General features: G+C 30.6%; 4 protein-coding genes across 4 annotated transcripts; 1 reads left to right on the plus strand and 3 right to left on the minus strand.

The window, feature by feature from the left end:
• Positions 1 to 21,923: 21,923 nt before the first annotated feature.
• On the minus strand, positions 21,924 to 48,161 carry Rack1 (Receptor of activated protein kinase C 1). Its single transcript, XM_075382324.1, has 7 exons — positions 47,952 to 48,161; positions 36,118 to 36,326; positions 35,414 to 35,524; positions 32,340 to 32,435; positions 26,938 to 27,048; positions 24,035 to 24,175; positions 21,924 to 22,161 (listed from the first exon to the last, which is right to left on the minus strand). The coding sequence occupies exons 1-7, from the start codon at positions 48,058 to 48,060 to the stop codon at positions 21,985 to 21,987; spliced, it is 954 nt and encodes a 317-aa protein (XP_075238439.1). The 5' UTR covers positions 48,061 to 48,161; the 3' UTR covers positions 21,924 to 21,984.
• Positions 48,162 to 48,817: 656 nt separating this feature from the next.
• On the plus strand, positions 48,818 to 68,446 carry mts (protein phosphatase 2 catalytic subunit mts). The gene is made up of 6 exons (XM_075382325.1): positions 48,818 to 49,082; positions 55,312 to 55,521; positions 59,948 to 60,211; positions 62,955 to 63,127; positions 65,005 to 65,112; positions 67,658 to 68,446. Exons 1-6 carry the CDS (start codon positions 48,981 to 48,983, stop codon positions 67,728 to 67,730), a joined length of 930 nt encoding a protein of 309 aa, XP_075238440.1. The 5' UTR covers positions 48,818 to 48,980; the 3' UTR covers positions 67,731 to 68,446.
• A 22,838-nt stretch (positions 68,447 to 91,284) lies between these two features.
• Positions 91,285 to 104,070, minus strand: LOC142317901 (uncharacterized). The gene is made up of 5 exons (XM_075354439.1): positions 103,875 to 104,070; positions 101,200 to 101,368; positions 99,319 to 99,409; positions 95,333 to 95,428; positions 91,285 to 91,452 (listed from the first exon to the last, which is right to left on the minus strand). The coding sequence occupies exons 1-5, from the start codon at positions 104,068 to 104,070 to the stop codon at positions 91,285 to 91,287; spliced, it is 720 nt and encodes a 239-aa protein (XP_075210554.1).
• A 1,557-nt stretch (positions 104,071 to 105,627) lies between these two features.
• LOC142317902 (APOBEC1 complementation factor-like) lies at positions 105,628 to 134,965 on the minus strand. Its single transcript, XM_075354440.1, has 3 exons — positions 134,270 to 134,965; positions 127,342 to 127,519; positions 105,628 to 105,704 (listed from the first exon to the last, which is right to left on the minus strand). The coding sequence occupies exons 1-3, from the start codon at positions 134,963 to 134,965 to the stop codon at positions 105,628 to 105,630; spliced, it is 951 nt and encodes a 316-aa protein (XP_075210555.1).
• Positions 134,966 to 142,113: the final 7,148 nt, after the last annotated feature.

Below are 142,113 nucleotides of genomic sequence, written 5' to 3' on the forward strand. Positions count from 1 at the left end.
TAAAATAGACATAAAACTTTTTTTTTTAGTAAATTAATATAATATATTCACTTTTTTGTACAGGCAGGGCGCAAAGTCCAAACAGTCCCATTGAAGAGACTTGGATAATGGACTGACTAAAGTAATCCTATGCGGTCATAAAAGAAAAAAGATTTTAAAAAAATTCCAGACCTCAAAAAAAAAATGGAAAATTGGCCAAAGCATTTGCATAAAAATAGCCGTTCAAAAAAAAATAATATTGTAATTGGCTTAAACTATGCATTCTTATAGTTAAACAGATGAGTGGATTGATTAGATTGGGGGGGAGGGGGGTTTGATTGAAGATGACGAGAATGTGGGAGAGTTGGCCGACAGGTTGTGACAAGACTTAACAAAATGTAACATGTATATTGGGAGCTATCTGCGCCGCTCTTGCACCGTGAAACTACTATCAGTGTTGTTTCAACCATCAGCGTACGTAAATTGTAATTTTTCCGTCCTTTCACGATCAAACGCGTTTCTGTTGGTGGAAAATATATTTTCAGGCCATAAAGCAAACTTTCCGTTTTCCAAATGGTTTCAAGAGGCCGCAAAAATTCTGCAGATTCTTTTTGTTACATTTATGGTGAGTTAATGGTAGAAAGGTAAAAAAGAAATATAACAAGTTTTGTTCAACAAGTGCACCCCATGTATTTTGGAGGGAAAAATTATAGACCAAAACAAAACGGACACCCCACTATGTTTGCTACACATGTGTTGAAGGACTTGGGCAGTGGTCAAAGGGTGAACAAGAAGCATTCAAATTTGTAGTTCCAAAGGTGTGGGGCGAGTCTTGAAATCACATCAATGTTTGTTACTTTTGTTCAACTGGTGTTCATGGTTTCAATTTGAACAATTGAATAAAGAATTGTCTACCCAAATATGCCATTTGCTTTACATCCAGTTCCTCATGATCCAGTCGTACCAGTGCCAATACCACCAGAAAACTTGGCTGAAATAGATGGTTCCACAAGTGATTTAAATGAATATAACATTAAGAAGAGTACAAACCCAAAGAGAGCTGAGCACCAGAGCTCTATTCACAGTCTCAACTAAATGATTTGGTTTGAGACTTACATCTGACCAAAGAAAATTCAGAAGTGCTTGGTTTGAGGCTTAAAAAAAGAACCTGCTAGAAGCTGGCATCTCATTTTCCTGGTTTAATTCAGAGAAAAGGATTTTCTTACATATTTTTCAGAAGAAGGAAAATTAGTCTTCTGCACTGATGTACATGGACTTTTGACTCAAAAAAATTAACATTCCGTACAAAAGTACCAATAGGAGACTGTTCATAGATTTGTCCAAAAGAAGTCTCAAGGCTATTCTTCTTGACAATGGGAATATGTATCCGTTAATACACATTGAACATTATGTCCATTCAAAAGAGTGTTACGATAATTTGGAATTCGTTCTCGATAAAATTAAATATAACTATCATAAGTGGATTTCATGTGGCAATCTCAAAATAATATCGATGCTCCTAGGACAGCAAGGAAGATACACAATACACAAAGTTTCCATTTTTCATGTGAATGGGATAGCAGAGACAGAGAAAATCATTGGATAAGGAAAGATTGGCCATAAAGAACTTCATTAGAACGTGGAACCAAAAATGTGCTCCACAGAGCTCTTATAGATCTGAATAAAGTTCTCCTTCCACCTCTGCAGACCAAGTTAGGTTTGATGAAGCAATTTGTCAAAGCCTTACTAAAAGAATGTGAATGTTTCAAATACATGTGTGACAAATTTCCCGTCTTATCAACTACCAAACTAAAAGAGGTCTTTAGTGGTCCTGACATTAGAAACCTTCTCAAAGTGGTAATTTTGAGAAAGAAATGGAAGTTGCAGAAAAAGAAGCCTGGGGAGCCTTTAAAGATGTAGTAAAAATGTTTCTGGGCACTACAAAGGATCTGAACTTCAAATCAATTGTTGGGAACATGCACAGAAGTACAATAATTTAGGCTGTTGCACGAGCTTGAAGGTTCATTTCCTAAATTCACATGTGGACTATTTTCCTAAAAATCTGGTTGCCGTTAGCATAGAGATTTCATCATGACATTAAAGAAATGGAAAGTAGGTATGAAGGAAAATGGACTACTACAATGATGGCAGATTGTTGCAGGATGTTACACTTTGATGAAACCTGTAGAGAACAGAAGGAAAAGTGCAAAGTGAGTATAGGCTATCCAAAGAAACTTCGACACATGGAACATAATTGTAACTATTTTACATACTTTGTCATTATGGGTGGGTGAAGAGGGGGGTGGTTTCCAAAGACATGATGTACCTCATAAAAATTAATTAAATAAATTTAAAAATGCACTCTAATAGAAATTAGGCTTATTTTGTGACAGTTTTCATTAGAAATTATGGGGTCAATGACCCCTCCCCTTCAGACCACTCTACTATTTAGCTATAAGAATGCATAGTGTAAGCCAAAAAAGTGAATATATTATATTCACTTATATAATAAATATGTAGTATATTTTATTTATTATAAAAAAACACGTTTTATATCTATTTTATTGTATCGCATTTTCTCAATTTTTTACAGATTTAGAAATTTGTGAAAAATCCTGATGTGATGGAAAAAATGAAGGTTATTTTCTGATACAGCACTAAAAAATACATAAGAATAAATTATGAAAAACTAAAAACACAACCATAGCAGGCTCATGAAATCAAATGATTTAATTTTTAACATAAACAGTTCATGTTAAAAAATATGTCTGTTAATTGTGTAATTGCAACTTGTTTGATGTGGTTTATCATCAAGTTTTAAAGGTACACTGGAAATACTATTTCATCATATTTCAAACTTATATTGTTCTTACAATAGCTAAATCGCAATGACCAAATTGGAATGATTTTATTACTACACATACAAAGTTGGTTTTGTGAAAATTTCTGTGATGTGCTCCTTTAAGTTTAAATATAGTCAATTGTTATGCAGTTACTCATACAATATTTAGATGCTTCTAAAACCTTTAAGAATTTGACTCCTTGATATCAGAATTTTTCAGGAAGTAGTTCATACTAATTCTATACCCCCCCCCCCCCCCAAAAAAAACCTTTGAAGATTAGTCTATGTTTTACAAAAATATTTAATTCCAAAGATAAAATGTTGTGTTTTTATAACCATTCCATTTAATTTGGGCAAAATAATCTATGGACTTAAATTATAGTTTGTTTTTTCAGATTAATGAGTTTTTTGTTTAAACTTGATAAATTTGAAACCACAAAGGGTGTAATGTTTAGGATCAGACTTTGTAACTTTTCTCCAAATAAAAACTTCAGAAAGTCAGTTTGAGCCTCCACCAGGTGTGCCTGTGTATATCTGGAACAAATAGGAAAATTTTGTCTGGTGAACTGAATCTAAACAACTTCACAGATTTATTTATCATCTAATCACATCTAGAATTGTAATTCAGGACCTAGTCCCACCACAGGTGATCCCTTGACTGTCGATCATGAAAGGTCACTTAAGGAACACTCCACTGGCTGAACCAAGCAACACCTAATTCAGAGAAGGCAGCATTCAGATAAGGTGGGCTGCTACTTAGAAGATAACATGCGATCAGAAGCATTGGAATGCCCATTACAAACACAAGCAAGGAAAATACAAAATCCAAAATCAAACCAAAGCAAATCACCTACATTTCCACATACAATGTAAACTTGCTTATGCAGACTGGTAAACTAAAAACAATAACTGACCTAATGGACCAACACAAAATTTTCATCATGGGTCTGCAGGAAGTAAGAAACACCAACCAGGACTGCATAGAATCTCAAGGATATTTGCTCTACAAATGTATACCTGGAAGAGTAAGGAAAAATGCCCCACAGATTGGAACAGGTGTTTTAGTTAGCCTCAAAATAATAAACTCCAAACAAGAATTCAAGTCACAATCTCCAAGAATCTCAATACACCCTAAAAGCATTTAATAAAATTTATTCTTGTAATAAACATCAATGTCCCACTAATAATAAAAATAGCTCCAAAAGACTGTAAAGAAACAGAAAAATTCTGGGATCTACTCAACCTGACTATAAATAACATCTCCAAAAACCATGTTAAAAAATTAATCGGAGATTTCAACGCTCAATTAGGCAGAGAAACAAGATACCACAACATTATTGGAAAATGGTCCGCCCAAAAGAAAACAAACAAAATCAGACAGAGACTTGTCAATCTCTGCAGAAACTACAACCTAATCTTGTAAACCACACATTTCAAGAAGAAACCTCAAAACCTGGAAACATTGACTGTACTAAAGAAGAATGGCAACTAGACCAAGTCTTCATGGACAAACACCACCACAAGGAGATCTACAACATTAAAATTCTTTGAGGAGTAGGCACAGGGTCAAATCACTATGTACTCAAATTTAAATTAATTTACTCTCCAAAGATAGCAACATAACCAAGCCCCTAAAATTAAAAGAAAAATGGACTCTAGCCAACTAATCAAGAATGAAAATGACCAAAAAACAACTGAAAAAATAACAATCATGGATAAACTATTCAATTGAACCATTTTCGTATATTTTCATAAGAAGTGAAATGCTGCTCAGCAAGTGTGTGTCTCATCAATGCAAATAAATAGTAGTCTGAGCATAGTAAACAATACAGTAGTCGGAGCAATAGTAGACAGAGCATTGTCTTCTTTCTATAGCCATTTGTCCTTGAAATCAATGTTGATTGTTCGCTTGGAGTTACCTATGGTCTACTCCCGAGACTAGGATTCTTTGGACATATCATGAGGATGCAAGATTCAGGACTTCTGAAACAGCTAGTACAGTGTAATCTTGACTTGAAAAATGCTGAGATAGGATGTAGATGAATCAGAGAAATAAGAGAGCATCTGAAGGAAATTGGCCTAAGATCCGACGACACCACAGATTGGATAAAATTAGACAAGAAAAAAAATACTTGCTTCACACTGACAAGAAAAACCTCGCAACATGAATATTTTCAGCACTAGAAAGGGCACAAGATCAGAATGTAAAAGTACTGGGAGGACCGCAAAATCAAAACAGTGCCACTGAAAAGACTTGGATAATGGACTGACTAAAGCTCATAAAAGATAATAGTAATACGAAAAACGTTTTTAAAAAACTTCACAACCTCAAAAAAAATGGGAAATTGCCTAAAGCATTTGTATAAAATAACCATTCAAAACAAATTGTTAAAAAGTAATCAATATTCAACTCTAATGTGGGAAGAGGTAGATAAAAATAAATTTTTAGCAGCTTCCCTTTTTGGAAAAAAAAATTAATCAACCATGATTCAAAAGGTACTTATTAACTTAAAACATTTCTATGTGTTATAATTAGCACAGTACTTTGTGCTAATTATTTCAGTTCTCTGTGACAGTTTCATTTATTTAAATAATAATAATAAACAGCTTAATTCAATTTTTGTATAGCTATACCATGATCCTCAATTTCAATTACTTCATTATCATGGTCATTTTCTTGTAAACCAGTTTCAAAGTTATTGTCACTTTTACTTTTAGCAATGCTATATATGCAAAGAAGGTCCATATTTAAAAATCTGGCATGTAAAGATAAGCTTTTTATATCTCCCTCTATTAATTACAGGTAAAAATGAAGAATGGTGTAATTTAAAAATAGGAATTCATTTTTCAGAGACCCTAAATCACTTTCCATTATTATTTTTGTGGGGTTCAATCTACTTACTACAGAATCTTGTGCTTTTTGGAGGAAGCAGCCATTCTTTTAGGGAATAATCTATTTCTTAGAAATACAAGCACTAATCTCTAAAAAGTGGCATGTGGAAAATTTCATAAATCTTCCCAACTGTGTACACATTTTCTGGCAAATATAATATTTGTAATTTATTTATTACACTGACAACTGTATGAATTGCATGGCATATTTAGCTATTCCACACATACTTTCCATTGATTAATTAGTACTCAACACCACTACATAACTGCACTTTTGCAGTTAGAGCTTTGCTTCTGTTAGTAGGCCAAGGCACTCTACAATCTATATTAATAAGTAATGATTCTAATTAACTCTTAAATTTTTTTGTTGTCAAAGATACTTCAAAATTTATAATTTCTTTATTCTCTTGGCCTTGGATTGTCATTGTCTTCATATAAGGCAAATTAAACAAAATCAAAACACTAAACCATAATAACAAAATTTTAAACTACTTTAGATGACTTCTAAACTTGTATATATGTTTACAGGAAATGATTTCAAACCTGTACTTTTTTTTATTTTTTAGTAGTAGAAAATGTCTAACTTAAAAACTTTACACAAGGATTTTCAAATATTCATTTGTATTTTTCTGGAAACAATTTCACACAGTTGAAAAATACCTACCTGTAACTTGTACTTTTGTAAAGTGATCCCCAGCTGTTAGCAATATTAGTTTTTTTTATTGGTTTGTCAATAATAATCTCTTATTAAATTGTTTTATTCTGCCTGATGAATAACACAGTAAACCATTTGTTAATTTTTAATCTCCTCCTTTTTTTCCTGTTTAGCCTCCAGTAACTACCGTTTAGATAATTCTTCAGAGGACGAATGAGGATGATATGTATGAGTGTAAATGAAGTGTGTAGTCTTGTACATTCTCAGTTCGACCATTCCTGAGATGTGTGGTTAATTGAAACCCAACCACCAAAGAACACCGGTATACACGATCTAGTATTCAAATCCATGTAAAAATATCTGGCTTTACTAGGACTTGAACGCTGTAACTCTCGACCTCCAGTTAATTTTTAATCTAAATTTTCATAATCATACTCTTTTTAATGTTGGGCATTTTGTTAATACCGTCCTAAAATCTTTACCATTTGAAGTACTAGGTTTTCCTAATATTATATACTTTTTTTGTTTCTATGGACATTAAAGGATAAATTAACTGTATTTGCAAGTACAATTTGAAAAAAAAAACTTTATGAAACTATCTTATTATTTTTTTAAAGGCCTAAATTAACTAAGTGGTAATTCACTGTAGTACAGTATTTTTTTTCTTTCCCTTGTAAAGTATCATCAATAATAGGGAGTTTCTCACTCCTCCACTTCTTTCACCAATATTTGCTTGGATTGAATAGACCTTAAAGATTTTGAAAAAAAAATTATAATTTTAATTTGTTATTATTACTACTCAAATAGAATTCTTCAAATTACACCTACCTAGTGATGATCCTTCCACATTTAGTCCTATTAACGTTCTCCTGCAACATATCTCTAAAACAAATGAAAACATAATCAACTTCAAACATTTGTTACCAACAAGTTTTATTTATAGATCCCCTTACTTTGGTACATATTTTAAATTAATCATTTAGGCAATTATGCTGTTTACTACTTACAAACCACATTTCATACTTCAACGCTCCTCATGATACCAAATACTAAAATGAACCTCTCTGCCAAAAGCAGGGCAAAAAGAAACAATGAAAAATAAAAAAAAAACTATTTTTACAAATTTAAAACAAGTTCTCATTAAATTAATGTTAACCTCTCCCAATTATTTTTTACTAACATTCATTCAGTAACTGGCAAAGAACGAGTCAGTAGCCACCTTAGTTTTGACCATAGGGAATGGAACTATCTGGGATTTTTGTGAAATATTTTGTATAGTATGAAGCAGTACAAAGAATAAGTCAATCTGAAAGCTGTATTAATGTGCAACCATTATATCTTAAGGACACTCATTTTCAAAAATGCTGTAAACTTTTTAGAATTTGTAAGTTAAATTCAATATGTTCCTATACAAGCCTATTTACAATTTTTTTGTAACTGTATATAAATTAATTTTCATAAATTTAATTAGAACAGTTTACCGTTTTTTTTTCTAAGAAAAAATATTACAAATCATAAAATAATATGTGTAGCTACATAAAGGTAGTGTGTATTCAGAGCTTTGCTCTAGTTAAGTTACGGATTTAATTTAATTCAAGCTAAAGTAACATTAATACTGTTGCGAGATCAGCATGTAAATTTGTTTCAGTAAAATGAATATGACATAATTAATATTGAGTTTATACAAATACCTTTTCATTGAAATGAAAATAGGCAGTGATGTAACTAGCTTCCCATCCTCTTAAGTAGAAAGAATGAATCTTTCAACTTATCCGCTTTTAGCCTGTCTCTAACTCATCTATACGTTCTCATTTCTTTCTTATACTTAAACCTACTATTCTTCATCCTTACAAAATTGTGGTTAGATTCAAATCTGAACCTGGTTATATTTTACAGTTCATAATTTAGTTTGATATCTCTGCTTAACCACTGTATAATCTGATTAACTATCTCCTGATCACCCATATGTACTTTCTTCTTAATGATTTTAAATGTGTTCACAAATGATTAATTTATATTTAAACACAATTCTGAAACTCCAGTTCCTTTTTCTTTTTTTTAACCACAATTACTGCTACTATTAATTACTTCATAACTCCAACTACCTTCACTTCAATTCCACTCTTACAATGGATTTTTCTCATCTCTTCTTACATATGAAGTGTAAATAACAAGACTAATGCTGCCACAGAACTATGCATGCGCCAAATTCATATGACTGACAGCTGTGTAGCATAAAGCTTTTTCTTTCAATTGTTGCCATTCCAGTTTCTGTAGACATATTAGTCCCACTGTGACCTTTATTTGAGTAACATGTTTTTTCGTTTTGCCAAAAATAAGCGTTTTATTAGAGCAAAGAATTGTCATAAAATTTCATACGAAACTTGGAAAAACAGTTACTGAAACTTATCTTTTATTAAAAAAGGTATATGGCAATGAATACCATATACATATAATGTGCAAGTGTTTTTGAGTGGTGTTTCCAAGATGAATCTTGGTTTCTCACTTATGATTCAGAAACTAAGCATCAATCCATGCATTGGAAGGCCCCAATTTCAAAGCGATGATGATTTTTTTTTGATATTCATGGGATTGTATACCTTCACTGGGTTCCCAAAGTTCAAACTATTAATCAGCATTACTACCTTGAGGTCGTTGCTCAACTCTGTGAAAAAATAAGAAAAAAAAACGACCCGAATTGTAGAACAAGTCATGGGTTCTTCATCAGGACAACATAAACTCATACTGCATTGCCTGTCAAGATGTTTCTATCCACATATAACATCCAGTGTTAGACCATCTGCCTAACCTGACACCATGACTTTTATCGGTTCCCCAAGGTCAAATCTCCATTAAAATGGATTTCAGACCATTGAAGCTGTGAAAGAAAAAGCTGTATGTGTCATGAAAGAGCTCACAGAAGACTTCCAGCACCGTTTCAAACAATGGAAAATTCACCTGGAGCATTGTAGGGATAGAGGTGGGAAGGGGTGTATATTGAAGGGGATAACTAAACATGTATAAATTTAAAATAAAATATTTTACAGCAATATTCTTGTTATTTAATAGCGACACCTCATATAATGATGATTAGATGACCCAGTATTCATATATCTCATCATCTACTGCTGACAAGCTGGTTGGCATATAAAACTGCACTACTGTAATACACAGATATAGAATTTAGCATATTTAAAATAATTCTTTAGCAGTGTTGCTTGTAATAACAGCAGCTATGCCCTATTTCTATTTAAACTTTCAACATTTACACTTTGAATATTTTCGCTGATACCTCTTGAATTATCTTAAGCCAGAGATCTGGGAGACTATTTTCCCCAAGAGGAAACCATTGTATTGATTTAAAAAGGAATGAAGAACAAATTTCCTTGGAAAATATATAGTAATCTACTGCATTATAGTTGTGCTTTACTCAAAGCCTAAAACAGATAAGCAGTTGTTGTTTGGGCCATATCAACAATAGCTGATGCCTCTTTCAGTAATCTTTTTGTCTGGCCTCTCTGCACGTACCTATACCTGTTATGGTGATACCAACAGTATGGATATATCTGCTTTTGTCATTTTTTTTTTTTTGGTGTAATGGTTACCTTATTTGTTATTACCATATTCAGATTGCTCCTTACACGTAGCTAGAAATTAAAATGTGTAAAACAAAAAGAAAATTGTTATTCCGAGGGATATCAATTGCTAATCCTGTGGCAAGTGGTTTTTTAATCTCTTATTTTCTAGTCAGGTGGTATGGCAAAGCCTATTGAAACTGTCAAATGTGCCATTCCATTCTCTTAAGACACCCTGAACTATTTTAAGAATGTATACTTATAAATTCATAAAATTAAATACATTTAAAATGTTGCTAAAATGTCTACTTCATGACAGAATGAGTTCATACTATTGAAGAATTAAATCAACTTTTACAATAAACATCCCTAATGGAAATACATTCAATCTTCAGCTCCCAGATGTGACCAAGCAAACCTTAAAAAAATTTATAGTATCTTTATACAGAGTGGTGACAAATAAAAAAAATTGTACTAGAATACAATGCTGTATAGAAGAGAGGTTTCGATAATGGTGACAGTAAAATTACAATCGCAACTGGAGAGCAGATCTTCAGATACCGATAACTGCTGTCATGTAAAAAATTCAGATTATATCTAAATTTTTTTTCTTAAAACCCAAACCATAAAAGTACATTAGAGCAATTCATTTTTAACTTTAAGTTAGAATACATTCTTGTACGTCTGTTTGAAAGCAACATACAAAATCATTACAATTTTTGTTCGTAATGAAAATATGAATGTTCACATTTTAATCTACTATTATCTTGTCTTTGATGCCACAAAAGACGATCAAATCAATATTTGCAATGACTTTTTCAGTCTGTAATCATTTTCTACCCACAAGGGATAAGAAATCAACTCGATATGGACTTGTCAGATGTATACTTGATCATGTTATCTGTCAGATGGTGGCCAGCAAAATTAATTTCCCAGGTACCTCAAGTTGAGGAGCTTCCAGACAAAGGAGACATAATCAACTTTTGCGATCAATCTAATCAAGCCGAGAGAAGAGATCACATTCATGGTGTTGTAGGGGTTGTGGTTGAACATAGTTAAGAATGACTCAAGTCATCATAGGAGGAGAACAATCTGTGAGCCATGCAAGTAGATAACTTATATAGAGTATATAAGATATCTACTTCGAAACATTCAAAGGAGAAGAAAATGCGGCAATGGCATTACTAAAAGCTATGAGGAAAATGCTTGGATCTACCAAAACAGTGACCTTCATGTTGCTGAGTGGCAGACTGGGTAACCAAGTTAGGAAGATACTAGTCTACTTAACAAAAGATAGAAGAGACCAAGTGCAAGTCCTACTTGCAAAATCAAAACCTAGTCAGGAAGACAAGAGTTCAGGGATCAAACGCTCTACCCCACCTGTGGAGGATTGCCACACAATAGTGGTCAAGGCCGAAGGAAGGTCATATGTGGATCTCCTTAAGACAATGAAGCAGATCGTAACTCGAAAAGTAGGAGAGGCACTGTCACTCAGGAAGGGAAACAACAAAGAACTACGCATCTGAGTTAAGGGGAAGAAGGCCGAAGACTTCACCACTATGTTGCATAACAAAGCTGCAGACCTGCAAGTGGACATGCAGACAAAAGGACAATTGTTCACTTCAAAGACATTGATTTTGATACAATCGAGCAGAATATCAAAGATGTTATAGCCCATATTAATGTAGGAACAGATGACTTTAAGCTTTCATCATTCATACCAGCTTTTGGGGAGACAAAAATGCGACAGTAATCATGACCTATACGGCGGCATTGAAATTGGCTGGGTGCAGTGCCATGTCTCTACGACATGCAAAGGAGAAGACAGGACCCAATTATGTTTCAACTGTGGAAGACTGGGCCATAAGTACGCAATGCACCAGCCCGATGACATGTGAAATATGCGGATCAGAGGGCTATTGGACATGAGAGATAAGCACCCCAGAAATGAAGATCTTGCAGTTAAACATGAATTGCAGCAGAGAGGCACACGGCAGCTGGTGGGAGATAGCGATGCAATAGAGTAGATATTATCGCGGCAGAGCCTAACTCATTAATGATTACTCGGCCCAAATGAATCAGGGATGAGAACATGGTTATGGCAACTGGTTTCCCTTCAGTGGGGACATGCGGATCTGGCAAGGGTAATGTATGGATGGATCTGGGCGAACGGTGATCATTGCTGTATATCACTCACAGAATGTAGGAGTTTTGTGACCTTGCTTGATGATCTGGGAAATGAGATCTGGAAATTCAGAGGTAAAAAGACAACATTGGCTAGCGACTTTAATGCAAAGTTGCCAGAGTTTGCGGTAAGGCGTGTCAAACCTCATGAATAAAAAATAAAGCTGACATTATAACTTGTATGACATCATATTTAACATGAGTAACAGGTTATTTACTAGTGTTAAGTAGATTTGTATTATTGTTAAGACGTTGAAGTTCTCGCGCATCTGATCTGTAACGCAAGAAACTTTGTTGGAAGAGGAAGGTAATTATTATTTTTCTCCGGCCGGCTAGTAAGTGTGTGGGAACTCACTTACTTTCTCACTCTGGACTTGGAGGAAGAAGGATCAAGAAATTATGATCGGCGACCGGGTATGCTGTGTACGGCAGAAGATGAATAACGGGGTGAAGAGTCGAATGCGTGTAAAGATGACTTTCTCTTTATGATGTAGCGAGCGTCCAACCGGCATCAAAAGGTGAATCCTAATATAAAAAAAAATATTAATCTTAAGATAAATTATATTAATAAAATTTCTTTGTTCAAACATTCAAATTTCTTAGCGTTGTATTTCATTTCATTTAAAAAAGATCCTTCAAAAACCAAACAATTTCAGCATTTTAGTAATAATTTTATGAGACCATTCAAAATTTTCATTTTTCATTTTTTGTTGTTGTTCTTGGCACATCATCGGTGTAGGGCGAAGCGTGGTCGGCCGAGAACGGCTCAGCGGGGACAGTACGTAACCTAGAAGGGCAATATGTAGCTGATAAAATCAATGCTTTAAGATTGATGTACACAAACGAGGATGAGCTGACTTTTTATCTTGGGAACGCCACAATAAATGCTTCCAAGGAGCATGTCACCACCTGTAACTGGAGAATACTAGAAGAAAGCCTGTCAGATCAGCTCATAATAGCATATGAGGTCACAACAGAACCAAGGCTAATGAAGCCAGAAAGAGTAATCACCTTGAGGTGTGGGTGTGTATACATCCACACCTCACTTTGGAAAACCATACGGTTTTCCAAAGTGATAGGTGTAAAGCTGGCTGATACAGTAGATCCAGAATGTGATAAGGCGAGAGTTCTAGTACAAGTAACAAAAAATGACATGCAAACTAGTGGTGACCTGAATTAGAAATACTATGTAAAAAATCCTGGGGCAGCCAGAAGAGTGTTACAAAGAGCAAATAGAAGCAACTGTCAGTCTCGTAAGGACAGTGCCAAAAAAGAGTATGGAAGCCAGATCCATGTATGCATCAGCTATTAAAAAAGCAAAGACTAAATGTTGGAATGAATTATGCGAGAACACTGACAGAGATCTATGGGAGAGAGGTTAGGTTACCAGGAACATTAGGTCAACGGTTACCAGTGACCATGGAATATGTCGAGAAGCTCTTACCGGTATAAACAGAGCCAATCAGAGATGCAATAGTAGCTGATGATATACTGCTGTTTACCATGTAGGAGCTTAACGCTGCAGGTAAAAATAATGAGGCTATAGAAGAGTCTGGATCTGGTTGGCATTGTCTGGATCCTGGTAGAGGAAGCTCCAGTTACTATACTAGACGTAATGAATAACATGTTAAAGGGTGATTTTATCCCTACTTCTTGGAAGACATTATGACTGGTCTTAATACAGAAACCTGGGGCAACTAAGGGTGCAGTCCCACACAGACTGATCTGTTTGGGTACAATCTCTGCAAGTTATTAGAGCAAATGTTGGGGACGAGGCAGAGGAAGTACATTGAAAAGAGAGATGGCCTTAGTCCAAGGCAATTTGGTTTCCAGTCGAGGAGATCAGCCACTGATGCGGTAAGAGGTGATGAAAATAGTCGGTAATGTGGCAAAAGGTGCTTTGCATATGCGTCAAATCTCAGTGGTAATATTGGTAGATCTTCACAATGCATTCAATTCTCTCAATTGGGAGGTTATAATCAAGGTGCTGAAATAATTCAATGTACCTGCATACCTGAGAAGACTGATTCAAAGATATCTGCAGAAGAGAATCTTTGTGTACTGTACAGGCAAAAATGACCTCAAGTTTAAAGTTTCTAGTGGGGTGCCTCAGGCTGTCATCTGTAACAGGTAGAATTACAGGACCTATACCGATGAAGGGCTGATTCAGGTAGTTAAGACTAAAATACCTTGGGTTGTGGTTGGACCACAGGTCCTTCACGATTCATGTCCAGGAAGTTCGAGTACAAGCCAAGCAAGTCGTCCAAAGTCTGAAGATTGCTGAGAACTATAACTGGGCCGCGAGCCTCTAAAAGGAGATTGTATTCCCATTTTATGGAATGGTGTACTGGTATGGTACAAAGCGCTTTGAGGTACGATCGTAACAGACAACAGCTGAAGGGAGTACAGATGAGAATTGCGTGTGCTACTGCTTGGTGTCCTTGGAGGCTTTGCTCGTGGTCACTCAGGTGTTTCCGCTGCAGCAGTTGGCTAATGCCCGTGTGAAGACAGATGAGTAAAGAGGAGGCATATCGTGAGCTATTAGAAGAGTGGCAGATAAGGTGGACTGTTTCGCATAAAAGTGGACGGACTAGATGATTAATATGTGAAATTGTGCCGTGGATCAGGACTTCAGTGAGCTAAATTACTAGCTCACTCAGTTCCTGACCGGCCACAGCTCCTTCAGAGCGTACTTGTTTATGAGATAGAGCAGATAGTCCGGAGTGTCAGTACTGCAATGAAAGAGAAACAGCAGAACAAGTTATATTTTCCTGTAGTAGATGGGAGAAAAAGACGAGAGTGCACAGCAGTAAATAGGACTAATTAATTCTGAGAATGTAATTAATATAATGGTAATGGGAAGTGATCGATTTGTGGCCTTGGGTAATTTTGTCTGCAGAGTGTTATAACAGAAAGAAAATGATGAGGCAAGGATAGTTAGACACCAAGTCGAGTTGAATACACAACGGAACCCCAGCAACTGGGTCGAGTGTTGCAAGGGGGGTGAAAGACAACCCCTTGTCTGTGTTTACATGGATGGGTGGTAATAAAGCAGGGAGACTCTGGTAGCCTCTGAGCAAGTAGAGAGTGAATACTAACTAGCCAAGATAAGTACAGTCAGTAAGTCATTGTTATCTAGATAATTCATCAAATTATAGTTAATTAGTTGAAGTAGTGAACTAAAACAATACAGAATAATGTAGCTGTCAGAAGTAGTGTCAAGAATACACATTCATACTCTGGGGCCTCACCCCCCGGTGAAGGACAGTCTTCAGTCCCGTGCTTGTGTGGGTGGGTGGTGGCGATGAAGCTGTGGGACCCCTAAGCCCCTGCCTTGTCATCTCTGAGGTTGTGATATACTTAATTGCAAAACCAGCTTCAGGTGGAGAGGAACAGTGAAACTGCCAAAGAAGACTGGCATCCACAGTCTAACATTCAAATCCAAATAAAAACTGACAAATGCAAAACTTTAAATATATGTAACATTATTTATACATAATATATGTAAAAATATATTTCAATTTTTTTTATAGTATTCTGAAAAAATAGTAATTTATCAGTTAAATTTCAGTTGTCACTTAAGTATATCATTTATTTCAAGAGCACTTTGTATTTTGCATAACATGATTTAATTTTTTATGCTGTTGGGTTATGTTTATTTACAGGTTCAGGTGGGTGGATAACTTAAAAGTAGGTATAAATAATGTAGATAGAAATATTTTTTACAATTATGTCATATAATTTAGATTTTGTGGACATAAAACAACATTGGGGAAAGTGTCATCAACAGACATACTTCAGTGACACACTGGGAAAAGTGGTGTTGTCAACAAATATTAGCTCACAATCTTCTACTACAAGAAAATGGTGGAAAAGCTATTGAAACTATTAACATTTGCAGTCTAAAGGGAATTCAATAATTTGACAATACTGTAGAATTGATATTGAGGAAAGGTTTTCAGAAATTACCAAGGTGAAGCTCGCTGTGTCATCAGGTAATTTGTTATCTAAGAAGAGATACCCAGAACCTCTGGGTACGTTTGTATTAAAGTAGAAATCCTTGTCCATTCTTTCAGAACACGCATTAGGACTTTGATTAAGGTATTTAATTAGATGCTTTTAAAAGGATATTTCAGTTGTAAGAAGTATGGAATTTCTTCCATGAAAGGTAGTTTTTTGTCCCAAAAAAGATCACTGATGTTCCTAAATGGCTTAACATGTACTGTTTTCTACAGGTTTATCCATTCCAATTGGAATTGAATTTTAGAAACATGAGTGTTACATTAAGATGTTTGCGAGATAAAAAGTTAAATGTTACACCTTCCTGGGCTCATCATACGGAATAAATTTCAAATGACACTGTTATGAGCCAATCTTCTCTTGTTATCAATTATATGATAGAAAACAACCTCATAAAGGTAGTGTCTGTTAATGGAGTTAAGCCCATTATTATCCTTGCCTTAGAGTTCAAGTATGCAATACTAGACCGAGGATATGAAATGTAACAGGTTACATAGAATAATTTTTCAGATTGGTTACATACATGTTATTTCCCCTCAAAACTGGTATGCAATCGCCTAAGTGAGTTTCACCCAATAAATACAGGACTCATTTTTGAAAGACATGGTGCTTTTATGGATAGGTAAGTTCTAGATTATGTTTGTAGTGGAATTGACAATATTGTGGTTCATACCTTCATGTTTGTTGCTGTTCTAGAACTGAAAGTATCAAAGTGAAGTACTAAAAGTTATGAGGAAGTAGATCTGTTCTCTATCTGTAGCTCAAAGAACCGTAGTAAACATTAGGCTTCCTGAAATTTTTAGCACTCCAGAGAAACATTAAGGGTGTTTGAAATTTAGTGCAGCAGTTGATTAGGAAACTCTGTAGCTGGAGACCCGCTTAATAGCTCATTGGTCAAGTATATGCAGAAGACTACTGAAACCTTGAGAAAAATTAATTTGAATGAAATAGTAAATGGTGGAAGTTTTAGACAATCTATTTCTGAATAAAACGACTGGGAACAAGTTCCCAAATAGTATTTATTGAGTATAACCAATGAGTGTTAAGGCCTAAGTCAAAATTACGGGTTTTCTTATAACTGAATAGACTTATGGGGATAAGGTGTGTTGAATCAATAGTTAATATTTCAAGTAACAATAATAAAAGACTTCTTAGTGCTCTGCACATGCTTGATGCTTTAGTAATGAAGTTAATAATAGTAAAGAGAAACAAATTAGCTTCTAAAAAGCCAAATAAAACTAACCAGACACTCATGTCAACTGAACCATTTGCATTGGTTGATCCTGATGGATAACTGCAATCGATTTGAATACATAACTATTATCGATGGTCTAATAGACAAACTTTAATAAAGCCCAATAAGATGAAGAGGAGGGTGGTGCGCAACCAAAATCATGAGGTGGGTAATCTCCCCAAGGGGACCAGGATGGATTCTAGCTTGCTCAAGTTGCAATTAACAGAACTATATAAATTGTCCACAATCTGAATTATAAAAGATCTGATATTAATTTGTATAATTTTTATCTAATAATGTAACATCATTCCAGTATTGAATTGTAATAAATAATTTAAATCTAATTCCAACATCAGTAAAGGCGTTACATATATTATGCAAGTAAATAATTATAGAGTATTCTAGATGGTATCTATCTACCAATTTGGTGATCTTGAAAATCATTAGTTATAGCACTGCAGATTTACTTTATACGATTTCGTTAATTTTATTTTGGTTAGCCATACACAATTTCATAAAGTTCTGAATTGTAAACTTTCAGTGAGCTCAAGAAACCCATAGTCCTTAATCTTCACTATTACTTACAGAGGTGGTCAAATTAATAGACTAGTGATATTTCTCCTTTAAATCTATTTTATGTCAAAATTATTTAATGCAGAAAGATGTCATTCACATTTTAAAACCTTGTACATTTCTACTCTCTGGCATGCATTTTACTAGATTTAATACACATCCTTCTCACACTGATGTCCTTATACCTCACTTAAATTAATTGCTTTGCCTAAGTAGTAATCTTATTGTCATATTTTTTTTTTCAGTATGGCTCAAAAATAGATCTGTTCAGAAAATAACCAAAATTTATTTTACAGATTGGGCCTTGTCCCCTTCAAAGTACTCCCTTCCCTATTTACACACTTTTACCAGCAGTTTCCACTTCACGAAACAGTCCTGGATTGCTTCATTTGAAATGGCCTTGTAACACTTTTGAGTGCTGTTCCTGTCATTTGACGGAATGACATAACTACTGAGAAATGCAGATCACATCATTTGATGGAGTTCATATTTGTGTGTTATTAAGTGTAATATCCCGTCAAAAGACTGGATTTATTCAACTCCACTACTTTTCGTATACATTTTAGTACCTAAATAAGACACGGAGTGGGCTTTTGGTAATAGATTATTATAAAATCGATTTGGTATCGTGCAGTTACAATGGTTGAAATTATGTGTTTGTTTACATTCTGCGTGTTTACAGTTATAATGGCATCTAACAATTCGTATAATGATGCAGTTGATGTTTTTGTCGATTTACAAAGTGATGAAGATATTCCTTTTGAAGATACAGATAATGATGAAGATTACGTGAATAAAAATGGGAAAGTGACAAGAAAGGATACATCATTTTAATGTTGTGAATGCAAAATCGCTTTATGTAAAGATCCTCGTTTTAAAACTTTTCATTAAAAAAAAAATTACCTGTAAATTAACTTTTTTAAAAAGTAAAACTTTTTTGGTGTAGGCCTACTGTAATTTTAATAAATATTAGTGTTAGTGTTTAAGTGTGAACCGAATGTAAACAAATTTTTTTAATTTAAAAACAGGCTTTCAAAAATCTGCTATATCTTTTTATTCATAAATGGTAGAAGTATATAAAATATATAATTTGAAACTATAAGATTTAAGGGTTTCAGTCATGTAAGAACCAATTTTATATTATTTTTAGTTCTAAATTTACGAAGTTTCAAATATAAGCAAAAATGGCTAGCATTAGACAAACAGTCACATTTTGATACCCCCAGCACTCTTTAAGTGTTAAGGTCTGTGATGAATTTGCTTTATCATCAAGTCTCAAAATAGAAACCTTATTTTTATCACAGATTTTTATTTCAGAAATAAGAAAAAATTGCAGGAGCCAGATAGGGAGTACAATCATCTGATTTTTGACGCAACTATATGTATTGTTGTGGTGAAGGAACCACAAGTTGTCTTGCCATAATTCTGGTCTATTTGCAGTTTTTTTCACGTAACTGTTGTAAAATGCCTTGATAGCATCACATGGTTCACTGTTTCGCCTTATGGTGAGAATTCAAATTCACACTTTCATTAAAATCGAAAAAAAAAACAGCAACATTTTGACATGGGAACAAGAATGATGTGTTTTCTTGGGGTGTGAAGATCCTTAGTCAAACAACTATGATTAAACTGCAGCTGTAAACCCCGCTTTCGTCTACTGTTATGATCCTTTGCATGAATGTTTCATTGTCAATGGCTTGTTCAAGAAGTTGCCAACAAATATCTGCTCGATGTTCTTTCTGCTGTTCAGTCATCAAAGAAGGAACAAACTTTGCTGCAACTCTATGCATGTTCAAGTCTTCACTCAAAATGAATCAAGGAATGATCCAATTGAGATTAACCTCTCTCCTGCAAATTCTCTGACAATCAATCTGCACGCACTTGATCATTGATTTTCTGAAAGTGGGTGTCATCATTCCAGTCAAGGCCATCTAAAATTGACTTATGACCGACCTCTTGTAAAAATGTGAAAACCATTTGTAACATTGTGTTCATCCCAGAGCATAATCTCCATAAGGTTGTTTCAAAAGTTGAAATGTTTCTGTAAAAGTTTTCCTGTCTCGCACAAAATTTTGCATTCATGTTGCTCTCAACAACACGAAAACTGAACGAGATATCAAAATCTAAAAACATGTTACAGATGTGGAACAGAATGCTGCCACTAAATATCTCCATTGGCGCAAAATTAAAAATATTTGGTTGTTTTCTTAACAGACCTTGTCAGTTTTCAATTCAGTTCATGTCTGGGCTATTACCTGGCCAGGAAAGTACTTTGTCATTCTCTCTGAAAAATTGTGACTTTCTTTACTTTGTGGCATGTATCCCAATCATGCATGAAAATGAAGTTTCTGTCTGAATCACAAGTTCATATTTCAAAATGTGTAAGTATCTTACCTTAGAGTACCTTCAACATACGACTTCCCTGGTCCATACACTAACATGACTCCCCATACCATAATAAAAGTAGGATGCTTCACAGTTTGCTGCACCCAGTCTTTCTTGAATTCCATTTTTCATTGTACATTTTAGGAGGTTCTTCACAGTGAAAATATGTACAAACAGAATAGTTTGCATCTCATATTGTAGCTTGCCACCAAACACAGAGCATCTTCCAATTCACCATAATTAATCTGAACCATAGATTTTATCCATCATGAGCTGACATGAGGAATAACAAATTTGTTTAATTAAAATGTGTAATTGTTTTATTTAACTTTTGCCAATCCAATGCAGTCCAGTGGCTGAGACTCTTTGCCCACTCTAATTGCTTTTTTGCCACAGATTGTGTGATCTTGGTTTTTTACCATGGTTGACAAGCTCAGAGACCTTAGTAGAAAAGTGTTCTACAGACACTGTGAGGTGATGTGTAACACCATTTTCATAATTTAACAGGACCAAGGTAATAGATTTCTTCCAATTAAGAAGAAAGAGAACATAACAATGTAGAGAATCCAGAAGGAACTAAAAGGGAACCTACTCTTAAAATAATGGGTTTATTTAACAATCTGTTCTTTATAATACAATGGCACTGGCAAAAGCTACTATTCCGACTGGAATAAGTATTTACTTGAGTCTGAAGCAGTTGCAGTGACGGCAATATCAGTAAGCATTTGGTAATAAGAGTACATCACAAGGATTCCATTGCGTACACATTGAAGATTCTGGGTTTGCCCTCAGGCTCAACATTTTTCATCCCCCAAAAACATAAGATAACTGCAACTGAGCATGAGCCTGTACGACTAACCCAATACTTTGTAACTGGGAAATGTCAAAGTTAATCTCTAAATGGTTAGTTTTAAGTATAAAAAAAAAACTTTTCATGAATGCACAAGTTATTAGTTTATGTTAATTTTTTTCATGTAATATTGTAGTGATTAATAACAAACTACACATAGTGTAACATAGTGGAAACTGACAGGCATGAACATAATAGTGAAATGTTTCAGTCCATCTCAATAAAATAGTTATACGGATGGTAAACATTGGGTACAAGTTGGCTCAATATTCTTATCACTTGGTAATATAATAAAACAAGGAATCATGAAAACTTTTGTAAATAAATTGTTAAAAACTTCCTTACTGACTTTACTTGATATATAAATTTTTCTTTTTTTTAAATTTAATAGGTTTAAAGGTTAACACATTCTTAATTGGACTGAAGATCCCAAATCTAGCTTGTTAAGTGGATTCAATATAAATGATTTCTTTAGAATAAACGATTACCATAAATATAAATTAATTTTACATTCCCTACAAGCAAGATGATTTTTTTTTTAAACAAATATTCATTTTAAGTAAGAACCTGGAATATTTTGTGTTTATAACATATTACAAATCTCTATACACAAGCGTATAATTTCATGTAGTGAATCAGTCATAAAAAAATAAGTTTTTAAATTAAACTCTTGTTAAAGGGATTTTTATTTTTTTTAAAAAAGGAAAATATAACATTAAAATAAATACATAACATATTAAAAAGTACTGTGTATTTTTAAACAAATTTCATTATTTTATAAACAGCATCGAGTGGTTATCGCGCAGAAACAGAAACCTGCCAAACTCTTATTGTGTTGTCTGAGTAACCAGCAAAGAGTGTTTGTCCATCAGTTGACCAGGCTAATGATTGGCACTGCGGAGGTTCTGCCTTCGAAGGTTGAGACACAACTTCTGGTTTTAAGTCTTCTACCATTTCTTTGCTTTCCAAGTCCTATAAAAAACCCAGAAAACAAGATTTATTACATAGCTATAAAACCTTTTTTTACATCACATCTACACTGTGATTTTACATACAACTGTTATGGGTTTACTTCCTGGTAAAAATTACTACTGTAATGAGTGATCTTCAAATTCATTATGACATAGGTCCTATCTGGCCCTCTTCCGAAATTTGAAAAATCACTGTACAATAGTTAATTTAATATCAAATAGCGCTCACTGTGTTTTACATATAAAAAAAATTTATGTCAGCTAATTAACAAAACTTTGATCATAATTCATGATGTCTGTAAAATTAACCAATAAAATACTAACAGTAAGCTCTTATATGGTACATTAGTTAAATAATTAGAAGGTAATAGAAAGGAGTTTATTTTAATTGAAATGACCAGAAATTATAAATCTCTTACCTATAATGTACAAATTTGCTACATGGTTTTACAAGATAGCTTTGTAAAAATATTACCTACAGCCATTCAAAGCAAGGCTTAAAAACAAATTACAGGATCACAATAAAATAGCATGTGTTGTCTTTAAGAATTTTTATATGTATCTCACATTTACAATAGAATATTTCCTCAACTTTACATTTATTTTGGAACATTACCAATGTATTTATTTGCTAAACTGGATACATACAATTTTTGACAGAATACTTGATTAAATCAACCACAATGAAGGGAGTAAGAATCAATCACTTAACCATACAGAGTTGAAGTATTTAATAAAAACTGGCCAGATTTATTATCAGTGTTTTCCAGTATGGTATTTGGAATCAAAGACTTACCCTAAAAATATTTTGGTATTGTACTGCCTCTTCAAAAAAAAGCAATGTCTAGACTTACTTCTGAGTGAAATGTATTTAGAAATTTGAAGTTCCAACATGACATTAACATTGAAATAATTTATAAGCAACTCATAATGATACTTATCAGAGCTACAAACCTCTTTATAGTCTCAACTGTAAATAATAAAATATTATACAAGTTTATAACTACTGAAATTTGTGTTAATACTAAATTTGGTATAATTTCAGTAGCACTAATAAGAACGGCATTTTAATACAAAATTTCAAGTAGTACTTTTACTGATAACTTCAAAAACCAATACTTTTTTAAGACACTCTTAAATGAAAATGTAGAGAAGAAAACTGATAAGTCTTAGGGATTGCTTTACTTTACCTTTTTATAATCATTTATTGTATTGAAGGAAGGGTTCACAAGCTTAATTTTTATTTTTATACTTTCTGTGGGATTTTAATCCAGAAAGTCTACAATTTGCATTGATGCAAATAAATTAAATATAATTTTTCGAATCTATCAGGGGAAAAAATTATAAGAGTAATATATTAATATTTCTTTTTGTTTCAAAAGATGATAAGATAGTTCAGAGTGCAACAGAATAGTCTGAAAGAGAACATAGGAGATATATTCTTTATAATTTTTTCTTTACACAAAGTTGTTTCATCTAAATAAATAATACAGGATGACAATATGTTGTTATGTAACTAACTCAGTCAAATGTCATAATTTTTTTAACAGTAAAAATAATATAAATCTCTGTTTCTAAGTTAAATGCACTAACTTTTGTAAAAAAAAACCCACATCTACTGAGATCTGTTTGACTGCAACAGAGTACAGTCACCAAATCAGACCAGTGTGATCAACTTTTTAGCAGTAAAAGGGCTACGTGCTATTACTGTAATTATGGAAAATAAAAAATTATTTTTCCATTTAATTTGGCAAATAAGATTAAGTGATTTTCATACTACAATGAAATCACAGAAAAGTGGGTAAACTTGGAATTAATTACCAGAAAATATCTGTATTCAGTGTTACAGGTAATTTCACAAAAAAAATTATTACCCAAATTTTAATTGATGGTCCAAATGCAGCACACAGCCAGTATCTGTTAGGGCTAAAGCAGAGTGCTGTGATTATGTCATTGTGATCCAAGGTATGAAGATGTTTTCCGTCATTAAGATCCCACAACATTGCTTTACAATCCTGAAATACAACATTCAATTCATAATAATTTTTAACAAATTCATAATCGCTAAAGTAACAACAAACAATATTTCACATGGAATTGCATTAGCTAATGCACTTATATAATTTTCAACAATTATGATTTGCTATTAATATAAAAGTGAAATAAAAATTGGCTAATATATAATTCCAAACATAAAATAGGTATCATGTCTGTTGGATGGATCATTCAAGTTTATTGTACAGTAAATAGAGCTTTTCATAAATCTTCTTAAGCCCTACATCTTTTTATGCAAAATAAATTTAAATAAATACATATAGGATATAAGGATGATATTAACAATTTTATATTCCTTAAAAACAGCTCAATAAATATATTTTGCTCCATAAAAATGCTTATTGATTTTTGTACATTTTATTTGTATATAAAGTATAAAAAAGAAATTATTTCTGGTAAAATGGTCAAGAAAGTGCAATAGTTTCATAACAGAAAAGTTCTTACTAAAAAACTCACTCAACAAGATTATAACAAAACGTGTAATCAAGGCTTTTTATCACTTTGTCTTTCTCTCTTATTCCCTATGCATGGTACAACAATATGATGATTGCATTTCCATTCTCGTGTGTTATATGCAAGCTCCATTAACCACTTATGATGATCATTCATATCATCATCTGAAGCAATGCATAACGGTGGTTTCGGAGGTTAGAAAAAAAACCAAAAAAAACGAATACTTAGTTGTGTGGTTTCAGTGTTACTATTTGTGAATTTTGTTCTTTGCTTTTATATAGCAACTAACGCTAAATGACCATAAAACGATTGTTTGGTCATATATATGTAAAAAAACTAACCTAGCAAAGGATTTTTTGGTCATTATGTAGGGATATTATTTTCTGTGTATTTGGTTATTTCGACTTTTTTTGTTAGCATAGTCTTAAGTCTATCTGGGCTATAAGAAAGTTGGGTGTTTTAATTTATTTACTGTAAGTCATCCTTCTTTTGGTGGCTTTTCTTTTTGTTTTGGTGTTTTTTTTTTAAAAATAAAATACAGATGTTTTAGCTGTTAAATATAATTCAAAGAAATTTGGTCGTTGTGTTTGACAGCGGCCATCTTGCATTGATCTGATTGGTTTTCCTTTGTTTACATTTCCAAATTAAAAATAGATGAAAACAATCTTTGATGCAGGTTATATATCGTGCTAAAATTTGAGCTCAATCGGTGCAGAACATTTTGAGTTTTTGAAGCCGTACACAAATGAACTTAATATTTTTATATACAGAGTCATTCATGATAACTGGGTGTTTTTGAAGTGGGTTGTACTCAGGCGTTCGTGGTGGGAGGGGCATGTAGCTGGTGTCTTGACGTTTCCTTTGTTCATAGCATTTACATTTTAGTCGTTGAGATGGAGCCGTGGACGCTAGACCAACGCCTGTACACGTATGACAGTTTTGTGCGAAATGACGAATCCGTAACTGCTGTTCAGCGAGATTTCCGCCGTCAGTTTAATATCCATCGTAATGCAAGTGTCCCTTTTCGTAACACAATATTGCGATGGGTAAACAACCTTCGAACAAGTGGTTCAATATTGAAGAAAAAACCACCGGGTCCCCGAGGAACTGCTAGCACTCCGGAGAACATCGGAACGAGTAAGGGAAGCCATTGTCAGAAGCCTACACTGCTGTATTTAGAGGCATTCAACAGCGCTTTAAATGAGTACAAGTACAGTAAAACGAATTCTGCATACAGACCTGCATTTCCACCCTTACAAGATAGCCGTCATGCAGCAGTTAAACGAGCAAGATTTCACGCAGCGATTACAATTTTGTCGACAAATGCTTACCATTTTTGAAGAAAATGAAAATTTGTTATTGTTAAGGAGTGACGAAACCCATTTTCATCTGAATGGCTTCATCAACAAACAATTGCCGGTATTGGGCAGAAAGAAACCCACATCAGCTTCACGAAAGACCACTTCATAGCCCAAAGGTAACCGCTGTCTGGTGTGCAATAGGAAAGGTCGGTGTTATTGGACCATATTTTTTTTTAAGAAAATGACGCTGCCGTAACTCTAACAGCTGATGGTTACATTGCGATATTGAATACGTTTTTCATCCCTGAGTTACGAAACCAGGGAATCGATTTTCAAAATGTATAATTCCAGCAAGATGAAGCTACAGCTCACACAGCAAGGGCAACGATGGCTGTTCTCCGTAACTTGTTTTCGGGACGGATCGGTTCCAGATTCGGCGACATTCCTTGGCCCCCTCGGTCCCCCGACTTGAGTAGTTGTGATTTTTTTGTGAGGGTTTCTGAAATCGCATGTGTGCGGCAATAAACCGCGTACATTGGAGGACCTAAAGATCGCAATTCGTCATCACGTCACCCAGATTGATGTAGACATGCTGCAAAGAATTGAGGCCATTTACCATGAAAGGCTACAACAATGTATTGCCCAAAATGGACATCACTTGCCGGACATAATTTTTCGTTCATGAGTAAGTAACAAATGCTTTGATTTAACAAGTGTTTCAGTACCAATAAAACTTTTTAAAGTAAATATTCAACTTTTTTAAATTATTTTAAAAACATCCGGTTCCCGTGAATGACCCTGTATATAGATAGGTGATGTAAAACTAAGAGTCTTTTAAGTTCAAAATCAGGCATCTTTCTCTTTTGTTGTTGTGCAAGAGAGAACAGAGCTAATATTAATTTCAACAGTAACAAAAAACTGTAAGAAAAATCAATTACTAATGAAAAATTTTATAATTTAAATATTACCTTTCCACCAGAAGCACAAAGTGAACCATCAGGTGACACAGTGACCGTGTTCAAGTAACCAGTGTGTCCACTGTGATTAATCTTCAGTCGGCAATTAGATAAATTCCATACCTTAAATTTAAAAAGATCAATGATAAATTATCTTATAAATTGAAACAAAACTTTAAAGTATAATTTTTCAGTCACAAAACTGCAAAAAAATCCTAGAAAGCATTATTAATAAAAAAAGAAAAGTCGTGTAAGCAACTGAATCCGAGCTTTCAGTATTAAATAAAAAACATTATTGTAAAAAATGGTTATTAAATTCTATTTAAGTTAATATAAAGAAAAATCACAAATTTATCACTAATATACACCCTATATATACTCAACAAACCAATAAAAATTAAAAAAATTGATAAAATGAAACCCCAGAATACACCAATGCATTAATCACTAAATAAGAAATAATATTCTTCTTCAAAATTACTTTTGAAAGCCTTCACAAACAGAAGGCTTACCAATGAAAATAAAATAGTTCATGGCATATTAAATGCACAACAAATATTATTATTAAGATAAATGTAAATGACATTTTAGTCATATATAATCCCACTAGAAAAACCAGCATTTGATCATTTTAAATAAACTTAATTACAATAAAAACATTAAATTTACATATGAAATGGAAAATAATAGAAAAATACATTTTTTTAGATACTGAAATTGAAATAAATCTAAACAGAAACATCAGTTTATAGAAAACACAACAAATAATATTACAATACATTTAAATTCTAACTGCCCATTATCACATGATATTAAGAGTAATTATATAAAATAAAACCCAATAAAAATAATCTCAAAAAAAATATATGAAATAAAATATACCAATATTTATGGTTTTGATGTTGAATGAATTAATAAAAGTACCTTTACTATAAAATATTTAAATAAAAATATAGTGGGATATACAAAATGAAATGCAACGAATGAAATAACATCTATTTTGGTAAAACTAATAATCACTTACCTTATTCCATTATACAAGCAAAACCAATTTCGTGAATTTCTCGCATCATCAGTTGCATTAATTTTATTTTAATTGTTCACATCAAATTACATATTATATATAATTACAAAATAATATTAAAAAAAACATTTTTTTTTATAAAAGAATAAATTTTAACTTCGTTAAAATTTCATTATTAGATTCTTTAAATATGAATTATAAAAATCAGTGATTTAAAGTTCAGAATTAAAATTAAACATTAGAAGTTAAAAATGATATATATAGAAATATGACGTCAATTGAAAAATAAAAATAAAGTAAAAAAAAAATATAAACAGTTTAAACAAAATAAATATACATATGGTCTACCTAACCAATGTTACACTACTTTACAGACTTGGGAGATTTACTACAGGGTGATCAACATAAAACCAAACCCATACTGGTGGCTACCAAACAGCATTTATGAAAGACACTTACACTACTAGTGGATATACATATGTTAGTACAGATTGTTGCTGCAATTTGTCAGGTGGTTATGTGTCAGTGCAGTATACATTTTATTGCACTGCAGTTGTGTTTGTGTAAAAGTGTACAATCCAGGAGAGGATAATAGTGAGGCCTATATTCATTACAGATCATTTAGTATCATTTAGTATTAAGAATCCATCTAGTATCCATAGAAAAATTTCCAAATGTCTACATCCCAACGAAGATTAGCATACATGATTTAGTTAAAAAATGGTGTACAACAGATATGGTTTCAAATGCAAAACAAAATACACAACACCTTCTGTTAGGACTCCACAGGCCATTGCTGATATTGAAAGAATTACTACCAGTCCAAAAAAATCACTATGCAAGTTATCCCAACAAACTCGTGTTAAATACACATCTTGTAAAATTCTTCATGAATTAAAATTGAAACTGTAACGCAGTATGGTTTGCAACAACTTGAGATGATAACGAGCTACCAGCAGAGGACGGTGGGTGACCTCCACATTCCCCAGTTGTCTACATGCGATTTTTTCCTTTGGGGCTACTTAAAGGACGGAGTTTATGAATCTAATCCCCACAATATTGAACTGAAGGTGAACATTCGACGAGAAATCAACGCAATTGACAACCTTTTGCATTAGTGACTCTCAATATGATCAGTCGGAACACAAAAGTGCATACAACAAGCCCAGGGTGGTCATTTTCAACATCTTTCATAAACAAGGTAAATAAATGCAAATTTAAATTACAATTAATGTTTTTATTGTTCAATTTATCCATATCATTCATAAAATGTCAATCCAACATAATCTACAGATTCTGCATGGGTTTGGTTTTATGTTGCTCACTCTATAAAACTATGCATTAACAATGACTAAATTGCTGCCATCTATTGCAGCTTTTATAATCATTTCATCCTCAAACTCTGTTTGTAGGTTGATCAAATTAAATCTACTTTAATATTTATATATATAGAATTTTCTAAAATGTCTAAACCCCTATTATTACTTATATTTATATTTTTTTAATTTCCACTATTTTCAAATTTGTTTGAATATCACATACTGAATGTGTATTATTATTAAGACGGTCAGCAACATAAGAGAAACCCAGTTTTCCATTTTTATAATATCAAAAATGTTCAGAAATCTAGTTTTGAAAGATCTAAATATGGCCACAATCATTACATCCTATTTTATAAATTCCATTCAAATTGTATAAACCATTTGAATCAGGATTTTTTTAAATGTTTTATTATATTTTTATTTGTCTCGTATACAGGTTCAAATTTATTTTTATTATAAACCTTTGTTATATTTTTAACAATGTTATCAATCAATATATACATATTTTAAATATACACTGTCAATTTTTTTTATTTATTGGTATTAATATGTATTGTAAAATACAAAAATTAACAATAACACATATTAATACCAATAAATAACACAAAAATTGACTATATATATATATATATATATAATATATTGTTTATGATAAAAATATATTTAAGCCTGCGCACCAGATAAATAACAATATAATAAAAAATTAAAAAAACAATTAACATACTAATTCACATGGTTTATACAATTTGAATGGAATTTATAATAAAATGTAATGATTACGACCATATTTATATAGGAAAAACCACTAGATCTTTCAACTAGATTTCTGAATATTTTAGAATTATAAAAATGGAAAACTGGGTTTCTCTAAATGTTTCTGACAATCTTATTAATATACATTCAATATCTGATATTCAAACAAATATGAAAATACTGGAAATTAAAAAATATAACAGAATACAAAAAAATAGAGATTTTACAAAGATTCTATACATATACGTATAAAAGTAGAATTAATTTGATCAACCTTCAAACAGAGTATGAGGATGACATGATTATAAAAGCTGCAACAGATGGCAGCACTTCTTCAGACATTGTTAATAATTCACACTGATCTCTATATAACTAAATACAGGACCCCATGTACTGTAATTTGTAAAATTTGAAGCATACACGAGCGGTAGCACTAAATAAAATGAAATGGCGCCTGCGCAAAAGTGTAAGAGTAGGGATAAAACCATGTTTTAAACCAATGCAGTAGAAGTGTTCTGATTTTGTATTTTTAACACTTATCTCTCTCTATATATCTATATTAGTGTACCCTGTCGCGACTTCGCCCACAATATAGATCTAGCTTCACTCAAGTTTTTTAATAGCAAACTTAATTTTTTTATAAATAACAAATATTTAATCAATAATATTATATTTAGATTTTCATTAAATCCTGATAAAACAGTAAATAAAATTTTTTATGGAACATACTGAAGGAATATACGATAAACAATGAATTGTTGCCCAAAACTTAAAGGAAAACAAAAAAAGGAAGATAAGAAAATTGAACATATTTGTTAGACCAATCCAATTTATGAATGAATTAGAATAGTTCAATATAAAAGTCCAATAAAGATAAACAAAAATTTTATTACAATCCCAAATCTAGCATCCCCATTGCGGCTTCGCCTGGATCTATGGTTACTTGCACTTCCCGTCACAATCAGAGGGTCATGCCTTGCTTCGCTCTCCCTTCCAGTCTTCTCTTACTTCCCTTTCCCTCCTCAATTTCTCCTTTTCTCTATTCCATTTTCCCCTATTTCCCTTATTCCCCATGCGTAATTCGGTCCTGTAATTTTTTAATCTATAGTGGACACACATTGAAAACACTGCAATGGAATAGTAAAATATTTAGTATAGCATAAGTTAATTTTATGTCCAACAGATAGTGTTGTTATTAAAAATTTTTTTTATTGATTTGAACCCCTTAAAATAAAAATTTTGCAAAATCCTTTTTTAGTGCACCCGCCTAGCTTATTTAATGATATGAAGGTACTCGGAAAATTTCAAGTCTCTAACTATAGTAGTTTTGGTTGTACGTTGATTATGAGTCAGTGAATCAGTCAGGACATTCTCTTTTATAAAAGCGATATCTGATTTGTATATAAATTTTCTACAACTGTCTGTAGATTTCTGCTTGTATTGCGAAAATGACTGTTCTTTTGGTTTTCTGATTTTGGTAAAATAAACATCCCTACAATCACGATTATCGTCATGCAAACATACAATGGTTTTATTTAGTTCCCAACTGCTCATTCTATGGCGCTGGAGTATGCTTCAATATTGGACACTTAATCGCATTTTATGCTGTAATGATCCCCTATTCAGTTACATAGACATCAGTGATAATTCAATTTATTTCAACTCTGTTCAGTAATGCACCATTGACTAGTTGGACCACATGTGCATTTATTTAAATACGATTTATTTTTTAGTTTATTTTCATTAATTGAAATCAAAAGTAAAAAAAAATTAATTTAATTTTAGTAAATTTTTTAAAAATTATTTTGTAATATTTATGTATAATAAGTAATTTGATAAGAACAATTTAAAGGAAAAAATATAATGCAACTGATGATGTGAGAAATTCACGAAAACATTTTTGTATGTATAATGGAAGATAAGTGTCATCCTACTTTATAGTTCTGTACTTAGGTTGATCAAATAAATATAATTTTTTATATATGTATGTATATATATATATTAAGCATTGACTTTTTTTGCAATTTATCCAATTTGTCTCAATGTACTTTATGGATCTTAAAACTAACAAGTCATATCATCATTAATAAGTGGAATCTTACATTATCTTCTGTAAAATGTGGCAAAATATTTTTAATATATAAATTTAAACAAAACTGAAACCATCATACATTGTCAAAGAAAAGTTCAGTAACAACTTATGTTTTTCTCATAAGCGGTTTGCCCAATTTGCTTAGGTAAATCTCCTACTTTCTTCCAGAAGACAGCTAAAAAAATATTTTTAAGTAAAAAATGTTTTCCCCACTGATACTTACTTTTACCATTTTATCCCAACCGGCAGATACAATAATAGGATTTTGATGGTTGGGTGAAAAACGAACACAGGATACCCAATCACTATGGCCATCATCCTAAAATAAAACAAATGATTAATGATTCAATAATTTAATTAAAATCCATTAATGAACAGACAAAAGTAACTTAAATTAATAACAAAAAGAATACAATATATGTCGAATATCAGAAAATAGCTCATAGAACAAAATCACACAATTTATGTTATGCACTTATACTGTATTTCTTTGTAATCTGTTCAAAACATGAATTATAGTACTATACAAGAAAATATTACAAATTTAGTTAAAAATAACTTACATCAGTTATTTTAATGTAAATAGTTAAATAATTCACAATTTAATGAAATTAAATTGAGTTAAATTAAAAAGATGCTGATCTTTGACATCTAGCTCTTCATCTGGAGGTCCCAGGTTTGAATCCTGATCAGGCATGGCATTCTTCATACTCTACAAAAATTCCATTTCATTTTCCCATGCACAAGCTCCCTCAGCATATTTGCTGAATTAATCATAAAAAAATTATGTATACTATTAAATTTATAAAGGTGAATAATATTAAGAAATCTTAAATTAGTTAAGGCCTAACTAAATTAGTTAACTACGGCTTAAGTAAAGATTATGTTTTAGCTTATTAAATCATCTACATATTGAAATTAATCTACTCAAACTTACAAAAGAAAATGTTTTAATTAAGAAGAAAATTTAATCTCATTTTTCTTTCTTCATTTTATCATTCACAGATTAAAGAAGAAAATAAATTAGTAACTTGCGTTACAAGAAGTAAATTATCATTTTTTATACTAAAGTTATAAAAAATATAACATAAAGGACTAAGTACAATGTTTATTATTAATTCTGGTAACTATAGCCTAATGCCCCATCAGTAAACTACTTCCCTTCCTCAACCTTTTTTATCCCCTAATTTTACAAAGAATTACAAATAATAAAAAACAACCAGGTAACATGTAGTACTGTTTTATTATTTTCTTTAACATGTGTATAGAACAAGAGTGTAATCTCTTTACAACTTTACTATTCCATTATATCTGAACTCTAAAAAAAAGGGATTGCAAATGGAAAATTGTAAAAGGAATGCAAATGGCTGATTAAAGCCAATTTATCAATTTATGTCTACATGTCTTATTACCGTAACTATATCAAACATAAAAAAAATTTCTTTATTCAGATTTGTGTAAATAACTAAACGATGTGTCATTCTTAACGTTCAAATGAAACATTAAATCTCTATTTATACAAACCGTTCCAGATTCATTCAGAGACTAATTATTTGTTTTTATAAATGATTCCATTCTAATTTATACTCTATTTACAGTTAAAACTTGTCCAGTTAATTGTGTGTATCCAAAGAGTAAGGTTATTGTCAGACTATAGCGTTCTTTGAGTTTCAAGCCTTGAAAGTAAATGAAATCTAAAATGAAATTTTGTAACTAATTTATTCAGGTTTTATGAGTCAATTTTTGTCGACTCTACTCTTATGGTAGTGAATTGATTATATTATTTTGCATATTATATTTAATTTATGTGGAAAACATATTCACCATCAAGGGAAAAACATAATACACAACATTTTAATTACATGGCAGGAGAAGCTGCAGTTGAAGGTTTGTTAGTGACCCCAAAAAAGTTGTAGAATGTGTTGGGTGTGTTATAGGAGACTCAGAAAGAATAGTTCAATGAATTACTGGTGAAATAGCTTTGGAAAAAATTCTGTTCTCACAAAGGAATAAAATGCAAAAAGTGACAAACCCGGACAGTTTTGATCAGAATACCATACAACGTGAAGTGTTAAAATGTTACTTACGAAGGCTGCTTGCCTTCTCTAAGGAAACACTCACCTCAAAACTAGAAAGTTTTGAGGCAAAGAATCAGAAATAACAGGACAATTCTTATTGATAAACATATTCCATACAAACAGTTTGTGTATTGTTGAAGAAGATGTAGAGTTGAAGGAAGATCAATAGTTTATGTTGAAACATAAAAGACATTCAAATTCATCTAAAATAACAGTGTTATTTTAGATAATGCTTCTTATCACAATGCTGAAGAAAGCTGAGCACCGAATTCAGCATCAATAAATAATGGACTGGCTACAGACTAACATTCCATGAAAATCTGATGAAAGTTGTAAGAGAGTTAAAAAAATAAAGATCTGAAAACATATAATATAGATAAGATATTGGAAGAAGGCGAAATGATCCTGCTTTACACCTACTCCACACCATTCAGATTTGAATCCCATCGAGATGATATGGTCACAGGTGAAGAACTGGGTCGCAGCCATGTATAATTTACCAAATGTATAATTTACGATAGCTGCAACAATGGAAATTTGTCATAAAAAGTTCACAGAACTCTCAGTTGAGGACTGGATAAAATGTTGCAAACATGTTAAAAAAAAAAATGAAGATGAGTATCACAAGCTGCAAGGACCTCTAGAACAAAAAATTGAACGAGTTATCAATTTGGAAAGCAAGATTTATCAGAATCGTCAAAAGAAGAGAAAAGAACATGTAGTGAGTGAAATGCTATATATTTGGCAACATGTAATATTTTCTTTTAGTTATTTGTATTATGCTAGTGCTAGTTAAAGAATTCGTACATTATCAAGTAAAGTGTAAAGGTTTTACTGAAAATATGATTTGCCGAGCAAGTAAAAACAATTATAAAATCATACAAAAAAACAAAACAGAAATACCTACATGTCAAGGTAAAAGTTATATTTAATTTTTTTTAAGTATTTAAAAATAAATTGGCTAAATATTTGTGTATCGTTTTATTCAGTAATGAATTTATTTATTTTTTTATATTAATATAAAACTAAAAAAAAATTATGTGAATTTGTTTATTGATTGAAATAAACATTAGTATAAAAAAATATTTTAAAAAAATTTGTACAAATTTAGTACAAAAATATTAGTTACAGTCATATTTGAAGTATATTTCTATTTATAACACATTTCTATGATTTTTGATTTCTAGAGAAAAACAACCACAATAAATGAATAAAATACCTGTATTGTATACTTGCATTCTGCTAAGGTGTTCCATAGTTTAATAGTCTTATCTCGACTTCCTGACACAATTTGCCTATTGTCGACAGAAAATGCCACACTCAAGACATCCTTGAAATAAATAAAAAGACATTAGTAAATTTTGCATATAAAATTTAAATTAAATAAAAAGTAAATAAGATATCAGTCCCATATCCGCAATACAATCACTGATCGTAATCATTTTGATATATTTATACATCATGTAAAATTAAATAACAGTGCTTTATCCTTCAATTAAGATTTTAATTGCAATAAAATTTTATTAAGAAACACAACATGCATAACTACAGACAAAATACAATCCAAGTAAATTTATAAAGTAAGTGTAGACTGTAAATAAATTATGAATTACAAGTTGAAATAATTCTAACAGCATATGTGATAAATAAAAAAAAAAGTCCTAATCATAAAATATATTTCTCACAACAATATTGTCAAGTTCATTGTTAGTCATGTTTTTTCTATTATAAAGGGAGGGCACATCTTCTACAACACTTTTCCATATATAGTTTATACTATGTAACTTTAAAAAGAAATATACTCACCTGTAATGGATTAATAATGAATCCCTCTTCTACTTACAAACAAAAAGCTAAATAAAAAAAAGCTTCCATATGTAAAAAAAAAAAGGAGAAGTAAAACTCCAGGAATGCAATTCACACCTTGGTATGATCTTCAAACCTCCGTGTTGTACGCCCAACAGCAAGATCCCAGAGTCTTAGAGTCTTATCCCATGAGCCGGACAATGCATAATTTCCATCAGATGAAAGTACAACATCACTTACAAAATGGGAGTGACCATACAATCTTTTCTTTGGTACACCATATGCAGCATCATCTCGCACCAGTTTCCATACAATTAAAGTTTTATCTATAAAAAAAAAAGACCAATTCAGAATAGTGAATAATTAATATTATTGATATTGATTAATATTAATATGATCTATCTCAATTTTAGAAACATTCAGCACCTACCTGGCGAGAATTTCACATGTCACAACTGAAAGAATCACTTTATAATTTAAGAATAACACAAATTATTGATGCACACAAAAATTTCACACTTTATTCTCTAAATATTACTAAAAATTAAAATGATAAATTACAATCCAAAGTGACAATATAACAAAAAAGAAACACAGAAAAAATAAACCACTAATGTTATTAAGTGGCATGCCTTACATACAGTTTACTGCTTTTAAATAAATTATTAAAAATATTCTTCAAAAATTATACATTTTCATTAACTAAATGATATATTTTTATTTTCATTACACCTCTCTACACATTGTCTCAACTCAAGTGAATATAATGATCAATAAATTAAATATACTTCATTTTTTAACAAAAAGCTAAGCAACTTGCATTCTACCAGCACAACAAAAACCATTATAATTTATTATTTAGAACAGTGGTTCTCAAACATTCTTTTAATGTACCACTCATGTGAATTATACAGATCAGAAGCGTACTGAACTATTAAATATAGCAATGGAGTTATAACTCAGATTGGTAAAGCAGTAAAAAAATCACATATTACAAAATTTTTAAATCATAAAAAATCCACTTATTTACTTTACAAAGAAATTAATGTTAAGTTATACATATACTATATATATATATATATGTTGCAGTCGATTCCCATTCTTCTCAACAGAATTTGATTGTAGTGTACTCTTTTACTCCAGCAGTAAATTAAACATGACAGTACAAAAATCTAACTGATTTGATGAGCCATATTCTGTCTCAATTGTTGACTCACAACAGTTTTTCTGGAACAAATCAATGCTCTTTACTTGAATGTATAATTTAATTTAATTTCATTTCCAATAGCACATAAGCATTAGAACACCTTTGTTTTGCAAGAATTGAATAGGTGATTCGTTTGTTATTGTGAATGTGACTGTTCAATTGCACTAAATTCATTTTAGCAAATAAAAATTAAGCTTTTATTAAAATAATGAATGAAGGTTTCATCTTGCATCAATGATTTCTGAAGAATGGAATTTTGTATATTAATTATGCCTTGGTGGCAGCATTAATGATGCAATTCCATCCCATACAGAGGTGCATTTACACTATTACCAAGCAAAATGCAAATGCTAAAACTTAATGGAAAAGATCCACTTACATTACTAATTACAATATTCTTAAAGATTTAAAAATTCAGTTACAAGGATTGTACTGCTGCATGCTTAAAACAAGATACAAGATAGGGTTTCAGTTGTTGAACTTAATTTTGGCACAAATTTGGGCGAAGGTTCAGTTTATTTTTTGTCACTATAGGAGAAAATCTGGGTTTTCACATAAAGATATACAGTAGAAAATAGACTTAAAAATAACAATACTTTTCTGAACAGTGATAGATATTAATTTTTAATCTTTAGACAAAATTCACATAACTCTTGGTAAACCCTGTTTTCCAACCTCCATCACAAGATAGTTTTATCAAAGATTCTGTTTTGAAGTTAGCTAGGGTTCCAGGAATACACAGTACAAAATGGTTTTTATCCATAGAAATTCACAACAGTCTTAAAATATTCTTCAAAAGTTTCCAAAAAATGAGATAATAGCATTTTTTAATTATTGTTAAGATTATCTTTCATTTCAATTACAAGATAGCTGGTTTTCATTTAAAACAATATTAGTCATCAATTGATGTTTTAATTTTGACTGCTGAAAATCAATTTAAGTTTCACCTTGCAAAGTTAAATTTCAGTCACTGACATTTAAAAAAACCTATGTGGGCTAGAGTATTATTCTCAGCTTGTCAATCAATCGCACAGTTGCACTGAAACACCTGCACTCTGAAAGTAGCTCAAATAACCCCCGTTTAGCATTTCCTTAAGAATGCCATCTCACCTCTCTGTGTACAAGTTAAGTGAATGTGGTCAATGGCCATTTCAGGACAGTTTTGAAATTAAATGAGAATTTAAAGCCAGAGATTTAATAAAACTGACTACCTTAACAGCCTCCTGGAGAACTTGTTTAAATTGTTCAAACAACTGTTTTACTGCTAAACCTTCTCTGTGGATGCTGCAATGAACAAATGTTACCAATTTTCTACAAATGATTTTATTTTGGTGGCAACACCTCCATGTTTTCCTGTCATAGCTTAAGCACTATCATTAACAGAAGACATCGTATTATATCCAGCCCAGTCCATTTTCTGCAAAGAAATCATTCAGCCTCTTTGAATATTTCATCTGTGGTAGTTTATATTGATACCTTACCACAACAGAAATAATCCCCTTTAACTGTAGTTTTAAATACATATTTACTTTATGTTTTGGTAGTTCATAATGAAATTATGTTTTAGTACCAAATTTGCCCATACTTTTAAAAACTAAATTTTATTAATCTACTATTTCCTAAGCCAATCAAAGTGTTAAACCTTAAGTGCTTATTAATTACAAATTTTTTTAATTATATGTACTTTTCAAAGTGAAGGAGATTTGAATTAGTACTAATTTTTGAGTTGCATTTATATGCTTGTTGATGTTATTGAAAGCATCTTTCAAGTTTATAGTTGCTTAAATAAATTTTCGTAATTTTACTGTTATAAAAAGGTGTACATTACTTTATGTTCTCAGTGAGAATTATTTTTTATCATTTTGAAAAGGATTCACTTCCCTCAATCCCTATTTACCTCTAACAGCAACAGATAACATGTGATAAAAATAAAGGCACATAAAAAAATCACAAATTTGGTGTAAAGAACATTTGGCTAACTTTGTTGGTTATGCTGAAAAATCTTGATTATCTCAGTAATTTGTTTATATGAAGGATTGCATAATAATCATTAAACCTCTTCCAGAATTACTAAGAATTAGTAAAGAATTAAAACGGATGAATTTTTTGAAATATACAAAGTAAATTAGGCCAGAAAGATATTAATTTTGAAGGATGAAAATTAATTTTTTATATATAAACATGATTTAGACTATAACCAGTCAAAAGAAAACCCAAAGTAACAATTTTAGTACAAATAAAATAAAACTTAACAATTTGATATTATAATTTAAAGTAATATAACAATTTTTACAATCTGTTGATGTTACAGAGTATAGTTTTTATTTTTACATTTATTAATAATTCTACTATTATAACATTAATAATAATTTTTGGTTGCAGTCTATTAAATTTTTTATTTATTTTGCTTAAGCCTCATATACTTGTAATCATATTACAAGTTACTATTTTTTGCTGGTGTGGGCGCAATGCTATTATTAATCGTTATTGGAATATATTAAAGATAAAAATATCATGTTAATTTATTTTGTTTTGCTATTATTTAAGCTTATAACTGAAAAGTGGAACATTTATTACTATTTTTGTCTCTGAAATAAGTATATTTTGAATACATCATAAAAAAAAATATACACAAGTAAAAACTATATAATGTAATTAAAAGTTAATTCAATATTACAATCCAGGAGTTTGATAATGGAATAACATGGAGTGATTTATTTTAAGCCATGCAATCTTCTAATAACAAAACAAAGATAAATCTTGCACGTCGAGGAAGTTTACTGAACCTTATGGTTTTTTGATAAGTTAGATGTGTTCCTTCACCTACAACCTAAATAGCAATGCAAAACCTATTTGTTGTGTATTGTATATCTTTGACTATAGGCATGCACACTATTTTTAATATTAACTTACACAATCAATAAATAGATCATATTATAATTTATGGGCTTTCTGTTGACTGACCGTAGTCTAAATCATATTTATATAAAAAAATTAATTTATCACTTTTAATTAATATATGAATACATGTTTGCATTGAAATTTTAACAAATTGTATTTAACAATGCATATGTATTTCATCTAGTATGGGCTTTCTGTTGACTGACCGTAGTCTAAATCATATTTATATAAAAAAATTAATTTATAACTTTTAATTAATATATGAATACATGTTTGCATTGAAATTTTAACAAATTGTATTTAACAATGCATATGTATTTCATCTAGTATCAACTTAACATCATTTTTTTTTTAACAAGTATTTCCTAATAGCACAATGGCTGTCCCCAAGCATCTATCTTGCACACACTAGGCGACAAAAAGCAGACTATGTGCAAATGTGTGTAGTAAGAATACTCAGCTTATGAAAATACAAGTCAATCTTGATAATTTATTACACAAACATCTTACGTGAGCTTTCCAAGAAGCAGATGTATGAAGATGTGGCTGGTGATTATATGAAGATGTTGTTGTGGCTGGTGATTATAGATGAACTCCTGAAGGAGTTTCCTGTCTGCGTCCAGGTCCTGGCTTATGCAGATGACCTTGCAGTCCTCGTAGAGGGAAGGACGGTCTTGGAGGTGCGGGAGAGGGTGTATGCGGTCATCGACACTATACAGGAGTGGTTGAGGTCCAGGGGTCTGCAACTGTCTACGGAAAAATGCCGGTGTATTGCCTTTATGGGTAGAAGAGTGCTAGAACCGTTCAATATTTCCATCAACAGTCATGCTATAGAAGAAGTGAATAACATCAATGAGTTATCCTCCATAAAAACGGTAGATACACCGACCACATAGTCAATGTATGCAACAAGGCAGAAAAGATGATAAAAAGTCTAAACATCATTATGTCATCGCAGAATGCCCCTCGGGCCTCAAAGCGCCGTTTACTGGCGACCACCGTCATGTCTTCGCTTATGTATGCCGTTCCGGCCTGGTGGCGCTCTATCGCCATCAGGCGCAACAAAGAGAGACTGGCGAGGACACACAGGTGTGTGCTCCTAGGTGTTGTGTCTGCATACAGGACAGTGTCCTATGCCGCCCTGTGCGTGTTATCGGGTACACCTCCTATTGACCTAATCGCAAACAAGAGGGTGGAGAGGGCACAAGGCAAGCCAGAACAAGAGGTCAGGGATGCCGTTTATAATATCTGGCAGGAAGCTGTGGGTCGATGGACGAGAACCCTCATCCCCAACATCAAGCCACGGTTGTCGAGAAGATTTGGTGAGGTTGATCATCACCTATCGCAGTTTTTTACAGGACATGGTTCCTTCAATGTGTACCTGCACAAAACAGGCAAGAGAGAAGAGCCAATTTGCAACTACTGCAACAAGATAGATGATGCTGAGCACACCTTTTTTGAGTGCAATAGGTGGGACACACTTAGACATAGTAAGGCACTCACAGGTATAACTCCAGAGACAACAATAGACTACATGTTAAGAAGCGAGTCAAACTGGAATAATTTTGCTAGTTTTGTAAGACAAGTTGTTGTACAGAAATACTCCGATGAGAGAAGACAAGGTGTTGGCTAGCATAGGACTGGGTGGACAGCCTTGCTGGTGAGGTCCAGCATGCTGCGGTGTGTTGGCACTGATGAGCCACCAAGGACTCCACAGGTAACAGCACACTGAATACTGAAGGGACCCAGCGCCGCATCGCGGCGAACTGGATCTGGCGTGGTGTCCAAAAGGGCAATATCAATAATGAACTCTCAAAAAGAGCTAACCGGTAGGCCGACCTGCCATGCCGGCAGGTGGGGAGGCCTGTTTGAGTTTAAAGACACTCCCCTGGGCGGCGTAATACCAACAAGTCGGTCCGGCCCAGGGGAGCTGAGAGGAAAAAAAAAAGATGTATGAAGATAAAAAACTACTACGACTTTACTAAAATTGTTCTAATTCCCTCAAATCAAATTCATAACTTGGGTTTTCTCTCTTAACCTACTATTTATGTATTAGTAAATACAAATACCTGAAATTTCTTCAGCACTACAAAGCTTAAATCAAGAGAACAAAAGAGTAGACTTCTGCATATAGTAACTAAATAGGAAGTCATTCATAATCAAGGTAAATAGAAAGGGATCCACTACAAACTGCAGCATTTTTTATACAACAATTCATTAACATAACACTTTTACTGTCTGTTACATATATAGCTGAAATAATTTTAATGTATTATTTATTATTAGAGGAATAATTTGTTAATAACCATATTTAATGTGAAATTACTTAAATGTGTTTGGCAAGCAACTAGCTCTAATAGTAGAGGCTCCTTTGGGTCTACTTATAATAAATTTTATATGAGGGTATATCAAACATAAATGGGATTTTATTTCTAAAAAAATAATTTATTTATTGAAAAGTAAAAGGCAAATATAATTTAATTTTCTACATAATTTCCTGCTTTGGAAATAAATTTTTCCCAGGGAGAAGGAAGGATTCATAGAAAGAATCTGGTTGTGTCAGGAGCCAATTGCGCACGAATCCCTACATGCCTCAGTCATCTACAAATCATTGCCCTCCTAGAGCTTCTTTAAGTGGCCCAAACAAATGAAAATCACAGGGTGATAGGTCCAGGCTATAGGGAGGATGATCAATTTGAAAATCCAGTGCATTCTTCTAGTTTTGAGACCATTAGAGCTGCAGTATGGGACCTGGCGTTGTTGTAGAGGATGGCCTCTTCTTTTGCGGTGATATGTAACCCTCACCTCGTTCAACAGTTCGCAGCATTGATTTTGCATCACTCATGCAAAAATTCAATGCGTAAAATGCGTTGCTGACCGAAAAAAAAAACTGTTGAAAGAACCTTACCGCTGACAGTTGAGTCTTTGTTTTCACTGGGGCTGCCTCCCCTTTCCTCTGCCATTCTATACTGATTTGTTTTGATTGGGGAGTGTAGTGGTGGACCCAAGTTTTGTAGCAGGTGACGATCTGACTCAAAAATGATGAACTTAACCATCAATCATCTTCAAGAATGTCTCGAATCGCGTGAATGTTTTTGTCTGTAATGGTGGTCCGAGGAGAGCGATAGTGTTCCTGATTTTTTACTCTGTCTTGTCCTTCCTTTGACTCTTTATGCCAGGCAAACACACTATGACAATGTTTGGTCCCAGAACTGTGTAGTTAATTTCCAGAAAATTTCCGTTACTTTAACTCCTTCACGAGCAAGGAATTTTATAATTATGCATTGCGGAGTAGACGGGTGCACCTATTGCTCAGACATTGTGAGCATTTCTGATGAATTGGTTGAGAGTGTGGAATGGCTAGCTCTCCTCACTCCTAATGACCCTACCCAAGCATACTAGAGTTCAGTCCTATAAACCGTAGATGCTCAGGAACAAAAATCCTGTTCATATCTAATTTACCCTCATAATATACTACATAACGAACAGAAATCATATTACAATGATCAGAGTAGGAAAAATGAACATACGTTTTTAAATACAGAAAACACACCAATATTAAAACTCAATAGCAAAATTAATTTAAATCCTTCACACTTAATAAAATATAACAAAAATGAAAATACAGTTGAATGTATGAAATTTATACATGATAATTAACTTAAGAAAACAATCTATTTAAGTAAATAATTCATAACCTACAAATAAAGAGTTTAGTAGCAGCATAGGGGCATGTTTTATTCCAATAATAAATAAATAAACATAGAGCCTATTTTTTCAATTATTTTATCTTCTTTCTTCATTTTAAATGATGCTACTTGAATTTTAAGTTTGAACTAGGTTCTTTATCAGCGAATGCAAGAAATTTTCTTCTTTTGCAGTTGGTTTATTTAGTGTTAGAAATGCAACCTTTATATTTAGGTTTGTACTGCTTAAAGTATCCAGTGAATTTGATAACCTTGTCTAATTATGTATAATTATCTAATATTTTTAAATTCATATTATAAGTAATAAACTAATAGATAATTGATGCAATTTTACTAGAAGTCAATCGCAAAAAAACAATTGGATTTCAGTAGGGGTCCTGTATAACCAGTTAGTACCACTAATTACAATTCAAGCCAGTTCATACACTATATTATATTTACAACCCACTGCACATAGCTATAGCATGTTTTGAATTTATTCTTTGTGTTATGTGATCCAAGCTGTGGTAATACATCAATAGATGCTTAACAGAAACCAGAACCAAACAATTTCTTTATATAAAAAATGAAATTGTAATAAAAATTACTGAAAAATAACATTTACATACGTTCATAAATCCATTACAACAAGCTAATTCTGTGTTGATAAAAGATTTTCAAATAAATAGTTTATGTGACTTAGTGGTGCATAATTACTATTTTATATAATCTATACGTTAAATACTGAAAATTAATTTTTTGATTACACTACATTTTCCAATATCTTAATATATTAACAAAGACAATTATAATTATTTTGACCCAAAATGTACGACAATAGAATAAAAAGTACAATTGTAACAGTTAGTACCTTAACCCCTTACCAGTTTTTTTTTGTCTTCAGTCATTTGACTGGTTTGATGCAGCTCTCCAAGATTCCCTATCTAGTGCTAGTCGTTTCAATTCAGTATACCCTCTACATCCTACATCCCTAACAATTTGTTTTACATATTCCAAACGTGGCCTGCCTACACAATTTTTCCCTTCTACCTGTCCTTCCAATATTAAAGCGACTATTCCAGGATGCCTTAGTATGTGGCCTATAAGTCTGCCTCTTCTTTTAACTATATTTTTCCAAATGCTTCTTTCTTCATCTATTTGCCGCAATACCTCTTCATTTGTCACTTTATCCACCCATCTGATTATTATATTCTAATTATATTCTTCTATTATGATTTTTAAATTGGGTGTTGGCAATTACTAAATTATACTTAGTGCAAAACTCTATAAGTCGGTCCACTCTTTCATTCCTTTTGCCCAGCCCGTATTCACCCACTGTATTTTCTTTCCTTGCCTTTTCCAATGCTTGCATTCCAATCTCCAACTATTATTAAATTTTCATCTCCTTTTACGTGTTTAATTGCTTCATCAATCTCTTCGTATACACACTCTACCTCATCATCATCATCATCATGGGCGCTTGTAGGCATATAGACGTTAACAATCGTTGTCGGTCTTTTTTTGTTTAATGTTATGTATTTTGACTAATAATGATCGAATATGTAATTTAAAAACAATATTTTTTCATGCAAAATGTATTTTATTACACACACATACAAACATATGTACTGTTTGCAGGATTTCAGTCACACACACACACACATATACATAAAATATTTATGCAATTAGCTTCATTATTTTACTTGCATACAACAAATTTATACATAGATATATTTATAGAATTTTGCGATATAAGAAATATAGTGCTCACAGTAACACTACACAGAATATCATAAATAAAGAACTCATTATTACAGCAGGTCAACTGATTACAATCAAATATACAAGAAAATTCCTCGTGTTACACTATTTAAACTAACAGCTAGCATTATCTATCATAGTACAAAAAAATATGTAAAACGACGGAATATTATGACAGAATGAATTAAATCACACAAAAGTTGATGTCTGAATATTCCAACAAAGGCCCTAATCGTGTACATCGACTATGTAAAAATATTCTGTCCAACCAGTCCAGTAAAGGGTTAAATGTGATCTGGAAATTGTCTGCCTTAAAAATTTGAATTTGACACTATTCTCAAAATTCTACGCTTATTTAGATAAATATCTCAAAATTCAATAACTTCTTAACCAGGTTTTCTTTACTTGCTAATTAATAAATATAAACCTTAAAGCAATCTACTCTTTTGCCTTATAAAAAAATTTGTTCCGAGGTCACATTTCTTTGATCAAAAACTGCATTTATTTCAAATTGATTAGATGAAAATACAAAGAAAAAGGCAGATTTTTTCTTTGTTACTATAACTCTTTAAGAGTAACTTCTTAAAAATTAATTAAACAAAGATTTCGGCTGTTCATGCTACATTTATTAAACACTGTTCCTAACAACATGTAAATAAATATAACAGTTGGCCAATTAATTTGTCTTATTCTCTTATGCTAGGTATATACAAAAGAATTGTAAACTATGTTTTAACAAAATCACAACCATATGGGTTTTATGAGCACTTTTAGGTTACACATATTTGTACTATACAGTAATGTTGATTATAAATTATATTTTCACTGTTAACAATTACAAAACATTTAATATTACTAAATGTACACACTCAAGATTCAACTTGTATATAAGCAATTAATAGAAACTGGCTGAGAAAAAATTTGAAGTCCATCAAGAGAAATTTCCACAACAAAATACTTAGCATACTTTCCTCAATCGCTAATTTTTATACTCAAAATTTTTCAGGTTAGTAATTCATAGCTTTTCTGGATTTTATTATCATGAATAATCAAGTAATGGTTTTATGGGTTGAAAGATATTTAATAGCCTTCATACGCTTAAAAATTGCTCCATTATTGATTTCAATCCATTAATTAATGTAAATGTTAAAAATAAATGAATGAGACAGAAAAGATTTGTTCAATTAATCTAATCTAACTGTCTTTCAGATGTGGTCATAAAATGCTGAGATACATTTTATCGGAATAATGTATAATAATGTATATATTTTTATCTGGGAAAAATATTGAAAGTGTTACAACATTTAAATTTTTAGGCCTTAAAATGTAAAACACCAACAAACAATTTTACAATATTGAGTTGTATAAATGAATAAGGCATGATAGAATATGCATTTATATCAGTAAATTAATGATATCTTTGAGCAGACAGAACACAAACTTTAATTATAATGGAAATAGAATTACAACAGTATTATTTAATTAAGAAAACAGAATCCAAAATAACAAAAAAATGAAATAATTTTAGTACTGAAATAAACGGATTTCAAAATACATTGAACAAAAAACTGCAAAAGAATCTTGAAAATGTATATGGGATGATTTGTAATTTGTATAAAACCACAAGATATTAAGATTTAAAAAAATCTTAATATAATTTTGATATTAGGATTGTAGTTTAGAATGCAGTATTTCAATTGAAAATTAGAAAAAAAAACAGCATCCAGTCTGTCAACTATAATGTATACATTTAGTTATTAACTTATTTCATTAAATGTAACAAAACAACTTTTCTCATATTGGAAATAATTATGCTTCAGTGACACAAATAATTTTTCCTAAATCTGACAAATTCATTCTAAATATCAACAAAACTGTAGGAATATTAAGCAAAGTCATTATAATATCAATCATAAGAAAAGATCGTAGTAAGATAAGGAATTTTCCAATAAGCAGGGATTTAATATGTACAAACTCTTGTCATATGCTTCCAAATTTCTAAACCACTATCAGGTAGAATAAAGTAACAAACATTATAATTGTACATTATTAAGCTAACAAGGAATCCACTTAACCTTACTAAATCTAACAGATATAATACAGGCTATCGAAACTTTGACAATATACAGATATATAATAATTGTGAGATTTAACAAGGTCAGTTCAGCTACTATTTTCACATCCATTGCGAGGAACGTGTGTGTAACCTGCAATGGTTAAGCAGGTACACCGGGATTTTTATAACAATCTGCATAAAAATTAAAACGCACCAGATACGGTAATCAGAGAAATTAAATATTAAGATAAATGGGAAAATACTTTTGTTATAAGAATTAATACACAGCTTTAGTTCCTAAATTCAGAATCTTAACAGGCCAGTAACTTAAGATACATACCTCGAGAACAAGAAAGAATCATATCTGGATCTTTAGGATTAGTAGCAATTTGAGTGACCCAATCATTATGGCCTCTTAAGGTACCCTTTAAATCAAAAGCTTCCGTCATTTTTTAAACCAACTTTTCGATGTAACACGATTAATATTACACACCTCCAAAACCAGTCTCACAGCCACGTTACTACCGCTCGGATAAAGATCGAAAACGGAAACGCGAATGAAATGGACGATCAAAACTTGCTTGATATTGTCGTTCTGTTTCGTAGACATAAATTATTATTTATTGGTTTTGAAACATTATATTTTTGAAGCATTAATTAATTTATGGCATAGTAAGAATTTAATAGTTAAAGTATTGCTTCGGTACAATTTTATATAACTTAAAGCAACAATAGAGTTAAATATAAACCATTGTTGGGTGGAATCGACGAAAATTAAATGTATACACACAGTACATTAAAATTTAACAAAGTTTTCCGAAAGGTTGATTCCTGTTACTCATCTTTCTTCACAAAGCTATATTTAATAAATTATACTTGTATTATTATAATCATAAAAATGACAGCAAAATTTATCATGTCCTTAAATTGCGATAAGTCGGGCCTTACTCAAACATCAATAGGCGTAATGCCGGTACGTATTTAATTTGATAAATGAATTGTCAACTAGAACTTACGAGGAATTTTAATTTAAACGTTTATGTATGTAAAAGTATTTAAATTAGGTGAAAGATTATTTATCTACTTTCAGTAATGCGTTTTCCAATATTTTTTGATTAAGAATGAGAATCTTTTTTTCAAATTAATTCATTTCTTTTCCAAATTCCAAAATTATAGTGGTATTAGAACAGAGGTTGCATATGACGTCATATACAACCGACCAAATGGACGATTAAGACGGCCATTTTGTGAGAGGATTTCAGGGATATAAATTATTATTCCCTCATTTTCATGAGCTGTTACTATTATTTTTAAGTGTTAAGATTCAGAGAAGTAGAAGGCATTCTTCTACGAGTTTCAGGTTTCAAGGATGGAGGACAAGGCTTCTCTGAAAGAACTGGATCAATGGATTGAACAACTTAACGAGTGCAAACAACTGACGGAAAGTCAAGTACAGACACTGTGCGTTAAGGTAAGGTGTAAGCTTGAATTGATAATTTTTATTAGTGATAATAATAGTATTATTTTATTTCTTAGGAAAATAACAAGTAGTTATTGTTTTCATTACTAATGAAAGGTAAAGTTTCTGTGGTGTATTTTTTTTTTGGCCCACCCATGGATTTTGCATGCATAATTCTTCGGGGAAAAAGTTATGCAATGTCTAGTTAATAGAGAATTAATTTCTGATTAATAGTATTTGGATTCCATATTAATATTGCTGTAATTAATTTTCACGTTATACTTATATTCAAAGCGACGATTATACAATAATATACTTGCACTAATGTTTATTGTTTATTTTTTATAAGAGTAGAAACTTTTAACAAACTTAGCGACTGAAATTTTGATGTAAGAATTTTAGTAAATTACAAAGCCGTTTAAAAAATCTTCCTAACAATTTATTTGAAATAAAATTTGAACATTTTCTTTTATCAAAAGAATGTTATTGTCAGTGAAATTATATAAAATATTAAAGAAAATCTTTAATTGTATTTCTCATTCAATATGTACATAAAAACAGGTATTTAAGTAATTTTAATTAATACCAGCTTGAATTGTTTGCGGTTTATTTTTTATTCTTTGTACTTAGTATAATTAATATATTTACTATTATTTTGTATATTTTAAATAATTAATATGGACTTTAACAACATTTATTCTTACTGTTTATAACTTACTGTTTATTTTTTGATGCTTTGATGAAGGTTTTATCACCACTTTCATTCATCCGCCCAGGAAAATGTGGCAGTGCCTTTTTTTATCTGTGGAGTACATACTCTCATTTCTAGTGTGATGTATATTATGTTTTGATCAGGATAAAATAATTATTTATTATATGATTGAACTTGTAATTTGTTATTAAGTTGTTGCTGAAATCCTATAACAAAATGATGTGGCTACATCTTTTATGAACTGTTACATAAGGGGTGTATTGTAGTTAAAGTATTTTGGTACTTTTGTATATCAAAAACATACTAACATGTATTATACATTCACTTATGATTTAAAAGTCTGAGTGAAATTTAGTTTATTTTGGATTAAGTAGAGGAAAACTGAGTATATATGACTCATTCTCATTCATAAGGGAAGGAAGTTGTTAGAATTAAACAGTATTATACTTGTGTTTTTTTAGCGTAATTGTACGTATAATTATTGAAAATATGCAAATTTTATATATATATATATATATATATATATAGAGAGAGAGTTGAATTAACTGATAATTTCCTTTATGTACTAGAAATTTATTATATAAATTATAAGTATAATGGCACAAAGTGTACCCATTATACTAGAGCATTAGATTGTTCCAGGAAAGACTGTCATGAGTCGTAACTATTAAAACATGGAATATGGCTCAAATCATGGTTAAATTTTTGCAGTCATGTTATTTATTTACTGCTGGGCTAAAGGATACGCTCTAGTTAAATTTTGTCAAAAAGAACTGGGAATGAACCACATCTTCGTCGATTGGGACAGTTATATGTGTGATGTGCAAAGACAATTTACTAATCCATTAGTGATTGGTGGGTCTAGTGTACATTGAAATTGACAAAATTGGCTTCACCAAGAGAAAATGTAATGGGTGTTCACAGGAATTAGTCAAGAAAAAATTTATTTTCTCGTAGCAGTCGGCAGATCCACAAAAATATTTGTTGCAAATCATCCAACAATACAATACTTGTTTTTTCATAATACATAGCACCTATTTTTTCTTATGAATGGGCAACATATTGCACTCCAGACAGTGAATCACACATTGGCATTTTGTTGATCTGCACACCTGTGCTCATATCTGAATGTATGTGGGTGAAGACAAAAAAACAGAGCAAGAAAGAAGGGGTGTTAAGTCAATGATTGATGGTAGATCTATTATTTAGTTGAATTTATGGTGGCAGCAGTGATATCAGAATTGATTTATTTTTTAAATTGATTTATTGAATTCTTCACTATATTGTGGAATTTATGCCGCCTGAATAAATTATCCTTCATATTTTGTATTATTTACCTTATTATTCTGTATACAGCCTTTAGCTGTTACTATTAAAGACTAAATTATAGTTTACAAGCTGGCCAGAACTGGATGCTTGGGGCCCAGACTAACCTGGGCCCAGATGGACCTTGGAGCAAACTCAGGGCCTCATAGGGCCTACTCCAGGGCTACAGAGCTTGTTTTGCTCTCTATTCCCATCTACTCAGAGACTCTGTCCCCTGGACTCCTGCAATGTGAGAATAATAACTATGGTAACTAAAGTGGAGACACCTTTGAGAATGAAAAATTCATCACTTATTTCTTTGACATGGTGGCTAAATATATATAATAATGAAGTAAAAGGATTAGTCTTTCTTTTCCTTAATGGATATCTTTAATATCATAATGAATATTTTTAATATCTTAATCTTCAAAGGAACTAGAGCCTTTGTATATGGGAGCCTTTGTACTTAAGCCTTCTGCAGGATAACACAAATTGTCCTGCAAATTTGAAAGCTATCAATCAGTTAGTTCTTGTGTGATGTGAGAACAACTTCTAGTAGATATATCTATTAAAAATATCTTTGGAGCGGCTCATCACCTAGTGGTCTGAATGAGAAGTGCAGCGATGTTTTTAATGGATTATTTACACAATTTAATAAATAATTTTTCATCTTAATATAGCCTATAACACTTTGGATTACATAATGAAGCTACTGTTAAAACTTGGTAGTGATTAGTTTAGTTGTTGAAATTTTTGCTAACATACAAACAAATGTTCCCTCTTTCCTTTACGGTGCTGTATCAACAAATATAGATATATTTATAATTGTTTGTTCAAGCATGAAATTGCATCCCCATGATATATATTGTTCAATATATATCATGGGCATGATATATATATAATATATATATATTATGCCCATAATAATAATGATAATTATTATTAATACATTTTAATTTTGAACGATATTGCTTTTCTTTAAAAAAATTATAGTTAAGTTTCATCCAGGCTTAATTTCCATTTCTTAAGTTTCCTTTTGCCAAAAGTAGATGTAGATCTACTGTTAATTTCAAAGGAAATTTGTTCCCAGAATTATGATCGGCTCTTAAAATATTTTTATTTAAATGCTTCCTGAGGATATTAAGAAAAAGATGGGATTAACATTTTTATTTTATTTTTTTGTTAAATATCAAAATCTAGTTCTTAGTCTGTTGGTTAATGTTTTAAAAGATTTTAGTCTTATAAATTGTAGTGTTTAAAATATATTGGTGAAGTTTTTTACCATACGGATACTAATTAAGTAGATCAAATGAGCTGTCATGATAATGAACCCAGATTGAAATGTTTTGAAAATAAAATACGATGAAGAATTTTATGTTGTCAAACAGATGTGAAAAGGAAGCTATTCTCAGAAAAATATTAGCTGAAAATCTTTGCTACTGTTTTATACAATCTTTATGGCAAGAAATGAAATCCAGATGGCTTAATGAAGTAATTCAATTTCTTACCCTGCTGGGTTTATAATTTGATTTCTGTCAATACAATTTTAATTAAAAAATCTTGTGTTTGTTGAGATGTTCTTGTATGGTATAATGTAAATATATTTTCTGATAGAAATTGTGAAAATTTGTAAATTTTATTTTAACGTGTATATTTAATTTTTGGTTGTTTGTGTGTATTTTGTGGTGGGATATTTAATACTAAAAAAAAAGAAGTGCCCCAAAAAATAAGTTAATTTAACATTTAATTTTTTATTGGTACTTTGCTTTATGATTTGCTGTAGAATTCTTTTAGTTGGTTTTGGTAAAACTGAAGGTTATTTCTAAATTAGTGAAAACCTGCATTACTCAGATATTGATAAAAACATTTTAAGGTTTCTTTAGTGACAGTCAGCAATGTACTGTTTTATATTATTTTGCTGTTCATATACTATGTAATGTTTTCTGACCGACTTATCCCAGTTTTCATTTCTAAAATTGTAGGTAAAACAATAATATTGAAGGTAATAATAGTCTTAGTTCTCGTAACACAAGTAGCAAGTTATTCTCAGAAAAACTGGAAAGAAGTATGTGGTGTTATTGTTAATAGTGAACATTTGAAATTGATAAATTTGCCACCTAATATTGGAAATTGTGCAGTTTAATATTTAAACATTAAAGCTTTATCTGATATAACAGAAAGTTCCATTCAGCTATAGCTGAAAACTACAATGCTGCAGTTTTTCAGAAGTTAAGTGAATTAATATCATTGGTTGATCATGTGCTTCTTTACTTTTGACACTTACTATCAAATATTTTGAACTTAATATTACTATATTACATAACATAACAATATAAACTTTTCCCCATGAAATGTCTACATATTAATGAATTGTTTAATACAATTTAAATACATTTCTGATGGCTGAAAACTGCATCCACTTAAATGTCTCTTAAATTAGCATACTGAAACTGTAATTTTCATTCTTACATTTTCACTAGGATCCTAAAAACATACAGGTATGAACTTAATGTAAATGCCATTGATCATAATCACATTTAATAAAGTGATTCTCTTAAGTCTCCAAAGTTTAATTGCAGTTTCATTTCGTTCTATTCAGATTAATTAAAATCTCTGGCAATAACAAACCAAAAGCAGTAACATTAATTTAAATTACATAGTTTGAACCTTACGTTTTGTCAAACCGTAGTTTGACACAGATAATATATATATATTTTTAAGTTAAAGGAACTGAAGGTGGTGGAATGTTCTCTAAAAGTAATATTGTAACAATTAAATTCAGATATTTTTATTCAATACTGAATTTGATTGCTATTATCAAATAATAATTATATAATTATTATTATTATACAATAATTATGTTGTAATAATATTATATATTATTTGATTGCTAAGTTTGTTGAGTGGTTTTTTTTTGTAACCACGAATTATAATCTTGTTCTGATAAATTAGTGTAGTACAGACATATACACTTGTTTGACTGCTGTAGAACTGTCAAACTGATAAATATGTTCAGGTTATTTTTTTTAACATTTCATTTATAACCACAGTGGGTCAAAATTCATATATTATACGAACATAATGCCTCGCTCATATTAAGTAATAAGTAATCAGAGATTTTTAAATGAAATAAAAGAACCCAGAAAAAATAAACGTTTTAAATATTATAAATTTCATCTTAGAAGTTGTGGCAAAAATTTATAGAGTAGAATGTGGCCAGAAGCTGACTTATCCATGAGCTGGTTAGTTGAATAGCTTAAGATTTCCTAATTGTTCATATTTACATATCTCTCTTGTAAGTAATCTTTGAATTAGTTTCAAATGAATATGAGTCAAAATGTATAAAAATATTTTCCTAAGCAGCCTAGGATTCATCATTATCAATTCTTAACTTGGAGTCATATTAAAACTGTAAGTTAACGTGTATACCAAGTTTTGTAGAGATTTTGCTTGGAAATAATTTAACTGCAACATCTGTCTTTTATCTAATAGGTGGCAGCAGAAAATCAGAAATGAGCAGGAGGGTTTGTAATCCTTTTTAATTCCCTATTCTGTATTATCTTTTTCCCCTTTTCCTTTCCTGGAGTTGGTGGTGGAGATTAATATTAACAATCATTTTATCTCATATGCTGCAATATTTATTTTCCGTTCATGATGTGTTTATATGTTTTCATGATTGTACTATATTCTTCTGGAAAATCATTTTTTCAACTCAAAAATTATTTTTTTAATGCTATACAGTTTTATTTAATAATGTGACATTGTGTCTGAAATTTTATACTCTTTTCCTTTTATGGATTCATTGCGATTCTTTTAGATTTCATGCCAGTAGATAGGTATTTCTATTTCTTTTTATATTCATTGATGACTTGTCATTACATTTATTACTCATGACAGGTATGGTATACATGCTTGATTAATTCTTGCTTGGAGCAATTAGTGATTGCAGAAAAGTACATTTACTAATAATGAGGGAATGATTGTACTGTATTTCTTTAAATGAAGTATTGACTCAAAATGGTGATTTCTGGCTTGAAAGAGTTGCAACATGATGAAAAATTGATTTATTATTCTTTGATATGTCTACCATGTAATACTAGGTAGAGAATGTCAGTTATAGAATTAATAATTAGTTTTACACTTATTTTAAATATATTTCAAATATAGTGGGAGTGTGTACTGAGTTATCCATTTTTATAAAACTTTGCTTGAATCTGCTTATAGGCCAAAGAGATTTTAGCGAAGGAGTCAAATGTTCAAGAAGTAAAATGTCCAGTTACAGTGTGTGGAGATGTTCATGGACAGTTCCACGACTTAATGGAACTGTTTCGAATAGGAGGAAAGTCTCCTGATACAAATTATTTGTTTATGGGAGATTATGTAGATAGAGGTTACTATTCAGTTGAAACTGTAACTCTATTAGTTGCGTTAAAAGTAAGTAATATTTCTTTCTTTCATGTAATAGTATAATTACTTGTATGTATGTTATGTCCTTGTAGAAAAAGTTAGTTTTTCCTGTATTGTATTGCTTTAGCAATACAATTTCCATTCTTAGAGTTTACTGGTTTTTAATACTAGTTTTAGAAAATAGAATAATTATATTTAACCTTTTATTACACAGTTTGAAAACTATAAGATTACTATGCGTTTGAAAAGAACACATATGCATGGCATTGTCATAAATTAGAAATGGTATATGATTTTATTTATTGTTTTTTGGCTGTGAAATATAATCATATTTAATATCATTATTAAATTATAAACTGCTAGCACTGTTTACCAGGTAGCAGTCATTTGGTTACTGTGGCATGTTGGAAGTGAAAATTATCTTACCTTGGAGATTTGATGTGTTAATCTATTATGTGTTGTGGTTGCCACTTCTGTTGCATAAGTTATTAATGATCCTTTTAATTCGTTTGTTTGAAATGCTTACTTTGAACGTAATTAGTAGTTTTTTAAAGATGTTTTACAATTGTATAGTTTTGCAACATTACAGAAATTGAACTAGAATAAAGTTAAGCTAGACTGTACTTTAATTCTGTAAGACGAAGTTAAACTGTATTAAAAAAAAAGCAATCACAGTTTTAAAAAGTTATTTATTGTAAATATGTTATAATAGTATTATGTTTTATGTTATTTTATTGTAAATCTGTTATTGAATAGAATATCAGTGTTACCTATATTACCTTCCAGTTTAAATTTTCTTTGCGTTGATGGAAAAAATTAAATGGTTTGATTTACTATTAAAGCTATATTCTTACTTAACTTGAGCTGTTTGTAACCAGAGTATACCTGAGCAAGAAGTGGATGTCTGCTGTTTCCTGTTTAGTATTCTCACTAGCCGACAGCCATATAATTGTATTGTCTGTTGTTTTGTTATCCTTATTTAGTATTTTGTGGTTGCATTCTTTATTCAAATTAAAATAATGTGAAATTAATTATTTTCTGGATGATTTATTTGGTCAAATTGAATAATTATTCGCAGTAGGGGAATAATTAACATTAAAAGCTGTTTGAAACTGATATTTTACTGCAATTTTACCATATTGTTTTTATTTTCAATTAGGATAAGCCTTGTGTACTTTTGCCCACTTTGTATTCATTTGTTTTTTATATATTCACAGCAGGCATGATCTAATGTTATTAAGTTCACGTCTTCGTAATTACTAAAGTAAAGGTCTAATGAATGAGGCAATTTATTTCTTGTATTTTTAATTACTAGGTTCTTCATCATAAGTAGTTCACAAATTCGTAAATCAAATACATTTATAATAGTTAATTAACATTGTTATAAATTTAGTAAATTCTATGTTTTTTGTTTGGGAACATAAATAGAATATGAGATCTGTTTTTACAAAAACTAACAGCTCTTCCTCTGTGCACACATTCTGAAGTGCATGCTTACCCAGTGTTTGTTCATAGCTTGTGCTGATAACTGTCTTAAGGTTTTTAATTTTTTTTTAATAGGTAAAAACATCCTTTTTTGGTTTTTTGCTCACTTGAGTAAACTTTTATTTTGTTTTTTGTTTTATGAGAAACAGTAATATAATTACCAAGGTATAGGTAATAATGTCTAACACTGTTATACTGGTGTGTGTAGAAATCTTTTCTTCTTGGTTCTAACAGTCTAGATATCTCATTCACAAAATGTTTAAAAATCAGAGGATTATTCAAATATGAGTATAATGAGTATAACAAGTAAACATGTATATATATATATATTAAAAATTTAACTATATATCTTTTTGTACAGTATGATTGAATTTGCTTTTTAAACATTTAAAAATAATTATGTTTCTAATCATGCAGATTTATTTTAGTAAATAAACCTGTTTTTATTTACTTGCTTATTGGCTTCTTGACTCCCAGGATATCAGTTGTGTATGTGATGGTGTTCTGGAAGCTGTTGAATTACTGTATTTAATTTTTAAAGCTCTATTTTTTGGATTTTTTAGGATTATAAAAAGTGTATTAATTTTTGAATTTTATATAACAAAAATGTTCATGGAAAAAGGAGATTTCCTTAGCTTTCTTTCTATCTGCAATTTTGTCTTAAAGAAAAATTTATATCATCAGATTGAAGGATCATAGTATTTGGTTCACATGCTTGCTTGTATTAACGTTCCCTAAGAAGTAAAAAATTCTGGTGTAATAGAAGTTTACAAATTTTTAATAGCATTGTATTTTTATTTGCTAGATAACTTTGTCCAAATACGTAGAAAGCTGTTAATTGTACCTGTTGTACCCAAATTCTACCCATTTAATTGTATAGGCAGGAAACATGACCAGGAATCGACACAAGCGCGAACACTTACTAAAAATAATTTGTAAAACCTTGACTGCGTAATGCCAAGATTTTCTTGGGTGCAACTATGATTATTGTGAAAATCGAAGATTCCATTTTGGTTTAATGTTAGCTTCATCCATAATTGTTATGGGAGAAATTGCAAATCAATAAGTAAAGTTACCTCACAAAATGCTTGCCTTGGCTGATCATCATTTTCATTATTTGTTTGCATTGTAAATGATTATTCATTTTGTAAATGATAGATGTTGGTTTCACAGAATTCTTCAATGATCACATCATGATTGTTGTAATATAGTCCTAAATCCCCTGAATTTTCTCTGTTCCAGTATCATCCATTCTTCCAACTCACTTGTGTTTTGTGGTCTTCCTCAATCATGAACTCTGAGAAAAGTTTCATACGGGCAGATGTGATACACCCCAACTGTTGTGCCAGTCCAATAAATATATATATGTAATTTATAAAAAGTTCTGTGTATATATATATATATACACACAGAAGAACTTTTTTAAAATTTTAGTCATCTCCAAAAAATTAGTAATTTTTGCAATCTCCTTCAAAGTAAGTAGTTTCCTTGTGTCCTACACATACTCTATTGCTTCTGCCACTGGTGGTATCATGCCTGAAACTCTTCTTGTGGAATTCCATCTAAGATCCTTGTTACAGCACTTTGTTCATGTTTTTGTTTGAAAATAGTTTTCCTTCAATTACCAATTTGACTAAGTTATAAAAACGTTGAATTGTGCATCCAGTGAGTAAGCTGGCTGTGTTAATACTAAAATGCCTTTTGAGGTCAAAAACTGCTGTACAGACTTTGAACAGCATGAGAACATATTGTGTTGGAGAATCCAATTATGTTAGTATGTCAACAGAGAACTCATTTTGAAAGTCTTTGTAGAATTTTTTTGTATGCATTGAGTTTCTGATCCTCCAGGAGTCATCTAGTCTTTATAAGAAACAAATGCCCTTTGAATTAAAAATTACAAAAATATGCTCTTCATTTTGATTAGTGGTAACATGATTCAATGATTCTGTTTCGCTTATTCAAAAAGTTAAGCGGACACATTTTTCTGTGAGTTTTGCTTAAAGATTAAACTTGCCCTTTACCAGATTTTTATCAGAATTTTTCTCTTTATCAAAGCTTTATTTGGATTATACAGTTTCACATATCCTGGTTGTGTTAGTATTTATATCTGTTTGATGGCCATCCATTGCATTTCATATGCATTGAGTTTCTGATCCTCCAGGACTCATCTAGTCTTTATAAGAAACAAATGCCCTTTGAATTAAAAATTACAAAAATATGCTCTTCATTTTGATTAGTGGTAACATGATTCAATGATTCTGTTTCGCTTATTCAAAAAGTTAAGCGGACACATTTTTCTGTGAGTTTTGCTTAAAGATTAAACTTGCCCTTTACCAGATTTTTATCAGAATTTTTCTCTTTATCAAAGCTTTATTTGGATTATACAGTTTCACATATCCTGGTTGTGTTAGTATTTATATCTGTTTGATGGCCATCCATTGCATTTCAAAATTCATAAATCTTTTATAAAAGATCAAATCAAATAAATTTGATTTGTTGAGCAAATAAATTTGCTCTATCTGATCTATAAATATAAATAAAAAATCAAAATGACAGAAGGAAAATGGAAAAATTGCAGTTTTTTTTAATAGAACAATTTTAATATGTAGAATCCAAAAATGAAGAACCAGGTACATGTTTTTTTACACTGTTAATTATTTTTACCAAAGTTTAGAAAGCTCAGTTGATGGACAGATGGATGTATTGCTTGACTGGCTTCTTATTGCATCCTGTGATGTCCTGTTGTGATACTCTATCCTCCTCTACTGTATTAGAAATGCGTCAAACACCCAGGTAGAACTGCTGCATGATGACACTGTAAACTTTGACAAACAAATAGTAGGTTTGATATTAAAATAATTTTGTGTAGAATTCTAACTCTGATTCTACAGTAATTAAAAATGAATAAATAAAGTAGGAATAACTTGAATATAACTTATTTGTTTAATAATGTATGCTGTATTTCCAGGTTCGATACAGAGAGAGAATAACAATTCTACGTGGAAATCATGAATCTAGACAGATCACACAAGTATATGGATTTTATGATGAGTGCTTGCGCAAATATGGAAATGCAAATGTGTGGAAGTTTTTTACGGACTTATTTGATTATTTGCCTTTGACAGCATTAGTTGATGGTCAGATATTCTGTCTTCATGGAGGATTATCTCCGTCCATTGACACACTCGATCATATTAGAGCATTAGATCGGCTTCAGGAAGTTCCTCATGAAGTAAATTGTTATTGGTTTTAATGTATTAACCTTTTTTCATTGACATCTTTTCTGTTGAATGTTATACACCATGTTTGTCATGTTAGAAACATCTAACTGTGATGTGGAAGTATAATAAAATTTCAAATTAATCTAATTATTTACTCTTTACAGTTCTATGATGCTTGAAATTAAACATTTCTAGATTTATTGCTGGCAACTAGTATAATAGGGTTGGGTATGTTCTCTTCACTATATAATGATGTCAGATGATTCATAAATGTAGAATAAGATGCAGGGTTGTGAAGACATTTCCATGAGTTAAAATGATGGTGAGTAACTGAGGAAGAGAAAAAGAAAAAGAACTTTTGAGTTCTGGAAGATCATGCAGAATTTGATTTCTTAATGATATACACAGTAATTAAGACTCTAGAGAGACCTTGGTGATCAGATTTAGTGATCTCCAGGTTTTTCAATAAATTTTAAAAGTGGGTGTAAGACTGGAGAAGTGCCAGATAGGAAGAGGATAGAGATAGGGAAAGCACATAAATGATAGAACTATTTTATTATCCTTAGAGTTTTATTACATGCATCCAGCATTCTAACTTCTGCTGTTGCAGAAATTATATGCATTTAAGTTTTTATTTTTTAAAAACAAACTGTCTCTACCAAATTACAAGTCGTATTATAATTTTAATTTGTGTTAATGATTTTAATTTTTTACTTATTTTTTTAAAGGTGTGATTATGATTTTGGTGTGAAGTCTGAAGATTCCATTTTTTAAGCCTTCTCTTACATAGTTTTAGATTGCAACTTTAATAGTTGCTCATTCTGTTTACTTATCACGTCTTAATTTCAGATCTGTACCTATTAGTAGGCTATTAAAGTTTGTACTTTAATAAAATAAGATACAATTTTTGTAAATTTTATCTTTATAACTAAACAACATAGAAACACTAGTCAAGACTAGTGTTTAACATGTATCTGCATCATTATTTTAAATTGAAGGTTATCAAGTTATTGCTATCCTGAAAAATAAATATTTCTTTAAATCAAGAACTAGATGTGAGAAAATTGTTGAATAGTCTGTAATAGATCACAGTAGTAGAGCAGTTCACTATTGGCTGCTTGCCTATGACTATATGATTGCCAAACAGTTCATATTATATAGATTTCATATAATGGTAATTCAGTGGTTGATATTGGTTAGAACCTTTTATGTTCTATTTCTCTTTTAATGATTCATTTGAGTATATTCTACTTTTTCTGGATGTTGTAGATAATTGTAGAATTGTTGTTCATTCTTGAATATCAGCTAAGAACTTGTTCTTAACGTGAAAGATGCAATAAAGCATTTAAAAGAAAAGCTTTTTATAACAAATTAGTTTAAAAAAATAATAAATATGATAATTTAGAATAAACTAAACCAAATTTATTTACTGTAAATCAATCTTATTTACCATAAAAAATCTTTAATTTTTTTACTGCTGATCTTAATTCTTTAAATTAAGATGTCAAATCTATTTGACATCAGATCTTCTTTTATAGATTTCTTTCAACTGCCATTTTATTAGTATATATAACTAGAAGAAATTTTCATTAAATTTATAAGTTGTTGTGCAGTTAACAATTGTTTGCAACATATATCTTTTGGTTGATGTATCTTAACATCTGTAAGAAATTGTTTAAGGTAATACACACATGTCTAACCCTGTCTCTAATGTATTATTTAATTTTAAACAGCCATCTTCAGAAACCTGCTTATGTATTAACTTTTTTTTATGTTAGTCATCTTTATATCATAGTTTTGATTGAAAATGCTACATGGAAATTGAACAAAACATGTAAAAGCCAGATGATGCCACTTTGTTGGTGTAAAGACCATTGCAAATAAAGTGGTAAAGAAAAGACTGAAAATATATGAATATCTCTTAATAAATATATATTTATTGTTTATATATGACCATCATAATTAAAACAGTAATCTGCCATTGCCCAATTTAGTTATATCAAAAATTACCCCGGAAAGATAAGTAGTGTTACCATTTATGTTTAACTTAGATTGTAGAACACGTATTCTATTGAAGGGGAAAGTGATTACAGTAGATTGTCTTGTGTGCAGTAGTAGAAGAGTTGTATACTGTATATATTGGGCCTTTTTGTAATCACTGTTTTTCTGTATTGGCTTTAGTATTGTTACTGGATACTGTAAAAAAAATCTTATACTGTTATATCTTATTAGAAGGCTTCTGTTGGTCTAGTGTATAAGATATATGATCACTTAAAATAAAGGAAGATTTATTAAAACAGTCATTCTTAAGGATTTTGTTGTTTTGATTTTGTTGATCATGATTACGTTACTTATTTACTTCTTGATCCAGATTACTTCCTAAAAGCATTTCTAACACTAAATTCATATTTAGTATATGTATACAAATTTTGAGGCAAGTTTAATGCAAGGAATTTACTTCATGGCACTATGTTGAAAACATAGTTATATCATTATTTATTCTTTTTTTTTTTTATTATTGCTTTGTAGAATTCTGCATCAAATACTTTCATCAAAGTTAAATCTATGCATTAAAATGATTTACTTTTTCAATATTTATGATTGTTAAGAGTTGTGTTTATATGAAAAAAAGATTTGATAAGTTTTGTTAAAAATATTTATATAAAAGGATTCACAGTAATTTTATTGGTATTACCATGTTTGATAATTTATATCACGATAAAGATTATACTAAGTTACACTTTTATTATTCAGGGTCCTATGTGTGATTTGCTCTGGTCAGATCCAGATGATAGAGGAGGTTGGGGTATTTCACCCCGAGGTGCTGGGTATACATTTGGGCAAGATATTTCTGAAACATTCAATCATTCAAATGGATTGACTTTGGTTTCCCGTGCACATCAGCTAGTTATGGAAGGTTACAATTGGTGAGTGTGAATAAAATGTTTTGTGTAATTTTTAATTTTATTTGAGATCATGTATAAGAGTCAGTGCTGTTGAACTTAGCTGGAATTAAAACAAATTGAAAATCAATGATGTATTCTTTTGTATAAAATTTTAGATAAAGGTTGCGTAAAATAAACATGTAACACTTTGATTGGGTCATTGGCCCAAAATGGATTTAAAAAAAACTGTTATTGTTTTGTTTATAATAATGGTGGAAGTGGCTGTGTTGAGCCACAGTGCCATGTATGTATCTTTGCACCTCTTAAAAAAATTGGAATTAAAAAAAAAACAAAACTGTTTTTAAATATTTATCTGGAGAATGTTTGCAAGCCCAAATCTACTGAATATCTCTTTTACTGTAGTCATTGTTTAACAATTTTTTTTACTTTTGCTCCATTTCAAGGTCGAATTCTGGAAAATAGTTTATTGACATGAAGATTACACTAGCCAAAAAATGGGTTGATTTCTTCATTTGTTACAGAAATTAAAAAATTAAAAAATCAATTTTAAACCTTGAAACCTGAATGACTAAAAAAATTTAGTAATTTGGTTTTCAGATAATCATAATCAATCTGTTCAAACCCAACTCATACAGTGATAAGACACCTACAGTTCACAATTTGTTAAAGTTTGTGGTTCAACTGGCAAATCTCCACTACCACTATATATATATATATTTTTTTTTTGGAATGAAGTATATCTAAAAATCTTCTCAATTATGCCAAGAAACATAGTTTTTTGTTTGAACAAAAAGGTTTCCTCTATATAATAGTATAGATATATTTGAGAAAAAAGTTGTAGTCATTGATTAGATTGATTTGAGGGAAGGGGTTAAACTCCAGTGAATTCCCATTAACCAATTACCAATTTACCATTACCCATCCTTACCAACACATGGAAAAATTAAAAACATTGGTATGCTTGAATCATTGAAAAAGAATTTAATGGTTCAAAGATTTAAAATCCCCTTTACTGTTCTGGCCATGTGAACCCTCATAACTCTTTGTTTTGCAGAAATAAAAGTATCCACAATATTCATTCTGTTCTGCCTTTTAGGGTGTTAAATAAATTTCATCATTTATGATAACCTTATCGTAGAGTTGGATTTCCTAGCATTCCTTGGTGCTCTAAATCTGCCCTCAGCCTAAACTAAGAAAGTGAAATAGTGTAGTGATAATGCTAAGGATATTATTTACTTTCAAGGATAAACTTAAAACTTATTGATGTCAATAATTGAGGTTTCCTTGACTGCCCAATTTCATAATTTGAAAAATAGACTATAGAATTATTAGATTACTTTTGAAATTATTAATCGTGCAGTTGTAGCAAAAGTTATATTAATAAAAATAAGCTTAGAAAACATATTTCTTGCCATAATTTTTTAAGTTTTAGGTTGCAGTGAGCTCTGAATATTTTTAAGCTCTTGTATATGAATAAATTTTATGTAAATGTAAATTCACGAAAGTTGTACTTAGATTACTCTTAACTTATTTGCACTGTTGTACTCTGTACTTAAGCTCTCATGTCCTTGTTATTTAGAATGTGGTTGTGGAGGAAGTTCAGAAAAAAATTGCCATTAAATGTTGGCTAAGAAAACAGATTTATTTATGGTGTAGCATTAAAACACATACTTATCTTTCCATTGGCTGTAGTGTCTCTAAATATTACAAACCAGTCATTAACTGGTTTGGCTATTTGATCAAACTCTTAAATCATTTGGTTTGGAGTTTTATATGTTCTTTCACAAACTGAATTTGAATTACATATTGTACTGATGCTTGTAGCACTAGTTGAAATTTCTTGGTTTTTGTTTAATGTGTGAAATGAAAGTTTAAATTAACACAATTGTTTTTAATAGGTGTCATGAACGGAATGTTGTCACAATTTTTTCTGCACCAAATTATTGTTACCGCTGTGGTAATCAAGCTGCTATCATGGAATTGGATGATGCCCTTAAATACTCATTGTAAGTTATATGATTTTTTTTTTTTTTTTATCAATTCTTGGTGATCTTTTTTTAGATTTATTTTTCTGATTCTTCAGAATTCTATTACATTTTTACTTTGTCTAGTTTTTATGAGAACTGTTAACAGCCAATGTTTGTACAGTTGCATAGTGAATGAATTTTTTTTTAAAAAAATGTTTTAAAATTATTGCTATGAGAGTTAGTGTTCTTACATTTTAATGAGTATTTTTATTTTATAAAGCCTGTCAATGGAACTATCTTTCTGTTTAACTTTTTTAAATAATAATCTTTGGAAGAAAATTACAGCAATTATTATAATATTTACATATAATCTTTTGTTGTTCAACTTTGATATTCTACATAGCATTGAAGATGATATATTAAAAATAAAATTAGATGAAATGAATGAGGGCATCAGACGCTCTAAAATTCTATTTACACTGTGTCTGCAGTTTGGGGATATGACATCATGTATTAAAGTCTACAACTGAGGCAGCAAATTTTAAGGAAGGCATGAAACAGTAGACAGTCCGAATAGGCATTCAGGACAAATGACACATTCAATGATCATGAATGACAGTGACTGATGACAACATTTGATTGATTGGTCACCTTACTGAAGATGATCAGCACCTTATGATTGATGAAATCATAAGGTGCTAATGAGTAGGTGGAATCACCTAATCATAAGGTGGAATGGAAGTAGGTATCAGTCATGGAAGAGCCCATTCCACTATTGCAAAGTCTACTAGTTGGGTTCCAAAACTTCTGACAACAAAATCGAAAACAGACCTGACAAAAAGTTTGCTAAAGGCTCCTGATTCTGTTTTGACGTGAGGGAATAATGTTTTCATTGAATAATCACTTGCGGTTATGGGTATAAGTAAACAATGTAAAACACATTTGTTTACTTAAATATGTACGGGATTTTTATAAAATAATTTCATGTAAATAGGTTATTTTTTTATGTGCATGTAAAAATAAAAAAATGAACCTAGTGCAAAGTTTTTCTGCACTCTGCAAGCATGTTATCATTTTGTTTTATGACATCAAAGCATTTTAATTTTATATTTATAACAGAATGTATGTTTTGTTGTGGTTGGGAAAAGAGTTGTATACCTACTACAGGTAATGTTTTACCTGGCATGTAGTTTGTGTGCGTGCATGTGTATGTGTGGATTTACAATGGAATAACTGTGGTTGTAAGTTTTCAAAGAAGAAAAATCCTTATTGAAATTATAATTATTCTTTTTAAAAGACAGTATAAAAGGATGATTTTTTAGCAATAAGAAACTGGTATTTTCAATTACATATATCAGGTCTGTTCAAAAAAATACCGAAAGTTTTTAACTACGCGCCAACGGAGATATTTAGTGATGTGGAGTTGGCAGCATTATGTTCCCTTAATCTCCTCTGTAACCACCATGTTCTTGGATTGTTGAAATCTTTTAGTTTTGTGTTATTGATGTTTTGAGTACATAGTGATTTTTATAATGTGCGATTTTTGATGATTGTACTTTTGTTTCAATGTCATAGCTATAAACTCGTATGTCATATCCCAGTACGATCCTTTGCATGAGTATTTCATTGTCATTGGCTTGTTCAAGGAGTTGCTGGCAAGGAGTTCTCAGTTCCATGCAAAACTTGTATCGATGCTCCTGAAAAATGCATATTATAAAAATTGCTACTAAACTTAAACACGTTGTACTCAAATAACAATAACACAAAGATATCAACAATACAAGAACATGTGGTTACAGAGGGAGGTTGTGCAGAACACAATGCTGCCAATTGCACGTAACTATCTCTTTTGGTGCATAATTAAAAAAATTTGCTTATTTTTTGAACAGACCTTTTAAAACAAAATTTGTTGAATGAGTTTAGAATTATAAAAATTTATATTAAGTAAGGAAATGAAAATGAGATAATAAAAAATGCTGTGTACATATATATTTACAGTGGCAGGTAAATATTATGTAGAAGAATGATAGATATTTGGGTAAAGAACAAGGCATTAAAGATTTATTTTGGCTAAATATCTAGTGTAATTGGAATGGTTTATTGGTGTTCATTATGAAATATATCTCAAATGGTTATGGCTAATAACTGAAACATATTTTGTACTAATAAGTCAATAATTATACAAGTAAAAAATTAGTGGACATTTGAATTCATCTGTTAAAAAAAAATTCAGAATTATTACATGTTTTGAATCTGTTAGCAGATATAATATAATATATATATTAGAAATTAATTCTCTGCCCAATATTGTTTGCAGTTTCCTTCTATGTGTGTATCATTTCTCTTTATCATTGGTGGGTGAAATAAAGTTATTGTCCTAACAGTTTATATATGTACGGTTAACCAACTACTTTTGTTTTTAGAATTGTTTAGGTTGTACAAATTTTTTTTTTGATTTGTCTATATGCAATTTTTTAACTACATGTCTTATACAGCATGGTTTATCATGTCTGTAGTAAAATTATTTGATTTACATGAAATTACAATCTGATTTTACTATATCAATTTTATTTTTATTTTTCAGCCTGCAGTTTGATCCGGCTCCAAGGCGTGGTGAACCCCATGTGACACGCCGAACTCCCGATTACTTCCTGTAAAAATTCTTCTGTATTACAACTATTTCCATTTGAAGAAGTGGAACATTTTTTATTAGGCTGCATCTATCATCTTAAATGAAAAAAATTATGGAGCTCAAATTTCACATGAACAACCTATTACTACTGAATGCAGTTTTCAGTCTGTTACATAATCCTATTACATCAGGACTATATTCTTGGTTTAGGTTTTTGTGTTTTTAACCCTTCGCTTTGTATAATGTAATGTAATTGGTAATGATCAGCAGCGTTATCTCGATTCACCATAATCATTATTTTCATCATCGTCGTCATTCATCATCAATTGTATATTTTACTAGCTGTGAAGAGCTGTAGCAGAAATTGAAGACTGTGGCATTAAGTAATCAATCTCCCTATCCTCTCCGGTCACTTCTGTGTGAAAATTCCCAATAGAATGAATCATAAATAATAAGACTAAATGTAAATTGTGCATATAATTTATATATAATAATAATAATAATTTATTAAGAAGTGTCTACCGGTTTGTGAGATTGTCCTTTATTGTAAAGAAATAATGAAATTTGCCCGCTGTGTTATCGTATATGTACAATTGACTGCATTTTATTTATTTTTAATATAATTAATAATAAAAAATGAACTTGGTTTATCAGTCTGTAATTATAATGAACTAGTTATCATTAAAACTGTTCTCCTGGAGTTAAGTAATACAATAAACTTTTAATTTTTAATTATATAAAGTACTGTTGTTTGCTTATTTATAATCATTTTAATTTATTGTTTTATTATGTGATAGTTATATGTGTAAGTTTGATTGATAATTTAGTAAAATTAATAAATTGATAAAAATTAATATCTCAATTGTATATTATATAGTAAAAGTATTATTATCACTTTGTGCACTTAAATTGATAAAAGATTTCTTTTCTCCATGATTGAATCAGTTATAGAATTAATATTTATTTTGTTTTTGTCCAGTGGTTTTTGCCCTATGATCTAGTACAACTTTTTCTTAAATTCAAATCTGAAGTGCGTACATCTGGTGTATAGTGTTGTGAAATGGCTTTATCTTTTTCTTGGTTTGTAAATGAATTTTATTTAATTACTATACTCAGTCTACAATTTTAATATTAAAAATATTACAGTATTAAATTTTATTTTTTCTAATTTTTACTAGTATTGTCAGCGTCTGTAAGTCTAGGAACTTTAGTTTGATCATGATTTTATTAAAAAAGATTCTAATATATACATGGTTATTAATATATCAAATATATAACAAAAAAATATTAGTATGTTCCTTTATGACTTGTCCACCTTGTATGACTTTTAATTAAAAATAAAAATTTTTAATTTATTTTTGATGAATGTTCAGAAATATTTTTCTTCTTTGAAACATGCATTATGAGATCTTAATAACTCAATTACTGCATTTTGGATTGTGTATTTATTCTTGGCTGATGCATTGATAGTTACGATTTTTAGTTACTGCAAGTCTGTCAGATATTGCAATAAAATGAAAAATTAGCTGGTTATGTTATTTATATTTTGTATAAGCTGTAGGTTTTGAAATTGTATAATCAAATAAGTGCCTAAATTCTTGTATTAAGAAATTTAAAAAACAGTATTGATAGTTTTAAAATGTTTTCAACATTAATAAAATACTACTCAAGAGGAATTTTACGCAGTGTACCCATTTTTATCATCTTTTTAATTATAATTGCTATTACTTCTATAAAACTGGAATTTTGGACCATCATCAATTCTATTCTAATATTTTTTTCTGATTCAGAGAAATATCTATTTTCTTAGTTATAGCTAATAGCATGTACTGCATTCAATCTTGTTTGAGTGATCAGAGCTGAAAAATTAATTTTTCTTTTCATATATTTCATTGAAGTTTAAGTTAATACAAATATTAATTGTTGACTGTAAAAAAACTGGTTATTTAATGATTATGTAACTGCTGTTTAAATGAAGTAGGATTTTAAATTATTCGACATTTGAGCTTTCTGAGAAAATGAACCAGTTTTGTAAATTGGAAATGTAATTGAAATTTATTAGCTAAAATAACAACTATTTGTGTTAATTGTTAATTTCTGTATTAATATTCAAACAGCTTGGGAGAGCTAAATTTGATTCCGTGTTAGAATCTAAAATGTTAATCTTTGTAAATTAAGCAGCAATTTAGTACAGTTGTTCTTAGTGATGGCACTGCTACATCGCATGATGAATAAATTGTTACATCCTTGCAAGCTGCTTGCATTTTTTTTCAAAATGCACATAACAGGAACAGAACTACTGCTATTGCAAATCTATTTTGGTTTTGCCCGTAACTTAACTGCTGTCCCATTTTATACTTTTTACAGTTGCATTGACTTCATAAATCATATTCTAATTCATCAAATTCTAACTTTTTTGGGAGAAAATTCAGAGAGTTGCCAGGCAGCTGCCCCATGATATTTTGTAAATTATTCTTCTCTTTTACAGTGCGCAGATGGTTACTTAAGGTCTGATGAAAAATTAAAATTTTTGATATTTTTCTATATTTCTGTATATACCGTTGCATTATTATTGTATATACTTTGTTGCAATATTTCGTATTATGTTAACTTTTGGAAAAATATTACATTTATCTGTTATAGTTCTATTTTACAATAGGAATATCTGTGTGTTTTACTACAAATCTGTTCGGACAAAATAAACATTTATTACTGCCTTATATTAGTTGCTAATTAACCCTTTACATGTTTTAAACCCTTTACATCAGGTTTTTTAAATAAAAGTACAGAAATGAGCATGTAAGTTTAATTTACTTTATTTCACTGTTATCAAAACTAATATAACTAGGATTTTCCCCTTACTGAAATCTGTCTTCTGTACAGTTTTTCAAATGCAATACTTTCATGGTATTAGTATAATTCTCTATGCTTGTCTTCTGTTGTGCACGTTAAACATTTTATTTGTTACTTTCAGCTACTATAAGTTAATTCATATATAATAAATAATAGAAATAAAATGTTCTCTTAATGTGTACACAGTACGCTATTTTTGTAAATAGTACACTATAGAACTTTGTAGAGAGTTGTAAAATCAGGCCTCTTGTTACTATTTGAATTAACATGGCTTTTATTTTTTAAGGCAATTTTAAAATTGTGTAACACAGTTGTATAGATAACAGTATTACAGATATTTTTCCATTAAAATTTTAATATAAATCTCATCATAAAAAGTCCATTTGGAAATTTATGGAAAATTTTAATTTGTTATAAAATCAGATGATTTTTTTGCTCTATTATCTCTGTTTTAAAAACTATCAGAAATTTTGTTTGTAATTTTCAATACATCAAGACGTGTAACAGAATATTAATAAATTTGTCTTTATTGATATATTGGGAGTAACAGAAGCATTTATTTCTATATACTGAGACTTTATTTCTATCACTTTTTGACTGTAATATCTATTCATATTCTGTAGTTAAAATGAGTTGTAAGGTTACGTTTATTTTCTGTAGTTTTTTTTTTGAATTTGTAATTCATTCACAGACTGAAGTACAAATGCCAGCATTAAAAAATTCATACTACATGAGTGGACTGACAACAGTCAATTTTTCAGATTTAACTGAAGGTTTGTGTTTTAATTGTAATGTAATTTTTATGGAATGCAGAATCAAAGAATTGTTTATATGCACTCCGATCAGTGTTTCATATTGGGAGAAGGAGCTAGATTTTAGATTTTTCCATGTAAAACTTTTTTGCGTAATCACATAGATCCTTTCTAATGTTTGAAAATCATATCTACTATTTAACAATCGTCTTTCATTTTAAAGTTTCTTCATTTTCTTATATATATATATATATATATATATATATATATATATATATATATATATATATATATATATATATATATATATATATATAATATATATAAGGTTTGATCATCAAAAAATACGCTGAATTTTAGGTTTTCTCAAAAAACCTATTTATTCATCAATACTGATTTGTCACCTTCAAAGTAAATTCTTTCAGATGTAATACATTTGTGCCAGCACGTTTTCCAATCTTCTAAGCACTTCTGAAAAGCAATTTTTTATATGCCTTTAGCTCCTTCAGTCGGCAAAATGTCGTCCTTTTGTGATTCTTTTCAGTTTGACGAATAGGAAGAAGTTACAGGTGGCCATGAATTGTTTCGCCACGAATCCAAGCATTTTCTTCTGATTGCTTCACGCAAATGGCTTAGAACTATCCAGGTAGTTCTCCTTATTAATCGTATGACCTGGTTGCAAAAACTTACGATACACTAAACTGTTGAAATCGAAGAAAATGATCAGAACCTTCACATTTGATTAAACTTGACAAACTTTTTTCAATCTTGGCTCTTCAGGAAGCTTTCATTGGGATGATTGGGGCTTAGTTTGGATGTCATACACATACACCCATGTTTCATGACCCATTTTTGAGCAGTTCTGAATTGTTTACTTCATTCAGAAACTCCTGAGCTGCGCTCATTCGGCATGCTTCTGGTTGAAATTTAATAATTTTTGAATAAATTTTGCGGTCACACATTTCATGTCCAAAACATCTGAAAAATGGCTTGGCATAAGCCAAATTATATAGCAATCTCTCTGATAGTGATTCGGCAGTTGTCCATATATATTTTCTTCATTTTTTTCGATGTCATCAGTTGATGTACTGGGACATGAAATGCTTATCATCAACGTCTTCTTGGCCTTCTTGGAAATGTTTATACCACTTGTAAATGCCTGCTTTATTCATAGAAGAATTGTCAAAAGCAACAATTAGCATTTCTGAAGAAGAGCTCCACTTTATTCCATTCATAAAACAAAATTTAATGCAAATTCTTCATTCTGTTTTTTCACAAGTTAAAAATCGCCTACCATATGAAAACATATGTAGCCTTTCTGAAGGCCAACAATAAACTGCACATCCAAGTATGGCTACCAATGTAAATATGCTTTATGAGCAAGTGTACCAACACAACAACAAAAAAGATTGCGACAATTGGACTTATGCAGAACGGAAAACTAAAAAATTATGCATATTTTTTTATCAAACCTTGTATGTAGTAAATATACAATGCAAAATATCTTTGGTGTAACTCTTTGAGTATCATTAGTAATTATGTAAATACCAGTCTTCAGCATTTTTTTTATTTGTTTACGACACTTCTTAACTTGATCATTTTGACTTAACGCAAAAAATAATCTTTCCAGGTACGGTAAGTAAAACTGCAGATTACACTTATGAGGATAAAATAACCATGAAAAGTAATTAAAAAGTATTGTAGTGAACCAAAAAAAAATTTAATTTAATTTTGAGTTCTGAATAATTTACATTTTTCACCACTTATTTTCTTGGTTAGACTATTTCTTATTGATGTATTCTCATGATAGGATTAAGTGAATAGGTTATTTTTAGCTTTAAAGTAAAAACGGAAAAAACCCAATGTCTGAGAAAAGAAGATGTACAATTCTCCATGATGTAAATTAGATTCCATCCTGATGGAAAGTCTGGTTGAAACATACAAGTAATAATCAATCCCATTACAGCAGGGTGTACCTGTTTGTAAAGATTTTTTTGTTATAGATAGACAATTAAAAGCCATTTCACTGCTGCATCACACAATCAAAATTAGTGTATTGTAAACAATAAACTAGTTAGGAAGATTAAAAAATGTCAAAATCCTACAAATTGTCAGTCTTCAACATTTCTTTTGCCCCTTTAAGGGATAAAATTATCAAATCAAAATTGAAAATATTAATCCCTTTCACCATGTTTTTCCTCTGTGAAAAGGATATTTTTTTTCTATGGTTGTGCTAAAAACTAGATTTAGGAATCATCACTTGAAAACTATTTGCTTTTAACACAGATCCACGTGTGGAGAAACTTTTAAATGAATATCAAATGCAACCTTCTCATTAATCTATTTTCTTCACATGTGTCCTTATAAATGTAAGTAAAATGTTTATAATAAATGAATTTTTTATTGTTTGGAATGCTAAGAAATTATTAAATGAGTGCTGAATTTTAAATACTTAATTGTCAGTAATTTGTATCTGTAAAGTATTAAATATCTTTCAGCAGTATTGTAATTAAATTAGGACATAAAGATAATTATTATGGGTTTAGAGTGTTTATTTTGGATGTTGATATTGGATTATAAAAAGTTAAAAAAAGTATGTCTTAAAGAAAGAGAAGTAATCAAGTTTTCTTATTATTCAAGGTCTGCTATAAGAATGAGAGTATCTTGGTCTTCTGAAACAGCTGAAGTCTGTGATTCTCAGTTAGCTGCTGACTGAGAGTGCCTTGCTGACTCTTAACTGCAGTTAAATACCACATGCATGTAGCAAGAGGATCCAGGGGAAAGACCCCCCTGGCTAGGCTGGAGAGCGATCGATCAAGCCTGACCGGCTAGTCACTAAATAAAAATGTTGGTAAAGGTCAGATGGACTTTGATATTCGATTTTCTAATAAGAAAATAAAATGGGGAATAAGATAAATGCAGTGTATTAAAATATAGTGTTCTTGCATAGAATAATAGCACATGACATTTTAAAAATTAATAAAATTTTTCAAAATCTTTATTTAACTTAGGCCAAATGTAAACTGGAAATTCTTGAGAAATTTACCGGTAGATATAAGGTAATTAAAATCAATAGATTTTGTTCTGTGGATGTGTTTTGCATGGTGCCCACCTTACAGGTATTCAGGTGATTGGATTGTAAAAAGTACTAATTCAATAGGAATGTTTATTTCGTTTTATAAGGGAAAAGATAAGAAATCAAAAGTGCTTTCATTTCCAAAGAAATTCTACTAAATGTGTGGGCTGGAAAGTTTAGAGGGTGATAGATATTTACTAAACTCCTCCAGACTGTATAAACAATGACAAATTAAGTACTGAGGATCCATTTATGCCAGCCAGACGTGTTTTTTAAATCAGTTTCAGTGCAACTAGCTTTTCTAAGAAAGTACCAGGCCAAAAAACTGGACTCAACTGTGTGCAAAACTGTTAATTATGTTAGTTTACTGAAATGTTATCTAAATGGTGACACTGCTATTTCTCAAATTGCAGTTAGATTTAAAGAAAAAGAGTTATTTGAAAGCACACAAAAAGCTAGATTTTAATTTTGGAACTAAAAACTTTTTCGGAACCTCAAAAACATTAAGAAAGCTGATAATCTGAACTTCTTCATGGAATGTTGCTGTTTAAAGTTTTTTATAGGAATTGCTGAATAATACTGGAAAATTATACTTAAAAAATCCCCATTCTAATTTGGTCCTGTAGGAATCTTCAATTAACCTGGAATTACCAGAACAAGAGTGATGACTTGTAGAAAAAATTTTCACTAATTTTCTTGAATAGATAATAAAAGTTAGTCAAATTTGCCAAAAATTGGTCGAAAGCTGTTTGTCAATTATCCAAATTTCACTTTGATTCAAAAGGAAATAAAAGAAATCATGAAGAGTTTTAGTGCTTATTACTTAGAGAAAGATTGAAATTTACTCAGTTATAGGCTGTTATTAAAGTTATTTTGATTTTATTTCAATAGAATAGTTTAGGGCAAGTGGTTTTTCTGTTAAAATGTTGCTTGTGGAAAATTTGCAAGAGGTATCTCTAGTTGCTATAAGACAACGAATGATTTAACACTTATTGTGTATTAAAAAATCTGACCCTATCCGTATAACTTTTTTGAAGGGTGGAAGAATAAGATATTTTACTAGAAAATTAGACCTTTAGAAGGCTGATAACAGTTAGAAAGGAAGAAATAAAAAAGAAATTGAAATCAGTTGGCCTTGATGGTGGTTTACATTAAGTTATAAATCTTTATAATCTATTAGTATGTGTGTGGTAACGCACCAGGCTGGTCTAGTGGTGAACTTGTCATTGCAAATTAGCTGATTTTAAAGTTAAGAGTTGTAAGGTTCAAATCCTAATATATTTAGTTACTTTTATGCGGATTTGAATACTAAATCGTGGATACTATTGTTCTTTGGTGGTTGAGTTTCAATTAACCACACATCTCAGGAAAGTCGATCTGAGAGTATACAAGAGTAGTACATTCATGTGTATTATCCCCTGAAGTAATACCTTGCAGTGGTTCCCGAGGCTTAACAGCAAGAGAGAGAGTGTGTATGGTCTTATGTAATTTACTTGTAAAAACCTTTTGTAAGTCTTATGAAATTAATTATTTAATCAAATTATATTGTTATTTTATGTTTCAATAATTAAAATATAAAATTTATGGAAGAAAATAAATGATAGCAAGGGAATTGGCATGAGCAAATGTAAATCTTGTTTTGCAAAATATTCTGATTCCAAAACTACAAAAATCAAAATAAAACAACCTGCAACTTTTTTTAATTTATTAGTTGCTACAAAAGTGTATATTCCATTCTGTAATTTTCTTTGTTTATATTTTTTTTTATAAACCGATGAGTCATCAACTTACATATTATTTATATTTACCTGTATTACATATATTTCATTTATTTGTTTGATATCTTAACCAATTTTACCTCAAAACCTAAAAATTTATTTATTTTAACAAAACAAGATAAATATTTAACATAAAACAATCATTAATATTGACATTTGAAGGGTAGACGTATTAAATATGAGTTGAAGCTATTTTAAATTGGGTTCTTTGATGCAAGTTCTCCTAAGTTCTTTAGAAATATGTTAAATTATTAACACAAAGCCAGGTAAGCAGGACCAATGAAGTTAATTTTAGTTAAAATACTAAATTATGATTTTCCTTAAATGAAACCTTTTATTTCACTTAAACAATTTTTAAATTTCTGTAGATGTTGATCATTAAAAAATTACTCTGCTGCTCATTGGAGTGAAAGGTGGCCAATCTTTAGAAAAAAATTAAGGATTAATGATAACATATACAGATTTAGATTTATTAGAATACATGTAGTTAATCTGCATACAATTAACTTTATACTTAGATATTTATTTAAGAAACGTAATTATATTTTAGCTATGAGTATATTTACAGGTTTATTGAAGGAAAAATATATAAAGGAAGATTTATAAACTGACATTGAGGTTATTGTAACTCTTGAGTATTTAACAAATCTGGTAAACCATTTCTTTATCGAAGTTGGTGATGGAAGTCTTCCAAATTAGAGAAGAGAATGTGTGATCAGCATATAAGTAGTTTTTATTTTGAGGAAAGGCCATCTCTTATAATAAATAGATCTGGAGCATGTTTAGAGCTGCATAACATCCAAAAACCTTCACCAAATAAAGTTATAGACTTGTGAAGTTAACATTCACAATAAAATCAAATGAAGTACTTTGAGAAATATATTTTTTTAAACAAAGTAAGAGTAATATGTATGTTTTTGCTTTTCAATAAAATATTAATTGATGCTATCAATACTGTGGGTTTGAAAAAAAACAACGTTAGTTGAATTTCACCATAACTTAAAATATTTTCTGTCAAACCAATAAAAATTATTTTAAGAAATAAGTCCTCCATTCAGTCATTGGCTGGAGCTTCACAATCCATTTTTCACAAATTCCTTACAGTTGCTAGTATTAACACTCATAAAATCCACTGAGTCCATCAGTGTCTCCTGAAAATATACGTGCTTTGTTGACATTCATCCTTAATATTTATTATTAAACTGAAAATTATGGTCTATATAAGAAGAATGATCACTGAGATAGAGCTCAATACGGAGTCCCAGTTGCTGACAAATTTTCTAACAAAATCATTTGCAGTTTTAATATTAACTAATTAGCTGATTAAGCTTCTTGTGGCATTTTTTCACAAGCTACAAAAAGATTCATTTCATTATAATTCAATGGTAGCTTTATTATGTGCCAACCAGAATATAGAGAAGTAATTGCTGTTGGGCTTTCTCTTGTTTGTCTAAGATAGATGACAAACAAGAAAAAGCCTAATTTTTACTGACTTGTTTACAGTAAAAATTAAAAAAAGTGTATTTTTAAAATTTATAAATGAAAAAATTATTAAATTAAATAAACTATTTTATAAAATTATATTTTGGTTTAAATGTACTATTATAAGATAAAATGTATTAATGTAGCATTTTATAAGATAAAATGCTGTAAATTCATGGAAGAATTTTCCTGCATGGTACCAGGGATTTATCAACAGATCACTGTTGCCACAGTATGCAGCAGTAATGAAATATATTTATTAAAATTACATTTACTATTTAAGAAAATTATTTTAAGCTTAAGTATAAAAGCAGCGCTCCATGGTGGAGTGATAATATCTCTATCTTTCAATGAAGGTTCTGGATTTGATTCCTGTTCACGTGTGGTATTCTTTCACAAGCTACAAAAAGATTCATTTCATTATAATTCAATGGCAGCTTTATTAGGGGCCAGCCAGAATATAGACAAGCTAATTGTTGTTGGACTTTCTCTATTTCAAGTCAATTACAGGCAATCTGTTCATTGTTCTGAGGAAATAGATTATAGCTATATAATTATGTAAAAAAAAAGCATACGATGCTCAGTAAAAAAAATTATTGAATACACACTCACATATACATCAAAAGCCACATGCAAAAATATACAAAATAGCATAATGAAGCATTTTACGACTTTTTTCTTTCTTAATTGTAATAAAACTGGTATACAAAATAAACTTTTTTAATGTTTCTCTAGGTGTGATACCTTTCTCTGCATTGTTTATTATGCGTAAAAAACCTGCAAATAGAAATTTCTATTGCCCTCAGTTTAACAGAAATGGCATATAATTATAGACATACTATAAAAGTTAAAATAACAAATTTTGGGATGTCGTACACTTAATTAAAACTTCTTAGCAGATGCTCTCCTTTTGCAGGTAGCCTCAGGAGCATTTAGAATTAAATTCCAACAGTAATCAGCTACTATTAACACTCCATTTGCCTTTTAACGGTTTTCTAACGCTGAAATATCTTGGCGTAAACCTTCACCAAGTTCATCAGTTATGGCTCTTCCATCACTCAAGCAGTTTGGTGGGAAGAAATCCAGATTTGAATGCAGAAAGTGGACTTTAAGTGATATATTACATCCCATGGCTTCGCATGAATTTATTAGTTTATCTATAATATCCTGGTAATTTTGTGATTTATGGACTCTGAAGTTTTTTGCAAGTGCCTTTAATGTTGTCCAAGCAGTGAGTTCTACATCAGTCAACACATAGTTAAACATTTCATCTCTGACCAGTTCCTTTATTTGTGGGCCAACAAAAATTCCTTCTTTAATTTCTACTTTTCTTACTTTTGGGAATTTCTGCCTTATGTAAAAGAATCCTTGTCTGTCCTTTATAGCTTTTATAAAATTGTTTATTAATCCTAGTTTGATATGAAGACAACAACGTTGTTAAACTAGAGACAAAAGTTAAGTTAATTTGTGAAATAGGTATCTTTTAAAATAGCCTGGAAATTTGAAAATCAGTTTAATTGGTTTTGAACATTGGATGTCACAATAAATTGTAAGTATTGAAAAGAAATTAATGACCATAAAAAGCTGTGTAAATGGCTATGTTTAGTTTGTTTTATGATTATGCTTACTTTGAAATGACTGTGATGGAGAGAAATAGAAGATATTAATGGGTGCTTGTGTAATGTTGATTAATGTTTGGAGAATTTTTACCTATTAGTTAGACTAAACAGACCCAGTCTTGTAGCAATGCAGCTTTTAAATTAGCACCATTTTAAAATAGTTTTTTTTTCATATTTTATTAAAGGTATTTAAAGCTGTAAATGATATTTTATTGCTTTAGTATTGACAATTGAACTTATACAAACATACTGACTGTCTTTGAGATAAAATCATGTTAACTTTACTGTTTTGGTTATAAAAATGGATATTTATATATCTTAGACCTACATTATTTCAAATGTATGAACTGTCTGTGAGTATAAAAGATTCATCATAATGTAATTTGTAATCATTTCCAAGAATGGAAATGATTACAAATTACTGATCACTGAATAACTATGGCTTTGTTTATGTATTTTAATGCAAATATATACTGGACAACAAAAACCAATGTTTTTTCTTCTAACCAAAATTTTTTGCGAGCAGATTTCAAAATGGGAGCAATGATATATTTAAATGATTAAAATATTTGTAATTGTATGATTTTTTGGATTTTGTTTTACTGAATGAATGTTAAGTATTTTGTTATGAAAAAAATGATGACTCATTTGTTTAAATGTGATTAAAACAACTCAAAAATGGTGGAAATTATTAGAATGGGTTAGACTGAATTGTCAGTCATTTTTATTTCCTCTGTTAAGAAAAAAATCACAATCCAAAAAATTAAAAATTGAAAGTTTGAGAAGAAAACTCAAGTTAGATTAAAAGTTAGTTTTATTATAAGTTAGAATTTTTTTAGCTTCACCATTCGAGGCATGCAAGCATGAACATTCTTGTTCATACTATGTCACACTAAAAATATACTTGATTGATTTTGAACGTTAATCAGGTGTTAAATACATGCTGGTGTAGCATTTCTTCACTATCAACAGGTCTTTAACACACTAATATTTTCATGTGATTCCCACAAATAAATATCAATATAGTTACAAGCAGAAGAAGCTTGTCATGGCACTGGTCCTCCTGTCCCTGTTCATTTTTGGCCATGTATTGTTCAGACATTTCCTTACATGTAAACTGAATATTGGAGCTCCAACATGCTTAAACTGTAATTTTCATTATGTGCGGAAGAGTTATGGAAGACTGTTTAGGACGATTAGAAGCTTTTGAAATGCGGTGCTATAGCAGAATGATAAAAATCAGATGGTTGGATAAAGTGACAAATTAATAGGTGTTGCGGCAAATTGATGAAGAAAGAAGCATTTGGAAAATATAGTTGAAAGAAAAGACAGACTTTATAGGCCATATATTAAGGCATTCTGGAATAGTCGCTTTAATATTGGAGGGACAGGTAGAAGGAAAAAATTGTGCAACATTTAGAATATGTAAAACAAATTGTTAGGGATGTAGGATGTAGTGAGTATACTGAAATGAAACGACTGGCACTAGTTAGGAAATCTTGGAGAGCTGCATCAAACCAGTCAAATGACTGAAGACAAAAAAAAGGTTTAGGAGGAAACTGCTGCTATAAGTCTAACTGGTAGATCATGAGAACCTATGAAACAGCCTCAATTGCAGCTCGGTCATTAACTTTCAGCTTATACTGGCTTTTCTTGTACATTATGTCATGTAGATTCTTATCTGCTTACTGATGTTGATTGTGATAATTGATTTGCAGTCTGTTAAAATTTACCTCATTAGTAAACATGAATGATGTTACAAACTTAGGATTTGTAGTTTACAGATGAATGAACAATAAAACTGGAGTAACAGTTGTGGTGGGAGGTCAGCAGAAGTACGAAGATGCAAATGGAAAGGCTAGAGTAACTGTTCGTAGAATTCCTTCAGGTATTCATAAAACTAACTTGTAATGTTGATGGTATTTGTCTTGAACTTATACTAGTATCGTGGCTTAGATAGTCTACTCTCTCTACATGTGATGTTCGAATTGTTCTCTGTCTTCATGATCACCAGCAAAGGGTTTTATTGCTCTTGTTCCTCCAAGTGAAAGAATAGTCCAGCAAAGGTTTTATGATTGGCTGTTTATCTGAAAATGATGTGCAGCTTCTTAAGTATTACTAAGTTAACAAGATACCTATTTAGGTTGTTGTAAAAAACTGTCAAATTTTGATTTTGTATGTTCCATTTTCTATTCTGTTGTATATGTTTTTACTTTTACATATTATTTTATGTTCAAATATGATGAGATGATTGCCATTTTGTGTGCATAGAATATCAAGGTTGTTATCAGTGTCTAGATTTTTTTTCTATGAGATGTTTGGCAAATGTTAATTACATTATTATTGCGTGCTTTTGTATGTTTATTGAAACTGCATCTCATTTGTCCAACACACAATACATTTGTGTGTCGGACAAACATATACATTGGACGAATATATACATGTAAACATACAGTTTACATGTATATATTCCTGGGGAATTGGGTTTTGGTAATTTTTTTTTTTTTGTATTTCATGGTTTATTTTGTTTTTTGGTGTTACGACTAACTGACTTTTTTTGTGAAGTTAGAGTCACATCAAAAAGGTTTATGAAAAAATGTTTAATTATTTTATTTAGTCATATAATTATGTCTTTCACCATAAACTTCTTTCGTTTTTCCTGTTTAGCCTCTGGTAATTATCTTTCAGATAATACTTCAGAGGATGATATGTATGAGTGTAGTCTTGTAAAGGCTCAGCTCGACCATTCCTGAGATGTGTGGTTAATTGAAACCCAACCACTAAAGGGCACCAGTATCCACGATCTAGTATTCAAATATGTGTAAAAATAACTGACTTTATAGGACTTTCACCATAAACTGGAATTGAATAAATTCACCACCAAAATCTATAAACCTTTTAATCCAACAGAGGTTCTGCTGTTAAATACAATTATCTTTAAGACATAGTTTATATCACAGATTCTCTGAGCTTGAGCAGAAGCACACTTCCTGCAAGGAGTTTCACCTTAGTCTTGGATGTATTTAGTCCTTCTTTTGTACATACTAACTGGGTAAGTGTTAAAATACTGGATAAGTGTTAAAATACTGGATAACACTGCAGTTTTATGACAAATAGCACTAAAAACAATCTATTTTGAATACATTGGCTTTTTTCACATTTATACAGACAATTCATTTAATCATATCGCTCGGAATTAGACAGTCATCACACTAACATTCGTTAACAGACATCTAGATCTGGTACCAAATTATGAATTATATGTATCTTCTGCTGCTATTTCTAGTATGGAAACTGTATTTCTGGCAATATGTTAGTTGTTTAGTCTTATAAGAAACTAAAAGCACATAGAAAATACATTTTGGGTGTTGGATGTGTTGCATTGGACAATAGCAAAGTATAAACTATCCTCTTATTGTCATGTACAAGAAATGCACAAGTCCTGTGAAAGTCAAGAAACTTATCATCCAGTGGATTTTCCATGCCATAGTGACATACTGGGAAAAGAAAGATGTGATTCAGCTGAATATATGACATCCCGGATGGGATGTCATAACTTTTCTCATGTTAAAATGGTTATACCTTTTTTTTGTTTTTTACTTTTCGTTTTCTTTGAAAATTGATTTCTCTTTTACGACCGGTAATAACGATAGTGTTCATATTTTACCGTAATTTCATAGTTCACTGGTAATAGTGATAGCAAGTAATGCATTCACCTTTATCAATGTAAAAATTATAAATTGTTTCACAAATCAGACTTTTATCAAAGTTATCCATGGACGTTTTAGTTCTTTTAGTTTTAGGAGTAGTAAAGCCTTTATCTGGATTAGTGTTTAAAATTTTTTGAACACTACCGAATGAAATGCCTGTAGCTTGGGCGAAAGGTTTCTGAACTTGTTTAAGAAGGATCGGTGGTCACCTTGTGCCTCCTTTGTCATAAGTTAAAAACACTAAACAAAACTGCTGTCTTTCTTTTTACAAATTACAACAGAGGATGGTGTATAAATATAAATGAAGTATAGTCTTGAACAGTTTCAGGTCAACCGTTCCTGAAATGTGTGGTTAATTGAAACCCAATCGCCAAAGAACACTAGTATCTATGATCTAGTATTCTAATCTGTATAAAAGTTTACAACTCTTGACTCTGAAATCAGCTGATTTGCAATGACAAGTTCACCACTAGACCAACCAGTGGGTTGACTTCTCTTGTTTGGCTATGGATAAGTTTACGCCCTTCCAGTGTTCTTGTGTATTCCATTACTTTCCCCTTCCATGATAATAGAATAGAATTGTAATACTACTCTATGTTAAACTTATTGTAACCTAAAGAAACAAAATTCATTAACAACAGAAAATGTAAAAATTAGATAATAACGACGCTGATAATTTTTGTAAACAATATCATCTCAACTAGTAATAGAATTTTTACAAAACTAATAAAATACATTCATACAGATACAATTACAAACGCATTACACAGTGAAGAAGCAACTGAACGAATGCATACCCCCATCGCTGAAAATGTGTTGTCTCTATGGAAACACTTCTAGGACAAATTTATTGTGGTTTGCAACATGCCCTATAATATTATATTACGTTTTTTGTTAGAAGAATAGAATAAAATAAAGACTATGTCAGCTAATTAACTAGCTCTGAAATGTATATAGTTTTTGAAAATTGTTCCTTGAAAAAAATTTCAGCTTAAAAACTATCCAAACAAATAAAATTGAAATAGATAAGTTGAAGGACATATATATATAAATTGTTTTTATATATGATAGCTTGCAAATATTCCCAAAGTTGGGCTGATTATTATAATATATTTCATTTACACAAGCATATAACTGTTTATAGAACCCTTTTTACTATAAGCAAGATGAACAGGGGAGTGTAGAAACAAAAGTTGGTATTGTATTTAAGATGTGAGGGTAGCTAGAAATAATAAATATCTAATAATGATGACAAGCTTAGTGTTTTGTTAAGGTACTTCTAACGAAAACGGCAGGGTTTGATTTTGCTGCAAAAGAAATAAATTTGATCATTCTAAGAAAACATCCTGGAATTTCAAATTGTGGGAAATAAAAATACTATTACGATTATAATTAATAAAAAAATATACAGCTATGTTATATCAATATTAGGTATAACTGAGTTGACGTATTGAGAACAGTTTTACCTGAACTTAAAATAAAAACAGTTACAATACATATGGAGATTTTAAAATATGAAACTACTAAGCAGAATTTTCTAGTCCTTTTAAACCTGTTGATATAAATTAAATAATATCATCTACAAATAGAAAAGATGGAAGATTTGAAATTTTGAAGAATATTATTAATAAATAATAATAAGTGAAAAGGACTTAAGCTGTAAAGTATAAGTGGTTGCTGGAGAACTGATTTAATTCCTAAAAATTGCTGATGATATATTTTCTTTCTAATATTCTGTTTTTATATTTCGGGAATCAACTTTTCAGTATATAGTACTTGCTGTTTTTTTTAGCATTTTGAACAGAGTTTGGAAAAGACAGATACATCTTCTTACATTACTATAAATCTGTCGCTAATTATGAGGGAAAACTAGCTGAGCATGATCCTGGGGTTTGTGAATCATACTAGTAGTTTTCATTAAAATTTGATAGGTAGTAAGAAAAAGTGGAACTGTCATATTACGTATCAACCAAAACACTGATCTTTTCCTGCTGTGCAGTAAAACAAAAGATACATTAATAAAATAATAAATAAATATTAATTATGACAAGTAACTTCATGAATATTTATTGAAATAAGTTGTTGAGAATAACATTTAATTTCCTAGCATGAACATAACATTAACATAAACGCATTATGTATATTATAGTATGGAGAATGAAAATGTTTAAGTATGTAGACATATTTCAAACAAATTTTTAATTGTTATATACTAACAAAATTTTTCATATCTACTCTATCACAAATAACTCAATATAGAAAATATTATTTCCCAAAAATCAAAGTATGTGCAATGATGATTATTGCAAAATATCAATTAAGACAATAGCATATAAAACAAGTTATTGTTATAAAACAAGTTAATGGCTATTATAAGGATTTGTTAATAGTTTGAATGGTTTAATTAAACAATATTTTGTGCATTGTGTGTATATAAAAACATTAACATTAAATTTATGATTAAATGAATAAATTAATAATCGTTTAAAAATTTACAGATTTAAGCTCAAAAATATAATATAGTTGCTTAATACAACTATAAAGTTGTTTAATGATTATAAAATAGTCATTAAAATGACTATTTTCTAAACTGGCTTTACTGGTTGATGGGTTTTGAGGTGATGTAAGTCAGATGAAAATTAAATATAAAATGTTAACAGCATTTAATGATTGATTAAAGGGGACAATTTATTGAATACATTAAAGATTATATGCATTGTGATTGTTGCATTCAGTGATAAATAAATTTTTTTGAACATTTTTTCATAATGCTTTCATTATTGAATTTATTTTTAGCCATATTATTTGCTTTGTACAGTTTATTAACTGTATTTAGTTACAATAACAGTGAAAATAGATATGAAAAAAATTGTGAGGTTCATTTAATTATATGGAATGTCATCATCTTTGTGTTTGATAGTTGCTTCTGCAATATTTAATGATTTTTATTTCTTTGTACTTTAGTTAAAAAAACCCATACATAATAGTATCCATTGGTCTTACTCAGTAATAATGATATGATAGATTGTTATTCTGCTGTTTATGAGATTAATTTTTTTAAATACTTTATAGTTTTGTTTCTTTGTACCAAATTACAAATTATTTGGTATTATTAATACAAAATTATTTGTATTTAAAAAGCAAGGCATAATCTAATAAAAAAAATTCAATTTCTCATTACTTATAAATTCTGTTTGATAACAGTTTACAGTTTAACATTTGATAAAATGCAGTTTTAATTCAAAAACCTATTCAGCCATCTTCCAAATTTCAGTAAATTAAAATTTATCACATTTCTATTTAAATAAACAAAATACCAAGTGCATGTATTTATTTATACACATTTAAATAATGTTATTACCAAGTGCTACATTTTGTTTAGGTGCTAAATAAGTTGTGGAAGGAAAATAAAGAGATTAAAGTTATGATGCAACAACATTCAGCAGATAGTGTGTGGAAAACAAAGAGTATACTGTCTATGATACCGTCAAAGCTGTAATACAATTTATGGATGAGTATGTATGGAAATATAAAAGAGCCAAGAGCTTGTTTAGAAAAACCTAAACCAGTCTTTTGATCATTTCATTTCCCTAACTGAAAAAAATATTTTTAGGTGTCAGACTATTGTGTAAAATTAACTCAATATTTACATATTTAAATACCAGTTAATAATTTGACTAATTTTTCAAGTTACATAACAATGAATTTAATGACTGCGAATACTCATTGATTCTTGTAGGAATGGAAGATGAGAATTGAGGGTATGTCAGTAGGCAGACTGAATATAACTGCTGAATGGACTTGGTTTTTTCTAGAAATTGGAAAAGCCCTAAGAATGATTAAAAATAGGAAATAAATTGGTTTAGATAACAAATATTTACTTATTGTAATGTGGTGATACTGTATTCAAGTTAGGTTTTTAGATAAGTAATTTATGTTGGAGAACTACATTAATATCTGTAGAATAGACATCAGCATTTAAAAAGGAAACAAAGGATGACACATCCTCAGTTTTTTGAGTACAACTTTAAATTCTATATAAGGGGGTTTTAATAATGAGCTCCACATTATTTCTGATGTCTTGGTTCTAGAAGAACAGTCTAGTTTCATTGCAGGAAATCCGTTGTGTAAATGACATTTTTATGCTCAAACAAATTATTGAAAAGAGAAGGGAATTTATTAATTGATTTTAAGGTTTAATATAAAACTTGAGCTTTACGATAAGCTTTGATTTTAACTTTAATATTAAGCTTTAATAGATTTTATTAGTACTTTAAATGAATAGTTAGAGGAAAGCTGTGAATTGTAATGGATTGCAAAGGTTATCGAAGGTTTAATATCTATGCTATTAAAGGAGTTTATAAATGTATTTACTAATTTTGATAAAGGCAGGGATTATTATACAGATGTCTGTCAATCAAGAAAAGAGCAAGAACAGTACAATTTATCAATAATGTAGTGTAACATATATATAAGTGATATAAACAGAAGAGGAAAATAGCTAACAACCTCAAATTTATAGTAAAGGGAGGTTGTGTATTGAAATATCCTTGTGCAGAATATGGTTGATATGTTGTATTCAGAGGATTAATTATAGAATCCAATCTATTAATTCAGCATGATGAATTGTGGTTTAGTTTAATAATAATTTGGTTTGTCATCAAATAAAAAAAAAAAAAAAAATATCCAAGTCATCTTCTTAATGTATAGCAATAACCTTTAAGATCTTTTCTGAACTATTTTGAAGGTGTACTTCTAGATCTTTTATGAACTATTTTGAAGGTGTACGTCTATACTTAGATACAAATAATTTTTTTTAAACTTGTTATTTCAAATTAATTTACCTTTTGAATGTAGAAGGTAACATGGAAGTTTCTAGTTTAAAAATGAATCTAATGACTTTATTTATAGAGATTCTGTGTGGCCAAAAATAATTAAATATAACAAATCCCTAATAAATTATTTTTTTTTAATGTTTGGCTTAGTATTAGGATTATTGTATATAGCTTATTACATTTCTGGTATTGTACACCATAGGAGTAGGGAAGAGCTTACAGGAAACCAAAATTAATTTATAACATAAATTTATAATATTTTAAATGAATGAGATAGTTTTTAATATGATTCAGATTGCTGAAAATGAGGATAAACTTTATTTTATAAATACAAAATTCAGGGATACAGTGAGGGAGTGTGAGAGATATAATTAAAATTTTGTTTTCAGATAGTATTTGAGAATTGTAAGATGATGTTTTGACAGAATGAATAACGATAGGTATTCTAAAATAGAAAGTAAATCATTTGGAATAATAAACTAGGAGCGTTATAAAACAGGGGAAGGTATGTTTTCTTAAGACTGAAACATGAAGATCCTTATCCCATGTGAGGAGGAAGTAGAATATATATTATTAATGTAGAATAATATTTTTCATATGATTCAATTCTTCTTATCCAAAAAAAAGAAACAAGAAAGAGCAGAATAATTATAACTTGGATAATTTGTTGTCAGAGGAAGAATAAATAAATATCATTCTTACTTTCTTCATCTAAATAAAAGAAAGAATATTTCAGAGGTATGATTTTTTTATATGAAGTGAATAAGCTTCTAAGGTTTTATTTATTATGAAAACATAAATTCTGTCCTGAGTTTAGCAGCTTTTGAACAATAATATAAAATAATGGCTGCAAAAAAACATATGGTGGAGTAAAAACATTTAATTGTAGATAAAATTATTTCTCTTTGGATTTCCATGAGTTCTGCAAATGATAAAGTTCTCATAAATTAAATTAATCCTCATTAATTGAATTATAAGAAGTTTCATGTAGATCTTTTAGCTTAATTTATTGATTGTCATTAATATTCTTGCCCCTACTATTATTATATATAAATTAATAGTAATAAAATTAAAACAAAATTTTAGAAGGGTACTACTTATATTTTAAGTTCAAAACCTAAACAAACAATCCTTCTGTCATCTTTGAAAATTGTTATTGCAAATGATTATATAAATGTACTGATTTTACAGGTGTTTGAATGTTCATTGAAAAACTTATGATTCTGAAGTTAAATTTTATTAATGGTTGATGATTATAGCTGAATTTTGTTAACAACTACCTAAAGCTAGTGACTAGTTTAATATATGATCTTTATTAAATAATGAAAAAAATAAACCAAAACTAATCCTTATATTTTATGGTTTTAAATAGAATTCATACTCGGATTTTGTGAGAATTATAGATATACAAGTATAATAACAGTTTTGTATGTTACTTTTTTTCCACTCATGTCAGTAACAGTAAGTTAACAATGGCTGTTTTGGTTTAGCTGCTACACTGTTCAAAATTGCTTTCCTTAAAAAATTAAACCAAACCAAAAAAATTAAAATCAAACCAAAAATCAAGTTGATATCTTCATTTGTTACCAAAAAAAAAAAATAGTAAATTTCATTGTTACTCCATTTTAACAATTTAAACTTTGGATATAAAAAATCCTTTCTTAGTGCGCAGTTACACTGTAAGAATGTGTACACAAACAGTGAAATAAATATTTTTGTTCAAGTCTGTTTTTTGTTTAACCTAGTTCAAACTTAGAAATCCACTATATTTTTAGATATTTATGGGAAAAGTAGTTTTTAAAAATTAGTCAACTATTAAAATACAGTATATTTTAGTATTTAATATAAATTTATTTACATTTTCAGAAACTTTAGCTAAATTTATTAAGATGTATTTATATTAAAAACAGCTTAAATTTAATAAATTGTGTAAACATATTAATCATATTTTTATTGATCATTTCATAAAATAACTGCCTAATAAGAAATGAATTCCAAACTATTAACTATATGTAAATAAAATAACATTTACTAATTTTATTTTAGAGAATGTCCATGAGAAGGGTTCAAAGAACTGCACTTACTCTCATTCTTGTTTCCTAAGAAAGCAAAAAGTGTAAAAAAAAAAAATTGAGTCCAATTTAATAAATCTTGTTTATTATTATGTGAAATAAAGTACTGGAAACTGAACTGTATACTATTATATTTTAAAATTAGTTCATAAAATATTTTTAAATTATATTTTAAAGATTAATTCTTTAAAAAAAATGGAGCTTCAAATTTCTGTCTCCGTACATTCTATTATACATTCAAAAATCAACACCAGCTTTTTCCTTTTTAAACATTTTTTCTAAAAAATTCCATCCAGATGTGTTTTAATTTATATTTTCCTATTGTTCTCCAATTTTCATATTGTATTTTTCTTTAATACAGTAATTTTCTTCATTTTGGATAAAAAAATTAAACAGATTCAGTTTGATTGAAATCAAACTGAATCATTCCAGTTAATGGAAATTTTTCTTAGTAAAAGGAAAAATGTAAAAATAGATCTGTTAATCATAAAAAAAATAAACTCAGTTTTAATGAGTGTATCTGACAACCTCTCATTTTAAAATTAAATCACAGATATGACTTTTTTCTGCTATTTACATGATACCAACTGAATTACTGAAAGTAAATGTAATAGGCTGTGTATCTCTGTATTTTAAACAAGTCTGTTATGAATTCATTAATGAAATCATTAATTTTATAATCAGTTTCAAACATCGTGAATGGTTCCAATAAAAAAACATGCTGCCTGCAACTTTTACCTTTCAATAAAGTACTGAAACAAAACAATATAGTGTGTCACTTTTGGAAAATACTGTTGAACATTCTTGTTTGAATGTGTCTCAAAAATTATAATGACAAGTTTTTTGAGGAAACCTTTTTCTGTATAACATTATTTCTCTGTATACATTTATTTCTATTTTCCTTCTGTTTTCTTGCTTTGTTTGTAAACATAAAACTTTCTTAGCTGCTGGTAACAAAAGTTAAAGTTTGTTAAAACAAGCAATTATTTGTTTTCCCATACTATTTGTTTAGTCACCATTACTTACATATGTTGCAGAATAATAGGAAATCCAACAAAGCCATTTTACTATGTAATAACAATATCATTTTATCTAATTTCATTTTATTACTTAATATATGAATAATTTCTCATTTACTATGTTGAGATAATGTAATAAATTCATTGAAATGACAATTCTGGGTAAATAAATGATGATAAATTTTTTTGTTAATGATATAATTTATGGTGTTTGCATATTAGCTCTTGCTGGTATCCTTTTTTTATTCTCTTTTATAATTATGGTGTATTTTTTCTTTTTTCACATATAGTATGAAAGGTATAAAATTATCAGTTCAATTCATGATTTTCATTCTTTCAAAATAAGAATGAAAATCACGAATTGAACTGATAATTTTATAATTCTAATATATGTATTGACTGAACAGAGGTATTTGCAAGTGTGGAAGAATGAGCTTCCAGATTTTATATGCTGATGCTTCACGTGCTGCATCTTCTGTTGCAGCACAAAATGGTTTTACCAGAGACATGAGTGCTGACTGAACATCAGTAGGGGCCTCCTTAACGTGAATCTAAATGAAATTAAAGAAAAAAGTTTCTTAAAGTAATCTTTTCTTAGTAAATTGAAACAACATTAAAATTAACAGCAAAATTAATAATAAACTGTAATGTTATTTAAAACTACAAATTTTTGAAAGGTAATAATAGATGTAGATCAGAAAAGCTGTTTAAATTAATCACTTTTAAAAGTGTTCAAGAATTTTTTCTTTCAGAGGTAAAAATTAACGCACCTCATCAATGAAGTTAGCAGTAGCAGTGTTGTTAATGACACCCAACTTAAAAAGTACTATTAAAATACGCAACTAAATAATACACTTTAACTATGTTGTGTTTGCTCATGTAATACTGCATGTTGTTTTCATAAAATTTTGAGTGTTTGTAAATTTTATATTGCTCAAATGTTGGGATTTTGATTTTTTATGTGTTGTGTGTAAAAGTTTTATGTTCTGGTTAATACATTTGTAAGCTTGCCTACATGCATTGTATGCATTTCTATATATTGTTTAAATGATTATGAAACTATTCAAACTTTCATAATTACTTCAACATAGTTGACATTAAGAAAACTATATTTCTTTGAGTCTAGGTTAAAAGACTTATGTACATTAACACAAAGTTGATTTAATTTAATTTAAGATAGTTGTAACAAACCATTCGTTTGGTATAAAAGAATTTCACATGTATTATGCGTGAGTCTAATCTGTATATGGATTATACTTTGTTTAATATTGTGAAAATCTGAAAAGGAAATTTTAAAAAGAAAATGAATGTATCAACTGATGCAGAACTGTAAATACATTAACAAATACATTCATAATGACCAATTTTAATCAAACGGTTAATACAAAAAATGTTCATCTATGAAAATGGATTCATTAATTTTTTGTTCACATTATTTTTCTTGGTCTTTTTTCCAGCTGTGACATGTGTAAAATATCTGAAGTACAAGGCCCACTATTCAGAATTGTTTTCTCTTAGATTAACTGTGGTGATTACAAAGCCAGAATAAAGGTTCCATTTCTTGGGCTAATTGCATGAGTTTTGGTAGACTGGTATGCTTATAAACAACAGTATACTTGGCTCGGTTTAGAAGATGATGGGAAATTGTTTCTTGCCTCAGATTTCCTAGTAAGCCTGGCAAGGGTTACATGTTATTGCTGAGAATGGCTACAGCATTTTTGAGTGATTTATGATTCGTGTCGGATCGCTTACAACTTTTTTATTATAGCTCCCAACTTATACATGTACTCATACATACATATAAATTTATGCTGTTTTTAAACACATTAGCTACATCTAATACAGTCGTTAAGGCAACTAAAAAAACAAGAACCTGGAGGGATTGTAGAAATAGACAAAAGAGGATGGCATACACCTGTCACGAAAACACCTGAAGAAATAATTCAAAATGTTATTCAATACATAAATGTTATACAAAAATATGAGAGCTACTATTCATGCTTGAAAACTAAAACACTTTTTAAGTCCTAATTTAAATCCACAGAAATTGTATTCATTGTATCAACAATTCTGTAGTGAAAATAAAGTAAGTAAAAAAAAAGTAGCAAAAAAGTGGTTTTGTATAAATTCAACAAAACATTAAACTTGTTATTTAAGCAGCACAAATATCTGTGATTAATATCTAGTGAAATTAATGGGTGAATTAAGTTCAGATGTAAAAAATTTATTCAAAGTATTTATGAATTGCACCTTAAGGAATTACAGAAGTGGTATTACAAAAAAAGTAAAGATACTCAAGATACAAAAAACGGCCAAACAGTAAAAGTGTTGACAGCTGATTTACAAAAATGTTTACCAACACCACACTGTCAGCAAACACCGAAATTTTCTACTGCAGGAAGTTGTAGACGTTTAACTTCAAAATTTATGATTCCAATGGTCGACTTCATTTTGTATGATGTGGGATGAAACTAAGGCAGGACATGGTGGGAATGAAATTGCTTCTTACATTCTAAAATGGGCTGAACAATACACTCCCAATTCAGAAATTGAAGAAATAGTATTAGGGTCAGACAAATGCTATGGCCAGAACAAAAATTTGGCTATTGTTATGTGCTTTTAATACATTTTACACCAGTATCCACAGATAAAGTGTATTAGTCATAAATTATTTTTAAATAGCCATCAACCCACCGGTTTGGTCTAGTGGTAAACTCGTCATCACAAATCAGCTGATTTCAAAGTAGATAGTTCTAAGGTTCAAATCCTAGTAAAAGCAGTTACTTTTTTATAAATTTGAACACTAGATTGTGAATACCGGTGTTCTTTGGTGGTTGGGTTTCAATTAACCACACATCTCAGGAATGGTCAACTTGAGACTGCACAAGGCTTCACTTCATTTTCATTCATACATATCATCCTCATTGATCCTCTGAAGTTATACCTTATGGTAGTTCCAGAGACTAAACAGAAAAAGAAAGTGTTAAAAGGCCATCCGCACATGGAAGCGAACAATGTTAATGCGCTGATAGAACGAATCAAGAAGAAGATAATAAATTACTTACAGATATCATCAACTAGGGATTGGCAGCAGTAGATCTGCTATGTTCAAAACAGTATTATGTTTGCAAAATGAAATTACACGATCGTAAGAATTTTAAATTACTATATGGTAAGACATTGTTTATTTACAGGAAAGTTTTTAATTAGCAGCCAATACTCCTGTCACAATTTGTTTACATTAAAGTTCAGGAAGAAAATATTGGTGAATTATTTATAAATAGAAACTGATATTGACAAAGAACAATTAATTTATCACTTTTTTTTTGTCTTTCAGTTAATTTATAAAGAAACTTGAGAAAGAATGATGTCAATTTTCCAGATGTACTTGATGTCATTAATTGATATCACTATTAAAATACAAAGACCTGTTAACTCTAGCTAATTATTTATCATCACAGTGTCATCTGTTTTATCAAAATATATGTAAATGCAGTGAACTAAATGAATCTCCTGAAGAAGAAAATGATGAATAGTAGAGGAAACAATTATTTTTAATTAAACATTTAGTTTAGAATATTAGTTTTCTTAATAAATTGAATTTGAATATGATGTAGATTTTTTACTACTTTATCATTTTTTATTATTAATTTTGAATTTCTTTGTGAATTTTTATCGGACAGTAGATAATATTACTACTGAAGAAATGATTATAGTTTTTAGTTCTTTGTAAATTATTTTTGATTGTCCGTAACAATAATATTACATTGTATTACAGTTTTTTGTACGAGCAAAATAATTTTATAATGATTAAAGTGTTTTAATTATCTTTTTATTTTCAATGTAACAGTGTCACAATATTGTACAATCATTTTATTGCACAATTTATTTGTCTTTTGTACAAAAAAATCAGAAGGTTGTGTTGCGCTAATATTATCTTTTATGAATGGCATTTTTTAATAAACTATTTCTTTGCAAAATAAAATGTAATTTTCTTCAGACATACTGTTTTTCTTTCACAAATGACTGGACATGATGTTAGAATTCATTAAAAAAAAATGATAAGTACATAGAAGTATAAGACACCATGTCCATTTTATTAAATATAAAACAAAAAATAAATATGTAACCACATGAATTAAAGTATACCTAAATAAGGTATTTTAATAGAAAAAGCTGTGTTAGAAAGATGGTGGTGAGCGAAAGAAAATAAAAGAGCGAATTTCAAAACTTCATACTGTTTTAGTGTAAAATTGTAAAAATAGAGATGGTGTTCTTTACCTCTGTGCTACAGATATATGCATGCAAATTATTAAGACGATTTAAAAGAATTTTTGTTAAGATATGGTAAACTGATTGTTTTTTTTATTATACAATGTATAATTAAAAAATAATAAGGTAATGATGTTTCTAAGTTACAATATATCTTACCTTGGAAATATATACTGTGTTCCCATTTTGTGTTTGTGGAGTTATCTCACATGCTATTTCTCCCCATCCCATTTGTCTTGCAAATAATGCAAAAGCCTAATAGAGATAAAAAAAATATAATTTTATATTATTAATAATAATAATTGTGATTAAAGATTCATTATTAATTTTTCATAGGTCAGATTCTTTTGATTACAGCAAGAACAAATTTTATTTTATAATTAAACCATCAGATATAATTAATTAGATGAAACAAGAATACTTCAAAAATAGTATCAGATTGGTAATAATTCATACTAGGACTACTACATAAGTCTGACTACGTTCTTGCTACAGATGTGTAGCTATTTGCAACTTTGTAAATACTAAAAACCTTCTATTCTCTTATAAATGAAAGAATGAAATTATCAATGAATAATTCGGTTTTTAACAGTTTTGTCAAATACATTATTCTAAAAAATGGTTTATTTTATTAATTAAGTAGTTCTTAACTTTTTCAGTGAAAAATGTAATCAAATTTGAATTATTTATTGTTTTGTAATACGTAATGAAAGGTATATATAAACCGCATTCATCTTGTTGAAAGTTGAATAAAAACATTTTTATAAAAAAAACTGAACAAAGGGCAAGTCATCTGACCATTTATTTTTATCGTTATCGTTTATAATGCAATTGTGACTGGCCCTCTCAATTTATAAAATGCTGAAAATTTTATTAATTTTTTCTATAAATGCATTTGATAAATAGCCTCCAGTGTTGGAGAATAACATGTAAGTTTATATATTTAACGTTAATTAAACGAAATTAGCGAGCGAAGCAACCGTAGGTTATGTTTGGCTTAAACTTCCTCTTTTTTATAAGGATTTCTCGTAATCTATATACCTTAGAGATTGGTTTTGGGTGATTTTAATTAAATTTCTAGTTATCGTTTTGACCCCCACCAGAGCTTATCTGTGTTTATCGATATATACCGGCGAAGGTCCGAATAAAGCAAATATTTCGTCGATTTTTCACCGACGTATTTGGTATGTGTCGACATTTACCGGAGAATATCGATATTTGCCTGTTATCGGTCTTTCACGGTAACATATGTACTGACATTATGTTAGTATGTTTTGTTATGATAATCTCATTACTAGGTGAACAAAAATTGCTGAGTTACTGGTTATTGTGTAACTTTTTTTGTTTTTAAAAAAAAAAAGTAAAAGTAATATTTTTATGTAATTTTTATTATATGAGTTCACAGACTGTGTTTGTCAGTTAGTTTGTAATGTGGTTTATATTCTTTTAAAAATGGGGATTTTACTGAAAAGTAAATGCATTTCCTTTATTCTCTATTAATGTTCTATAGCAACATGGTTACTGTAAGTATAAAGGTTTTACTTGAAATAAATGACAGATTTTAAGATTTTCAGCACTTAAAGTAGGCTATTGCTTGCTCTGGTAAATACAAATAAAGGATGTCTTTTATAGTATCCAATTTGAAAATACAACAGTCTAACACTGGCGTTGACACTGAGTTTGTAAAGCACGGGAATTATATTTATGCAAGCATTATGTTAAAGATCATTTTTAAGAATATTCTGCAGGACATCACAATTTTTGGTTTCAATCATGGAAAAAAATACTCAATAATCGGTTAAAAAATGAACCGATTATTGAGTCTTTTTTTCCATGAAAACCTGGGCTATCAATCAACACTCCTGAAAAATAATTAACTACTACTAGCTGTTCAGGATTTAATGTGGACGGGGAACCGGCTCTGTAGGATACTCACTTTTTGAGCACACAAACATAAACCGATTCTTCAAAAACATTTTTTTAAATTTTTTGGATTTGTACTAAATAAAAGGCAACGATAATCATTTGGTTGTTTAGAAAAATATTTTTAAAGATTGCAAGGTCAAGAATAGTGTTAGTACGAATATCCGATAATTTATCTCCCAACAACTGTTTTTTGAATTGGAATAGTATAATTTCATAATATAAGACGTTTTGAAAAATTGCCGTCATTTTTCTCAAAGAAAAGTTCAAGTTTGTGAGTAATCACAAGGTTTTATGCACAAAGTGAATTTCATTCAAAGGTTTTGGATGATCTTAGGTTAATTTTTATTGTCGTTTTTCGAAAAAAATTGGAATTTTTATTTTATTTATGTCAAAGTTGGCAAAAAAGCTAACTTATTTATTTATCAATTAATTTATTGCCCGAATACCGCAATGTAATCCCACGAAACAATTTAAGCACTAATTAATTTATTATCGATGAAATATCGAAAAAGAAAAATAATCTGTAAAAGTACATAAAAAGGTTTGATAGCAGCAGCAGCATACAAAGGCAAAAAACAGCTTGAATAATTAAACTACCCCGAGGAACATAATCTGGTCACAATCCTACAAATTAAGTTTTAAGTACATTTTATAATATAGATCTTATTTCACGTGTAACATTTAACTATCATGAACATAGATTTAAGAGCACGTTCAACAACAAATGAAAACAGGAGAGTTTCCCCTTAAATATACAAAATATGTTTTTTTTTTAGCTAAAGCTCTTAATTGTTGTTTCATTTTAAAGCAGCTCAGATGAGAAACGTTTAACAAATTAATTTTTAAAAGTGAGCAACTGAGCTTCTATTAAAATGTTTGTATAACCTTAGCCTTTGATTTAAATTCAGTTTGGTAGGCACCCTGTCCTTTCATCAGAACGGGCCGGCCGCTTACTGTGTAATGCAGTAATAAGGAAACAGAAAGGCAAATAAAATTTCTTATTCGTTAGCCATATTGTAACAGGAAACTGATAAAAAAACAATTTTGAAATTTTGTGACAAATTCACTCGTACTATATTTCAGTTTTATCAGTATAAAACTGAATTATATAATGTAGATTAGAATACGTCAAAATTAATATATTCCTAAGATTATTGAACACCTATTTTCTTTTAAAGACTTAACGTACAATGAAGTACTTAGTTCACTATCATTATTTTTTTGTAATTGTTCACTAAAAACGCACTTTTATTAAAACTATTCTTTCTTGGTAACATTAACCTAACTTGCTTTTTCGAAAGAAATTGGTATTCCCGAACATGAAACCTGTAGTATTATAAAAGTACCTTAGTTTTCCAAAAACGAACTTTGAAAATAATGAGTTCTTTACATGTTTCCTGGTTTATAAAAACCATTGAAGTTTTCTGGATTCAGTGTTAGGGAAATCATTTAGCAATACAACAAAATCTCTAGCGTCTAAGTACAGAAAATTTGAAAAATAGGTTGGAAAAATTGATCTAAAATCTTAGTAATAACTTTTTTCTTGTAAAATTAATAAAACCATGATAAACGATTAGAAAGGAGAAAGGAGGTACGGTTATATTTAGGCTAAGTAAGAACTGGCACAGAAAAACGGAATGTAGAAGTGCATGAAACCATATTTCATTTGATGGAAAAAAGGTAGTCGACAGTTTGAAGGTATACTTTTGTATTCTTATACACTTGTACGTTTCGGGTGTTTTATGAATCGGGAAGAATTTTATAAACATTAAAGATATAAAAAAGTAGATAATAAAAATATTAATTATTAAATGATTTTTAATTAATTCGTTGTTTTCAAATAAATATGCTGTATTCGAATTTACGAGTATATAGATAAATATTGGTTATTCATTATAGTAAATCAAAACGTTATAAAATAATTTCACGGCTGTTTATAAACATTTTATCAAAGCCGCTTGCAATGAAGAGTAAGAGATATGAAGGAAAAATAAAACCGTTTTGTCGGTATCGTATATTCTCCCGCATTAGCAGCCTGTGTAGTGCGTTGGGAAAATGCGACATAAACACTATCAATCTGTACTATAGTTAACTTTCATATTGCTTTTTGTACTACCGCCAAGCATTAACGATAATGTTAAAGAATCTCATTTTATTTCGTAGTTGTGTTCATTCTTATTGTATTATATACTATTTTAATTTGACTATTTGTTACTCACTTCATATAATCTAAAGCTGCAAATTTGTAATAACTGTTTTGCCAGGTTATGAGGGTTATTTTCTGGTACTTGCGACTGGAAGTATATCGGCCTGTAGAATTAAAACATAAACAATTGTTATTGCGGTAGTTTTAATTTTATATAAAAAAATTTGTGTGAAATATAAAATATTTTTATAAAAATTTTATATAAAAAAATATATGAATGATGTAAAATAAGGTTCTAATGTAATTATGCACACACCTATATACCCAAGCCATGAAAAAACACAAAGTCATAATTTATTTTTTATGTAATTTTCGTTACTTTTATTATCACAATTAATGACATTTGTTTATTAAACAAATGCGTTGTTTATTAAACACCCACACCCACACATCTTCCTGCAAAAAAAAAAAAACTAAAGTATCATACAACATTTATAAATAATAGCCGAATACATAATTTAACATAATAAACTTTCTATTACTGGAAATAATAAGCTAATAATAAATATAAGAACAAATGACAGAACTATATAAAAACTACAATTTTAATTTCGAAAAATTACGAATTATGCTGAGAAGCGAGCCGGTAAGAAAAAAGTCACAAGAATCCGCAAGTGAACACACGCCCTAGGTAATAGTTGAAGGCTAAAGGGAATATTTGGGATCAAGAGAATTGTAAAGGGACGCACAATTTGGGGTAAATATTTTTTGATTTTCGAACATTTTTGTTTGAATATGTTGATAATTTTATTAAGTAAATAAATTACAACTAAATCAATAAAAAAGGTGGTTATTCAAATTGCCGACAATAAAATTATCTTTTTTAAGAGCAAACACGTTTTATCCAAACACGTATCAAAGATAAACTAAAAGAGAACCTTTTTTTTATTTATATCTCAAGTTTTGAGAAAAACTACAAAAATCAACATATACTTGTCTATAAGATTGTGATTCAATTAAAAAACAGAAGATATTAAAGTGAGATCATTTTACCGCGCACATCATTTGCCTTGAGTAACGAAGAGTAAGAGTAAGAAATAAATTCCATTAGCCCTGATGTCCTACGAAGGGTGTCAAAAAATAGGGTGCGCAGGGTTCGGACCAGCCTTCAGGAAAATGGCGGATATTTCCAACACTTGCTGTAAGACGTTACCGGTTTTGCATAAATACATTTCAAGAATCAAATGAAATGTGAGTATCTCTGTATTATAGTCCACAGTGAAATTGTAGTGTATATTATCACGATGTGCACGATAAAATGATCAAATTATTTTCGCCTAAGAAAAGAAGGACTTTGTGATGAGGCACTAAATAAGAGCTTTACTATAATTTCATTTAACATTACTTCTTAACGAACTTTAAAATCATCTTAAAATGAAGATGTCGAATTAAAAACATTATAGCGCATTTTTTTTGTTCATTAAAATATTGACGTAAATTTAATCATTAAAAAGTGATTTTGAAATTTACGAAAAAATAGACTTTCTTACAAACAACTCCCAATAATTATTTGTTTTTAGAATGTCTGCGGTCAATAAAATTTTCTTTACATGTAAATCTGATTAACCATTTATTTGTTTTTGTTATAGCTATGCTCACTTAAAATTCAGAATGTTTTAGGTGTAAATTTATCATTATATTAATTCGTAAACTATATTTTTAACTTAAATAATATAATAATAATAATATATTTACGTTAAAAATATTTCAATCTCAAAAATTATTTTTTCCGAATTCAACTGTGCTGCTTAAAACTTTCTTGTCATCCAGTATTCCTTTGAGCTTTCAAAAATTGTCTAGGGGTCGATACTATCCACTTATTGAAACACCGGTATAAAAATAACGAGTGCTTAGTCATATGAAATCATTAAAGATAATTTGTCTCAGTTTTTACCATAGCGGGCGTCCTGTAAGTTCTGACGCTACAGGATGAGTCAATCCTTGAAGAGTTGTTAAATGATTTCTTTCAGAAAAAAAATTTCTGTCCAGCAAACTGTTGGTATTGATTTCGGAACCTATATAACTTCTAGAATCCTGTGGAAATGTAGTACAATCTAAACAGCCTAGAATATAGAAAAATAATTAATTAAATTATTATCCGAGAAAAATAACTGATTAGTATTTTATTTTTAGTATTACACTTACGATAAAATACATTTATAAAAATACTAATGAAAGAATACCAGAATTTTGAATTTTTATTATCTAAGGTGGCCGTCCAAAATTTTCTTGTAACAATTATGCTTAACTCAAAGTAAGCGAAGTTTGAATATCATTTTTATTTACGTCAAATAATTTTCAGCTGTACAGATACTCAATGATAACTAATAGTCTAAAGTCTTATTTTTACTTTTATTTTTCTACTAAACCTGAGATAATCATTTCCACTTGTACTTTCATGAAGAGAATAAGATAAATGAAACGATTAAAAAATCTTAAAGGACTTTCTTAAGTGTTGGTACGAATTTTTCAATTCCCACATTTGTAAACACTATGAATAAATTTCTATAATGAAATATTTTTTCAAAGAAAATAAATTATATGTATACACACGAGTAATCTAAATTTGAATATATTATGTATATGAAAATATAAATATTATAATATATATTTTATAACAGATCGAATATTAAATAAGAATGTACAGGAAGAAACGTATATGTTTCGCCAAAGGTATTCATAAAATTCCATAATTACTAATTTTATTATCTCTCTAGGTAAGTTTGGAATGTATAAAATAAATTTTACGGCTTTCCACGATTATTTTAGTAATTACTGTAAATTATTGTATGTTGAAAAAGTGAATTTTTTTTTAGGAGTCGATAATGACCGGATATAGAAAATATTCTCTGAATACATAATTTTGTTATTATCTTTTATAAATAATTAAACAACCACAGTCGAAAACAGGATTCCCACCGAATTTTAAGATTTCTTTTTACTGACCAATTTAGTAAAAATTTTCTGATTCGCAATTTTATGCTACTGCCGTTTACTCTGCAAAATAAATCGATGTTTTATATTTTTGCAGCCTCCACCATCCCCGAAGCTGTCCAACACAGAGGCCTTTTTTTAATTATTTATTGTTTCATTCATTTTTTAAATTTATTTTTTAATGTTTTTTTTTTTACAATATAAATTTAAAACTAGGCTATTAGACTTATTTTAAAAGTATTAGACTTATTTAAAACTAGGCTATTAGAGCATAGAGAGATGCTCGGTATCCTGAGACATGAGCATATGAATCCCATTACAAGGTGAGGCACAATGGAAGACTGTGGAAAGATTCCTCAGGACGGTCATGAGGAAGCTGCAATTATATGAGAAGTCCCGCAGTGGAGAATGGCGCCGGAAGGCGTGGGGGCGGACAGGTTCTCGGCTGAGTGCCTAGGGGGTCCCCCGTACGTGTGGGGGTCGCCTGGGTGCGATGAGGCCGAGGACACTCTGCTCGTGCGTCTGATGGTGGCCACTGGTAAGTGGTGTGACTATTTGAGATTTCTGTCTTGACTGCTGTGTGGGTGTGTAACGCGTGGGTGTTAGAAGCTGTGTCCTGTTTTCTGCAGGGTTCTTGTGTGATGTTGTTGTCGGTGTTTGTATTTGACGTACTGCATGTGTTGTTTCCAGTGGTGTTGTTTGTGTAGTGTATGACATTTGTTGGTTGTTATTACTGTGTGTGCGGGCGATTCCCCCCTTCTTCGGATGAAATGTTTTTATAAGCAGTCCCAGGAAGGGGGAAGCCAAGGGTGGAGGTTTAGTCGGTAGTGCGCAGGTATACATACGTCCTTGGTTATAACTGGCGGAACCTGTTAGCGAGCCCGACACTGCTTAGGCGCCCGTAAATGGGGTTCCTCCACCTCTTAAAAAAAAGGAAAAAAAGGCTATTTTTTGAGATAAATTGTTTTAGTAAATTATATTGCAAATTAAAAAAAAAACAACAAATATTTAAGAAGTTTCTTAGATAAAAATGAAATCATGGTAACTAAAACTAACACAAATAAGAAATCAAAACTAACTAAAAATAAACTAAAGCAATTTTTAGAAATAGCCGATCTCCATGTTGGGAGTGGCAGCGTCTCGGCTTATCATCCGGAGGTCCCGGGTTCGAATCCGGTCAGGCATGGTATTTTTCATGCACTACAAAGATTACATTTCATATTCCTACGCACATGCTTCGAGTTATGTAGTGAATTTCATTTAGCAAAAAAAAAAAAAAAATTGGCTCGCACCTAAGATTTCTAAAAGTTTTTTCAAAAACTTGCCTACATTATTTTGCAAAGTAAACAATATTAAAAACATGGTTTAGATAAAAATGCTAAGAATACAGACTTCAGTTTAACAAAGAGTATATGTATGATCACAACTTAAGGAAAACTAAAATCACTGTGACTAAAATACATTCTTCATATCGTCTTCTAGAACTTCCCACTGCAGAAAGAATTTTTTTTGGTAATGAAAACATTCTCCTTGTCACCAACATCTACAATTGCATCAAAGATTTTTCATTGATTAGTTACTGTCTCTTCGTGCAAAAATTCTCCACAAGAAGAGATTTGTTAATGGAAAAGCTACCTTCGACTGTTGCATGTGAAAAAATTAAGTGTAGTTTTACTATTTCCCACAGGTCCACATATTTTGAATTTTTTGGTAAAATAAATGAAACAAATTTATCCAACTTCCTCTTATCTTTCAATTCTTTACTGTCATAATCTTCAGTATCTGGTAAAAATATTTGGAACTCGCTACTCAGAACTCCTTTAGCATCCATGCGTAGCAAAGATTTTTGTTTCTAAGCTTTTTCAGATATATTTTCAGTAAATATAGCTTTTTCAGCTATATTTACTGAAAATATAATAATGTCTTATTATATGAAGCCATCGTTATTGGGTTCATATAATACTGCCAATAAACACTTAATTTGTCACTACCAAGTTCAGGCTCATGAAGGATCACAACTGAATCTAATAGTGATGGATCCCTCATAACTTTATATTTTAAAGGACTTCGTTCAACAAGCTTAAAGATGAATTTAACTAATAAAGTTTGGCACTCTTTACGAAACCTCAGTTCCATCACTTTTGATCTTTTTATTTTCTTTAATTCACGTTATTTTTCTAAGTCGGTAAGATCAATTGATGTTAGTTTCGAAGAAGTGTTTACAGCAGGTATATTACTTGATTTAATTATACGGATAAGAAGCGTTTTTAGTAGATCATTAACATCATGAAAATAAATAAGGAGCAAGAGGATTTGAACTTTGAAACTGCCTTTTATAAAGGGTTCACGGTCAGACGAAATCGATTTGTAAAATGCCAATTTACATTTTAGGAATTTGTCTTTTCAATGCTCAACAACATTAGTGTATGGCTTAGATTGAAGTTTCTTTGATTTGTCAATAAATTTCTTTACGTTATCTAAAGTTAGCAAGGCCCGTACTAAGCATTTCACATTATTTAACCGTCTAGCAGTGTAGTATTTTAAAGGAAGTTTACTATTTCCTGTGATTGTGGTCAAAGTAGATAAAATGTATATAAATGAAAATAATTTACTTATTATGCATGTAAAATAATTATGAAACTTAAAACAATCTCTCTCTTTAGCAGTTTGTAGTACAGCTCGAGGCCGTTTATCGCAACCCAAAACACCATCGGTTTCTACCGGAAGTGTCTTCATCTCGCAGTCCTCGATCCCATAGCGGTCACATCATTTATTCAACTCCTCCCTGGCCGACTGTTCTTTCTCCTTCTAACAGGAATCCGGGACCAAATTTTCTGACGTATCCTACTCTCGTCCACATGTCTCAGATGACCACAGCATCGGTTCTTTCTTCAACTTTATTCACTAAAAGTTATTTTCCGTGAATTTATTTCAGGATATCGTCATTTCTTAATCGGTTTAAGACAGCCAGTCGACAACTTCTTCTCAAAAAACTCATCTTTATAGAGGCATTCTATTTTTAAGTCTCGGAGGGAGAGTCCATTCTTGGGATGTACGTGGAACAACTTTCAACGAAAGAGCTACGATTCTCTTCTTTGTATTATTTGATACCCGAATATTTCATAAAATAGGATTTAAGAATTTGGTGATCGTTTTATCTTTACCGACGTTTTCCAAAATATCAATATCTGCCCTTCCATGTGATGTTAGAAAAGTAACTATATTTAAACTCACTGAGTAATTTTATTTTTCCTTTATTTGTAATAATATGCACTTCCAACTAACATATACTCTATCTTTTCACTATTCACCTCCGGTCTCCGTGTATGATAATCCTCAATAAAGCTTTCTTATCACGTATCCTACAGCTTAATCATCCTCAATTTGGTCATCTGCAAATAAAAGCATGAGTATTCTCATCATCTCCAACCTGGGCTCCCATCTTAACAATTTTTTGACCGGTTTCTAAGAACAATTAAAATCGTTATTCAAAATAATTCAGTAAATATCACCTGCGTTACTAAACAATAAAATTTATTACGGTATGAATTTTTTCGAAACTGATCTCGTCTTTGAATTTGTTACTAAGGGAGTGAATTAAAAAAAAAATATAAAAACACACCGTTTTGCTAACCGACTTGAAAAAAATATCAAAATATTATAAATAGTTTGGTTAAAGGATGTTTGAAATTCTTCTTGCTTAAATTATTTTTTCCTTTAAATCTTTTACTAAAAAGATTCTTGAGTTAATAAATTCAAAAAAATGTTTCTCAGAGGGTCATTAGAGCACCTTTCTAAGATTACAAAATTATTTTTATAAAATTTTTTAATTTTTTGAGTTCCTAAATTTTATTCCATTTATTATCCCTTTTTGTTATAAAAAACGAGAAAATACATTTCAGAAAACATTCTTTACGTAAACATGGTCGGGGTGTGAGAGGAGGAGGAGGTTCCCAAAAGAAGTTATCTCTGATGATATGCAATGAATCACTTCCCACAAAAGATGCTTCTGGATCGCCTTAACATAACCGATATCATTGCTATATATCCTAATCTATAAAATAAAACACAACCTCTAAATTAAAAAAAACCAAAAAAAAAAAACGGAAGACGTAAAAAAAACAGGAACCCATTCAACAAAAAAATCTACTCAGAATAAGAAAAAAAATTGATAAAATAAAAAACCAATAGCAAAAGACAAAATGGAAATAAATAAAATAAAATAACAATTTTAACAAAAAAAAATGTAGTAAATAAAGGAGGTTTAATTAATGGTTATATAAGGGGTAAAGAGTATTTTTTTTTTACAGAACATTTTTATTTTAACGCTTAATTACGAGAATAGTATCTTACATTTTTAAGGTTGTTAAAATTAATTTAATGTTGTTAGAATTAGGATTGTTATTATTGCGACTGTAGTTGTGTTGTTATTTTTCATGTTGTTTTATTGTTTTTTTTTGTGTTATTGATTAATGGTCCTTAACACAAAAATCCCTTTAAAGGAGTTATAGTTTTTTATAACCTTTTTCATTTTTTATTAAATTGTTATTCTAGTTGTTTTTTTTTAATTAATAGAATATTAAGATACAGTTAAAAAATTAGAAAATAAAATATATATAAGCATATTTATATACAGTTTGAAAAAATGAATACTCTGTAATTTTTTTTATAATTTTAAGTAGGTTTAAATTTTGTACCAAAATTTAACAGGCAAATTAAGTTCAGAAGTAAGTGAGGGTAAATTAAGGAAATTTAGAAAATTTGATGTGAAGGTTTACCTGTAGTGAAGGAGGATTGCTTCATTACTGTTTTCTATCGACTTGATGCTATTCAAATTTAAACTAGTATTAAAAAGGAATTTTCTTCCAAAAAATCAAAAAACTGTTTTCAAAAGGACAGAGAGAAAAAATGTAAGATACATCTAGATATTAAGCTACGTGAAAATAAAGATACTCTGTAAACAACTTTAAATCGTTTCTGCTTTTTTTTATCTAATCGGAAAACACTCTGAAAGAAATAATTGCTTAATCAAATAATATGTCAAGAGATAACCTAGAGACACGAAATTATGGGAATATTTTCTTTGTACAATAAATTATTTAAATTACTACATTAAAATATATATATCTTTACTTTTCTAAATTAAATAAAGTACTAAATTATTTTATTCTGAAACATTTTTTAACTTACCAGGCAAATATCCATTACTGCTGCTGGAATTACCATTTCTGTAAAATTTTTTAAGTAATATTAATTTAATTAATAAAATATTACGATACAGTTAAAAGGTTAGAAAATAAAATAAACATATTTAATATATAATATGAAAAAAATGAATGTTCGAGAACAGAACATAAAGGTATGCTGAGATATGTAAGAATGAAGTTTGGAGTATATCATCTTTCTTTCCATTACGTCAAACTGCTTTTATTGGATCAGATAAAAAATTAAGATAGTGTAATATATTAATTAATATGTTTATTGCAATTTACCATTCTTTCTCACTTTTCTTCAGTGAACTTAAAAAAATTGCTTTTTCTACGTCCAAGAAAAATAACCTTTAATAAAATTATATTTCCCAGAGAAATATGATAAACCTCTTCATTTAAATCTCTGAAACCGGTTGTTTTTTGGAAAATTACCGAAGAGGTGAGTTTCTGTAATATCGTTTAACCTGTCAGGCAATTTAGCAATAAGATAAAACTATAAGAAAACCTACTGTAACGTTATAAAAATTTATAACGTACTGTTACGAAAATTTATAATAATAACGAAACAGATGTTCTCTTTTGACGTGAAACGTCTTTAAAATCATATCGAAACATACGAGTACGAGAACAGAAATTTGTAGCGTGACGAAAAGGTTTATATCGTCCTACATTAATATCTATTTATATTATATTATTGCCTAACTATTAGTCTCAGAGACGTAAATGCTGTGTCATTTAATAACTTACACGGTCAGGTAACCGATACGATTTTGAGTTTGCGTCACTGGTGAGCGTGGTGGAGAGGAGAGGGGCACAGCGCAGATCGGCCAAACTGGCGCTCTCGCTCATTTTCATTCAAAGTAGCTCACGACGTAGACGTGATAGCGCGGTAATTCGAGTGTTTGTATTTCGAGTTTGTCGAGATAGATAGATTTAAGTAATAGTAAGTGTATTTTGGACAATATTTATGTATAAAAAATTCAAGTAAATATGTAATCAAGTATAAAAATTCAATACGTCAGCCTCAGTCCGTGCAAAAGCCAGTCGGAAATATTAATTACTTATATCGTTGGAAAGGGGAGGTTATGGGCCACGGACAGGTACCCCAATGTCCGGTTTCGGGAGCGTCGCAAAGCTGGCACGGCGCGCTCAGTGAACGACAACAACGACGCGAGCTACCTCTACTGCAGCTTATTATGTCTTATGTCTCTTCTCATATCAAAAATACAAAAATTGTTGAACAAAATTGTCGTCGAATATTAGTCGAAATAAATATCATGTACCGATTAGCGGTTGTTTTATGTTAAAATTAAATTTAATGCGCAGTCAATGTCTCGTTTTTATTTCATTCCAATACACGAAAATTGACTCGCTGGCAAACAGACCGACCAATTTATCTGTAGAGTTGGCCAAATAAAGGAACTAAAATTTTCAATTTTGTTAATACCTGGTCGTACAACAGGACAATGTCTTTTTGAGTTTTTTATGACGCAAATAAAAACTATAATTTAGATTGGACAAAATATATTGCAGTATGCAGGGACAGTGCAAAGGCGATAACAGGAAATAACAGTGGATTTCTGAAAAAATTAAAAGATCATCTTGTACCGTGGGCGAAATGGGTGCACAGCTTCCTTCACAGACATGCTCTTGCTACAAAAAAAATATGTCGGAAAATCTCAAACAAATTCTTTGTAAAGCTATAAAAACGGTTAATTTTATTAACCGTTTTTATTAAGAAAAAATCTCTTCTTTTCCATACAGAGATCAGATTGTTATCGCGGGGAGAAGTATTAACCCAGTTATTGGAATTGGGAGAAGAAATTAAATTAATAATATTTTTCCAGGATAAATAAACGCTCTTCTCAATATTTTTACAGATTGGGTATATGTTGCTCTTGGCTTACGTAGCTGATGTATTTTCGCATTTAAACGACTTAAATGTGAATTTACGAGGGCGTGATAAAAGTATTTTATTAATGACAGACAAAGTTCATGATTTTATTAAGAAGCTTGATATCTGGGTTATTTACTTTCAAAGCAAACATTTTAATATGTCTCCATTCACTTCTGATTATATTGAGAAAAATTTGGATGACAGAGGCACTATTATTCACCACAGTTTGCATAGAATGAAGATGCATTTGTGTGAGCTAAAAACTCAATTGGCGCAGTATTTCCTGAAAGATAAAAATGATTTCTCGAAGAGACGGGTACTGAATCCATTTAGTGAAAACGTTGTTGCAGCTGCTAAATTACCAGTTGAGATTCACGACCAGCTCATCGAAATGTCTGCCGACAAAACATTACAACTACAATTCACATCCGAATTTACGTTTGGCTTGCTCTTGGAAGTGAAAATGAAAATTTAGTTACAGAAGCATTGAATATAATAATCCCTTTCGCCATGTCTTACCTCTATGAAAAGTTTATTTTTCAATGGTTGCGCTAAAAAGTAAATATAGGAATTGTCTTTTATCACTTGAAAACAATTTGGTTTTGTGCGTTTCTAACATAGATCCACGTTTGGAGAAACTTTTAAATGAAAAACAAACGCGATCATCTCATTAATTTATTTTCTTTACATGAGTACTTATAAATGTAAGTAAATGCTTACAATAAATTTTTTTTTTTTCACATAAAATGATTTCGTTATTATTTACGTGTGAAGTTGTAGGCTAATTTCTGACCCCTCTCCCTTTCATATCACCGCGAACCCCAGGTTGAGAAACGCAGGTCTATAACATCACCGGGCCGCATAATTACTGATAAACATAATTTTTGTTTCCTAACATGCAATACATGATTTTAATCTTTTTTTATATTGAAAACGAATATGAACTCAAAATATTTCCTATCCAACATTTTTTTTTTAAATTAAAATTTTAATTAAAGGATTTTTTAAATTTTTAAACGTATAGTTAGTTTTAAGCTCCTACATTGTATTTTGTTAGCTCATTTTTTATTGTTTTTTTCTTTGTTAACATAATTTGTAAGCAATAAATAAACAATACTAGACAAAAAATTAAATCATATCATAGTCACATATTATGTATCTAATACGTTTCTAATACTGAAGAGTGAGCCTTCAGGACAAGATTAATCATGTTTGTGCGGGTCAAAATATGTAGCTGAAAGCACAGCTGTACTGCTGTTTGAATTAAGCACTGGAATTAGGAACGAATTAATTTTGTTCAGTCTTATTGCTGTCTTAAGTTTGTTAACAGTGCAGTGTCATAATGCCTCGAAATTGTGTAAATGATGTGGATACTTTTTGTTATATATGTGGTGAGTTTACTGTAAAATCAAATAGAAAAAACATTATACCTTTAATTAAAAAAGCTTATCATTTGTACTTTCAGTGTAAAATTGATGATCAGGATAAGACGTGGGCCCCTCATATAGTATGCACTAATTTTTTTGTATATTTAAGAGGATGGCTGAAAGGTGCACTGAAGGCTTTGCCATTTGGTGTACCTATGGTTTGGCGTGAACCAAAGGATCATGTAAACGATTGTTACTTTTATTTAACAAGTGTGTCTGGAATTTATAAAAATTCTAAACATATTGTAAAATATCCTTCATTACAATCTGCAATCAGGCCTGTACCTCACAGTAAAATTATTTCAGTTCCTGAGCCACCTGTGAATGCATGTTTCGAAAGCTGCGATGAAGAATCAAGCAGTACTGAAAAAGACAACAATGATTTTGATTTTGAATTATCTTCCAATAAGTCACATCTTATATCACATGGTGAATTAAATGACTTGGCTAGGGTTTTAAATTTATCAGAAAATCAAGCTGAACTGTTAGGATCAAGACTGCAAGGTTGGAATTTACTTCAAAAAAATACAAAACTTTCGGGCTTTGAAGCCGACAAAAAGAACTTTCTCAGTACTTTAGTGATGAAAATAATTTGGTTTATTGCACAAATATTGATGAGCTTATGTTGCACTTAGGACAAGTTCATAAACCTGAGGACTGACTTCTTTTGATAGATTCGTCCAAGCATAGTTTAAAAGTGGTTCTACTACACAATGGTAAAATTTATCTTTCAGTACCAATGGCTTATGGCATTAATTTGAAAGAGACATACGATGTGACGTTCTTGAAAAAATAAATTAAAGAGTTTCTATAAATAAAGACGTTCTTGAAAAAATAAATTATAAAAAACATAGCTGGAACATATGTGGTGATTTGAAAGTTATAGCTGTTTTGTTAGGCATGCAGTTAGGCTATAGTGTTTTCTTTGCAAATGGGACAGCCGAGTTAGGGATAAACATTTCGTTACTCAAGAGTGGAAGAAACGAGACAACTAACTCCAAATGGGAAAAATATTATCCATGAGCCCTTAGTTGAAACAAAAAAATATTTTTATCCCCTCTCCATATCAAACTAAGACTAATGAAAAATTTTGTAAAAACAATGAGATAGTCCCAGATTTTTGTACATCAGGCAGAAGTTTCTGATTGTAAGTAAAGGAGAAATTAAAGAAGGAATATTTGTTAGTCCTCAAATAAGATAGTTGGTCAAAGATGATGTATTTAACTTAATGTTAAATAATGTACAAAGTGCAGCTTGGGCTTCATTTAAAGTTGTTTGCAAATATTTTCTCGGCAAGCAAAAATCCGACAATTACCACGATAATGTTAATCAGCTTCTTACTTCATACAGAACTATGGGATATAACGTCTTTGAGAATACCTTTCCTCCACTCACGTTTGAATTTTTTCCCGGACAACCTCGGAGACGTAAGTGACGAACACGTTGAACGTTTCCACCAAGACATTTCGCTGATGGAAAGCCACTGCAAAGGAAAATGGAATACTAACATGTTAGCCGATTACTGTTGGACATTAATTCGGGATTTATTCGGGATATGCCCGAGGCTATTTACAAAATAAAAGGATCAACGAAATAATTCTAACGCAGGTATGGCCATGCAAAATTATAAATTTTACAGATTTTAACTATATTTTCCCTTAATTTTTTTGAAGCATAATCGTCCTATCTCCTTGACGTGCGCTATGGAAAAAATATTCGAAAAAATGATTAATAATAGACTCGTTTGGGTTCTGGAAAAAGAAAACCTGATATCACCATATTAAGCAGGTTTTCGTCAATACCATTCTACCACTGATCAAATGATCTCTAACTTAGAGAACGTTATATATAACAGCTTTATTACAAGGAAACATTGTGTCGAAGTCTTCTTTGATCTTCAGAAGGCTTTCGATATGACCTGGCGTCATGGAATAATGCTCCAGATACATGAATGGGGCATTCGTGGCAAACTGCCAATCTTATTGAGCAACTATATGAATGACCGTACTTTCCAAGTACGTGTCAACAGCGAATATTCATCTATAAAAATCTTGGAAAATGGCATACCACAAGGTTCGCCGTTGAGCGGTACCTTGTTTATGATCGCCATTAATAAATTGATATTAGCCATTCCAGTAGAAATCAGCAAAAGCGTCTATGTTGATGATTTGGCAATTGTGTATGCCAGCAACAAGACTGCTATGGTGAAATACAAATTGCAACGAGCGATCAACGCTCTAAATGAAGTTGCGAGGAATAATGGATTCCAATTTTCACCAGAAAAAACGTGCTGTGTACATTTCTGTAGGAAGAGAATTCCTCCTCAAAGTCCTACGTTGACAATCGGCAATGATCCAATACAATAAAAAGACAACGTGAGATTTTTAGGACTAGTATTGGATAAATCCCTTACATGGGGATTACACGTACAGGACTTGAGTGTTAGATGAAAAAAGCCCTAAACATTATCAAATGTTTAGCGAATATTAATTGGGGCTCAGATAAAGAGATATTGTTGAGACTGTATAAGGCATTGGTTCTATCGAAACTAGACTACGGATGTATTGTATATTCATCCACTAGGAAGTCGCATTTAAGAAAGTTAGACGTAATTCATAATAGCGGAATTAGATGTGCGATAGGCTCTTTCCGCACAAGTCCGGCGACAAGTCTAATGTCCGAAGCCGGAATAATATCACTACATTATAGAAGAGAGATCCTTTTGTTAAGATATGCAGCAAACGTATGGGCTTTTCCTGCCCATATAAATAATAAACTTTTCATGAATCATCCAATGGCTGCAGTATATGAACGTCGTGCTACCTATTCCAGACCAGCCGGAATTAGGTCCCACGAATTAAGAAGAAAATACGAAGTTGCTATTTCAGATACAATAGCAATTTCCACAAGAGAAAGACCGCCATGGCTTTTGCCAGCGGTAAATACAACGTTGGATCTCTCTCAGGGAGAAATAAAAAAGAAGCCAGCAGTGATCATCCAACAGGAATCTTTGGCAACCGTCAGTAGTTACGAAGAACATATTAGAATTTATACTGACGGTTCTAAAACCGAACATGGTGTTGGATGCTCTATATATGTAAATGGAGAAGCCCATTGTTGGAAACGGCCAGATATGGCCAGTGTTTATACGGCAGAACTTACTGCCATTCAGCAAGCTCTTCGCTTCACAGAACATTATTGCGAAGAGAGAGTGCTAATTTGTTCCGATTCTCTAATTGCACTTGTTGCAATTCGGAACAAAAACATTAAGGATGTCCTAATTTCAAACATCCTGTCTATTTTATACGTTTTAAATCAACGAGGACAGCGATGCGTATTTGTATGGACTCCAGGGCATGCTGGTATTACAGGTAATGAGAGCGCAGAGGAAGCTGCCAGAAAGGCAACAGTCTGCGATGATTTGGATGCATTTCCTATAAGAGTGGCAGATTTTAAAAACTAACTAACGTAGTTAAAAACAAGTGGAATACTGAATGGAGGAGTTTAAATACAAAATTAAACTCAGTTAAAACGTCTCCATATAAATGGAAAAGCGACGTGAAGTTGACTCGCCGAGAACAAGTAGCTGTGACCAGACTTAGAATCGGTCACACGCGATTGACAAATTCATATTTGTTAACCGGCGAAGAGAGACCAATGTGCGGTGTTTGTAATAAAACACTGACAGTCAAGCATCTAATAGAAGAGTGTACCGTATATGAGGACCTCAGAAAGAGGTTCCGTCTTAGAAATGATATTACTGCTGATCTGGATAATGGAAATGAAGAAAAGATAGTTGCATTTTTACACGCCAGTGGACTTCTTAGAAGTCTGTAAAAGTGAAAAATTTAAAGCTGTGATAAAGAGTCTCTAAGAGGTAGTTTCATTAATTTATATATGGGAGTCTCGAAGCGTGGCACGTATAGTGACGGGAGGTAGCCCTCTTGCCTAGGCCACCCTGGCTCGTCTGCATTCAAGAGCAGTGAGTCGGGGTGAGTCCGATGATGGCATGGGGGACCCTCAAGGGTGGACTGAGGGCGCGAGGCTATGGGTAAGTGCAATGGATGCCTGTAGCCTGTTTATAAGGAGTCAACTGCCACGGCATCCTGGCGTGACTAATATACTGCTTCACGCGGTTCTTGTAGCCCCGAGGATGCTAAATTAACAACTAAACGAGACGGGTATAAGAAAATAAATGGAATGGTATGGTATTGTTTTTATAGTTTTTTTACTTTTATCTTCTTTGAGGATTTTATCTCAAATTTTAATATCGAGGCCCTTTACACTCCGTACGTGTTGTGTTTGTCCTTGTCTTTTGTGTCTTAATGTTTTTATGTAGTTTGTGCTTTTAAAAAAATTGTAAGGGCCCTTTACACCCTTACATATGACGATGCTGATGGTGATACTAATTTCTTTCTAAGTACGTGACGAAGGCTAATGACCTCAGTAGTCGATGCCCGTAAAAATTTAAGAAAAAAAAATATATATATAATTATTATTACAATATATAATATTATAAGTAATATATACTTATTATTACCCTAATAATGTAAAATCATTAAGGCATGCAAAATTATACATTTTACAAATTTTAACTATATTTTCCCTTAATTTTTTTTGAAGCGTAACTTATTTAAAACTAAGAGTGATAGAAAAATTGTATTTACAGATATGTAATGTACGCAAAAAAGCAATTCAAGAAATGGTATCGCAGTTGCAGAAACATTACATTTTTTTTTTGTTCATCAGTGTTATTTCTATTCCTTTTATTAGTGGAAACCTGCAGGGTACAACAAAACATTATTGTGAATCGTACCTGTTCCTTTCTTCATTAGTTAAGTATTAAATAAAGGAAAAATCATGTTAATTTCTGAATAACATTACATGGTTGTTGCAGTTTTGTAAATTAATTTATTTAGATGTAAAGTATCAAAAAAAAGTCTACATTTTTGGAATCTAGAATAACATTATTGTTTGTTGTATGTACGTTTCCCTAATTTATTGTATATACTAATTCCAAAATCAGTAATTCCATAACCTGATTACAGAAATATGCGATTAATATATGTTAAAGTGTGGTTTTATCTTTATTTTTGTCACATTTCAAGTATTTCAACGATGGTTAGTTATAAAAATTTGTCACCTGTTCCCAGTTATCCAGTCGAAATCATAGTAATAAAATATAACAATATATAATATTAATAATAATAACAACCAATTTAAAATAGAAATAACGTAAAACCATATGACCGTTCGTAAATTTAAACTATTTATCCCGAAAATGTAAAATGTGATGTTATGGTTTTGTACGTTTGTTTATACGCGGAACAAAAGTACACATAAAATACATTCAATATGCACTGTAAGCAATGACTACAAATAGCTAGATATGTATACACACAAAATTAATTCTCTTAAGAACAGGAGATTTCATGTATAAGTACAGATTTGTTGTACGTACAGTTTTTGATATAGACGTGACAAAATAAAACATTCACTTTATAACAAATTTGTCGAGAAGCTTAGTGATCTATGAGTCCATATTTAATTTATTATTTTTGTTTAAATTGTATGTTTTAGTTATTCTGACAATCTGGCTTTTATTTCTAATATTAAATTATAATGGTTTCTTTATGGACCGCATTAAAAAAAAATAATTAAAAAAAAATAATACAGTGCGTTAGGAAAGTTGCTATGGACTGAAATTATGGATGTGTAATGACGAAACCTTTTTAATTATTACTTTGTATTTTTATTTCATTATTTTTTAGAAACGGATATTACAATAACTGGAATAGTTTATAAAAAATATTGAAAATGATCTCCTCCAACAACAATACAACACTGCTCACGTTTCAATTTGTTTTCAAATACTTAAACCAGCCGTACGTATGCCGTTATTACGGTTTTAGTTTGTCAATCGTGTGGCGTCTGTTGCAATACACTACTTCTTTCGCTGTCTCCCATAAAAGGTAATCTGGGGGAGTCAGATCGGACGATCGTCAGGCCACAAACCTCTCGAAATTATTCGATCACCAAAGACATTTCGTAAAAAGTCATTGACTTGTTAGCTGTTCCGCTGTGGCGTCATCTTTTTGGTACAAACCGTGATTGATTTCCATTTCTGTTAAAAAACTAGTGAAATTTGTTTAAACAGCACAATAACGATCCTATTAACTGCGTTTTAAAAAAAGATTGGACCCACAATGAGGTTTTACTCACACCGACCCAGATTCCAATTTTCGCTTCATACAAAGATTGTACCACAGTCGTGTATTTTGTGAATTAATATACCTTCCCAGATGAAACCACACTTCATCTGTAAAAAACTTAATGTCGAGGATACCTGCGGAATTTTGGTCGATAAAACGTTTAAACCATTCACAATAATTTATTCTTTTGACGTGATCTGTAGGTTTCAATTGTTGAACACACAATAATTTCTAGGAGAAAATGTTCAGTTTTTTAAAAAGTTTTATGTGCGGTAGCAAGTTCGATATATTGCTGCTTTGCTAATCTACGCATTGATTTTGATTGAATTTCGGCCACAGCATCTGAAATATCAAGCGACGTTTGTTCGTTTAGTTAAGATAGACTTCCACTTCGATCAATGTTTTCAACAGAGCCTGTTGCCCGAAATGTTTCGATAAGAGTTCAAAGTGCATTGTGGTAAGGAGCAGAAGTATTTGGAAATTTTTCAGAAAACTTGTGCTTCATTAAATCAGTATACTTGTCACCTTCACGAAAGACGTGTTCAACATAGAAAAAAATGCGTTTCTCTACCGAAAGAACCATCACGTTAATCGCGACTATTTATTCCGATAAATGAAACAAAGCGAAACGAAATTAAATGAAGCACGTTCAAACAGAACTCAACAACTGACGTCTTGGTTTATTATTGTGCAACGCCCAACGAACCCACAGGGCAACTAACCTAACTACAAAGAATAGAATGCACCACATAATTCTAAAGCGTACTGCACAGCGACTTTCTGAACACTCTATATTTTTCAATTCATTAGTTATTCCAAATAAAAGTTAAACAATGTAACTGTTGAACATTTTTGTGTAAATTATAACTTGCTTTACTTCATCAAGTATCTTCTCATTACGTTCATAAAGTTTTTAAGACTGCTAGAACGATTCAACTTGTTCGGGTATTTTTAAATTAGTATTTTTATTTTTCGGGTATTAATTATTATTAACAAGTTGATTTCGATATCAAACAAGTTATACCTATTTTAAAAATTTCTCCAAATACCTGTCGTCGTGACTTACCTGTAATATTTTTTTTGAGACAATCTCTAAACCTAAAATCATTTCTTATTATTAAGTTTACAGCAAAAGAGATGGCCGTATGAGGTACCGTAATGGGGATGCTTCCTAAAAAATAAATGAATTATTCTCTTGCTACCGGTATTTTCGGAATTTATTTACAGATTATATATTACCACGTAAAAAAAAAAAGATTGTTCTTAACCAAATTACAGTTTTTTATTAATTAATAAATAACAATAATAATATCATATGAAACATCATATGGTATTTAATATTTACTGCCATTTTACCGTCTTACAGTCCCCTAAGGTAAGGTTTACAGTCCCTTTTATGACTGAGGCTGTGATTAAATTGTAATAAAATTATGAATTTTTTCAAACGAAATCTAAAATATTGGTTAGAAGATATGACTACGTTAAAAAATTCGAAGAGGAATGTCTGTTGAAAGGACCTGATCGATGACGTTTTAATTTATTCTTTTGACAAAACCGACGTATTTACTGACGAGTTAAGTAAACGAATACAGTGGATTTATGCTATGTTCAAGAACTTGGATAGTACAGATTAAGACAACTCAATAAAACTATCGTTTATCCATTAAAGTTTAGAATAAATCTACCGGGTACAATTTTTATACCGTATTTAGAGTGTAAAAAGACTTGTCTGAAAGGCAATTTTAAAAGACTTTGAAAATTAAACTTGTCGGGTACAGTGGTTTGATTTTGTTCTTCTCTGCGCTATGTTACGGAGCAAAAGGAAGAAAAAACGTTTTTTTCCTAACTTGTTTCTCTTTTCATCCTCTTTTCGCATTTATGAATGTCAGTCACATTTCTGATCCGATTTTAACAATTACAAAGCTGTAGCAAGTTTCTTAAATTTGATTAAATCAATAACTAACTTACTTTATTATCCTTGTAAAATTATAACTACTTACATGTCGCTGTATATCAAGCTATGTGTATTGCTGAATGCGTTTGATCGATCTCTTTTCATTAATTGATTCTAAAAACAAAATGAATTTGTACTTAGTAAAATATATCAATAACATATTTCTGCATAAAATATTATTCTACATATTTTTTAATACTTCTCTATAACGCGTTGTATCTGTAAAGTATGATTTTGTAACATAATCACAGGCTTCTACGTAATATTAAAACATCAAGAGTAGCGTTACTAATAATGATAGTAACAATTATGAAATACAAATTCCTAACTATTTTCTTGTTAATTTACGCGTCTTTAATTTCATCAGGAAAATTCTTTAACCAAAGTTTTTTATTACGTTTTAGTACTGTCGGAGAAGAAAGAATAAAAATATTCTAAAAATTTACCTTAAGCCATATTGTTAGATTGTATTCGTATGAAGTTATAAAAAATAAATTGGTTTTACACAATTTGACTGTTAGCAATTAATTCTACAGAGAGGATGTATAATTTTAGAAGATCAGTGATTATGTTGTGAGTAGATTTTATGAAAAATTAGAGTTCAAAAATTACTTTAAACAGAAAATCTTCGTTTAAAGATAACTTATTTTTCCGTTAGTCGGTTTCAGTACGGTGACCGCTTAAAAACAATTGTTATTTTGGCTTTCGGTAGAGATAGGATATTCTTTATGTGCAAAACACTATTGTAGTAAGTGATTTCAAACGGGAAAAACGGTAGTGAAAGAAAAAATTTTCTACTAAATGCACAGGAACCTCCGCTGATTGTTAGGAAAGAGTACAGTCGCCTCACATAAGCTTGAAGTACAGTGCTGGTACTATGCTTGGCAAACAACTGTTTCGCTACAAAATAATATTAGGCGACTGTATTCTCAAACAAAAAATTGAGGTTACAAACAGTTTTATGGAAATTCTTATTTTCCTCATAACTGTTTATCCATCCCGTTGTTAATTGAAATTTAAGAATGCCTCCATATTACTTTATCTTTACTTCGAAATATGAAATGGAAATTTTTTAGCGAATAAAAAATATAATGCCTGTCTCAAACCGAATGAATGAATGGAACTCCGAATGAAAGGCCGAAACGTAATTAACCCGACGGATATATAGATGATGGTCCTATTCAAAATGACCTTCGGAAAAATTTTAGAAATTCTTTAACAAAGGTAGAATTTTATTCCTAAATATTCTTAAAAAATAATTTTTCATAAAATTTATTAAAATATATTAACGTTGATGTTGCAATACTGGAAAAGAGGCCACAAGCTGGGCACTTTTTGTGGAAGATTCGCCGTAATTCTAACCGGTTTTCGTTAAGTTAATTGAAATTCAAGTATAATGCAAATAAGAACACGGTTTAGTACGGTGTAAAACTAACTTTTTTTCACGAAGATATTCCTAACATATCCCTGTGAAAAAATGCCTTTTCTTTAGTGACAACTAATTCAGTGTTTTCTATAGCGCTATCATTTGGAAGAAATCAAGGGGAAAATGTAACAGTTGGAAAATTTGTAGTTAACAATACTAGAAACAATTTTATAAATAACAGATTCTGTTATCGGTGAAATTTGAATTTTTTATAGACAGTACGTCGACAATCTTATTTTGCTATGTTTGTATATCAGGTAGTTAAAAATGATTTTTGTAATTACGTTTTGTAGCCTAGGGTGGATAATTTTGCATTATTGTAATATTTATTCAAGACAATGTTATTCTTACTGGACGACCAAGATTCTTCCATCTGGCGTGTTCAGGTATCTGGGTATGTGGCTGGATTCAAGAAGATCGTTTCAGGTACACATCCAGAGGACGACGCAGAAAGCGGAGAGAGCAGTTAAAGCTCTCTCCAGGATTATGGCTAACATGTATGGGGCAAGTTATGAGAAGAGAAGGTTTCATGAGCACGTAGTACACAGCGTCATGCTCTACGCAGTCCCTGTTTGGACGGAGTGGCGTTGCGGCGCGCATGCTCCATGTTGCAGAGCGTACAGAGGCGTCTGGCATTGAGAGTTTGTCGAGGATATCGGACTATCTCCACGGATGCTGTGTTGGTGATATCGGCTATCCCACCGATTGACCTTCTCGCTCGCTAGCGGGAAGAGAAAGGTGGTGGAAAGGAGCAGGCAAAGGAACTACTGATGAACAAGTGGCAGGCCAGATGGAAGGAATCTAAGAACGGCGGTTGCTCCTTACGATTAAACCTTAGGTGGAGGACCTATGGTGAGGTGGGTCGAACTAACCCAGTTCCTTAAGGGACATGGGTGTTTCCGCTCGTACCTGAAGAGGTTCAGACGGACGGAGTCAGGTCTATGCGTCTACTGTGGACAGGTTGACTCCGTTGAACATACCGCTTCAACTGCCACCACTGGGAGCAATCGCGGGCAGAATGTTATCAGACTCTGGGACATCTAGATCCTGATAACTTTATGGGCTGCATGCTAAGGTCTAAGAGGAGCTGGGCTGTGGTAAAGTGCATGGTCACAGATATCATCAAGGGTATGCTGGCGGATGGTAGTGGGTGACGACCAGTCTCCGCGATTGGGCAGCAGAGGCCCACCAGGGTCTTCGCCTAATGGAATTTCTCGTACAGTAAATTAAATTGTGTTAATCTATTCGTAATGAAATTTTTTGGGGTATTTTAAAATTGAGTAGCTAACTGAATAACTAAAAAAAGAATCGAAAGTGAGATTGTAACGGCATTCAAAAGTCAAGAGGTACAGTCAAACTGTTCCAAAGTTAGTTATTTCTTAATAAAATATTTTTTTTTTTTATTTTTACATTTAAAAACCTGCAGCAAAACCTATAACTCGAACTGAATTATCAAATTCTGTTAAACTCCCACAAACAATAAAAATGGCTATTTTTTTGTAACAAAACCAGCTAACTCCTTGTTGGCGGCGGTAAACTTTATAATTTTGTTAAACAAAAAAAGTTAACATGTAAACTTCTTCCTTATTAGGGATGGATTGTTAAACCTGATCATATTGAGTATAAAAAAAATATTTCATGCTATTATCAATGTGTGTTAAGTATTAACTTCCACTCCTCATCAGTAAGAAAAAGTGATAGTATCGACGTATTTAAGGGTAGAAAATCGTAAAAATTGGAAGGAAAATATTTAAAAAAAGAAAATCTAAGTAAATATTACTCTTCATAAGCGTAGTTTTCCTTATATAAAGACTAATTCATTCGTTATCTTACACTGATAACTGTGATGATGATAAATGGGGTTACATTAATTATGACTTCATCATCTTTTGTAAAATTCCTCAACAGCTTATTATTAAAACAGTTAAGAATAGAATTTACAGTTTGGTACATTAAAAAGTGTCGTCAAAATAGTTATTGAAAGTGATACATAAAAATAAAAGAGTAAAGATATTGGTATCGGTAAACTAAATAAACGTACGTTATTAAAATAAACAACAGGCATACAGTACTTACTGGACTCGTCAGACTGCAAATATTTGATGAATGATGTGTTTCAGCGTTAGAATTCTTCTTCTTTAATTTTGATGGATGTGCCCAAACTATGTTGAATTTGTAATCTTTTATTTCAGCATCTAAATTAAAATATTCAGAAAATTAGTACATTATTTTAATTTATAATTTATATATTTCAGCAGATCATATTTACCATTTAAAGTCTACTTAATACGTGTTCATTTGTTTTTGTTTTATAACACGGAAGTATTAACTTTTGTTTTATAAGTTTTATAAACTAATGATTACTTGTTCACTGAACTTCTTTAGTTATACACTATTACACAGTATAATCTTCTACTCCCTCGGTGTTTATTTTTTATTTAATATAACATTAAAAAAAATCCTATTTACAATAATATAAATATTCGTACATTTACATGCACCTTAATTACATATAAAAAAAAGAAAAATTAATATTCACTTTTCCGTTCTACTACAGCAGCAGCATGGTTACAAAGGGAAAGTAAAGCGATCGACTAAAACTTTGGGTATCAGGGTTTTTGCAAATGTTGACGTTTCAAGAACCCCTTAGTCCGAAAAACAGAAAAACAAAATTATAAAAAATTCCTGAAGATGTACGTGTATATTTATGTACGTGTTAGGCTGTATTTTGATTAATATCTTCGGAGTGGATCAACATAAATTCTTCGAAAATAGCTAAAAATTTTTTTTTTACATTTTTCTTTAGTTTTTTAAGACAATTTTAATAATGAAATGAATTTTCGTAGTTAAAGAGAAGATTGATTCTTGATTAAAATACGGCCACCCTCGAATTTTCATCACTACTATGAAGAAAGTTATTTACTAAGCTTCATACTCATAAAAAAATGTATAAAATACCCATTCTCTTATAATAATATAGAAAATCTATTAAATATCTATTTAATATCTATAGAATAATCTATTAAATATAAAAAAAAACTCTTGCGCATAACTGCGCAAGAAGACCGACTTTTCGTTTCCGATGAACTATTTCGCAGTCAGAAACGCACTGACTTTCAGAGAACAACGCACTACATACGTTCCTATAACAAGTAGACCCTATACACAAGCATCAACTTTCACTCATTCACCACTATGTCTCACTACATAAGCGGTTGTGAAAAATACATCGCTACTCATTCAACCTGGATCAAGCTTAGATTGAGGCTATGTTATCTGTTGTCGACCTTAAACTGAGCGAAACTGAAGAACGATTAAACCAATCTTCATAAAATTTTCTTATGCAAAACTTCAGATACATTACTACAGCATAACTAAATTTCAATGAAATTGACTAGTTTTTAAGATTTTCAAGCCAAAGAATTTTATACATGAATGGTATTTTCGTATTCTTTATACCTCAAAATGTAAAGAAAATCCATTTTCACTTTCAATCTCAACATGCGACCGAAAAAAATACCTCAAATTGAGGTTATGTGGTCTGTTGTCGGCCTTAAATTGAATCATCCTGAAATTTTCACATGCACAACTTGAGATACACTAATATAACATATTTAAATTTCAAAGAAATTGATCCAGTAGTTTTGGAGATTTTTGAGCCACAAATTTTATATATCGGCCTATATATAAAACCCATAATGAAGGGTGTGTTTTATAATTACAAAAAATTGGAAATTTAAAATTTACAAAAATCTATCACCTACGAAGCTTTCAAGTGTAATACTTTAGGTAAATACTAGCAATTAAAATTCTCATTGAATATTAAACGCGTTGTTTTAGCGTTTGAAAATAGTCAATTTTCAAAACTTTTAATGAAAAATACTGCTTTCCTATTTTATTTTTGCGATCTAACTGACATCTACTCGTTTCAGATAAAACTATTAGCAGAGAACGATTGAGTTTGTAAAGTTTTCATGTATTTCAAACTTTCAATTTCATTTGTTTTTTATTTTCTGCGATAAATAAATGTGAAATGAAAACCTTAAATAATTTCTTAGATCTCATCTCTTTCTTTCTAAAAAATTATTTAAATTTATTGGCCCGTAAATTAAGTTAGAAATGAAAAAAAACTAATCATACAAAGTTTATTTTAATTTTAATAAAAATTAAAAGAGAAATTTCTTAAGGGAAGAAATTTGCTTTAAAATAATTTATTTACTTCTTTTTTTTGTAATGATATTTATAAACTTAATTGTTTTAGTTTTTAGTCTTTTAACCATACTAATCTTTCTATTTAAAGAAAAAAATTGTTTTCTATATCGGTTTATTAATCCAGCAAAAAATTGTAAAAGTTAACGAAAATTCATCGATATCTTGGGCTACTCTGTCTAAAACTATTATAAAATGTTAAAATATTCAGATATCATTAATTTGGGTTATTTAAAGAAGAAATTACTAAAAATAATTATCCTCTATCCTTCTGATAAAGCATGATAATTATGAATTTATTAAAACATCCTTTCCGGATAACGTCACTTTTTACAAACAAATAAAATAATTATAATAAATAAAACTTGTAACGTTATTTTTCGGATACAAATAATAATGAAGTTTCTTTTGTATGTGTTGAACGATAAATGTTACTTTTATTTAGTTGCTATTTTCTGGGTGGTGATGATTTTAAAAAAAAAATTAAAAATAATCGATCGGCTAATCACAGATTTCCTCACCAGACCTTTTTATAACAATCTCAAGTTATCATTACCGTTTATTATATAAATATAAGCAAAAGAGACATCAACATACATACAGAATTTTATAAACACAAAGTAGAATTTTTGAGTAAGGTAAACTTAAAATTAAAATATGCAAGGAAAGAGAAGGAAATGTTACAACAGCGGGAAAAGTAAATCAGCGGTTATTTTTTTATTATAAAATAATAGCGTACGGATAAAATAATAGCAGCCGGATGAGGCTGTCCCTTGCGAATATCACAGCGCAGTTGTGCAAATATTCATGGCGCCGGTGCAGGTGGAGCCACCTATCTACTGGCAGACAGCGAGGTTCCTGGTTGCAGACAAAACTTGGTCCTATGCCCTGTACCTCAACACTAAAAGCAAAGGTCCTCTGAGGCACGTCGAGGACCACCCAGCAAATGCGGATGCGCCCGTAGGATACTAGTTTCTCCGCAAGAAGAGGAGTCACGGCCAAAGTGACCAACTGTGTTAATCCGTAGGCCGGCCGCATAAACAGAATTTTCATGAACACTGATTCCCCAATGACCTTACGAAGTTCCTTCTGAACCCATCCCTCGTTGTAAGTACTTCTAAGTCCTTAACTACAACGTACGTCCTCCTGCCACCCCTCCCAGTTAATGCCGCTGTGGTGCTCTCGAACTTCTCCACCATCTCTCTGATGAGTTGTTCTACAACACTGTCAGCACGCACCCGGAGATGCAAGTCTACCCGAAGCCAAGTCCCGGATCCACGGGGCCTAGTGATAAATCGGCACATGCCGCGAGTGATCGGCGCTAGCAGCCACATCAAAATCCACGCGGACTCCACCTCTACACCAAATCAGTAATGTCCTGTACTAATGTAAAGGATTTGTAAATGTCTTCCGGGCAGTCTTTTAAGACCAGCCGCTCAATATCCGCGTCCTCCACCCCATTGTCAACCTCCCGGCGAAGTTCATCAAGTGTCCAGGATACGGGACGCTCCAATCCTCCGTCCGGGGTCTGTGACGCCACATCGGTGATTATTGGTACGTTTGAGTAGCCTTCTCCGTCGTCGTCAGCCGGGTAGAAAGTCCCGACTGTGATTCTAGAGGTACCGCAACCAGAACATCCTCAAATAAGTTCAACATGCGAGCACTGCTGCCCAGTCGGTAAGAGCACTCTTTTATTTCTATTATGGAAGTCGTGTATTGCTTAACCAAAGTGCTCAACTCTTTAACGACACGCAAGAGAAGCATCAGATTATGTTGAAAGCATCTCTTCCGTGACGAAAGCGTTCCTGCGGGTCTTACAGCACCAATTTCCCCTTCTGGTACATCCTCCTTCATATGAGAGACGTCCGTGAAGGATTTACACCCGTCCGAGTCAAAGGGGTCACCCGACAAATAAATATCTCTGCAACCACCAGTCTTAGAGTTTTTCATCTCTTCACTAGTAGGCGGGGAGCAATGCAGCCGTCGCTTCCCCGAAGTCGTCAAGAAACATCACCATTCACCCACACTGCCATCTGATTCAGTCGGGAGAGACGGAAAGCGTTCCCTAAGGTTTCCACTGGTCGAGACTACCGGATTGACAGTCCTCCGCCGCCGCCGCATTCCCCGCATTCATCCCAGAACACCTGGAGATTAAATGGTCCGCACGCCGTAACTCTTCCACAACCATGTCAGCGAAACTCTCAGCTCCACTGCTATTGGAGATAGCAGGGAACCGCTCCTCTTCCGGTGGTTAAATTTACTTTAAAAATTTATTTTTTGTATCTAGTTTTAAAGGGCATTATGCTTGTTTTCTTCACAGTTAGCACTGTAAAAAAGTCTAGGCTATTCTTCATTGGACTGAAATATAAATACTGCAGTAACACAAAAAATGTTATAAAAAAAAAGTAACTTAATACAAAAGGAAAAACATTAAAGCAAATAATGTAGAACTACAAAAAAAACAGCTACAAGACGAAGAGGAAAAACTTTCTTCGAAGCTAAGTTTTCTTACTGATAATCTCTTTGTATTTTAAATAATTTTGAACTAAAATGCATCTGTGAGATTTTTTTATTGCCTAGTTGAGAATAGTTGCGAATAAACAAGTATTTTAGTATTAACAACGGAGAATACCATACTAAATCAAGTAATATTACAATTTCTGTTTGTTTGTAAGTTTCAGCATTTGTTGGGGGCCTTTTATCCTTCTATTATTACTGTAAAAACTAATTTACCTCTTGATTATAAATTTGAATAATTCTTACTCACCTTTAAGGTACTTGAGTCCAAGTTCTGCAGATTCGTGATCTTCAAAATGAATAAATGCAAAATCACGTATTTTTGTTACTTTAAAACGTGTTCTTTGTGGAAGAGAATGTTTTATTTTTGCTTTTATTTCGCGATCACTAATGCCAGGCGTGATACAGCGAAGAAATAAATCGGTAACCTTAAACAGTATTAAAAATAATATTTGTAGTATTGCTAAAAGTTATATTATTTATTTAGTTAAAGATTTCAACTAATTTAAGGAAGAAAACTACACATTAATAATACAGTACTTTATTTTTGATAATATTATTTTAATTTCTGATTAATATTTTAATTTTGAGGTATCAAACAGTCGTATGCGATCTGACACGAGATTCCAGCTTTGTAAGCCGATTATGCGACAGCATAATCAGTTTACAAATTGCAAAATATCGGCACAAAAACAGACATTTACTCTATTCACTACAAGGATAGTTGTATGAGTATAATGGACCTATTAGTAACATTGTTTCTCTTTTTTTTTAAACCGGTTTTGACAAGTGTCACTTGTATTTTGATGCTTTAAGTGTATCACAGCCATAAAGGATGAAGCAAAAATTAGCATTTTTTTTTAAGTACGGCGTTTTCCGTACTTATAATTATACACTGTCTCCTCTCAGCAAGAAAATGTTTAAATCATCATGGATTATAAACTATCAAACTAAATTTTTCTCAATACTTCTTCAACTGAACTCTTTTCTTCTTTTTTAAAATTTCTTTGGATGAACAAAATGAACAGGATCTTGAAACAGTTATTAAGCGCAAAATAATAAATTAGGTGTGTATCATAATAAAAAAAAGATTAAATGAAACAAGAGGTAAATAATTCATTAATCGGGATAAGGGTTCAAATTATGTGAATTGAAAACTTTTGTGAATGCAACGTTTTTTCGGAAAAAACATTAGTCTGGATTTCTAATAATAGAAAAAGATTAATAATTAGCGATTAGATCTGTATCTATAAAGCAACTTGTCCTGACTGGTTGATTCATCTACGCCCAGCAAAAATTACTGAAGATAAATTGATGAAAATTTTTATACATGTTCTTCTTACGGCAAAAGTGTACACTAACAAAGGATTTTTTTGAAATTCCGAGTTTAAAGAGTTAAAATGGATTTTGAATTGTTTTATAAAACCGGCTATTTTTTTTTTTTTTTTAATTTCTCGGTACAATTGAAGATAATTTGATTTTTGGTGTTTGTAATTTTCATGTAAATATTAAAAAAACAATTTCTAGATTTTCAAAATTCGACCATGAAAGGGTGAAGAAAGGTAAAAAAAATTTGAATAATGATTGCACATTTTCCCCATTTCCGATTATACTAAACGAGACATTCACTAGATTGGAGAATGCAAATAAATAGATAAATATCTAAAAATCATTTTCGGGTTTTGCTTTTATTTTCGATTTTTTAAGAAGTGGACGGTGTACTGCGAGACGGGTAAATTAACACAGCCACTGTTACTGTTTGTGCGACGAGATTGGATGTACTTGCTTTCGGGTTGCGTGACTAAAAAACATAAAATAAAAGTAATTCAACAATTATAAAAAAATGAGAAACAAAGTTTGGTCACCTCATAGTGGTGTATTTGTCGGGTAACACTAAGAACCGGGCAAAATACATCTTTACCCGTACGCAGTACGGGTTACCAGTTATAACTTATATTTTCGAGATGGAGGCCGACTGTTTTGATCAATTAAAGTTTCGGGTCCTCCTTTTTCCTGTTTAGCCTTCGGTAACTACCGTTTAGATAATTCTTCAGAGGATGAATGAGGATGATATGTATGAGTGTAAATGAAGTGTAGTCTTGTACATTCTCAGTTCGACCGTTTCTGAGATGTGTGGTTAATTGAAACCCAACCACCAAAGAACACCGGTATCCACGATCTAGTATTAAAATCCGTGTAAAAATAACTGGCTTTACTAGGACTTGAACGCTGTAACTCTCAACTTTCCAAATCAGCAGATTTGGGAAGACGCGTTAACCACTAGACCAACCCGATGGGTTAAAGTTTCGGGTCCTGCACTGACCAAATTGTTGCTCTGAAGAAATTAAAATACATTAATATTTTTTTAATAAATTGAACAGGCTTTAATTTTTATTTATCATTATTATTCTCACAAGCATGAGTTTAATGAATACAGCGGGGTTCAAGGGGCAGAGCTGTCTGGCTAGACGGTAAGGGTGAGTAAAGCGACCCATGACCGACTAAATATCTCCTGACGCCGACGGAAAAGTAAGTAACTACACAGCGCCGGCGAAGCCACGACAGGGATGCTAGTTTAATCATATGGGGCAAATAAAATATAATATTTTATTACAAATAAATAGTATTATTAGCTCATGATATTATGTAAAAGCACGATTTAGTGAAATATTTACGTTAAGATTTAATCAATTACTAAAAATATTATTTAACAAAAACATAATAACTTAAGTAATAAAAACTTAATAACTTAAGTTTTTTCGGTAGCAGATATAAGATAAGAGCGGAAGATTTCTGAACTGTTTGCTCAGAAATAAAAAACTATTTTTTGACGAGTGATATTAAAATGTCAACGTCCACTCCATATGGCCAAAAAGGCCCACGAAGTGCTACGAATGTCAGCGATTTTCTTTCTTCCACTGGGATATGATAACTATGAGGAACTAAAGTAAGTCTGGGAGGATGGTCAGATTAGAAATCAAGTTGTTACTACCATCGTAATCTACCGTTAAATTATCTGTTACTTTATTGCATTTTAATGCTACATTGAAGTGTTTAGATTACAGGAAAATTGTGTCTTGGTTTTTTTAATTATTGTTAGTGAATCGGTTGAAGTTATCGATCAACAAGACATATTATTGTCAAAAATGTTTATCCAATAAAAAAAATTCATAGTTCTCCAGACAATGTCACGTAGGCTGTTACTGATCGTTTTGTTGCAAACAGGGCGATTTAATTTTTTGTCGGGTTTATTTATTGTAACAAAAATGATCGAGCGGCAACATCCTTTGCTTTTTACAGTCGGCCGACATCAAAACTGCTACTATAGCTTTACTGAAAGTGAGCCTACTAGTCCAGGAAGATCGTAATACATCGAAGAGAGAGATTAACAAAAAAACCTTTTGTCGGTAGAAAGAAGATATAATAACAGTGATGTATATCTATGAAGGTCAAACGAACGTCAAAAATGCACAAGTGAAGACAGATAACTGAGAATAAAAGTCTGATGTGGACACAACATGACTTTCTTGTACTCCTATTAAATTACATACACACATTTTTTTAAAATGAAAAGTATATTAAAATTTTATTTCGTTAATAACTTCTGATTTTTTCATATTCTTTTTTTTATTGTTATAATTGAATTATTATTTATTGTAAAGATTTTTCTACAATCAGAAGTTAATAATTATTAATAAATCAATATATTTAAATTAAAAAAAAAAAAAAGTTAAAAAAAAGGAGATGAAGTCGGAATTGAATTGATACGCCTTTCCTTTGAAAAATCCAAATAATTCATTAATTAAAATTTTATTTGGTTATAACTCTGGAACCAATGAAAATAAATACACTTATTGTTGAAAAGCTCTCAATGAGAGTTTATTACTGCAGTTAAGAAAAAGTCCAAAGTCCAAAATCTATTTTTTTTTTATTTTGGGCATTTTTGGACACTGTTGGTCCAGTCGATTGCATTCAACAGGGGTGGTGCGCAACTAGATGTTACAGCAGTCCTAAATTCAAAATTTCAACATTCTACAGCTAATCGTTTTTGAGTTATGCGAGATACATACGTACGTACAGACGTCACGCCAAAACTAGTCAAAATGGATTCAGAGATGGTCAAAATGGGTATTTCCGTTGAAATCTAAAAACCGAAAATTTTCGCGATTACAATACTTCCTTTACTTCGTACAAGGAAGTAAAAATAAACGTTTATTTGAAAGACAATAAAATTCAGACATTTAAGCAGCATTTTTATAGCATTTTATATTTTTATATATATATATATATAATGACGCTCATTTTTTTTATTTATGTTTAAGTACTTACGACCTGTTCCTAATTGTGAGTAGGAACTTATAGATAAATGGTACGACTTTATAAAATATTTTTTAAAAGTCTGACGATTTTAACCTTACATTATTTAACAAAAATATTAATTTTCAAAAATTCTCTGATCTGTAAACACAGTAAGCGTTGTGTTTTACATTCGAAGAAGGTAAAAAAAATCACGGTACTAACGGATTTGAACGAAATCCAACCAGAATACATAAGAATTAAATATGTGTCTTACCAAAGAATTTATTTGTTTTTTTAATTGTTTGTTTTGTTTCTTTATTTGTTTTTTTTTTACTTGATAGAATATAGACAAAGTTAGATTATGAAATCGGCTATGCTTAATTTCTATAACAAAAGCATCCAGAAAAATAATAATAAGACAATAAAAGTAATAATCTATTACAAATATATCTAGGAGGAACATGGAATGACGAAATATATATATATATATATATAATTCGATATAGGAATTCATATAACAATTCTTTATGAAATCTCTGTAACTGTGACCAGTAATACTACCGGCTGCAAAAATGATAGAAATGTTATCAAATAGAAAAATGCTGTTTAAAAATCAAAAACTGCGGATATATTAAAAAGTAGGACTCTTTTTTGAATCTGTCGAGTAGACTAATCTATGTGATTACTACGTAGTTACGTTGATTAGTGTAAGTAGATTCGCGTGAGCGCGCGCGCGCTCACGCGCCACACACACATATATATTTATATATATTAACCATTTATTTATATATATTTTAACTGATTTGATTTAGCTGTTTGAATTTTTCTCAAGCAAAATTTATCTCATTGACCGCCATTAAAAACAAGATTAAATATTTTTGTTAAAAATAAAATGCCAGTTAAAGATATGTCTTATGCTTCATGTTTTAAAAACATTTTTGTTAGACTTTTCTGTATGTTGAATTAAATGCGAAATTGTCTTCTTGTAATCTTTTTTAATCATAGTAGAACATTTTTTATCGTTTGCTACTTGCACAATATGTGGAGCGAATATAAAAATACTGGAGTGTTATATTATCTTTTTAATGCAACTTTCCGTTTATCAAATAAAAAATACAGTATATAGGTAATTTTTTTTTTTTAATTTAATTAGGTTAATTTTTACCTCAAATTTGACAAATTTTAAGTTTATCAGCTATTTAGTGTAAAACATCCTTTGTTTCAATCAAACCGATGAATAAAACTGTAGAATCCCTCATTCTTTTCCGTTTGAATACGTAAGAATTTTACGTTTTACATTGTTTTACGTTCAGAGTAAGGAAAAAATTTACTGTTAGTTTCATCTGGTTACCACACGAAAACCTTTTTCTGCCAAAGCGAGATTTTTAACAGTCTCGCAGAAATGGGAACTTTACAAAGATCGAAAGACTTAAAATTTGTAAAATATTCTATGTATAAATAATATATTTTATAATCTTTCCTTGTAAACTTATCCAATTAAATCATGCTCAAATTTAAAGGTGGGGACCAATTTCTTTTAAGTGTTACTGAAATAAAATAATAATTTAATTTTTTTTTTTAATACAAAAATTAGTCGGAAAGGTTGTTTGAACTTAGCCGTGATAAAAAGTCTAGAAGCAATAATGAAATGTAGAAGATCACATCAATTTATTGTTACCTGGTAAAATAAAATGTAGGAGTCTACTACTGTAGTAAAATTTTTTGTCAAATTGTAACAAATTTTCAATAATTTACTGGGAAAGTAATGAAACTTTCTACAAAATTAATAGTTATTAAAATATTTTATACATTTTGAAAATAAATGTACTTTAATATAACATAGCTCAATAGTTAGATGCAACTTTCCGCCGTTCCTTATTACTTTGCAATTATAATTTAGCCTTAAAATGCATTTTATACCTTTGATAAAAATATCTGCGCCTAAAATAAATGCTTATTTATTTGATAGTTTACTGGTTTTATTCAACAAACTTATTTATTTCCAAATCAAATCCTAATTATAAAATGAAGAAATACTTTATTCATTTCGGTAGGTAATTTTGCATTATATAGATTACATCAGGAATGGGTCGGTCGGTATGCTATTCATGGACATTAGGAATTGTCCAGTATTTCCCTAGACGAATCAAAGGAAACGTTGGTAAAACCCCAATCGGAGCAGCGTTGCAAAATTAATTTTAAAATTAAGCGGTTAAAAACATAAATATATATATATATATATATATATATATATATATATATATATATATATAAAATAATGGTAACGAAAATATGTAAAAAATATTAAATAGAATTTTATATTACATACGAAAAAACGTATGCGTTAATGCAAATTATTTTAGTACAGATTTGGAGAGTTTAAATGAGGATACATAAAATTTAGATTTAAAAAACTGTTATTTAAAAATTCAGCAGCAGAATTAGATATTGGTTTTGCTACGGAGAATCTTTTAATTTTATTTTAAAAACAAAGGATATTCAGATTTATCGTATTTTATTAGAGTAAATTTTCAATTTGTAATGAACTTTACACATTTTATGGCGACAAGTATTAAAACGTCATATAAGGTTAATTTAAATTAAAAATTTAATTATTACAACAAAGTTACTACAGAAATTTAAATAAGTATAATAAAATTCCATATTACTGAAAGAATTTGATATTTTTTATGTTAATATTTATCATAAATTGGTAAAGAAAACGTCTTATTGAGAAATAAATTAATGTCTTATTGAGAAATATTAATGGATATTCTGTAAAATTTAATTTAGAAGCGGAAATGAAAAAAGATATTTTAATTGGAATAAATTATAGAATAAATAATTTTTTAATTTTATCAAAAATAAATTTTACTTACATCCAATAACTGAGTATCGTCGATTTCCTCTTCGGGAGTTGCCCAGTCAACATTTATATTATTTCCCCATAAAACAAATCCTTTAGAATATAGACGTCTTGTTAAAGCTGCACTTCGATGCGTTTTGAACTCGACAAAAACAAATCCTCTGTTTTTATTTGTATCTTTTTCATCAGAATAAACAAAATATTTGTTTACGTCTTTCAAAACAGAATTTAACTTATCTTCAATCGCTTCTCTTGCAATTTCTTTCGGAATATTACCGAAAAATAAACGACGATTATCAATAGACTTTTTAACTGATAAATATCTTTTTTCCCTAATTTCGTATCCGTTTAATTTTTCAACAGCGCTCGAAGCTACTTGGGGATTTATGTATTGTACGTAACAGAAGCCTTTATTCGCCCCGCTGAAGCAAAGCATAAGCCGCATTCTATATACGATCCCTACACTACTAAATAACGGCATTAACTCGTCTTCAAAAATCAGTTGAGGTATTTTTGAAATAAATATTTCAGATCCTTTCTCAGGTTCCTGTAAATCGGAAAACTTCGGAACTTCCAGTATTCTAGATCCATTAATCTGAGAAACTGTATATTTAGTTTTCTTTAAAAATTCTTGCAGTCGAGTAAGAGCGGAGGTCACAGCGTCCTGAAATGATGCTTGATTTTCATATAAATAACTACTGAACTCCATATTTTCCCTCCTCTAATCGTCTATATGTACCAATAATGTATCCTCACGAAACACTACGAATGAACTAGCAACCCTGACTGAGACGCTTCACATTTTCAATGACCAATCATAACTTCGGACAGTTTTCTGAATCCAGTAACTCCCCTACCCCCTTCCAAATACTATCAACCTGTAGTTAGTAAGGGAGTAGTTCAACCTCTCCCTACACAAGCTCTTTCGTGGTGTTCATTCGTACTTCCTATGTAAAAATAATACTCTATACGTTTTATATCAGTGAAGCTTACCGGCTTGGGCTGGTAAAGTTAATTACCTGATTAGAATTATATATATATACATAATCTCGCTAATATCTGATAACAAAGAATTCGATAGGGTAAACTTAAAACTATAAAAAATTAGACGCATAAATTTCATTGAATTCATTACATACATCTCTTATAAAATGCGACTTTGAAAGAGGTTCAGAATGACATTGTAGAATATAATTCACGTACACTACCTTCTTGATTGTAGCCTGAAATTAAAAACCTAAAAATTATTAAAATTAATTATTTTAAGTTTGTAATGAATAATGGGCTTTCGATTGTGAATGACTATAAAACTATAATTTTAATGATTTGAATAAAGTACGAGTATATCTCTTCGAATTAATCAAATACGATCAAATGTTTATTTTTTTTGAAGCACTGATCTGTGAAGTTAATTTCAGCGTTACATTCTTGTTTTCTCTTAGATATATTCTTGTTGGAGAATATGTCCAGGCTGATTTGTTCGTTATATAATAACGGTTATTGTCATTATATAATAACAATTACGGACCGTATCAGCGGTCGGTAATTTGTTTCATTATCGGACGTTGATATTCGTTCATGTTTATTTTCAATCCTTTTGCTGAAGATCCACCTAATCATTGTTTTATTTGTTGACAACAAATACATTTTTGAAATTTTATGCACTATTGAAATAAATCATCTGATTTAATGCAACGTTAAATTGTTAAACAAAAATACTAAAAAGCAGTTTTTCCGATACCATGTCGATAAAAAACTGGAAGAAAGAATAAAGGATTATTCTTTGAATAGTTGAAATTTCTTATACTCCTTATACTGGATAAGATTCGCTCAATTTCACGTGAAAATTATGTTTAAGTGCCTGTTAGTATCCTATAAGGATAAAATATATCATTTTAAGGATAAAATATAGAATGGATCATGTGACAATTTTTTTTTTATTATCTTATCTCATACAAGGAATTTTAACTATTTTCGGAATTTTTATGTTGCAATTTAAGAAATTCTGATGAGATCGTAATAAACCCATTATAACTGGAAAATTTAGTTATTAAAAGAAATGATAAGTAATGCAGTGTTTTAAAAATATGACTGTAGTCAAAAATGTGGTCTCGTTCTTGGTCTTAACGGTTGTTTTTACAATTTTCGCGTTTATTATTTTTTTTTAAAACGCTATAAAATAACAACTAAAGGGCGTATAATTTTAAATAATTTTGGTGCACAGATCTCAGCGTGCTTCTGCCATTTTTTACTGGGTAACACAATACCACTTGAAAAAAATATATATATACGAGGTGCCACCCAAAAGTTCGGGGAATTTGAATTTCACGCGCGAACCAATGCTGGTATGACCTGCTGCCGCTAGGTCTAACAGTATTTTTGTGAATCAGTGTTCCAACAGCGGTGGGCGGCTGCATCATTGACTTTCGTGCGGTTGTGTACCGTTTTGTTTTACTGCTTCGGCGAAGTTCTAAATGCCAGATTTTAAAGAGCAAAGAACCTGCATCAAATTTTGCTTCATGCTTAAAAAACTGGTTCAGAAACCCATTGCATGCATGTGGAAGCATTTCGTGACAATGCTATGAGTAAAAGTAAAACTTTTTTGTGGTACAAACGATTCTAAGATGGACGAACGACAGTCGATGACGAACAGCGTTCAGGAGACCATCAACAAGCGCAACACCGGAAATCATCGCGAAAGTGCAAGAAGCTATTGTTGCAGATTGTACACAAACAATCCATGATGTTTGTGCAATCGTACCAATGTCATATGGGTCCGTGCAACGCATCTTGTCGGACAATTTGAACATGAGACACATTGCTGTAAAATTCGTACCGAGACTGTTGAACAGCGACCAGAAAGAAAATCGCGTACCTGTCTGTACTGAATTGAAAAATTCAGCAAGAGATGACCCTAACTTCATCTCCAACATCATAACCGGTGATGAGACATGGGTGTACGGTATAACCCTGAAACTAAGCAGCAGTCGTCGCAGTGGAAGTCGCCAAGTTCAACGCGGCCAAAAAAATCACGCCAAGTTCGCAGCAACGTGAAGTCCATGATGATTGTTTTTTCGTCATCAAAGGCATTATCCGTAAGGAATTTGTTCCTCTTGGTCAAACTGTCAATGGGATGTTCTATTGTGAAGTTTTGAAGCGGTTACGTGAAAGTATTAGGCGCAAACGTTCAGATCTATGGGGTAACAACAGCTGGGTTCTGCACCATGACAACGCGCCCGCGCACACATTGCTAGCCGTTTGGAATTTCTTGGCTTCCAAAAAGATGGTAGTGATTCCCCACTCACCCTATTCGCCTGACCTTGCCCCGTGCGCCTTTTTTCTCTTTCCGAAAATAAAATTTCAATTGAAAGGCCGTCGTTTTAACCCAATTGAAGAAATTCAGGCAGAAATGCAGAACGTGCTTCGATTACACTTACACCTGCAGACTTCCAGGAATGCATGGAATCATGGGAAAAACGCTGGGATCACTGTATCAATGCCCAAGGGGATTACTTTGAAGGAGAAATTATAAGTTATCTTATTTTTACGGTAAAATTCCCCGAACTTTTGGGTAGCACCTCGTACATAGCGATAGTGTCTATAGGATAATTTCTTCCAAAGAAAATAAAGAAAAAGATTCAAATAAACGTAGTCCGGAAAAGAAGCCTTATTTTCGAGACACGATTAGCGAAAAATTTCATGATTTCAAACATTTCATAAAAAATTATCATTAAATAGAATCTGTAAGGTTAAGTACTCCTAGTAAAATCTTCAGATAAATCTTCACGGAATAACTAAAATATGCGTGATATTATGTCTAAATATGTGTGAAAATTTATGTGGAGTAAAGCTTAATGAAATTTTATTATGAGAATAAAATTTACTTTATATATGAATAATGTTTTAAAAGTTTAACCTAAATATTTAGCATTTTTAAGAAATATGAAGAAAATATACATTTTAATAATTTTGTGAAAATTGTTTGCAGGTTCTAAAAATATATAGACAAATATAAACTGGTATGTTACAAAAAGTGAAAATTAAAATTTTAACGAAAAACTATGAACTGTTGTTGATAAATTCAACTTCGAAACTTTATAAATTAAAGTCTATCTAGCAAAGGTAGTAGCTTTTAAATCTGGCTTAGATCGCTTTCGTTGAAGATTAAGTCGAGTGCAGTTTCATTTAAAAACAAAAGAAGACTAATTCCGTAATGTTCACATTTCACAGTTGAATAAATTAAAATTTTAATTAATAAAACTATTAATGCTCCAAACAACTGTTAGTTTAATGAACTAATTATAGCAGATTGTTCTGCACTAAAGATTACTTGGTAACTCTAGTTGCGCTTTACTACTTTTCTGTTTAGCTTCCGGGAATCACCGTCAAGTATTACTTCAGAGGATGAATGAGGATGATATGTATGCGTGTAAGTAAAGTATAGTCTTGTACAGTCTCAGATCGACCTTTCTGAGATGTGTGGTTAATTGTAACCCAGCCACCAAAGAACACCGGGATCCACGATCTAATATTCACATCCGTATAAAAGTAACTACCTTTGCTAGGATTTGAACGTTGGACTCTCGACTTCAAAATCAGCTGATTTGCGAAGACGCGTTCACCACTAGATCAATCCGGTGGGTGCGTTTTACTACCTATTGTCAGTGGTTCTATCCTACACAATTCACTCTTCATTGATAAAGGAGCTTATCTTGTGAACAATGATTGAAAATTATGCTTTTAAAAGATAGTTTTAAATTTATAATTTACAATTTATATAGCTTTAAATTAGTCGGCCTCCGGGACGCGAATGGTAGCGTCTCGGCCTTTCATCCGGAAGTCTCGGGTTCAAATCCCGGTCAGGTATGGCATTTTTCATACGCTAGAAAATTCTACTTTCATATCCCACGCACATACTTCAAGCTTACATGGCGATATGAAGCAAAAAAAGATGCTTTATGAAAAATACATTTATCAGACAAAAACTCAAATTTATCTGTGTTTTTGAAAGTTCTTTAAAAATCAACTTATTATTAAGAGAGATTCTAATTTAAATTAATATTTTTCTCATATTTTGTAGCTCTAGTTTTTCTTTCTATAAATATTTATTTAAATGCGACCAAATCGAGAGGATGATATAAAAAAATTTAATTTTCATAAAATTATTTTGGTAAATTGTTTCACATCTGATAGGATATATTTAATGAAGTCAGATAACTTTTTTCTACGTAAAAAAAAAACACATCAGCTGCAATTTTTTAACTAACCCAAAGAAAAGCTCTCAAAAAAGTCTTACAATCTGAAAAAAGTTTTTTTTTGGCTTATTGATCTAATTTTTTGGTCGGCTTTATTTATGATTACATTAAAAAGTGTTTAATATAGAGTGGCAGAAATCACAATACAAAAAGTTTACCTTCTGAAATGGCTTGCTAAATCGTTTATTAACAGAATAAGGTTTAAATTTTTTTACCAGTAATTTCAAGCCAAACGAAAGAGAATGAAATCTCTCATGGAAATGATTCATAAAACGATTGTATTTTTAAATAAAGTTTGTCAGCATAATTGCAATCTGACAAAGCGTGTTGATCCATTATGTTCGTCAACATAACAGATTTACACCTGCAACGTGGATTGGCACTCCACACGCGAGCGTGCTCAACAAAACGTTGAGGGCTGAATCAAATCAAAAAACCAAACACTGAGCAAATTTTACACAATGCATACATATTTTTGTTTACGTGTAAATACTTTCCAGAATTATAAATGACATATGAAATTGCTCAATATGATTTTTTACTCTTTTATCGACATGCTTCTTCTTTCGAAAAAAAAGAAAAATGAGGTTTCTTTGAAAATTGGAACTCAAGCCATAGATTCTGCTATAAAAAAACATTGCAAAAATTTATTATTTGAAAAACATCATAATTTTGTAAAAAAACTTTGTTTTGAAAGAGAGTAAAGTTAGAGAGAATAAGTAAAATTAAAATAACCATTATTTATAAAAGCAGTAACGAATTTTATTATTGGTGAGGAATTTGAAGCTTAAATATTGTATTCTCCGAATGTTAGATAGGAATTTTTTGTCTATCACTTCTATAATTTTGTCTATCATAATCTACTATTTTTTTTAGATTTATTCTCCCTCTCTCTCTGATAATTACGGGCCTACGCTCAATTTACAGTAACATACTCCTTTTTTTGGATAAGAAATTAGTTTATATTGCGGGTAGAAATGCTAAGTCTCACCGGAATTCAAACCCAGAATCTTCCGGATGAAAGGCAAAAACACTACCATTCTGCTGCAAAGATCGCATATACGTTGTAGAGAAAAAAAATTGAATTTTAAAGTGGGAAGTTAAGCAATATTTTACTACAATAAATATTGATAATTTATAAATAGATGTAGGATATAGTTTAGGATCTCTTCTTTAAAAATAAATCTATTAATTTTTAACTATGAAATATCAATCAATTTCCATATTTTTATACTATCATGGGATAAAACAACATATTAAAATAAAAATAAAAGTAAAGTTAGATTTACAAGAGTATTAGAAATTAAAGAAAATTTATAAAATGCAGCTGAAAAGCTGAAATAAATAAATAGATACATTAGAAGCACCACAAATAATTAAATGGGTGCATTAAACAGATGTTTAATTTATGAGGCAGATTTACAGAAATACAATGCATTTCACCCTTGTGTGGTGGAAATAAAAATAGAAAACAATTAGACCTGTTTAAATACAATTTTTTTTAATGAAATGTTTGGCAAAAATAATTAACTTCATTGCATTTTAAAAGTGATGTTGCTTTTGGAATTATAAAAAAAACATATTTCCAAATTTAACTTTGGATTAACATCAACAGTTTATCATAAAATGTAAGGGAATGGTAATAAGTTAATTATATTTATCATTGTTTACAAACAAATATCATCAAGCACATGAAATTTGTTAAAAATGGTGTTTGGTAGCTGTGAGAATGGAAATGCAGTTGTCTGGAGGTATACCTGTATTGTATAGTACAGTATATACCATTTATAAAAATCTGATCTACTTAAATTGTTTACTTTCTGAAATAGTAGGAGATACAGGTTGTGAAGAATTAGAAGTTGAGAAATTGAGAAGAATAAGATTTATTTATACATGGAAGCTTTATAAGCAATAAAATTAATTAATAAAATAAAAGTTATATTTTATTAATTAATAAAATATATTTTAATTGTTAATTATTTATTAAAGTAATTTTTTATCTGGGTGCTGATAATGACACCTTGTGGCACCCAGGAAATAACTTATAACATATCTGAGTTCAGTCATCTCAGAGACTTAAAAACAAAATATTTATGTTTAAATTTTAATGAATTTTTCATGATTTAAAGATTTACATTGGCCATATAGAATCTGTCATTCTGAATTTTGAAATTTGTATATTATGACTAGATTCAGTCCTCAAAAATTTATAAATGCAGAATACTCATATTTAGAACTAACACTTAATTTGTAATGAATTTTTCTTTTCTCTATTTCTGACTTTAGATTTGCCTTATTTAATCCACCATTTTTTATTTTAATATTCTGAGAATTATTCACACATTATAATCTCCAACAGATATTTAATAAACCCAAGAACCTTCATTAGTTGAGAGTATTAAAGGTAATTTTATTAACTCCCAAATTTTTTGGGAGTCTTGAAGATAATTTCTCATTTTAGTTTATGGTATAAAACATGATTTTTTGAGGGTTTTAAAAAACTGAAAATCTTAAGAAGGTTTTAATGCAACGGTTATATTAATTATTGTATTTAATTAATGTAAATGTTAATTGTATTTATTATTGTATTTAATTGTGGTTT

Source organism: Lycorma delicatula, chromosome 1 (assembly GCF_047948215.1).
Source record: "Lycorma delicatula isolate Av1 chromosome 1, ASM4794821v1, whole genome shotgun sequence".
Lineage (NCBI taxonomy): Eukaryota > Metazoa > Arthropoda > Insecta > Hemiptera > Fulgoridae > Lycorma > Lycorma delicatula.

Coding starts and splice junctions, on each gene's coding strand:
- Rack1 (XM_075382324.1), bottom strand. CDS start 48,060: ATGACGGAAGCTTTTGATTTAAAGGGTACCTTAAGAGGCCATAATGAT. Junction 24,176..26,937: donor TTTGTGCTTCTGGTGGAAAG/GTAATATTTAAA, acceptor GTTGTATTTCAG/GATTGTAAAGCAATGTTGTG. Junction 22,162..24,034: donor GACCATCAATTAAAATTTGG/GTAATAATTTTT, acceptor GGTTTTTTATAG/GACTTGGAAAGCAAAGAAAT.
- mts (XM_075382325.1), top strand. CDS start 48,981: ATGGAGGACAAGGCTTCTCTGAAAGAACTGGATCAATGGATTGAACAA. Junction 55,522..59,947: donor CTCTATTAGTTGCGTTAAAA/GTAAGTAATATT, acceptor CTGTATTTCCAG/GTTCGATACAGAGAGAGAAT. Junction 60,212..62,954: donor TTCAGGAAGTTCCTCATGAA/GTAAATTGTTAT, acceptor TTTATTATTCAG/GGTCCTATGTGTGATTTGCT.
- LOC142317901 (XM_075354439.1), bottom strand. CDS start 104,070: ATGGATGCTAAAGGAGTTCTGAGTAGCGAGTTCCAAATATTTTTACCA. Junction 101,369..103,874: donor TTCACATGCAACAGTCGAAG/GTAGCTTTTCCA, acceptor TCTATATTCTAG/GCTGTTTAGATTGTACTACA. Junction 99,410..101,199: donor CTTACAGGACGCCCGCTATG/GTAAAAACTGAG, acceptor TTAATTCTACAG/GCCGATATACTTCCAGTCGC.
- LOC142317902 (XM_075354440.1), bottom strand. CDS start 134,965: ATGGAGTTCAGTAGTTATTTATATGAAAATCAAGCATCATTTCAGGAC. Junction 127,520..134,269: donor ACGATACTCAGTTATTGGAT/GTAAGTAAAATT, acceptor ATACTGTTTAAG/GTTACCGATTTATTTCTTCG. Junction 105,705..127,341: donor TGGACTCAAGTACCTTAAAG/GTGAGTAAGAAT, acceptor AATTGTTCTTAG/AAACCGGTCAAAAAATTGTT.